The sequence below is a fragment of the Camelus dromedarius genome, chromosome 2, assembly GCF_036321535.1.
Source record: "Camelus dromedarius isolate mCamDro1 chromosome 2, mCamDro1.pat, whole genome shotgun sequence".
NCBI classification, from domain to species: Eukaryota; Metazoa; Chordata; class Mammalia; order Artiodactyla; family Camelidae; genus Camelus; species Camelus dromedarius.
This window is the reverse complement of record NC_087437.1, coordinates 40,359,556-40,487,257: the sequence shown is the minus strand read 5'-3', so window position 1 is coordinate 40,487,257 and position 127,702 is coordinate 40,359,556. Positions and strand designations below refer to the sequence as shown.

At 37.3% G+C, this 127,702-nt stretch overlaps 2 protein-coding genes and 1 non-coding gene across 16 annotated transcripts; 2 read left to right on the top strand and 1 right to left on the bottom strand.

The window, feature by feature from the left end:
- The first annotated feature begins 6,619 nt into the window (after window positions 1-6,619).
- On the top strand, window positions 6,620-78,570 carry PHC3 (polyhomeotic homolog 3). 12 transcript variants are annotated; one of them, XR_010383416.1, is made up of 17 exons: window positions 6,620-6,659; window positions 9,148-9,313; window positions 12,556-12,711; window positions 13,822-13,899; window positions 29,166-29,324; window positions 31,467-31,565; window positions 37,577-37,823; window positions 43,195-44,066; window positions 44,363-44,410; window positions 48,812-48,965; window positions 52,866-53,116; window positions 55,722-55,881; window positions 61,439-61,553; window positions 64,490-64,622; window positions 64,714-64,945; window positions 65,121-65,248; window positions 70,523-70,659. XR_010383416.1 is itself a non-coding variant. In XM_031450964.2 (16 exons), exons 1-16 carry the CDS (start codon window positions 6,646-6,648, stop codon window positions 70,675-70,677), a joined length of 3,039 nt encoding a protein of 1,012 aa, XP_031306824.1. In that variant the 5' UTR covers window positions 6,620-6,645; the 3' UTR covers window positions 70,678-78,570. The 12 variants fall into 12 exon arrangements, 11 of the variants coding, with proteins under 11 accessions (XP_031306824.1, XP_064348746.1, XP_010974608.1 ...); XM_031450964.2 differs by lacking the exon at window positions 65,121-65,248 and having other exon boundaries at window positions 70,523-78,570; XM_064492667.1 differs by lacking the exons at window positions 6,620-6,659; window positions 65,121-65,248 and adding an exon at window positions 6,683-6,701 and having other exon boundaries at window positions 70,523-78,570.
- LOC116155886 (U6 spliceosomal RNA) lies at window positions 63,749-63,851 on the top strand. The gene has a single exon (XR_004139790.1). It is a non-coding gene; the product is annotated as a U6 spliceosomal RNA (small nuclear RNA).
- On the bottom strand, window positions 77,846-118,221 carry GPR160 (G protein-coupled receptor 160). 3 transcript variants are annotated; one of them, XM_064492714.1, is made up of 4 exons: window positions 117,770-118,221; window positions 113,458-113,582; window positions 84,986-85,104; window positions 77,846-81,800 (listed from the first exon to the last, which is right to left on the bottom strand). In XM_064492714.1, the coding sequence occupies exon 4, from the start codon at window positions 81,724-81,726 to the stop codon at window positions 80,698-80,700; it is 1,029 nt and encodes a 342-aa protein (XP_064348784.1). In that variant the 5' UTR covers window positions 81,727-81,800; window positions 84,986-85,104; window positions 113,458-113,582; window positions 117,770-118,221; the 3' UTR covers window positions 77,846-80,697. The 3 variants fall into 3 exon arrangements, with proteins under 3 accessions (XP_064348784.1, XP_031306892.1, XP_031306903.1); XM_031451032.2 differs by lacking the exon at window positions 117,770-118,221 and adding an exon at window positions 114,279-114,430; XM_031451043.2 differs by lacking the exons at window positions 113,458-113,582; window positions 117,770-118,221 and adding an exon at window positions 113,350-113,408.
- Window positions 118,222-127,702: the final 9,481 nt, after the last annotated feature.

Here is a 127,702-nt window from a genome sequence, read left to right as displayed (position 1 = left end):
TCCTCCAAATATTCAAGCAGTCATTCCCTCAACAAGCATTTAAAACCTATTGCAAATTAGGCATACTCAGCATTTATTGACCAAATCCAGGTGAAGGAAGTCCTTGATATAAAGTTAAAAAAAAAAAAAAAAGGACTTCTGTAGACTCTACATTTGGTTTTTTAAGACTGTTCAACAATCTTGTAAGGTGTTGTTCCTTTTTTTTTTTTTCCATGTTCTAAAACTAAAACTTAAAGCAGTTCAATCACTGACCCAAGGTGGCTCACTACTTTACCAGTATTCAAATTTGGGTCGCTGAAATTTTTGGCTCACCATACAGGATATTATGAGAGCAGTCACAGTTGAGTTGGGGCATAGGACAGTGTATGTGTTCTATTAACTGCCCTGAAAGGGTGCAGCGCCAGGCGATCAGTGATGTAGAATACAGGTCAGCATGCTTTTTCTGTAAAGGGCCAGAGAGTAAGTGGACCGTTACTGTGACTGTTGCAACTACTCAGCTCTGCCTTTGCAGCACAAAAGCAGCAGTAGATGATGAATAGCTGTAGATAAATGAATAAGCGTTACGATGTTCCAGTAAGACCTTTTTAATGAACACTGAAATATAAATTTCACATAATTCTCACTTGTCCCAAAAATATTTTTCTTCCTGTGATACTTTTTTCAATTGTTAGAAAATGTAAAAAGACATTCTTAACTTGAGGGCCGTACAAAAACATGTGGCAGGCTGGATTTGGCCTGTGGGCTTGTGTTAGTCTGTGTTGGCTGCTATAATAAATACCATAGACTGGGTGGCTTAAACAACAAACAATCATGTCTCACAGTTTTAGAGGCTGGAAAGTCCCAAACCAGGGTGCTGGCAGATATGTCTGGTGAGAACCTTCTTCCTGGTTTGCAGACAATGGCCACCTTGTTGCTGTATCCTCATACGGTGGAGAGAGATCATCTCTCTCATTTCTCTTCTTATAAGAGCACTAATCCCATTTAGAAAGGTTCCACCCTAATGACCTAAATACCTCCCAAAGGCTCTAAATACCATCACACTGGGGACTGGGGCTTCAACATTTGAATGCTGAGGGGACACAAACATTCAGTCCATAGTGGCTTGTAAAGGGGGCTCTGGCATCCCTGAAGGGCTCTGGGATCGTTCTTCTCTGTAGGCCAGACTTTACAGTGGGAACTGCAGGCACTGCACTGGGAAACCTAAATGCAATAGGAGTAACTGGATCCTAGGGTAGCAGGGGCCAAGTGGCAGCACTCAACTGCGAAAGGCAAGGTAGGCATGGTTACCACGGCGGACAGCAGAGTCTGACAACACTCAGTCTGACTTATGCGGACCTATGTCATTAGCTGGTTGATCATGATGTTCCTAGAAGTGAAATGGATAGGAAACTGACTAAATTCTTACTTGAACTGACTATATCAGTTGAAAAGTTCCAGGTCAAGTAAACAAAAGTCTAACCGGAATCATTAAAATGGAGTCATATCCCTTCAATCATTTCCCAGACTGGAGCCAGTTTACAGACCTCAGAATCTCTTAAATAAAGAGGAGGCCACATCCCCTAGAGGAAGGACACTGGTACACCAGCAAAAATTTGTATAGTTTTATATATCTTTATAACATATTTATATCTATTTCCTCAGATTTCACCAAAGAGACCTACAACTTTTTAGTAGGGTAACTGTGCATTGGGGAAAAGGAAATAATCAGACCATTTGGGGACTATTGACACTGGCTCTGAACTGACACTAATTCCAGGAGATCAAACATCACTGTGGTCCACCAGTCAGAGGAGGGGCTTATGGAAGTCAGGTGATCGATGGAGTTTTATCTCAAGTCTGTCTCACAATGGGCCCAGTGGTTCCCCAAACCCATCTTGTGGTTATTTTCCCAGTCCTGAAATGCATAATTAGAATAGATATACTGAGCACCTGGCAGAATCCCTACATCAGTTCCCTGGCCTGTGGAGTGAGGGCTATTATGGAGAGAAAGGCCAAGTGGAAGCCAGTAGACTTGCCTCTACCTAGGGAAATAGTAAACTAAAAGCAATACTGTACACCTGCAGGGATTGCAGAGATTAGTGCCACTGCCTCCCCATTCAACTTGCCTGTCTGACCTATGCAGAAGGCAGATGGATTTTGGAGAATGACAGTGGATTACTGTAAGCTTAACCAGGTGGTGACTTCAATTGCAACTGCTATACCAGATGTGGTTTTACTGCTTGAGCAAATTAATACATCCCCTGGCATACAGCTATTGATCTGGCAAATGCTCTTTTCTTGATACCTATTAGTAAAGACCACCAGAAGTGGTTTGTTTTCAGCTGGCAGAGCCAGCAATCCACCTTCACAATCCTACATCAGGGCTAAATCAACTCTCCAGCCCTACAATGCCATTAGTTCACAAGAAACTTGATCACATTTTTCTTCCACAACATATCTCACTGGTCCATTATACTGATGATCAGATACAGTAAGCAATAAGTAGCAACTACTCTAGACTTATGGGTAAGATATTTGCATATCAGAGGGTGGGAAATACATCTGACCAAAATTCAGTGAAATTTCTTCTTCTATGTCAATGAAATTTCTAGAGGGTCCAGAGGTGTGGGACATGTTGAGATATTCCTTCTAAGTGAAGGGTAAATTGTTGCTTCTGGCCCCTCCTATAAACAAAAAAGAAGCATAACACCTAGAGGGCATCCTTGGATTTTGGAGACTGCATATTCTTCATTTGGGTGTGTTACTTCAAACTACGTGGTAGAGACAGGTAGAGAAGGCTCCATTTGGAGCCTTTGGCAGCCCCTATAGGTGAATCACAGCACAGGGCCTTCGGATTTTGGAACAAATCCCTGCCATTCTCTGCAGATAATAACTCTCCTTGGCCTTTTACTGGAACTTGGTAGAGACTAAATGCTCAACTAGAGACTGAATGCTCAATTTAGTAGAGGCTGAGTGCTTAACTATGGTCACCAAGTTACCATGCAACCTGAGCTGCCATGAACTGAGTGTTGTCTGATGAGCCAGGCCATGAAGTTGGGTGTGCATAGCAGCATCCCATCATCGAATGGAAGTGGACTATACATGCTAGGGCCGAGCAGACCTTGAAGGCACAAGTGAGTTACACGAAGAAGTGGCCCAAATGCCCATGGTCCACTGCCTTCTCTGTCCACCGTGCAAGGATACAGCGAGAAGGTGGCCCTCTGGAAACAGGAAGAGGGCTCTCACTGGACACTGAATCTGCCTGCGCCTTGATCCTGAACTTCCCAGCCTCCAGAACTGAGAGAAATAGGTGTTTGTTGTTTAAGCCACCCAGTCTGTGGTATCTGTTATAGCAGCCCAAACTAAGACAGAAGTAATAGTTTGCCAATCCCTGATCTGGCATGCAGACTACCCTGTCCAATAGCTGTCTATAATGATGGGAATGTTTTGTATCTTCACTGTACAATACAGTTGCCACTAGCTACATGTAGTTACTGAGGACTTGAAGTGCGAGGAACAAAAATTTTATCTAGTCCTCTTTTCCATTTCTGTAGCCCTTGTTTCTCTAAGGGTTAATACAGTTTCCCAGTAGTTTCCCTGTCTCTAGTTTCAGTTTCCTCCAATACATCATTGCTAGAGGAATTTTTCTAAAATCGAATAGGATGCTAGCATTTCTCCAAAGCAACATTTCCTGGAAACTTTAGAAAGAAGTTCAACCTGTTAGCATGACACATAAATCTTTCCCACAGGCATCACAAAGAGGTAAAAGACTTTCCTCTGTTTCATAAGATAAGTGATGATAAATTTCTAGAAGTAGTCCTTCTTCATACTTTGTCTCCTCTAACATCTCACCAAGTGGCTTGCGGAATGATGCAGTGAAGAAAACCTGGCTTTGGTCATGGAAAGTTTATGTTAGAACCCCGATTTCTGTTACATTCCAACAGAGTCATTACATTCCAACAGAGTCACGGTAGGCATTTAATCACCTTTAGCCTCAGTATACTTTTGTGCTAAGCGAAAGTGATAACTAGGGTTGTTGTGAAGATCAAATGAATCTGTGGAAATCCTCTGCTCTTAGTAGAAGGCTATACAAATGTTACCGAGTCCAAACTCATTCTGCTCGCCGCATGACAGGCCAATCAATCGAAGATGTGTGGGGGCAAGGAATAGCGACTTTATTTGGAAAGCCGGCAGACCGAGAGGATGGCAGACTAATGTCTTGAAGAATCATCTTCCTCAAGTCAGAATACAGGCTCCTTTTAAACTAAAAAAGGTGGGGGGAGGAGGTGTTGTTGGTTGTTGCAAACTTCTTGGTGTAGGAATTCTTTGTTCTTGCAGCTATCCACAGTTGGGTCAGATCCAAACCTCCAACAAAACAAATGTTATTTTCTATTCTGCAAGTTGTTATCTTTATATAAGTGCGTAAGTGTTAATATCCTTTTACAAAAAGTGCAGAGCTAGCAAGACTAAGCCTAGAAAACAGGGCACAGGGTTAAAGCCAGAGGAGCAGATCTAATATGGAGTCAGATTTGTTCTTTTCTATTACACAAATACTAGTTGTTGTTACAATAAATATTGGGTTTTGAAATGTTTTTAAAAAGTAGCACCAACCTGACTTTACCTAATATATGGTCTGACTTTTAAAGCCAATCTGTGTGAGATGGCAATATAGACATAGGCCTTAGAGGTTCAAAGGAAAGAGATGAAAAGGAACAATTTTGGCCCATTTATTCCAAACATTCCTTTGAATTACATATTTTTCATGTTTAAGTCTAAGACTGCTTTCTTCAGTTTTGTTTTAGTAAACAAAAATTTCAGTAATACCAATAAATAGTTGATTCTTGAGAGTTGAATGACAATAATATCATATAAGTAGTCAGAAAAGAAAAAGTAGTAATATCTCATTTTTAAGCACCTATGGGGACTTTTCAAAGAGAACTTTCTCAGTGAGTTCTCCTAGGAGTAGCAGGAAGGGCACTGCTTTCAGATGGGAAAATAAGGCAAAGAGACAGTGTTATCATACGGGAAAAAAACGGTAAAGGGTCAATTTAGTTTACATAGGAAGTATTCTTTTCCCTCCCTCAGGGGAGCCTCATCACAGGATTTTAAAGATTAAGCATACTTTTCATTAGACCACATCACACTTTGTGATGAATTTCTATCACTACTTCATTTTTCAGTTCTTGAATGCTACTCCACCATGTTAAAAAAACGCAAAAAGAATATATTGTTTGTGATCAGTATGCTTTTCTCTGTGAAGGACAGTAAATACTTTTTATTCCTTTGACTTAAAGTATCCAAAGCACTTACCTGAATCTGTATCAGAACATTTAGATTGTGTGGATATTTCTACAAATCTCACTTCACTCTCTAGATTAAGACTTGTTGGAAGACAGGGACTTCTTTCACTCAATTTTACATGTCTGTCTCATTCTGTTACCGGGAAAAGGGAAATAAGAATTACCTCGGTTCTCAGTCACCCGAAAAAAAATTTTTTTTTGACGAGAGACAAAAAGCGTGATATAAGTAAGATTTTTATTAGTGAAGTTAAAAAAAAATAGTAAAAGATAGTACACTCCTGAGAATTGGGAGCAGGCCAATCCGAGAGAGGAAAAAATGGCGCAGCTCCTTTGTTTTTCCGTTTCATATCCTGGCCTAGGGTGTTTTTGTGATTGATTGATTGATTGATTGATTGATTGATTGATTGACAACCCAGGTTCCCTGTGCTCTGGCACATCCATCCCCTTTTGGGCAGGTTCATTGGGTCAAGTTATACCACGGCCTTCTCTTATACACAGCTGCAGTGCTTTGATTTTAACTGGCTTCTTTTACTGGCCCTCATTTAGAGAAAGTAAAAATTTCTGGAGTCCTTTTTCCTAAATGCAGACACACTTGCCACTTTCTGGGTTTTCCTTTCCCCTTCTTCTCCCCCTGCCCAGTGCTCATTTCTATCTACTGTCTAACAATCCTGCTTGGAGTAATTGCGACACGTATATAATATAAAACCATATTAGCAAACTGGCATCCATTCCTGCTTGTTCCCTGCAATATTCAGGTCTGCAATCCCTACTAAGTGCTCAGTAAACTCCAGTTAAAGTAAAGAATGATATTCATAGGGTAATCAGGATGATTAACCACACACCTCATGGGCATTTGGAACACTATCTTTGAGCTTAAGAGAGGGACTCCTGGCTCAGACCCCCAAACTGCAATGTGTCCCAGGTAACAAGCCCTCCAGCTATCATGGCATTTCCTTTATTCTGAGACCTCAGGATCCAACCTTCGTGGTATTTTCTTCCATCTCACTTTCTGCAGTTTACATAGGCTTTTGGTGTATTTTAAATACTCTTAAAAATTTTAATTTAACAGTCTAATCAGAACTTTTCACGTCTTGGTTACAGACCCCCTCCCCCAAACGAGTAAGACCCTAGGCAAGAGAAAGTAAGGGCCTGCAGGTGAGACACTAGGATCTCAACTGGGGAAACCTGGCCAACTCCCAGAGGGAGCAAGGCTTGAGATAGGACGGGGGATTGGAAGCCGAGGACCCCACGTGACCTCGGGCCCCGGGCTGAGCGGACCCCGCCCCTTCGTCCGCCGCCGCAGCTGCCGCGGCCGCTGCCGCCGGGGGGCGCATGCGCAGCCCGTGTTAGTGATGGAGGAGAGAAGATGGCGGAAGCGGAGTGAGTGACTTGCTGGTGACTGATGTCGTAACCGGGGAGCGAGTAGGGGCAGCGACACGTCCCCTCAGGAGAAAGCTGAGGGCTCTTTGGCGGGCAATGCGGGGAAGGGGGGACGCGAGAGCTTCCTTCTCGTGGAGGAGCCTGCTTGGCCCTTGTGGAGGAACGGAGGCGAACTGCAAGGGTCCAGTTACCTCCAGGCGGGAGCGCTCCTTCCGCCGTCTGGTCCCAGGGGCCCTGAGCGCGGGGTCACTTCTCAGACCCCGACCCCTGGGGTCTGCTGGAAGATGAGCCGGGGTGGGGCTCGTCAGCCGCTGTCATCCCTGCAAGTGGGCCCCGCGGCAGCCTTGTCACGGCTGCCCGCGCCGGGGGCCCGCGGAGGCTGGGTAGGGCAGGGCGGGCACTGCCAGGCCTCCTTCGCGCTCTCCTCCTTCCCGCCCCGGCGCCGCTCCACTTCTCAGTGGGAGACCCCGAGACGTGGGGCTGCTCACCGCCCTCCCCCGGGAGGCGTGGAGGAGGTGCCCCAGCGCGGGCCTTAGAGCGACGGGGGCTGTTGCGGTTCTGGCGAGGCTGAGAAAACACCCTGGAAGGAAAATCCTCTTTCCCTCGGGTCTCTGGCTGCAGCGTTGGTGCCGCCCTAAAGGGCCACATTCTTGTGTGGCGGTGTGATGGTATGCTTAGTTAGCGACTCCAACTTAGTGTTTCCTGGGTAGGCCGCTTGTGCAGCAGAACTGCCGCTTGGATTTTGCAGGCAGTACTATGCATAGACGGTGGAGTTACCAAAATTGTTGTTTTGTGCCAGGAGTCCAATTTCAGTGCTACGATTTGGCTAGTTCTACGCGCCGATGTTTTAGACTTGTGCCTAGAATTTGGATTCTCTTTGACCATTTTTGGTTAGTTACAGAACTGCTTACCGGAGGGTTTGAGGACGTGGTTGAACAAGATAGCGATGAAAAGGACCAGAATTTAAGCTGGCTTTTTGCATATCACTGGTACATGCCTCAGAAGTGTTTATGACAGGGAGTCCATTTGGTAAAAAGTTTACTTTATCTACCACTGTATCTATTTGATGTTGAGTAATTACCGTATGATGCTGTGATTTGATAACTGGAAGGTAGGTTGAAAAACTAGGGGGAAAAAACCCAAACCAGAGAACCATATAAATGAGTCATTTACTAATCAAAAAAGTAAGTAAAGAGTCAGCTTCTCCCTTCGTGCTTTTTTCCTTTCACTTTTCCTATTAAATCAAGACTTTTTAACATTTGATTGCTCAAAGAGCACATAAGTTCTATTTACATACGTGATATAAAGAACAAAGAAGATTTGTACATAAAAGGACACCATATGGGAATAGTGCGTGCATACACAATTAGTGCCAAATTCCTTTGTCTTTTCCTGAAGTAGAAAGTGTTCTTGTTACACTCTTGTCAGTGCTGCTCTTGTGAGGTGGTTCAGATTTTGTTTCTCAGAAGAAAAGACAAATAAGACTGTCAGATAAAACCAATATATTCTCAAGTGTGCTTTTCACCATTGTGGTGCATTTCTGACTCTACAAAAACTAGTGTAGTTCTAGTTTCTAACAATATTAAGGCCCTGATAACTGCCTTAAAATAGAATGTTGCTTGAATTTATTCAAATAGGGATTCTGTATTTAGTGGAGTTTTGTACCATAACAGTGAAATGAGATTGTAATATTGGTGGGAAAAGAATCAGAATGGTACAAAAATGCACTTTACTGTCCATAGCTGAGGGAAGTGACATAATCACGCTGTTTTCAAAATTTGGAGCAGTTCTTTGTAAAAAAGAGATTTCTGTAAGGAAGTAGAGAAATTGTTTTCAGCTGTTTCTTTTAGTTTCTTAGAGTAATCTGCTCGTGGATGTAACTCAGTTATTAAATGTGGTGAGGACAGTGTTTTAGAATAATTAGGGAGAAAGCAGTGTGAGTTAATAAAAAATTATTTAACTTATTTTTTAAGAGAACTTGTTTTTAAAATAAACTATATATGGTATCCAAAAAATAAGCTAATTAACCAAGTTAAACTAAGCCAACATAAGTCCATAGGCATCCTATTTTAATGTGTAGATAAGAATGATTCTAATTTGTAATTAGTATGGTCAAAAGAATATAAAGAAATATTTTAATACTCTGATGTTGTTTAAGTTTTATTTTCCTAGGTAGTTTAGTGTTTTGTCATCATCTGTTTTGGTTTCCTTCAAGAGTAAAAACGTAAACTTTAGGTTAGGCTTTATTTGAGTTACATATCCTGAGTCATTTGAATTCAAATTTAGTAGATATGAACTATTAAATATGCTATGTGTTTGTGAAATATTTTTCCCTTCCAAGTGCTTATGGTGACTGTGTGCTATCTATATTTTACGAGGGCCTTAGAAATTTAGATTGTTGCTGATTATTTCTTGGAATAATTAAATATTCTTTAAACACCATATGATAATGCTTTTGCCAATACAGACCCTTTGTGTTATCTGCTAGGTTTAAGGACCACAGTACAGCTATGGATAGTGAACCAAATCCTGGAACATCTTCGGTGTCGACAACTACCAGTAGCACCACCACCACCACCATCACCACTTCCTCCTCTCGAATGCAGCAACCACAGATCTCTGTCTATAGTGGCTCAGACCGACATGCTGTACAGGTATTTCAGTTATCGCAATGGGTAGGCTGAGATTTAGGATGTCTTTATTTTCTGCTTAAGCCAGATGAGTCTATTGTTTCATATCCTCAAGTGACTTACATGATACCCTCTAAATGAGTACAGTTAGAATTGTTAATGTTTGAAACAACCAACAGAGTGATTTAATAATCACTCTATTGGGAGGGCTTACATTTGTCAGCATGTAGCTTATAAGGTTATATGTCAGGAAAATTATAATTGGAAGGTCTCCTCTAGGTGCGACTACAACGTGGAGATACTGATACTCAACCAAGAGCCCCAACATGAAGAACAGCTCTAGGTTTTTCTGGATTATTTTACATTTGAACCCAAAGTATAGACTTAGGGAGATCTATTTAGCTCTGTAGATGTGTTACGTTCATTTTAAACCCAACTGGCCTAAGAACGCTTAGCGTGAGAATCCATTCAAGAGCTCTACGGGGCACAGGGCGAAGGAAATATTTAACTAGGAAAAATCTTAGGCTCTTCATTTAGTTGAGAAAATAAAGTTTACTCAGTTACCTTTATAACAGTGGAGGTTGAGACAATATGGTATTGCATAAAAAGGGCCTGGGCATTGGGATCTGGTGTGCTCTTTGAATTCCATTTTCTTTATCATTGGTAGCTGTGTAGCCCTGGGTGAGGGGCATATGTCCTTGAGCCTCAGGAAACTATAAAATGGAGACCACCTGCTTGATTAGTTATGAGGATTGAAGGAAGCATCTAGAATTGTATGGGGTACGTCATGTGTACTCAGTAAATAATAATAGTGAATATGTGTTGAACAGTTGCTGTATGCCGAGCATTTGATAAATGCTTTACGTGGATTATCTCTTTTAATCCTAACTGCACCCTTATGAAGTAGATCCTTTTACTATCTCCATTGTATAGATGGGAAAACTGATGTTTTAAATTGGCTAAATAACGTTCCTAAACTCACGTAGCTAGTTGGTTCTTTGGCTTTAGAGTTGTGCCCTTAACCACTTTGTGAGTTCTTATTTTTTCCATTATACTTGGTTTCTTATCAGATCCACATAATTTTACTCCATCTTGAAAAAAACTTCCCTGTTTATGATGTAGTCCTCTCCCCACACCATTTTCCTAGAGTGGAAGATCCCAGTTTAATGGCTATTTAGCTGTAATGTGGTTTAGGATTCTGAAGTTACTGTGGAGTGGAATCGGAATTGTTGGAGCAAAATTCAAACTGGAAGGCAGAGTGTGTTTTTAATGTTTTTCACCTTTTTTCTGAGGCAGGGGATATAGGGAAGAGTATCTGGATCTTTGAGCATACAGATAATGTGATACTTTAAATGCTGTGTTGTTGTCTAGCTTTTACCTAAGCTGGACATGTTAATAAAAAGTGAAATGTTACTGGAAATGTGTAGATATAGATACATATCACAGATAGCACTAACTTTAGTTCTCATGAGATCATAGAATTGCTTCCCTTAAGATGTAATCAAATCACTATTTATTGAACTACGTAAATAGTTCTTTCATACCTTTCAGCTTTATTTTTCAGTCCTATGAGTCCTCTTCACCCTCCTTGTTCCTTTAGAGGGACAAAAAAAGAACTATGTTCTATGTCTTTAACTTGTATTTAAAGAGTCTCTCTCCCGTGAGTATAGCATTGAGTGGTAATGAAAGACTGTGCTGACTAGAAAAAAATTACTACACTCTGTCAAGTAGATTATTCATTTTTAATTTCACTTTGATTTTAGAATTTTGTTTTGGAATTAGAGGAACATACATAGATTTCCCTGACCAAAAAGACATCATCTTGTAATTCTAAATTACTTAATGCTGGTCTTCAGTCCCCTGCAACTAGGGGTCAAAAGCCTACATGGATTTTGTGACGGGAGCTTGTAGCTGGTGTAGCAGTCCATTGTTGGGGAACTGACATGTGAACACATGAAGGTAAACAACACAAGGAAATACGCTTTCTTGGAATTCGGATGAAGAGATTCATGGCTTTGTGTGAAAGATGCCCTGACTCAGACCCTCAAACTGTAGGATTATGGCTCTGTTACTCCTTTAGCTCTTTGAAAACTCTGGTTTGATACTGAGATTAGGGTGCTCTTTCAGAGTCACCGTGGGCATGATGTGATTTTGGGACGTGGTTGCAGAGGACTGGTGTAGTCTGACTTACCATTGGGACAGATAAAGGATTTTCCTCTTTTATTGGAATACTTCTCTAATTTATCAATTAATGAAGTTTGGACTCAGCTTTTATATTCTAGTAATAAATAGTCATAATAATTAGTCCTTTTTCAGAAACTTTTTTTAGTAAGAATAGTTTTATTCTGTGTTCAAACAACTGAAACAAGGAATATGACATTTAAAAATTTAAAAACATTTTGAAAAGTGATTAGTAATTTTCTAAAAAAATAGCTTTATAATTTTATGTGGTTATTAATATCACAAAACTAAGTTTTTTCAGACATTTAAAGTACAAATGAGAAGGTAAAAGTCAGTTCTAATCTAGCTACCTGTCAGTAGTCTTTTAGTGGTTTGCTGAATATTCTGTGAAATATTTCAATATAAATGGTATCTTTCTCCATACACTATTTAGTAACCTGCATTTTTCAACTAATAATATATTTGGGAATTTTTTTGTTAATAAATATAGATTTATTTGCTCTGTTCAATACAGTAGCTACTACCTGCAGGTGGCTATTTTATATTTAAATTATAATTAAAATTCAGTAGAATTAAAAACTTAATTCCCTAGTTGCATTAGCCACCTTGTAAGTGCTCAGACTAGTGGCTCCTGTACTGGATGGCACTGATCTACATTACTGTTAGTGATGGCTGTAGGGTATACATATCCTCTCTACTCAAGCCAAGAATTCTACCAACTTTTACCCAAAACGGTTATACCAATTTATACTCTTACTTACAGTAGTAGTAGTAGTATTTTAAATCTTTGTCGGTCAAAAAGTTAGAAAATAGTGTCTTGTTTTAATTTGTACTTTTGACTACTAACGAGATTGAAGATCTTTTCCAGTGCTTACTTGGCCATTTTTCCTTTTGTGAATTGCCTCTACTGGGTTTCTTTTATTTGTATACATTTGTGAATCCTAGTAATAACTAGGAGAGCACTATATTTGTAAGTTTGATGACATTGAATCTTAAATTAGTGAAATTTTAAACTGCCGCTTTTTTGATACTTTATTTTATGGTTAAGGTTATGGTTTGACACTGGTTCAATTGACTTATCACAGGTAATTCAGCAGGCATTGCATCGCCCTCCCAGCTCAGCTGCTCAGTACCTTCAGCAAATGTACGCCGCCCAGCAGCAGCACTTAATGCTGCACACAGCAGCTCTCCAGCAGCAGCACTTAAGCAGCTCCCAGCTTCAGAGCCTTGCTGCTGTTCAGGTGAGGCTGAAGTGAATTAAGAACTTATGAAGCCAAAGTTGGCATTACCTGAGGATAATTACTGAAATTAAATACATTGGGTAGTATTTCAGAGTTCTCAGGTGTCCTGTAATTATTGTTTCTTAAGGACATCTAATAGGCTGCCAAATAGAAGTTAGTTTAAAAAAAAATGGATATGTTTTATTTGTTATTCTGTTGCTAGCTTTTGGCCCTCTGCTTTTTATCTCCATTTCAGAAATGCTATACTAGTGTCATGGTTTTGTGTATAAAATTCAAAGTACAACAGTGAATAGTTAGGGTTGTATGAATCACATTTACATTTTAGCAAAAAACCTTTTTTTAATACATCAGTATTTTACACTCATTAAAAAAATCAAACAGTATAAAACTGTTTATAAGTAAAATATAGGTGTCCTTTTCCACACCCACTGCTGTTTTCCACTCTTCAGATGTGACCACTAAGAGTTTTATTTGTATCCCTCCAGGAATTTTCTGTATAAAAACATACATGTGCACTTTTCTAAAATCCAATCATATGACTCCTACTACTAACAGGATGATTTTATCATTAAATGCTTATGTTTTAAAAGATTTTCAGTGTTGTTGTATTGTTTATTTAAGTAAAACTGTGTGAGATTTAAACTTAATCTCCTCATCAGAGGAGAATCTCAGTTGACTGAACCTGAAAAAGGTTTATTTCTGTTATAAACACATCCCCACCTGTTGCTTCTTCTCAGTAGTGTAATTTCATGTAACGTCATGTTCATGATACGAATTAGGAAACTGAAACCCACTGGCACTTGATATAGCTCCAGTTTCTTTTTCATAACATTGAAGTGGTGATTTCACTTCAAAGAAGATAGAGACCTATAGAGTGAAACTGACAATGTGTGCAGCTATTAAAATAAGATTAGCCTTTGGATCTTCTCTTGTCACCAGTTTTTTTCTTTTTTTCTTAGTCAATTTGGCCAAAGCTTAATCCATGTTGACTGTAAAATGAATTGCTTCATAGATGTTTTGACTTTTATTGTGGTTTTGTGGTATTCTGGTACCAGAAAGTTTTAAACTTCAGCCTTTTATAGACACATTGTAAAGATCTTATTATTTTAGGCAAGTTTGTCCAGTGGAAGACCACCTACATCCCCCACAGGAAGTGTCACACAACAGTCAAGTATGTCCCAGACATCTGTAAGTGCCCTAAGTTTTCTTCCTGGATTTAAAATTTTTAATTATTGCTTTCCAAAAGTGAACTGTTAATATTTATAAAGCTATTATTGTGTATTTGTTGAATGCTATTTAATTAACAAGTGCCTAGAGATAGGAATAAGGTTCAAAAACTCAGAACTAATGTCAAACTTCTGAAAATCTGAGTCTTAAAAATGTTTTTGTATTATTTCTTACACATACTTCTCCACTGATTGTGTTCAGGTCTTATGTAAATAATTGCAGTTCTCAATGTGTATTGAAAGCCTGAAATACACAATGCAGAGGTATTAAGCCATGAATTTACTGTGGTATACTGAAGAATGTCATGTCCTTGGTAGACATCTAAATGTTTCTAGTTTTTTTCTGTGCAATCCACATTTTAGAAATTTTACTTTTAAGCTTATGCTTGAGTTATGTGAGTCCAATCTGGAAGTATCCATTCAAAATAGTGTAATTTATTTTGAGAAAGGAGTGAAAGAAAGGTGATTTGCTCTATTGCACATATAAACTGGGAAATTGTGCAGAGTTTCCCAGTTAAAAGAAATTTACAGGTATGGTAATACTTGTTAACTTTTAATTTTGATATAATTTCTTTTTTTAATATATATTTTTATTGAAATATATTTTCTTCTATGAAGCCACATGAAAATGACCAAATTCTGGGAGGGAGGGGTAAATTAAGAGTTTGGGATTAACATATACAACTACTATATATAAAATAGATAAACAAGGACCTACTGTATAGCGCAGGTAACTATATTCAGTATCTTGTTATAACTATAACGGAAACGAATCTGAAAAAGAATATATACACATAAGTGTGTGTGTAAATCACTTTGCTGTACACCTGAAACTAACACAACATTATAAATCAGTCATACTTTAATTTTTAAGAAATGATCAAATTCAAGAAATTTAACATTGATACAATGCAGTGCACATTCAGATTTCATCAGTTGTCCCAGATTTCTGAGCCTCATCACTATAGACATTATGGGCCAGATAATTCTTTCTTGTTGAGGGGTATCCTGTGCATGATAAGTCATTAAGCAGCATCCCTAGCTTGGGTAGGCTGTGCCCTCCTTCCCCCAGCGTGACAATCAGAAATGCCTCTAGGCACTGCTAGATGTTTCCTGAGGGGTCAGGAATTGCCTCTGTTTTTTCCTGATTCAGGATGGTAATACTTTGATACTTTGTAAAATTGACTCTGATAGAATATAGTTTATAGATTACCAAAGAATTGAAGATGAACTTGTGCTGTGTTTCTTTAGCTAAGGGTATGGTCTTTGCTGAGTAAGTATATGTACAGTGAGCATATAGTTATTTTGGGGCTATTGGTCTGACATTTTTAATTAAAAAATTCTGTTTTAGCATGGAAATACTCTGGAACATGAATAAAATTAGTTAAAAGATAAATTACTTATGACTTGAAAATGTTAGACTGAAGAAAAAGAAAAATTTAAGTAATGTAATCAATCCCTAAGCATTAATGCTATAGTTATGGTTATTGATGTCAGATATGTCTTTAATTAATACATTCGGTAGTTAAGGAAAGGATTGGTAAACACTTTGTGGACTGGTTAAAGAAATTATAGATTAATTCTTTATGAAATAACATTAGGATATATATAGAAAGATATGTGTTCTGAATTTTTTTCTCTACATTGTTAAAAGGTATCCTTTTAAGTTGTTTTTCTTTCATTATGATTTTATGTATGTGATTTTCACAATCACATTTCCAGTGATTGTGATTATTTTTTTGTGACATCGTTAGTGCTAGTTGTCATAAATTAGGTAGACTTGTACGATGAAGGATGCCAGAACTTACTACTGGCTGATGGAGGAGAAGAAGTAAATAGGGAGAGCAAGTATTTAGGAAAAAAACAAAAGAATAACACATTGCATTTGTTTTGTTTTCTGTTCTGACTGAGCAGTGGCTCAAGTGAGTTGACTAGCAGTCCACATTATGATACCCAAGGTAGCTTAGTAAATTTAGGTCATTCTCCAAAAGACGGGCAGAGTATGGTAGCAGAAATCTCTAGGTAGTGATAACAATGAGCGGTCAAGTGGCAGTAAAGTAGTTTTCAGAGTTTTGGTTCTTGTGAGGTAGGTTTCCAATAACAGTGAAAGCCCTGGGGAGGGGTCCAACCTCCAGTAGGAAAAAGGGCTACAAGGTAGGTTGTCAAGCCACCATCCAAATAAGTTGGGGTTTAGAGTAGGAGTGGGATCCCAGTGGGAAAATGGAGTATTACATTTTAAAAAGTGAAGTCAAAAGTCCAGTCATACCACCTGGAGAAACAATATATGTGGAGAGGACCATTGTTAACTGAATGTATAGGTAATTAGTGGGTGCCAGCATCCTCTTCTTTCCCCTCATTAGAACAGAAAGGCTAATTCTAGACTCTTACCAGTAATGAGAGGTGATTTTATAGTTGATTGGTTCTAAAACTAGTTGAGACTGAGCCTTTAGGTTGACGGCTTTGTCCTTCAACTGAATGGGACGAAGACTTAAATTTGATTTGCTAAAATGAAACCTAGACCAATTTAAAACTTTTACGCAAAAAAGAGCATCAGCAAAAATATAAAACAACAAAATAGTTGAAAATACATTTGCACCATGTATGTCATCCAGCTTATATTTGTAAAATATTAAGGGCTCTTTTATGTTAGTAAGATAAACAATGAGAATTCACAAAAGACCTGCGTTGGTAATTTTCAAAAGAAAGCCTTTACCCTGTTAGTAATAAAGAAATGTATGTAAAAGCGACAATGCTGTACTATTTTCACTTGTCAAATTAGGAAACAAGGAAAAACACTGAGACAATACTCATTGGCAGGGATGTGAGAAAGTAGGTATACTTGTACACTATTGGTGGGAATGTAATTAGTACAACTTTTCTGGAGGGTTATTTGGCAATGTGTGTGAAAATTTAAACTGTGCATGTGCTTTCACATAGCAGTCTAATTTTTTGTGATGTCTTTTACTAAAAATAACAATTATGATAGATAATTATGCAAAAATGACAAATATGTAAATATGCATGGTTTATAATAGTGGAAAATTATAGACTAAATGTTCATTAATTGAGGTTTAGTTAAGTAAATTATAGTTAATTCATACAGTGGGATACTATAGCTGCTAAATGCTGTATATGTACATAAAGAGACTTAGATTTTCATTAGATATTAAGTGAAAAAAAGCAAGAAAGTATAGTCTCATCTCATTTAACTTATTTATTTAGGTTATTCTATTTTTCGGTTCTGAAATTCCCATTTGGTTCTTTGTCTTTTGCTGAGAGTTTATTTTTTCATTTGTTTTGAGTGGGCTCATAATTGCTTGTTCAAAACATTTTTATGGTGACTGCTTTAAGATCTTTTGTCGGATAATTATAATATTTCTTTCATCTTGGTGTTGGCATCTATTTATTGTCTTTTTCATTCAGCTTGAGGTCTTTTGGTTCTTGGTACAAATGAGTGATTTTTTTGATTGAAACCTGGACATTTTCAGTATTATGTTATATGACTGTGGGTCTTATTTAACCATTCTGTTTTGACTGGCTTCTGAAAAGGAGTGTGTGCCACCTCCTTACTGCCATATGGGGGTAGAAGTCCAGGTTCCACATTTGTTTTCCATTGGTACCCAAGGGAGTGCTCCTTCTAATTGCCAAGTTGGAGTGCGTTATGGCTCCCCACTGATGTTTCTGTGGCTGGGAGGGATAGGAGTGCAGTGTTACTGCACCCCACGTGGTCTCCACTGATACTACAGGAACGGGGTGGGTTGTTGGTGCTGGTCTGTTACTGCCTGATTGGGATGAAAGTCCTGGCTCTCTACGTGGCCTTCTTTGACACTAATTGGTTGGAAGGATTTGTGGGATTGGGGTGCCTCATTATGGCTTGGTGAGGGTGGAAGTCTAGGTCTTTGCAAGTGTGGAGGTGGGTGAGGCCACAGTGTTTTCTGTGGTGTTTGGCTGGAGTAGAGCAATTACTATCTGAAAGTTTTCTGTGTTGTTAGGCTGTCCCTTTTCTGGTCCTTGGCTAGAAAGAGCAGACCACTGGAGTTTTTTGTTTGTTTGTTTGTTTCTACCCATTGATGTTTCTAAGTTACTGACTTCTCAGCTTCATGTTTGGGTTATGTGAGACTTAAAAAGAAAACCCAGGGAGCTTATAACCACATTGTTCACTGGGTCTTGAGGTCCCTACCGAGTCTGCTTTTAACCACCTTTTGGGATCTTACGTTTATTTTATGTGTAACATCCAGGATTTTTAGTTGTACTTAGGGACAGGAATAGGGAAAAAGTATGTCTATTCCACCTTCCTGGAAACAGAATTCCTATTATTTAACTTAAAAAAATGGTTCTATCTATATGTCTGTCTGATTATATAGGAAGAAAATCTGTAATATACAACCAACTGTTAATCAGTGGTTATCTCTGAGGAAGTAGAGTGAAGAGCTTCATTGTGTTAGTTTTTGTATTGTGTAAATAAAATATGAATATACTCTTGTCTAAGAGACAGATAATGCAAAAGTGTAGAATAAAAGTGGCATTTCTTTTCAATAGTCCTTTTTTGCGCTAATGAAGTTTTATGTGATGCTTTCCTATTTAATAACTGTACATTTCTACACATAAATGTAAATAGATATTCCTATGGTTAATTTTGTTTGTTCCAGTGTAGGTGAAGTGCCGTCATTTTCTATCTTCTCTTCTAAGTCTCTGGGCATTTTCATCTGGAAAGGATTATGTGGCTGGAAATTGCAATCATAAGTCTCTAAATGACTCAAGGGCTGTTTGTATCTCATTCCCTTTCCCTTTCTTTGTTTTTTGGCCCTAGAATCTACATTAATCCCAGATGTTTTGACTTTAATTTACTGCACTGTTCTGTCAAAAGGGAAAAACCTTATTTTTGATAGCTTTCTAGCTCTGGTACCAGGTAAGGTGCGTTTTTGAAGCTCAGTTAGTTTTATGACTTTATTCATTCACACATTCACTCATTTATTCAGTAGGTATTTACTGAACATTTAATATGTGTCAGACACCCTTCTGGATGCTGGGAATACAGCAACACAACAAATTCTCTGTCCTTACGGAGCTAGAGATAGATAGTGTAATATGTCAGATGATGGTAAGTTCTAGAGAGAAAAATAAAGCAAGGAAGTGGAATGAGATGAAGGAATTTGCACTTTAAATTAAAGTGATGGGGAAAGCATTGCTAATAAAGATGGCATTTGAAGAAGGGTGAGGGAGGCAAACATGCTCCGGGGACAGAAGGAAGGGCAGTGTGGCTGGAGTGGAATGAGAGTGGGAGTATGTTTAGAGATGGCATAGGTAATTGTAATCCAGTCATGAGGAGATTATTAAACCCTTGGGTTTTTGCTCAGCATGCATTGGGAAGCTATTGGAAAGCGATTTTAGTAGGGGACATTACATGACCTCACATAGGCTTTAACTTAGCTACAATGTTGAGAGAAAGTTCTAGAGGGCAAAGACAGAACCAAGGAGACCAGTTAAGTGGTTCCTATAATAATCCAAGAGAGAGATATTGGAGGCTTGGACCATGATGCTGACTGTAGATGTCATGAAAAATGGTTAGCCAGATTCTGAATATTTTTTCTCTAATATTTTATTATAGAAATTCGGATGTTTTGAAAATAGAGCTAACAGTTTATGCTGATGGATTGAATAAAGGATGTGAGGAAGGTGAAGAGTCAGGGATGACTGTAATATTTTGGCCTGAGCATCTGGAAGGATCTGTCAAAGCAGGTGTTGGAAGAGAAAATCAGGAGTTCAGTTATAGACATGATGTATATTAGACACCCACCTGTAGATGTTCAGTAGAGACTGGTTATATGAGTTAGGAGTTCATTTGGGAGGTCTGGTGATCAGTGATGTCTTACACATCTCATTGAAAATTCAAGTCACAAGTGTACATGACTTTGCTACCAGTTGTGGAATATTATGTGAGAAAGTTTGGTAGAATGGAAGACATGAGGGACCTGGGTTCTAGGCTTAATTCTGTAACTGACTGCTGGCATGACTTAGGGTAAATCATTTAACCTCGTTATACCTCAGTTTTCTTTTATGTAAAATTAAGTTATCTAGTTGGATGGTTTTCAGTCTTTTCATCCAGCTATCCCTGGGTCTAGCTCAAGGAGAAGGTTCAATAGATGGTGCTATGCACTGAATTGCATCTCTCTCAAATTCGTATGTTGAAGCTCTAAACCCCATGTGACTGAATTAGAAATTGGGCCTTTAAGGAGGTGATTAAGGTTAAATGAGGTCATAAGTATGGAGCCCTGATCCAGTAGACCTGGTGTCCGTAGTAGAGGAAGAGCCTCTGGAGATCTCCCCCTCTCTGTTGTGAGGACGCAGTGAGAAGGTGGCCATCTGCAAGCCAGCAGAGAGCTCTGGCCAGAAACTGAATTGCACAGTACCTTGATCTTGGACTTCCTAGCCTCTAGAACTGTGAGAAATTCTGTTTTTTCAGCTACTCAGTTTGTGGTACTTTGTTTTGGCAGCCCAAGCAGACCGAGATGGATGGGGTGCTGAGCCTTACCCTAAACTTCAGACAGAATAGTTGTGTGATGTTTGAATCTGGGAATTCTTAATAAGACTGCGTGCGGAGAAAGGGTTCTATTTTTTTTTTTTTTAAAGTTTGGGAACCATTGTTTAGATGTTAATATAAGATTCTGTCAGGGTGTCTTAAATAGTTTATATGCATTATGGAAAATAGTGCCTATCACATAGTAGGTGTGTAATAAATATTTGTTGAATGATGAAGTTATAGGAATTATAATCATCAACTAGAGTATGTAATGCATAGAATTAGCTTTAATTCTTGATTACTTCAAGTGGATTATCTTCAATTCAGAGAATCATTTTAGGATATTCTGATTGCCTGAAATTGCATTATAGAAGAGAGTCTAAGTCCTGACCTCTGTGATGAGATTCTTTTGTTGCTAGTTATGAGCAGGCAGCCAATTACCAGGTGTATCTATTGGCAACATTATGCTAGTTGCCCTGGGGGTACACATGAGTCAAAGTCCCTTCCCTTAGAGACAGTAATAGGCATTTGAAGAACTATGCCTAGACATATCAAATAGTAAACAACAAACAGTGTATAATGAAGTGATGAATGCCCTGAGAGTTAACAGAAAAGAGATCTTTGAGTAGTTGGGAAAGGCTTCCTATATGGGACTTAAGCTGAGCTATAAAAAATATGTAGGGTTTGCAGAGACGAGGACTCATCCTGAGCTCGTAATTCTGAAACAGCAGAGCTTAGTTTCAGGGATTCACTGCTGAATGGGATTCTGTATTAGTCTCCCACACTTCTGAGGATAATCTGTGCCAGTATTTTCTTGCTTGGTGCCGGGCATGGTATTAAGTGCTCAGGAGCCAAAGTGAACAAAGGTCTTAGAGTACAGTGGATGCAGAAAACAGACATGTAAACACAGGACATTGTGATAAGGGTTTTGTTTTACTGGAGTATCTTCTAATAACTTGCTTGAAAAGGGTACATGGAAGATAAATTTGGAATATTTGTAGGCCCCCCAATTCCCTCCTCATAGACCTTTTAAATAATTATTTGTACATAAATTCTATATTGAAAATAATTTTTCTTAGGAAACTTGAAAGCAAGGACCATTGTTTTCAAAATTCTGGTACTGCCAAAGAGGCTGATTTTAAGTCTCATTATCATTCCTCTGGGGAAGTTGTTTCTTTTTCTCTTCAGTCATTTACATTTTCGTGTTTTCTTTAGTTTTTCTGGACTTCATGACATTGTGTCTAGATGTCATTGTGCAGAACACTTGTTGGACCCTCTTAGTGTGAAACTTAGTGTTCATGTGTATGAAACTAAAAAAGTTTTAACAAAAATTAATTTCCTTTTATTTTCTCTGTTCTCTTTCTGAAGCTCCTTTGGTTGGAAGTTGGTCTTTCCAGATCAGAATATTTTTAGCTTTTTACTCATTTTCTGTCTTTATCTTGTTATACTATTGTGACATATTTCCTTGTCTTTTTTTTTTTTTAAAACCTTTTCCTTTTACATTTAAAAGAAAACTGCAGTTCAGCTTTTGTATTTCCAATTTTTAAGCACATTTCCTTATTCTTTTTCCATAGTATTCTGTTTTTCTGTTATGGATGAAATATTTTAGATCTCCGTTGTGATACTTATCAGCTTTTAAAACACCTTTTTTCTGTTTCCTGAATAATTTATATTTCTTAGAAACTATCTTCATTTTTTTCTTTCATGCTACTGATTTTTCTCTTAGAAAAGTTTTCTCTCAGAATGCTTGGTTTTCTGCTTATATTTAAGGTGCATGATTATGTAAATTTCTTTCACTGCTCTGAAGATAGATGTGCTCCTAGTTAGACCTCTCTCCTTAGTGGAAAGGCTGATTAGAGTTTCTGTGTTTGCATGTGGGTATAGCAGTGGGGTGACAGTGGGAAGGATATATCTTTGGCAGGTTTAGAATTGAAGGTATGCAGGTTGGAAGCTGGCTGTTAGGCTGGGGAGCGAGTAGTTTTCAGAATAATGAGGATTTTACTTCAAGGTACGAGTCCCCATTCTACAGTTCCAGCTTTTCCTCAGCAGTTCTTTGACTTTTTTTAGCGAAGTGTCCTTTTTCTCCTAGGTCTCTATGCCTGTTGTTCTAGGTGCAGGAGGGGTGGGGTTATGGCTGGTGAATCTTGTTTTCTAGACAGACCTGCAGATAATCAGTTCTTCAGTTTTTGGCCCCACTTCTTTCTTCTGCTTTTATGTCTCTAAATTCTGGGCCTAAACCCATTCTGGTCTATTTTTTTCTGTATTCTGGACTGCAGCTTCCTGTCTGTTTCTGCATCAGTATGATCCCATCTTTAGATCTTAAAGAAATGCAGATGGTACCTTCCTCTCTTTCTCTTTGCTATATGTGTTTTCTTTTGTTTGTTTATTTTTTTTCTTTTGATACTGTTCTTTTATCCCCTGTTTTTTTTGTTTTTGAAAAAAAACATTAAACCCACGGAAAAATGCTAAGACTAGGCAATGACCCTTGTGTACCCTTCATGTAGCTATCTATACCAGTTATTAAGTTTCTATTTATACACTGTTTTCCTGACCATTTGAAAATAAGTTGAAGATATCATGACACTTCAGTCCCAAGGGCTTTAGCATGTATTGCCCAAGAAGGAGATTTTCCTACATAACCACAGTACCATGTCACATCTAAGAAATTTATTATCAGGATAGTAATATCTAGTATATGCCTCACAAGTCCTATTTTCCTTTAATATAAAAAGATCTTGACTTTTTTTTTTTAAAAGAGCACAGGTCACCTATCTTATGGAGTGTGCTACATTTTAAATTTATGTGTTAGTTTCTCTCAGTCTTTTTTATTATCATATTAACTGCTTTTCTGTGGATTTTAGTAGGAGAGAGAAACAAATGGGTGTGCTCAGACTATAATTTTCAGTATTTGTTGTTTTATAAACATGAATTGTAATGGCTATATAATATTCTTCATTTTTTTAAATCTGTTTTCCTCTTGCTGGCAGTTTAATTTCTCATATTGTTTTGCTGTTATAAGTAAACCTGCATTGATGATTCTGTTATATATCTTTATTACATATTTAGTAAGTTTCTTTAAACAAAATTTCCTAAGAGTACACTTATTGGGTCATTGAGGTTGTTTTTAGATCAAGAACTTTATAAATGATCAGTTTTCTCTAAAAGTATCTAAATTAGATCAATGACATATCAAATGAATTCATTATGAATTTATCTGAGAGAAAATTACATGCTTATAACCAATGTCCTCATCCTCTGTTATTGATTTTAGGAGGTACTTTTAAGTTTTAAAACTCACTGTTTTCAAGGATTTTTAAAAATATAATTTCAAATGATTGTTTGAAGCGTATTCCAAAACTTAATAGCAGTCTAAGATAAAACTGTAAACTGAATGTTTGTGTGGTCATCAGGAGCTTTCCTGAATTCTTACAAAATATGCCAGTAGTACAGAAAAAGTGAAAGTCCCCTTCAGTCCTTCTGTCTCCTCAATGTGCTAGATATCCCTCCAGATCTTTACAATGCATTATGGACATACATAGTATAAAGAAATTTCTGTGTATGTGTTTAACACACATTTTTTTCCCCACACTGTAAACACAGTCAGGTATTCTGCATTTTGTTTTTACATTTAATAGAGTGTGTCTTCAGAGCTTTCTGTCTCACTCACTTAAGCTACTGCATGGTTGCACACAGTATGGTTGCACTTTATCTTGTATAACCATCTCTGCTGCTGGACAGTTACTTCCAATATTTTGATTGTTTTAGCCTTGCCTCTGTTCTTTCTAGGATGTCAAAATCTGAAAGCAGTTGGAGATTGTGAGGGGGTTTTTTGCTTGTTTTGCTGTTGTTTTTACAGCTTGTATTGCAGAAAGTAGAAATAATGGTTTTCTATAATAAATAGGATAGACATTTTCTTTTTTTTGTTTGAAGTAGTTTTTTTTTTTAATTGAAGTACAGTTACAATGTGTCAGTTTCTGGTGTACAGCGCAATGTCCCAGTCATACTTCATTTCATATTAAAAATGTGCAGTCTCTTAAAAAGGAAGTCCTTCATGGGTAGATATTATTGCTTGAAATTTCCATGTAATATTTTACACTCCTGGGTATTTGAATTACTCATACATAAATTCCCACTGAATGAAGCAAGAAAATTTATATGCTGCTTTAAACTGATAATAACAAAACAGTATACTAAAGTAAACATTAAAGAAAAAAAGGAAAATAGCATATTCTGTCTGATTCTAAAGTCTACAGAGAAAAGACAAAAACTTTGAAAAAGAAAATATAAATTATTGCCAAATTTTACCCCTGGTAGGCATTATTCACCTTTAATGTTTTGGTGACTATTCTTCCAGGTGTGTCTGTATATGGAAATATATCTATACCAAATCTAATAAGATGCAGTTTAATGAATATGTATTATTCTGTGTATATTACAATGCAGTCATTTTTCTCAACATATTTTTCACATGTATGGTATATGGTATATATATATATATATATACACACACAGTACATGTAGATATTAATATGTAATTACATAAGTGCATTATATTCCACATGTTATTGTATAGTTTTTTCCACTCAGCAGTGGGTTATAAAGATATTTTCATGCCACTGAATATAGAGATACATCAGCCTTTTAATATCTGTGTACCATGTCTCTCTGTAGATACACCTGATTGATTCTGATCATTCAAATGACAGCAGTGGGTCTCAAATGGGCTTTAGTTCTAGGGAGTACTCTGGGCCAGAGACCCTGTATAACTTCCTTTTTTGGGGCACTGATGACTGGTTGAGAGTTAAGTGACATTTCTTGGCAGATTGTGGTTTTCTCTGTGACTTTTATTGTCAATAGGGAGAGAGCTTCCAGTAATAGGGCTCAAGGAGTGAGTTCCTTTATGGAGTGTGGGGCTTGAGATGTGAGGTGACAGGATTGGCCAAGGTTTTAAAATGAAAGAGAATTAAGAATGTTGAGATGGGATTGACAGAGAACATAATGGAAACAGTTAAGGTCATCTGGTTCAGGTCAGCAGGGTGAAACAGAAAATAGAGGAGAACTGTATCATTTGTGGAAAGGACGGGACTTCTTGCAGAAATTGCTGCTGATCTGCTTGCCCTCATGGGTTGGACATTCATTAGTAGACACTGCCTGAAATGATACTTGCCCTATGGAACTTAAAAATAAACATAGTATTTGTTCTTTGATCTCACAACTTAGACCAAGTGAAATGCAGGTGGTTAGGAAGTTACTATTTAGTTTTCTTACTTCCTTTTTTTCTGTTTTAAGAATAAGAAAAACATTGTTTGTACTTTATGTTCTACTTCCTTATAGAGTACTCTTAGGCATTTTAGCTATCAGCCAATCATTTTTTAAAAAGACTTTTAACATTATGCTGCACACCAGAAGTTAACACAACATTGTAAACTGACTATACTTCAATTAAATAATAATAAAAAAAGGCTTTTACGTTTTTGTTTAGAGTGTGTGGTCTTTCCATACTACAGTACTTTCTTTCTTCCTTTTTTTTAAAAGAATCACTGAAAAAAGTGATTATTAAAACAGACATTATTACGGTAGAGTGACCCAAATTAATGAGCTATCAGGGTATAGGAAAGCACTGTGAACGCCAAACTATGAGTCAGAAAAGCTGGTCCAATTTTACCCTGCTCAGTGATTTAATCTTTGGAGCAAGGCTTTATCCAGAACATCCACTTGTGGAGTGGTATAGGAAAAGAATCAGTTTTTATAGGGGGGAGCTTATTAATAATTTATTATATAGCATGTCAAGAGTTGAGCTAACATCACCATGCTATCTCTGCATTTTTACTCTGCTTTGTTAGGGCCTATACCAGAATTGTTTTTTCTCTCTCTCTTATACACATAGTGTCACTGTGTGTGATAGGCTTATATATTTAAACTATGAAGTATGCCTTAAAATTACACGGCATTCATTAACTTAATAAACTTATTGAATGAAGGCACTCTGACGGATATTAGATGTATGATGATAAATAACACATGGTCTACACCCTTAAAGAAATTATTGTTTAGGACAATGAGATGGAAGTATATGCCAAAAGTATATGGCAGTTACAGAAGATAACCAGGCAAAAGGGAGAAGAAATAGTCAGTTCTACTATAGGGTGTAGGGATGCCTGAAAAAGTTCAGCAGATGATTTTTTGAGAAGGAGTTGTTCACTCAAGTGGGGATAGGGGTGGGTATAGGGGTAGTGGATGCTCAGTCCAATCCAGAGCATCATTACCAGGGCCATAGAGGCCTGAGACATTATAACACTGCGTATAGCTTCATATGGATAATGTGAAGGGTACGTATGAAGGAGTGAAAGGAGATGATGCTAGAGAAGTAGTCAGGGGAGATTGTTATCTAGGAGATTTTGAAGTAGTTAATATCAATTAAAATCAGGGGAAAATTATCTGGCAGGTAGGAGGAGACAGGATTCCAAGCAGGGAGATCAATTTGCAGTTGCTAAAGTAATCTAGCTGGAAGTGCTGTGGGCCCAGAGTCTCAAACCAAGTGATTCAAAATCAAAATGAAATTGAGGAGGATAAAGGTGTAGAAACAATAAGATGTGTAACTGATTTTATGTGTGTGTGTGTGTGTGTTGTAGGAGAGGGAAGAATTAGAATGACTCCCAGATAATCTGTCTTGGGGATTTTTAGAGGATGCCACTGGATATTTGAGGAAAGGCTGGTTTAAGAAGGAATAATAAGTTTGGTGTTTGAGCATGTTGAATTTGAGTTGGTAAGAGATATCCAGAAAAATGTGTTCTGTAAGTATTTGAATCTGGAGAATAAGAGTTTGTTGTCAAGGATTGAGAGTCTTCAGGAATGAATTGTTTGAAACTATGAGAGTAGATGTGATAATCAATTGAAGAATTGAAGAAGAGAAGTGTGAAGGACAAATTGAATTGAAGAATTGAAGAAGAAAAGTGTTAAGGACAAATCAAGAACAGTTTGAGGGTGGGATAAAAAAAAGGCTTGGTAAAGAAGACTGAGAGAGAATGGTCTAAAAAGAATCCACTGAATTTGTCAGAGGATATGGGTGATTTTTGCTAATAGGATTTTAGTGGTATGCTAGGAATAATAGACAGATTGCAGAATAATTTTTATATTAACTATTTATGCACTGAATTACAGATTTAAGTATTTTATTAAAATTAAGGAATACTTAAAAGATACATTTAGGGAATTAGTTAACCAACTCTTGTGTACCCACTATGCAGTTTTAACTTTTTAATTTTTAAATAATTATAGCCTTGGGAGTTAATAGTACAGAGAGGTCCTTCTATATAGCCTTCATTCAGCTTCCTCCAACCACTTATTCAGTTTAACAGATGTCCTGGACTAGTAAAAATGCTAATGTTTGAGGAGGGATTATGGAACTATGCAGGTAATGTGAATATGGATTCTGTACCCGGACATGGTGCAGCCCTGGGATTTTGATTCTCATAGGAGCCTCTCTCCTTCACTGGAAGCAGTGCGGATGGCAGGTTTTCTTGCTGCTTCTCAGGACTTATGAGTGGAGCTTTTCCAGCTCCCTTTTCACAAATTGATGAGCCCTTTTGAGTATATTGGTTTAAAGTGGGTTTTATTTCCAGCTCTTCCCTGAAGTAGGCTCAAAATTGGGTCTTCTCTCTCTGTAAGGCCAGTATTCCCCTAAACTGCCTTGGTGTCAGCTGAAGCTTACATCTTTGAGTTTCTTTCTGGCACCTGGGAATTTCCCTCTCCTTTCCCCTTTTGTGAGTTCAGCTATAAATTCTAATTTTTCATGTTGATCTTGCATTTCAGTGAGGATATTTGAACCATGGATGTATTAGTCCAGTCTGTGTTGTTGCTTGAATCAAAAGTCTAATAACCTATTTCTTAATTTTCTCTGCATCGTCCACAAAAAGGACTTGAGACCAGATTGTATTACTCTTGTTAAAAATATTATTTATTTTTAAAATGAATAATACTTGGTAGGAAATTGGAAAGAAAAGGGACTACATGTCTTCGTTTGCCCTGTTCCCTGCCTATCCCTCCCAGTGTGCCTTCCCAGATACAATCAGTTACCAGTCTTTTGTATATCCTAGAGATGGCCCATGGACTAGTTTATTCTTTGACAGCAGTTTTAAATTTAGTGTTTATAATTTAATTTTGTAACCAGTATTCAGGGTTTTTCCATCTGTTTGACAAGTAGCAGTTGTACTTTCTTCTTCTCTGAGAGCTTTTGAAGGAGAATGTTATACTAATTATATGTTACATGTATGTTTTTATATATGTGAGTGAATTATTTGTGTTTTAACTTTTATTCATTTCAGAAACCCCTCAAAATGTGACAGAAAATGACAAAATAGTGTAAACGGTTGATTTGAATGTTTTAAGTTATTATGTAGAATATTAAAATAATAGAGTCCTAATTTTGGGGAGGTAGTGGAAATGATATTTTAAGATGCTAGAATCTTATGAAATACAATGAGGATATCCTTAAAAATGGTCCTAGTTGCTAACCACTAACTGCTTTTGTTTGCATATGTGCAAATAATTGCCCGAAGAAGTGACAGAAGTCTGTCAAAGATGAAGCCCTCTCTTTTAGGTTCCTTAGCCATAATACTTACATTGATTACCTAAGTACAGCTTGGTGAAATTCAGTGACATGGAAGCAAGAAATGGAAGCCTATGACCTGATATGTTTTCTTCCTTAGATCAACCTCTCTACTTCTCCTACACCTGCACAGTTAATAAGCCGTTCCCAGGCTTCCAGTTCTACCAGTGGCAGTATTACCCAACAGACTATGTTACTAGGGAGTACCTCCCCTACCCTAACGGCAAGCCAAGCTCAAATGTATCTCCGAGCTCAAATGGTAAGATATGAGCTACCAGATTTTCTCAGTGTTTGAAGACTTAAGAGAAATCAAAATGTTTCTTGATTTGATGCAGTAAGAGGCATTTTTAATCTTTAAGAAATGTTTAACAAACTTTTTTGTGTGTGCTTAGCTCTTGTACATTTTGTCATGAAAATTTCTTTTAGTCAGTAGACCTTCTTGGTATATCAAACAGTAATTAGCAACATTGGGAAACTAATAGATTCTGTAACATAGGAGTGAGTATTTTTTAATATCAAATTTCATTGATTTCAAACCTGTTTTCCTATTTTAACACATCTGAACCTGAGATGCGTTTTATAATTGGTGGCATCTTACAGTTAAAATTGGTACTTACAGTGATCCTGAAATCACTGTATATCTTTGATGTCTTAGATTTGTGAAATGGTTAGAAATGTTAAAAACTTGATTGTTAAGCATAAATTAGAATTTATATTGTGGGTTCTGCAGAAATCTGGCTTGGAGTTCCTGATAATTCACCAGATGAGCCTCAGCTTTGGTTATTTCCATCTTAAATTCTGCAAAGTGATTTAAGTTCTTGTGCTCACTTTGATCTTTTGTTAATACAGGAATGTTAGTTTGGCTATTCTATATTTGAGTACCCATTGATTACCTAATTTCCCTGCTAGACTTCTTTAAGGAATGTAGAAATTGGTTGACATTTACTTTATTTGATGTCTTTGCAGGTAGCTAGAGAAGTGCTTTTTCCCTGATACACATATATATATATATATATATATATATATATATATATATATATATTTATATTTATATTTATATTTATATATTTATATTTATATTTATATTTATTTATTTATATTCTTTTTTGTTCAATAAACTGAGTATATATCTGGATCCCCAGTTCTCCATTAAAATTGGAAAGAAAATTGCCCATCATAATACTAACAGGAAACAATGATACGGTCTGCCTTTTATTTACAGATTATTCAGTAGACATTATCATATTTCTGATTTTTTTCCCCCATTAGATCTTATTTGATTAATAATGTGCTTCAAAAATTGGCTGAACCATTTGAAATGGTTGCTATTTGACCATTTGTCACCTCTAAATCTGGTAATTTCACATGATTCAAGCAAAATAGAACATCTTTTTAGGTTTAGTGCTTTCAGCTGTTTGTACTGGAAATTACCTTCTTGTGAAAGTTATACTTTGTTTTTTAATTCACTTAAATTTAGTATACAAAGAACTGAAGTTCAAAAGATCCCTTAATTGGTAATTTTAATTTAAACAGAAATGGTTTTTGAGGAACTGAATAATCTTGATGGAATACTGAAATAGAACATTTACACATTCTTTGAAACAACTCTTAAATTTACTAAATTGGATTGGATAATCTGAGTGGATTGTATTATCTTTTAAATTAATGGCATTCTGTTTCAGTATTGGAAAAGACATTTGAAAAGAGGTGGTGATAAGTATGTCTTGTCTTACCTACCTTTCTTTCTTTCTTTCTTTGTTGTGAAACTTTTTTGCAGGCTGTTTTGTTTTGAATTTTGACATGTTGTGGCATTTACATTTACAATGAATATTTCTTTAGAAATAGTTTTAAAATCAAGAGGTAGACCTATGTTTGTGCTATGGATTCTGTGTAGCTGAATGAAATACTATAGCGTAGTATGCGGCATTGTTATCCTTTGGGGTAGAGAGGACTGAAAAAACTTTTTGCTGTTTCTTTTCATGTTTCTCACTGAAATTTAATTTGCATTCAAGAGTAGTGACTATGGTTGCCCATTATAATGTCCATTTTATGAATCCTTCCACAGTAGTTTTAAGCTGGGAAGAGTTTAATAGCTTATTTGGGGCAAACTTTGGTATGAAGATTTCATATTACCAAAATACATTTTTTTTTTGAGCACTGATTTATTTTTCTACTCATCAGAATCACGAGCTGTTTCAGAAATGTTTATGATTTTTTTTTTTTTTTTTGAGTTCTCTATTATCAGAAACTTCTCTGTCATGTAGAACCTTTTGCTTAGGAGACAGTCCTAAACTGCATTGTCTTTCTGTCACAAATTTCAGTCTCTCTTGCCTGCTATACATTTTGTGTGGGACATGTTCTTTTGTCTTAGGGTATTTTTTTGGTTTTTCTGTCTGTACAGCTGATTTTCACACCCGCTACCACTGTGGCTGCTGTACAGTCTGACATTCCTGTTGTCTCGTCGTCATCGTCATCTTCCTGTCAGTCTGCAGCTACTCAGGTGAGCTTGTCTAGCTTCATACTGTAGTACTTACGGTCTGGACCTGGAGGTTAAAGATAAACCTACATTTGTGTTTAAGTTGCTGATGGTTTCAGTGCTCTTTGTCACACAATACAGATTAAAATTTAATACCGTGAGAACTTTAAGAAAGTTTTATGGTTCTGTAGAAATTGAAATACCATTAAATACGGATATTTAGGTTATTTGACATTAGTGAAAGTTAACACATTTTTGGTATGACATGATGTTTAGTTTTACTATAAAGCAGATTTATTTCTTTTATTATGTAGGATGTATTATTCTTCACATTCCTTTGCAGGCAGTTATGTAATAACCAAGTCAAGATGGATTTTAAGTTTAAAAATGAATTGGGTAGATTTCAAATTTTAAAAATTGAGTAGAACATTACCCAAGTTTTTGTTTGTACTTTGTTTGGTATAATGGAAAAAAGGAACCTTAACTTTCTCTATCCACCATTCACAAGAATAAACTAGAAGTTGAATGTAGACCTAAAGATATGGACCCAAACTATAAAACCTCTAGCAGAAAACAGAGAATAGCTTTATAACTCTGGGATTGGCAAAGCTTTCTCAGATAGGACACAAAAAGCATTAACCATAAAAGAAAATAATGATAACTTGGACTTTTTCAAAATTAAAAACTGTTCTTCAAAAGACATTGCTATGAAAACAAAGAGGCAGGCCACAGACTGAGAGAAAATGTTCACAACACATATTTCTGACAAAGGGCTTGTATCCAGAGTATACAAAGTAGGTTTACAACTCACTAATAAGATCATGAACAGTTTAATTAAAAATGGGCAAAAGACTTGAACACTTCACAGAAAAAAGATATACAAAAGGCCAATAAGCACACGAAGAAATGCTCAACATCATTAATCTTTATAGAAATGAAAATCAAAACCACAAAGAGTATCACTACACACTTAGAATGGCTGAAATGAAGGATAATGAAAATTCCACATGTTGGCAAGAGTGTGGAGCAACCATACCATAATACATTGCTGGGGAAAGTGTATAAAATAGTACAACCACTTTGAAAAACAATTTTCCTGTAAGGTTAAACATGCTTAACATGTGACCCAGCAGTTCCACTTGTTTACCCTGAGAGATTTGAAAACATGTATCTACATAAAGACATGTAAATGAATGCTTGTTCAGAATAGCCCCAAGCTGGAAATAACCAGTGTCCTTTAGCTGGTGAATGGATAAACAAATTGTAGAATATTACTCAGAAATAAAAAAGAACAAACAACTGATGTGTCTTAGAAACGTTACAATTAGTAAAAGAAGCCAATTGTCAGAGAGTACATACTCTGTGACTCCATTTATATGAAATTCCAGAACATGCAAACTAATCTATAGTGAAAAGAAATTGGATTTGTGATACCTGGGCAGAAGGAGGGGGAGATTGACTGGGAAGGGTAATAAGTGATGGAAATGTTCTATATCTTGATTGGGGTGGTGGTAACATGGTGTAAACATGTTTCAAAACTCACTGAACTGGCTTATTCATTTCATTGTATGTAAGTTACACCTCAGTAAAGCAGATAAAAATGAATTAAATTGAGTAAATTTTAAATTAAAGCAGCTGAGTAGAATATTACTTTGAGACCCTTTTGGTATTTTTCTGTGGTTAATGTTTTAGATTGCGTATGGCAGAAATTGATATATGTCAGGGTCACCCTTGGCTTCATATTTTTAATTTAATAATCTTAGTCATCTGGCAAAAACAAAAAAATAAGATAGCAACAATATTCTTTGGTACTTTTCATGGAACACCTTTATTATTTTATTTAATAATAAATACCAGTTTTCATATATCAGCATATAAAGTTGGTGATCATTTAAACTCAAGCTTTTTCTAATGTGTTCTCTGACCCTCTACAGTTCCTTAACTTTGGATTTTGGTTTCCATATTTACAAAATGAGACCTTTGGTTTTTGTTAACTTTAAGATTTTTTCAGCTCTCAACTTTTATATCTCTTTATGGAACGAATTTGTTAATGTAATGATCCTCTTGGTTTTTTTGTTTTTTTGTTATTTTTTTAATAAAACCTAATAGAGCTAGACAATTATCAACTTCCAGAATATTTTAAATTTTATTTTTTATTTATTTTTTACTTTGTTCCAACTAAGATTTTAATTGGTTTACAAGTAAACTGCAAGTACTAGCTCAGAGTTGTTATAAGGAATAAATGAGATGGTGATCATAAAGCATTTAGCATAGTGCCTGGCACATAAGATATGACATGCCACTAATGACTATTTTTGTTATGCACTGTCTAAAGATGAGTCACGAATTTGGTTCTTAAGCTTTCAGTAGCTAATAGTCAAGAGAGAAACGCAACCATTTAAAGGATTTGCAGTTTCCAAGGTAAAATAAACCAGTTATTAGGAAAATACAAATAATAAGCTCTCTAGAGCACAGTCTGTCTTGTGGGCTTTCATGGAGAAAACATCTTACATTGTCTTTAATAGCATCTTTAATGTGAGCATAGTCAAAGTAATTTGTAGAAGTGCTCTTTGGGGTCCAGTTTGATGTGTACAGGTATGTGGCTCTGTGATGATCTGACTTTATTCAAGGATAGACTTTGAGGAACTAGAAGGATGGATTGATCTTTAGGAACTTCTGTATTAATGGTTTTTCTTGCTGTGCTTTAGAAATGGCCTTGACTGAGGCTGGCAGTGGTGGGTCATGCTAATACTTTGAATATTCCAGTGGTAACTTTCTTCGAGTTCAAGGCTTTAGTTTTGAAAAATCTGTGCTCCGCTTTGTTAACTTTTAAATAGATACTTAAAGTTTTCAAAACAATTTGTTTGTAATTGAGAAATAACAAGTTGAAGTTTTATTTTAATACTCTTTAACTGACAAAAGTCAATATAACTGTTGATTTTTCCTTACTGTTAAAGTTTATAACATATTGTCAAAAAAGAGAAATTTGGAATATCTTACCCTTATTTACTATTTTAAATGCTTCATCTCTTCTTCCTACCATGAAAAAAAAAAAAATCTAACTTTCAGGAAGATATGCTAAGACTAAAAGTATGTTGTAGAAAAGTATGAAATCTTACCAAGGGTATCTGGGGAATGCCTTTAGAATTGAGGAGAAAACAACCTTTTAGATTTAAAAGCTAGAAATTGAGTTCTACCACCAGCAATGTGACATTAACTCTTAATTTTCTCATCTGCAAACAAGGGATGCTACGATAATTCACACATGATTTGTTACATACAAATTAAATAATTGATGTGAGATTATTTGGTACATAAAAATGAAATTAAAAAAAAATTTCATGTGAAATCTAGACTTTTACAAAAGCCAGAATGTTTCCACAAATTGATCATAGGAAAAGTTCAGATGAAATTAAGGTTGGACATTGAATGCGATAATGTTCTTTATCTTAGAAAAGATAGATTCTTTTCAAAAGTGAAGCTCTGTCAAGGAAATCTGAACCTGTGTTGTTTCTATTAACAGGTAAATTAACTGTGTATATATACTTTAGGAGTATAGTTTACATGCTTGAAATTTATTATAAATATTGAAGCCAAGATGACCATATATAGTAAAGTCATATTCTAAAATGTATCTATTCATATAATATGTAGTGTATAATATACACACATACATTTTCTTTCAGAATTCCAGAAAACAAAAGGAAAATTAGAAAAAACTATATTATTCTGGAGAAATGGACTGCTGCAGGTTTAAGGGTTCATTGTGTCAAATCTTCATTTGCTGTGAATATGCTTTGAAGGAAATTTTTAAGTTACTCAGATTATAATTCAGCCTTTGCTTATCATTATTATGTGGTCCACTTTATACATTATTTTTGGGAGATGTTAAATTTTATACTGTTTTTTTTTAGGTGGGGGTGGGTATAGCTCAGTGGAAGAATGCATGCCTAGCATGCAGGAGGTCCTGGTTCCATCCTCAGTACTTCCATTAAAAACAAATTATGCTGTTTTTCTCATGCTTTCTGTGAGATGATAATATGCCTCTGCTAGACATTTGTTGAGATTTTTTGGTTAAACGTGAACAGACTTTAATGTTAGCCTGAAAAACTGTGAATAGAATGAAATACTTAACAGCAGCAACAAAAGCCATGTAACACATATTTCAGAATCAGATATAGGAGAATACCTCAGTCTTGTGTGGTTTCTGTTATGTCTGCCACCAGAACTGCAGGGAGTACAGACATGAATGTCAGAGATGAGGGCCTGCCAGCTAGAGTCCCAGTATTCCACAAGCGCAGACAGTAGTAATTCTAAAACAAACTAGAGGTTTGTCAGTGGTATAGGTTAGTATGATCCAAGTTCTGTGGGAAAAGCATAGAGTGGAGGAGAAATTATTTCTAACCAGGGGCTTTGGGGAGGTTTCTTCAGGAGAATAGAATTTTTACTGGTCTTGAGCAATGTGTTGGGCTTAGGAGACAGTGTTGAAGAAGGTATGGCATTTTAGGCAAGAGGAATTGGAGCAAGGGCTCTAAATGAAAGAAGCGCAGGCATGTTTGGAAAAGGGTGAGCAGGACAGTCTGGCTAGAATATGAGGATTGTGGACTAGAGTAGTGGAAAAGGGAGCTTGTTGCAGTTTGGGCCTTGGGTATGGAAGGCTTTGAGTGGCAAGCTGAGAAATCTAGATTTTAGCATATTTTATTTTTGCATTAAATCTCAATAATACAGCAGTAGTTAGTCCATTTATACTGCCATGAAATATTTGACAAAAATCAGAGAAGATGCTCCATATGGCTTCACTTAGAAAATTCTTTCAGTAGCTTAGAATAGAACTGATTAAAACCTCCACTGCCCTGAAGTAAACATTTGTTTAGCATCTGCTGTTGGCTGAACACTCCATTGGCACTTAAGAGAAAGTATAGAGCATCAGTTAATGATACGATTGTAGAGACAGAACACACATGGAACTGAAGAACATTCATAAAGTAGCAATATACTTGTCACTTTAGAATCTCTTTTACTTCAGTTTCCCTCCCAAGGCCAGTGCTAGCATAAATGTATTTGGTGCATTCATTCCAGAGAGGCTAAAGGTTAGGCAGCTACTGGAGAGGCATTTTTGAAAATGTTATAAACCTCAGGTGAGAGTAATTGGGATGATCCTTTCCACCATCCAGACTGACAGTGTATTTAGAATAGCCCTGATGTGGACAGGAGCCATCACGTGAACCGTTTCCAAGGCCGTGCACAGTTTTTTAGTTCAGACCTAGTTCTCAAACGCAAATGTTTCATAACCACCACAACAAAATCTCATTAACTTTTTAAAGTTAGTTAATGGGAAATGCTTTTCTTAATTATCACAGTGGGGTAGGTGATTTCGTGAATTAGTTTTCTTACTCAGGAGATTAGTGTTCCCTTACAATATCTGTAGAGCTGGTAACTTTTAAAAAAAAATCTATCTCGTCGTTATTAAGGCAGCAATATTGTATCCACACTCTCCTAATTGTGTGTAGTAATTTCTCACAAGTTCATGAGGTACTTGTAACCTAAAAATGTTTCACAGTCCTGGCATGGAGAACTCAGTGAAGGTGCGGGAAGTGCTCTTTCTTCCCTCCACACCCTGGGCTCTCCCGCCTCTGTGGCTTTGCTCAGGTTTTCCCCTTTGCCTGGGATGCTCTTCCTCTTTCTCCTTCTTAGCTTTCTCTGACCTGGTAACTTCAAAGTGCTGTATGTTGCAGAGTAATTTCCTCATATTCATAGTTTATTTGTTTTTATATGTATATTCTGTTTTCATTTACTTCTTAATGATTCTCTTTCCCTTAACGTCTTTTTAAAAAAATTGCCACAGTGTTTAAGGTATGATTACTTAAAATAATAACTCTCCTTTCCTTCAGGATTAATTGGTTGTTTCAAGTGCTTAGACCTTTATGTATGAAGAGCATAATATAAATGTGTTGTCATTGTTGTTATAATGGTAGTGATTACTACATCAATTAATGGCATCTATTTCATCCTTATTTTTTTTATGTGGTTCTTAGGTTCAGAATTTAACGTTACGCAGCCAGAAGTTGGGTGTATTATCTAGCTCACAGAATGGTCCACCAAAAAGCACTAGTCAAACTCAGTCATTGACAATTTGTCATAACAAAACAACAGTGACCAGTTCTAAAATCAGCCAACGAGATCCTTCTCCAGAAAGTAATAAGAAAGGAGAAAGTCCAAGTCTGGAATCACGAAGCACAGCTGTCACCCGGACGTCAAGTATTCACCAGTTAATAGCACCAGGTGGGATAAAGGTTTTGTTGAAAATAGTTGTATTACTCATTTTCTTAGCAGGCAGAGCAAAACAAAAGATGTCCATTACTTGAACAGGAATACTTTTAAAACACTTAAAAAATGAATTTTATAAATTAAAAATAAGAACATTTAATATTGTAGCTTGAAAAAAGACAAAAGAGCCTACTAGCGAAAACAAATTGTGATAGTAAAATAGATTTTTTTGGTCAGTTGACATTTAATTAACATCTTCATTATGTGCTGGTTTCCTGTTATATCGATAAAACCTTGTAGCTTTAAAAATTTTTTTGCCTGTGGTTTATTTAATATGCTTTAGTGGAACAGAATTAAAAGTTTTTTTAAAAAGCAAGTGTATATTTTTCTTTAACGTTGTTATTAGTGGGACGAATTTATCACTTTCCAAAAGTAAGGATTATGCTTATTTTCCTTACCATGTTGCTTTTTTTCCACCTTTGATTTCATTTCTGAGAGGACGCTGTCAGGGAATCAGCTAAGTTGTTCTCATTCTCATCAACCTTTGAATCCCTCTGCCATTTACAAATAATCTTGCTTCCTAGGGGTCTCATGCTGAAAATACTGGGGCTGTGCAGAATGAGTTTCCTTACCATCTCTTCTGTTCATCTCAGAATTTCTCAGTGTTGAGCTTCCTTCACTTCTAAAAAAAATAAGGAATTACCTGCTTTCTTCTTTAAAGTTAGCACTGTTTCCTTATGTCACTGACTGCATCTTTTTTCCTGGCTCCTGATGTTCTCTCATAGTTACTATAGCATCTTGACCTTCTTTCATAGTTGTTAATAGCATCTTTTGTTTCCCTCATGTTGGATCCTTTTCTTTGCTTCTCAAGCATGCTTAGACCACTCCTGTTTTTTAATATATCTGCATACATTTTTATATCAGTATAACTACTGTTTATTGAAAGTGTGTGTGTGTGTGTGTCGTGTAATGAGCTAGATACCTCACATGTTACATTAAAAAAAAACAAACTTCCTTTGTTCCAACCTCATCAGGTAAGCATCTTCTTTCTATCCTTATATAATTATGTATTACTTTTTAAAGATTCATTTTACACTACTGAAGTTTGTTTATTCTCCATCTAAACCTGTTTCTCTTCATATTTCCTCTCTGCTAATATTGCCAACATTCTCTGTATCGCCCAACACTTGTATTAGCATTTTTATGCTTCTTTATGGTATTGTTTCTTTTATAATTATTTATATACTTACTGATCATAGCTTTTCTACTAGGCAGTAACTAAACTCTTTGAGGGTAGGATAGTAGTATGTAGCACTTACATGTCAGGGACTTTACATTGATTAAATCTTTTAATTCTTTTTCATACTCACTTTTTCACCCTTTTATCTTGACAACACCAAGTTGTGCCTTATGTGTACTTACATCTATAATAGGTAGACAGTAAGTATTTGTTGGATTAATAGTTGATTTTTTTTCCATTTGAATTTTGCAAGTTATAGCACAATTTTTTTCCATTTGTACTGATTATCACTGCTTAGAATTCTTAAATCTGAATCTTAGCTAAGTGTAAGCTTTGTTACAAATTAATAAATTAATTCAGAATATGGTTAGATGTGAATGCTTTTTTATAAATATTTGTGTGCCAGGTCCTGCTAGCTGTATGGCTTGTTAACAGGATTTTTGTACTGTATTGTCCAGAGCATTCTTAGCCTCAAACCAGCCTCTGGTCAGTGTTGATAGGAGGAGTCACTGTGGAGGAGCAGTGACCCACTGTTCTTGGAATGACTGCTCAGGGGACAATTTCTAGTGATTTCTATAGTTTTAACAAATTATGATGGCGGATAGGTAGATTTCCTTCCAAAGAGAAAAGGTAGGAACTCTTTCAGGGTTATTCAAGCAAGGAGATCTACTTTTAGACTTTGAGTCCCCCTGAACTCTCAATATTGGGTCCTAAATTGACACTTACTCTTCCCTCTTTTATTGATAGTGTGATAATATCCTTAAAGTTGCCTTCCTCTGATGGCCACTATTTTATGTAGGTATGAAGGAGAAAACCAGCAGAGTCTCAGGACAATTGGAATTCCGGATTCAGATCTTAATGTGTATTAACCAAACTCCAGTTTTCTGTGGTGGTGTTGATTAGAAACAAAACCAAATGGAATACCCTAAGCCACATAAACCTTTGCAATTACTGAACTTTTAAATTCATTCAGGTCTTACACTGAAGTTAGTCAAAGCAATTTATATCTTCTGGCAGGGCAGCAGTTATATTTTTCCAGAAAACAAGGAGTTTTTCTTCTCTTGTTGGTGGGAAGTTAGCCTAAAGTTAAGATTTTTTTTTTTGAGATTCTTGAATTGGTAATTTGGTCTTTTCTTTGATTATAAAAATGCTTGCTTCTACAGGTTACTTTCAAACTAAAAAAAAATATCTACTTGTGTTCTAATGTAGTACAGTCTAATAATTATTATAATGGACATGATTATTATTTCCTTAGGTGTATTTCTAAGGTGCTAAAATCATTTTGGTTTTCTTCATCATTTCTTCTTGGTGGAATTCTCACATGGTATTTAATAATTCTGTTTTTAATATTTAAAATAAAGCTAGACGTTAACCAAATGTCTGGAAGTTATGAATTACATTAGAGCTCGAGTTTTCTTATAGCAGTTTTTAGAGCTTTTATGAAATTAATCTCATTGGAAAAAGCATGTACCATTTTTTGCAGACGTTAACTCAATATAGAGTGAGAAGCTGATTAGTCTGCTTAGGCTGCCATAAAAAATGCCATATTCTGAGTAGCTTTGACAACAAAAACTACATTTTCTCACAGTTCTGGAGGATGGAAAGCCCAGGATCAAGAACTGACAGTATTTGATTTTTGGTGAGAGCTCTCTCTTCCTGGCTTGCAGATGGCTGCCTTCTTGCTGTGTCCTTACATGGTCTTTCATCTGAATGCAAGGAGAAGAGAGGATAGTGAGCTCTTTGGTGTCTCTTCTCATAAGGTCACTAATCCTGCTGGGTCAAGGCCTCACCCTTCTGACCTCGGTTTACCTTAATTACTTCCATGGAGGCCCCATTAGCAAATACAGTCACATTAAGGGTTAGGGCTTCAACATATGAATCTGGGGACATAAACGTTCAGACCTCAATAGGAACCCAGAGGTGGCTAGGGTTATGTGTTCTTTTACACCTAGCACTACCTCTCAATAACCAGGTGATTTCAGACAAGTCACTTAAATACTCTTTAAGTTTCTTCACCTGAAATATACTGGATTAGTATAGTATCCTATCTACCTCATAGGGTTGTAGTAACTACTACAATGAAATAATATAATTATTTACAATAATATATTTAATTATTGACAATAATTAAATAAAAACTACTACATATACGAGAGATGATGCCAATCATTAATTCTCCAGTTAAAAGGCCACCCTGACAATGAAATGTTTGTTAAAATCAGAGAAATTAACTGACATCATATGATTCTCCAAAGCACTAGGGCTTTTCTTATACAGGAGTATTGTTTCAGATGTCCTCACAATTATTCTGTAGTGTATGTGCTTGTCAGTGGGACTTCTGGACTAATATAAAACAGATAGATTCATTTTAATTTCTCAACAAAAATTTTATTTAGGTGAAAGGATAGACTTACTTTATTGGATTACCAGCTCTAGAATGTAAGCAAAGATTGCTTACTTGCTGCAGCACAGAAAGTCTTTTTATTCCCGTGAATATAATCTCCAGTGTACTTCAAGAATATGGTTGAATTTTAATTATAACTTAAAGATTGAATTAAAGTGGGCCTTTGCTGTTATGCTTGCAAAACCTCTATTTCCTTATCTGTAGAAGGGGAATAATACTACCTACTCCATAGGCATTTTGTGAGTGCAAAGGAGAGAGATGTGAAGGCATCTTAAGCTTAGCCCCTTGGTGGAAAGGTACTCTATAGAAATGCAAGATTTTATTGAATACTCTGTAATATAGAGTCTTTATCAACACATTTATAACGTGCTGATGTAAAATTTTCACTTTTAGTTTAAAGTGCTAGTCTAGTTATATGAAAATTATTTTGTTAGCTGAAATTTTAGGTCCGATTTCCTTTTTTTTGGTGGATATTTGAACCTTTAAATGCCACTTTCTTAAGATGTTATTTAATCAGATGCTAATTTCCTTAAAGTATCTCTGGAATTCTAAATAATAACCAACCAAACACAAAAAGGTTAAAAAAGAGTTGTTAGAAGTTTTGATAAGGTCTTTGTCACAAATGTAGTTGAATATAAAAATAGATACAAGGCGTTACAGTCTTTATCTTAACTTTTTGAGATTAAGGAAAAAAATTGGCCTGTCCTGAGATCTGTTTTAAATGTGGTAATTGTTACATGATATGAATATTAAGCAATCTTTCCAGTTTATCTTCTAGTGAACCCAGTTTCCATTCTTACTTAGGATTTCTCCAGCATTCCCTCTGTGTAATCATATGCAGTATGTAGAAGAGGCATAATGATGGCGAAACTGCTTGTTACTGATTTTGCTAATTCTTATATTTATTTTTTCCTATTGAGTGGCTCCCCTATGGAGAAAACTGATACTATCACTTAGAGATTACTGTAGGGTTTTGTGGGCGGGGGAATGTGGTGGGGCAGGGGTGGGAGGCCAAGTAAAACAAGATCCTTTATTTAGACAGCATGGACTTCTGATTGCCTCATTCTCTCTGCAAACGAAACTAGTGCTCTCCTAGATTTGGAATGGCCATTGAAATTTCATTTTGTAGTTACTGTGATTATTTAACCGTGCTGTAGGATTCACACATATATTTTGCTTAACTGAATTAACTTTTATACAAAACATTTTCTCTTCTGGGTCAAATAATACCAACTGTTTATCTTGGTTCAAATTTGGAAACTTATTTGGGAAGCTTTATCAGTAATTACTTTTACTGTTAGTTGGAAGATTTTTTAGACATGAATTAGAAAGGATGGGACCTTTGTTTTATGATTTTGAAGTTATCTTTATGTGTATTATACTTGTTCAGTTGTATTCCTCTTCTTCCCAGAGAAGGAATTCAAGTGGATAAACTTTGTTAAAAGTTAATGGAAATATTCTGGTGACCTATAAAATTTAGTAAGAATAAATCATGTATGAATCAATTGTTTGAGGCAAATTTCTTTTGGAACTTATCACAGTATTTTATGAAATTATGTAGTTTTCCAAGGAAAAGTTGTTTGTCGTTACATTTTCAAGTCACTCTTGTTGGGAAGACTTGTAATTGGTTTCTGATGATTATGACCTTCTGATGTGAAATCTTTCCTCCTTTAGATTTATTTTAAAATTTATATGATGGTATTTTTGAAATAAATACTAATTGTCGTTTTTTTCTCTCACAGCTTCATATCCTCCAATTCAGCCTCATCCTCTAATAAAACATCAGCAGATTCCTCTTCATTCACCACCTCCCAAAGTTTCCCATCATCAGCTGATACTACAGCAGCAGCAACAGCAAATTCAGCCAATCACACTTCAGAATCCAACTCAAGACCCACCCCCATCTCAGCACTGTATACCACTCCAAAACCATGGCCTTCCTCCAGCTCCCAGCAGTGCCCAGTCACAGCACTGCTCACCAATTCAGAGTCATCCCCCTCCCTTAACAATGTCTCCCAGCCAGTCACAGTCAGCACAGCAGTCTGTAGTGGTGTCTCCCCCACCACCCCATTCACCAAGTCAGTCTCCTACTATAATTATTCACCCACAAGCACTTATTCAGCCACATCCTCTTGTGTCATCAGCTCTCCAGCCAGGGTCAAACTTGCAGCAGCCACCTGCTAATCAGGTGCAACCTACAGCACAGCTGAATCTTCCGTCCCATCTTCCACTTCCAGCTTCCCCTGTTGTACACATTGGCCCAGTTCAGCAGTCTGCCTTGGTGTCCCCAGGTCAGCAGATTGTTTCTCCAACATCACACCAGCAGTATTCAACCCTGCAGTCTTCTCCAATCCCGATTGCAACCCCTCCACAGATGTCGACATCTCCTCCTGCTCAGATTCCATCACTGCCCTTGCAGTCTATGCAGTCTTTACAAGTGCAGCCTGAAATTCTATCCCAGGGCCAGGTTTTGGTGCAGAATGCTTTGGTGTCAGAAGAGGAGCTTCCAGCTGCAGAAGCTTTGGTCCAGTTGCCATTTCAGACTCTTCCTCCTCCACAGACTGTTGCGGTAAACCTACAAGTACAACCACCAGCACCTGTTGATCCACCAGTGGTAAGCCCTTGGAAGCTCTTTGACTTTCTTGCTGAACTGAAAGTAAAAATGATTTTCTCCCACATTATGTTTTATTGCTAGATCTAAATGCCTATGAATTTAAAAAGCTTGGAATTTCCATCTGTCAGTGTCTGACAAACATGCTGTATGGGCACGCACACAAAAAAATGCCGTTTGTTGTAGTATGGTTGCATGCTTGATAATTTGTGATGGTTATTAAAAGTCCCTCGTTAATTTTATTACTATTTAAACAAATCCATCTGCTATCTTTACAGAGTTGATTTTTTTTCCCCAAGGGAATGCATTTGAACCAGTGTCATCTGCACAAAGTTTTTTCTCTTAAGGTGATTATCCTTCATAGATCCCTTCTGTTGGCTTGTATGTTCTTAAACGTATGGTTTATCTAGCTAACCTTTTTGGTTGTGTGCATTCTGAACTTCTAGGCTTTTAAGGGCTTTGTTTCACAGTGGAGGTATGCTTGTATGATGTCATTTTCCAGTAAAATTATATTTTGTAATTAAAATTTTATAAGAAACAGTCTAGGGAATAATTCAACTTCGCAAAAAACATTAACTGAAGGCCATCTTTTAAGATTATTAAACTGATTTTTTAATTTCTGCTAAAGGAGAACATAGACTTAAAATATTTCTCATTTAAGAAGCTAAGAAAATCTCAGTGGATGAACTGAATACTGAGGCTGAAAAAGTCTACTGGGAGGAGTAAAAGTTTTGAATAGTTGAGATTGTGGTGAAATTTATCAAAATAAACTTCTAAAAATGGTACATATTGCCTAGAAAGCAAAATTAACCTGAAAAATTATTTTCTTTTAAACATTCTATAAATGACTTTTAAAATTTATAAAAGAATTTACAATACAAATTGAAATAAGGTCTCTGAATGTTCATTAGAATGATCAAATTCATAATTATTATGTAACTGAGGAAAAAACAGTCTGCCCAAAGGAAGTTTTATATCAAACCCCACTAAAGAGATTTTATCACTTAAGGGCCTAATGACCATTAGCTTAGAAAGGAAAGGAGTTTCAAAGTCTGTCTATTCCTTAATGGGAAACATTTTGGTTCCAGGGATGCAGATTTACAGATTCTTTATTCTTGTCATTCTGACTGATCTTAATAGGCATGAAGAGATTGAATTCTACTTCCTACTCACTTTTATTAAAAACAGAACTTGATGAAAAATAATTCACATCTAGAAATGTTTGTATTTCAATTATGTCTATGTTTTCTTTTAATGGATTTTTGAAGAGTTTACTATGGTTATTATAAAAACACAGGATTCAAAGTGAACAGTACCTTCATAGAAATCATATTTAATTTGATTTTATATTCTCATTTTCTAGTTCGATAAATTGGTTTTTAACAAGTAAAATCTGAAATTTCTCTATATTTTTCTAATTGTTTTTGTTAGGGCAAACCGTAGAGGAGTATGTTTGGGATAGAAATATCAAAAACATAATAACATTTAAAAAGCTAAAAATATTTCAGTTCTTGTTACTTCCTGCCTTCCTCTCAAAGTTTTTCTTTTAATTTGTTGTCTCATTTTGGGATTTTTTTTTTTTTTCCCACAAAAAAAAAACTTTCTCTGCTATCACTGATATGATCATACTTCCTATAGATGTTCCATGTTATCTTTCTTATCTTTTACCTTTGAGGACTATAGCCTATTTATTAAATTGCTGTATTTTTCTTTTTTACCTTTAATCAAATCTGTTTTTTTAATCATCATATTTCTTCACAAATTATACATTCCTTCACAATTTCCTGGTTTCAAGTATTTAAAAGTAGAAAAATACTACTTCTTAAGAAATGTGAAATTTTCAAAAATAAATGTGAATTATCAAAGTAAAACCAGTATGTTTTTTAAAGGATGTATTTATAAAACTAAGATTTTTTAGTTGACATCTGAGTATCATAAGTAAGATTTGGTGAGAGTTCATAATTGATTACTAATAAATGTTCCACAATTTAGAAAAGGGAGACAGATGGAGCTAATTATTTTACTGAGGTAAGTTTGGCACACTGAAAGTTCTAGAATAGCTGTAGTTATGAGCTAAAGAGAAATTGTGATATGCAGTTTCCAAATGATCTTATGAGCAAAATCTTCACGTCTTTGCTTTTATTCAATATTTTAGTTTGTTGTGCTTAGATTTTTTATGCTGATGGTGCCAGATGTCTGTGACAGATGTTTATTTTTTTTATTCATTAACTTATTTTGCCTTTACATGGGAAATTTAGAAAAAAAGTATGTATAAATAAGCTTACCTATAAGGAATGAAAAGTATATTTTATAGTATTTTTTGATGGATTATTTTGGAGTCTATTTGTATTTGCCTCTTTTTATCCTTTACAATTTTTTCATTATTTTTTAAAAATCAGAGTACTATGCATGATCAAACTTTGATTCCTTAAAAGGTACTATAGTAGGTGTTTGAAAAACTTGTGGCAGCATTAATCTTAAGAGGGTGTTTCAGTAGTTTAAGAAAAAATGCTGATCTTTGGAAGAAAAGTAATATCTAGTAAAAGAATGCTACATAGATAGATTTTGAACTGGTTGATAAAAACACACTTGTCTAATTACCTCTGAATCAGCATCCCCACCACTCTGCCAAATTAATCACTGCTTCAGCAGATGCCCCTCACTAGAAGGTTTTTTTTCTTTTTTTCTTTTTTCCTCCCCCCTCTGTAACCCCTAGGACATTTTTGTTTTTGGATCCCTTTCCCTGTATTGGACTTTATCATCATTAAAAAAACTTCCATGAACAGATACTAGCAGCTGTCATTGCTGCACTGTACAGCAATGAGCGACTGCTCTCCCTCCTGAGGATCCAGACATGAGGCAAGGACTCTCTTGGTGAAACAGGTTTCTAGATGCAGGGTTGTGAGCAAATAACTTTAAAATGTTGCATCCTTAGTAGCTGATTCAGATTACAGTTCTATAAATTATTTTTGATACAAAATTATCAGTAACTAAGATTTTGAAGTTATTGAAAAGGCAAAAGGAAAGCTATTTTATTCTTAGCAGAGGCTTGGAAAGTTAGGGTTTTTTTGGTTTTTTTTTTTTTAATTCTATGAAACAGGTTTCCAGATGCATGGTTGTGAGCAAGTAACTTTTTAAAATGTTGCATCCTTAGTAGCTGATTCAGATTACAGTTCTGTAAGTTATTTTTGATACAGAATTATCAGTAACAGTAAGATTTTGAAGTTTTTAAAAAGGCGAAAGGAAAGATATTTTATTCTTAGTAGAGGCTTGGAAAGTTAGGGATTTTGGGTTTTTTTTTTTTTTTTTTTAATTCTATCAGTGTTGTTAGATACGCCTTTGTAGGTGAAACTTCATAGTCCTTTTTATCATACATGGTTTATGCTGGTTTTCAGAAATCTTGATCATTTTTATATTAATTTCAAATCATCAAACTTTTTCAGTAGTTTTGATTAAAAACTATATACAATATAAGATACCACATAAAGTTTTTTTGTGAATGTTGGGATGTTTTTGTTTTAACATTTATTAGAAATATTAATCATATATACAATATGTTATAATAACCAATAATGGAAAAGAATCTGAAAAGAATATATATAATACATATGTATAACTGAATCACCTTGCTGTACACCTGAAACTAACACAGTATTGTAAATCAACTATACTTCAGTTAAAAAAGAGGGGGAAAATACTAATCAGTTTGGATAAGTTATCTTAAAACCTCATAACTATTTAAAGTTAAGTAATAAGCTTTGTACATAAAAAGGGAGGTGAACTGCTTTATGACTTTGTTTTTTTGTAACGTATCATCTTTCAAAAGTAATGGTTAAATAATGACAACAAATTAAAATACCTGTGTCAATTTCTACAAGTGGACTTTGAAAATTCAGTCTTAAGTTTAATAAAACAATTAAGAAATTTGATATTTTTAGTTATATAGTTCCTTCTCAGAGTGCTCTTAAGTCCATGTTTTCCTCTTAAGTATTGTCTTTACCATACTATAACAAAGTAGTTAAGTGAAAGATAAAAACTTTCTTCTGTAAGAATAGAACAATATTAAAGAACTAAAAATAACATGTCAAATATTTAGGATGGGGTGTGTATGTATGTATTATTTCAAAGACAGATATTTTCTGTTTAATTTATATTAGCTTAAAAATTTTATTAGATACTTGAGTAGATCGGAAGATTAAAGAAAAGATGTAATCACATACCTTTTTTATAGGTACTCAAGATACTACATTCAAAATTTAATTTTTAATTCACATAAGTTTAATGAAGAAGAGCCTGGGATGAAGTCCTTTAGACAGTACATTCTCTTATATATTATGTGTCATTTTGGAGATTACTTAACATGCTTGTGAAAAATATTAGTGTCTATTTTGATTTATGACAATTGGAAGTTAACAGAAACAGTAGTAAATTTCCAAAATAGTTATTTGAGTCTGTAAAATTAAAACATTTAAAAAAAATTGACAGATGTAAAAATATATCCTGATTTGATTTATCACCTTTTGGGAAACCTTAGTGATTTTTAGCCTAGATCCACAACTTGCTTTCAGTGAAATCATCAAGTATTATGAAAAACTTCATTTGAATGAATTTAAAGTTTTCCTTTCAATCAAATTGTCATTTTGTCTTGCTCTTCAATTTTAAAAACATTTAGAATTTATTTTTAACTAGAAACGCCTTATTAAATATATTTTAGGAACATTTTTAGGCAGTGTGGTTTGTTGTTGCAGGTTTATCAAGTAGAAGATGTATGTGAAGAAGAAATGCCAGAAGAATCAGATGAATGTGTACGGATGGACAGAACCCCACCACCACCCACGTTGTCTCCAGCAGCTATAACTGTGGGGAGAGGAGAAGATTTGACTTCTGAGCATCCTTTGTTAGGTGAGGACATACCTAAATTTGGGGGAATTTTCTTATTAGATAAATGTTAGTAATGGGAAACTTTTTTTTTTCCTACTAGAGATGATATTAAGCTAATTTATTATGTAATTAATTGCAGCAAAACATAGATTAGAATTCAGAAAAATTTTTTTTGGTGAGGAACAGTTAAAACAATTGCTAAGGAACCACCCAAAGTAAAAACATACTTCAGTCTTTGAATTTTTAGTGGTGTGTACAGATGTTTCATATGCCCATTCAGATTCATGTGTCAGGCTATTTCCAGCTTAAAAATTAGAACAAATCAAAGTTCTATCGAAGATTTCAATTATACTTTCTAAAAATCACAAAGCATTTGAAGTCATATCTGACATTCCTCCTAACTGCTTATGATCCAGATTTAGTAAGTGCTTTTAAAAGTGTTCTTTCCCGGATGGTACTTAAATTAAGCCTCACTAATTCTTACTAGAGACATGGATTAAAAAATTCTTGAGCTTAAGCATTAATTCTTACTCACTACTTCAGAGCCTATGAGTTCAAGTAAATCCTCTCTATACTTCTTACAATATAAAAGTGACTGTGAATCCTAGGTATTTTATTAAAACATTATGACCTACAGCCACTGTTTAAGTCCTAAAAAAGATATATTCTGTGTTAGGTTTTTTTTTTTTAAATTTATGAATATTTGATTTAGATCAGCAATTGGCAAATTATGGTTCATGCTTCAGTTCAGGTCTTTCCTGCTGCCTCTTTTTATATGGCCCATGAGCTAAGGATGGTTTTGAAATTTTCAATGGTGAAAAACAAAATCAAAAGTAGAGTATTGTTTCATGTCATGTGAAAACTAGGTGAAATTCAAATTTCATTGTCCATAAAGTTCTATGCAACAGCTACATTTGTTTGTTCTGCTATTATCTGTGGCTGCTTTTGCACTATTGCAGCAAAGATGAGTTGTTGCAGAGACCGTATGTCCTGTATGGAAAGTTCACTGACCCCTGATCCAGATAATACTAATCTTGATTCAGGCTTTGTTGTGAGAGTGTTCTGCTCTATTGAAAATCTCATGGCCCTTATGATCACTTTCAGTTAAGAAGAACCACTGTACTAGGCATGGAAACAAACTGTAACGGGGCATTGACTTTGCTACCAAAGCAACCGTTGTCCTTGCTTTTCTTCAGCATGCCACATCTTTAACCATTACTTCCCTTCTCTCCAGCTTTTATCCCTTACTGCCAGTGTCAATCTCTGCAAAGCATGGAAAGGAGAAAACCAATTTTCTTCCAACTTTTTCCCCCTCCTAAAAAATAGAAAACATTTTCTCAATAAAATTCTGTAAAATATTTAAGACAAGTTTAATAGTACTGCCTTTGTTTATTCAAAATAATAATAAAACTGTAGTATTAAATTTTTGTTGTTTCTGTACACTGAAAATGGATTTATGTTGCTGCAGTTTTCCTGGAGTTTTGATTTAAAGGCAGCACTATATGTTTAAATGGATACTAACCTTGTATTATGACTATGATTTAATTACCTAATAAGCATTACTAATGGTACTCAAGAAAATTAAACATTTTTAAAATATTGAAACTCAAGAATAGCTTCACATTGCTTCTTCACAAATACAATCTGAGATCCTGGCAAGCATATATCTCTGGCTAAATTGTCTAAGTACAACGTAGACTTTTGAATCTTCCTTAAATTTACTTCGTGCTTATTGTTACTACTTTTCTGTAGTATATGACGGGGGAAAGCAGGCACGGGTTGGTTTTTAGAATAACTCTCCTCAAATCATGTAATAAACTGACCTGCAAAAATAGAGGGACTTGTGTCCATTCAATATTCAGTCTTCATAAATCTATAAAAATTCTTCAAAAATTTAAAGCATCCATAAAAAGGGTAGAAAAATGGATCTTGCTCAGAAAGTGAGACTGCAAATAGGCAGAGTAACCTGTAATGAAGTCATATCAGTTAACTTGGGTTTTCTCTTACACAGTTGTCTTAAATCTAGAGAATGTAATAATTGTTTTCTTGTTCTGTATAATACATCAGTGCTTTTTGTGTTTTTGAATTTAACAGCTGATTATAAACTCACAAGTAATAGTTAACTAGCATCTTCAAAAAGTCAGTAACTTACAACTCTACTTTCAACAAAACTTAGATCCATTTGTATATATGATCCAAAAATTAGTTAGAAATATACCAAGCAGTATTTTCTGAACAAACCAAATTATACTTAATGCAGCTTTATATTTTTAAAATAACAAAGTATCTATAAATCTGTAAGGGAGATTAAAATATGTTCTTATTTTTCAGTTCTCCATAGGTTTGTATTTTCCTTCCAACAGAAAAAAATGCTTCTCAGTCCCTCTTTAGAATTTTACATCTTTTGTCCTTTTTTTTTTCTAGGAGTATATGTGAAGATTGAGTATGTGGGATAGGTTTTTTGTGAAGTTCCTTGGTTTGGTAGTACATGTGTACAATTGTGTATTTGTTCCCAGAAATCAGTAAACTGCTGACTTTCTGTTTTAATTTTTAATGGGGGATTGTGTGACTTTAAACACGTCTTCCAGTACAGTTTATCCTGGAAATGAGGTTAAGTTATGTCTGTAATATTGCTGTGATAAGCTACATAGTGGTGTTAGTCACATCAGAGTTACTAAGTGTGAACTGTTAGCGTTTCCATTTCTGACACTACACTGATGATCACTATACTATTTTTTAGCTGAAATTTTAATTATTCAGGGATTCCTTTTCTTTCTTCTCTACCTAACTGGGCTATATTTTGACCACCTTTGATTGTGATGTCAATCCTTTTCATACTGATGGTGGAGAGGAGTTACCATAGCAATTAAAAGCATTGGCTCTAGAACCTGACTGCCTAGGTTAGTATCCCAGCCCCGCTGCTTATTAGCTGTGTGCCTTTTGGCAAGTTACTTTATCTTTTTGCGTCTTGGTTTTCACATCTATAAAATGGAAATAATAATAGTACTTAACCCATAGGCTAGTTTTGAGGATAAAATGAGTTACAGTGTATAAGGTATTTACACGTGGTATATTAAGTGCTCAGTAAGTAGTATGTATTCTCTTTACTGCATGCTCTTTATTTTTCTTAGACATCTGTACTCACTGATACTCCTAGCTATCAGCTGGTTGCATCTTTCCACTTTGGTACAGTTCTGTGAAGGTTCAGTGCTGCCGAATGGATAGGTAAAGTCTCCATCATAGGCTGCGGGTCTATCTCACTGTGGTCTTCAGAGTTTGAAGGGAAGGAATCACAGTGATCCCGCCCAACGTTGTGCTGTTGCCTGCTTCTGCAGTGTTCCCCAAAACTGACATATACAGTGTCATTGAAGGGTTGTAAAAAACAAACAAAAAACCCAACAAAGGACATTTATGCATGGATTTGAATTAGTCTTACTGCTTGAAATAAAGGTAGTGATCTGTATGACTCATTAAAATCTCTACTCCATGGATTTCATGATCCATTTTTACTTAAGCGTATTTTCAATGTACTCCCCCCACACTACCATTTAGGATATATAAACAGGAACCTAGGAAATTTAATATCTATATAGTTTAAAATTAAAAATGTTTAGTTTAGTGATTATTCTAAATTGACATTCTAGAACATTTTCATGTCTTATGGGACAGTTCATTTTAACCAAGTTGTAATGATAACTTTGACCAAGTTACCACTTTCCTCTGTAAGTGGGGATGATAGTTTGTATCTTTTAAGGTTATTGTGGCAATTAAATGAGATAATAAATAGAAAGTTCTTAGAATGTTTTTTAAAGCACCAGATATTAACTATTATTGTTATTAATGTTTATTCTTGAATTTTCTTTTATATTTGCCTGAGCAGAATGCTTAAAAAAAATTTTTTTAATGACTTTTTTTTTCCAGAGCAAGTTGAATTACCTGCTGTGGCATCAGTCAGTGCTTCAGTGATTAAATCTCCATCAGATCCTTCACATGTTTCTGTTCCTCCACCTCCGCTTTTACTTCCAGCTGCCACTACAAGGAATAATAGTACATCTATGCCCAGTAGCATACCCAATGTAGAAAACAAACCTCCACAGGCTATTGTTAAACCACAGATCTTGACCCATGTTATTGAAGGTTTTGTGATTCAGGAAGGATTGGAGCCATTTCCTGTAAGTAGCAAGCAAATCTGTACTTTTAAAATTATTCATGTAGCATTATTTTAAAATTTATAGTCTATTATTCTCTAATAAAAAGCTTGTAATTTTATTTCAAAAATTGTTACTTTTATCTAGAATTTCTTTCTATGTATTATTTATATATTTCCAAATATACTTCTAGAATCTTATGCTAGCTATTTAGAAGTATAAACTAGAGAAATTTTTCAGGATATAAGGCTATCAATTTTATAATTTTTAGAGAAAGGATGTTTATTCCTGTGCTACACAATACAATCTTGTTTATCTATAGTCAGATTTTTTAAATGCTTCAAAATGCTCACTTCAAAATGGAGGTGCTGTATCTATCACTAAAACTCTAGAGATTAGCTGTACCTAATTATATGCTAATATTTAAAGATGAACATTTTTCCTTAGAAAATAAATCAAGACAAGTGGCCAAAATCAAAGCCCAAATCAAAGACAAGACAACAAAATTATTTATTTTGAAGGCCTTTGAATCATCTTATTTTTCAAATTCATGGCAGTGCATTGTGATTGTACTCTGATAGTTGATTGTCTAATCAGTTGCCTTTGTTTTCAGTTTACTGTGTATTAAACTTGAATCTCTTATAAGAATGTCTGATGTAGTAAAGTGGAGGAGCAGTCTTTTCTCCCTCCTCCTTAGTGGTTGGATCCTAGCTCTGCCATGTAGTGACTGTAACCTTTGTCAAGTCACTCAACCTTTTTGAAATTCATTTTGTTCATCCAGCAAATAGAGGTGTTACTTTGCTCTTAGGGTTGCTGTGAGGACTAAATGTACATGAATTGTTCTGTGTAATGCCTGGCACTTAACAGCCATAGCTATTATCACTTATTACTAGCAACAGTTACAACTTCTTTTTTCAGATTACAAAAGTAATATGTATTTTTTTTTAATGACAAATTTGGGAAACGTACAGAACAAATAATCCTCAGTAATACCACAGAGTGTATTTTAATACCTATATTTTCATGTGCTCAAGATTATTTCATATATATATAGTTCAGCTTCTTTCACTTAGTATATCTTGAGTATTTGTTTCTTCATTTGGTTAAATACTTTGGAAACATTTTGAAAGGTTATGTAACATTCCACTTTATGGACAACCATGATTATGTAATCCTTCTATTATGGTTGGTCCTCAGTATCCAAGGTTCTATATCTGGGGCATCAGCCCAAATTTAGATTAAAAATTGAAAGAAAAAAATCTAGAAAGTTCCAAAAAAGCAAAACTTGAATTTGCTGTGCATAGACAACTATTTACTTCACATTTAGATTGTATTCATTATTATAAGTAATCTAGAGATCATTTAAAGTATATGAGAGAATGTGCATAGGTTATATGTAAAAAAATACACCACTTTGTGTAAAGGACTTGAGTGTCTCCGGATTTTTGTATTCTCTGGAGTCCTGGAACCAGTCTCCTGCAGATACTGAGGGACAACTATACTGTTGGACATTTAGGTTTTCATTTTTTCACTGTTTAAAGAGTCATGAGAGGAAAATCTTTGTATGTAAATTGTCCACATTTTAAATAATTTCTTAGGGTAAATTCCTAGAAGTACAGGTATTGGATCACATTATGTGTATATTCATAAGACTGATACATATTGCCAAATTATTGTCTAGAAAGATTATTTATTCACACACCAGAAGTGTATACCTGGCAGCACTGAATGTTTTTCAGCAATAATTTCCATAAATTTTGCTTGAAGCATATTACATATACTAGCTGAAATGAACAAAATTTAAAAGCTTATGGGTGATTATTCCCTAGAGTTACATGTAGAAATTTCCCAATAAGCTATTGTTTACCTTGTGTGGAAGATGTTGGAGACTTAACCAGCATTCTCAAATAGAATAAAAGGTTCCATTTTTTCAGATTAGCTGAGGGTTCAGTAGTGAATCAGTTAATTTTTTTGGTCTAGATTAGTTTTGCTGAAAACATTTCTAAAATAAGTAGTTTTCATGACTTAACCAAGTATACTGAACATAAGTGAATATATTTTTGTTGTCTATTTTAATGTTAATGTTTGAGGATTTTTCCAGTTATTTTTGTGATTATAATGCATTAGGTTGCTGAACTAAGAGTTAGGAGACTTGAGTTCTAGTCCTGATTCTGCTTTTGTAAAGAAATCACCTACATACTTTGAACATTAATTCCCTTATCTTTAAAGTACGTATAATAATGATCTATCCTGAGGAGATAATCCTACAAATAAAAAGCTTTGTGCATGAACAATGAATTTTAAAAGTTGTTGTAGAAGAAATAAATTAAAAGTACTGGTTAATCAAAATTTATTACTGACTTTTAAAGACTTTTTAGACTACCTACCTAAACTAGGACCCTAGTTCCCATTTGACCGAGACTTTGAAGCAGCCATACTGCTGATGATCTGCAATATAAAGCATTTCTGTTCAGATTGCCTAACCTTTTCTCAAGGAATAAAGCACTTAATGAATGGATGTGATAAATCGTACAAATAAATTGTCACAGGTACCATTCATTTCAATAGATTTTTTTAACTAAGTTATTTCTGAAAGTCTTTTAAAAGATTATTTTATTCTCTTTTAAAGGTGAGTCGTTCATCTTTGCTGATTGAACAACCTGTGAAAAAAAGGCCTATTTTGGATAATCAGGTGATAAATTCTGTGTGTGTTCAGCCGGAGCTACAGAATAATGCAAAGCATGCAGATAATTCGTCTGACACAGAGATGGAAGACATGATTGCTGAAGGTTTGTGGATTTTACTTTAAGATACTCTTTAACTTTGACTTTTACTGCTTGAAACAGGACATGGATTTTTATTCTACACAGATTTTCACTTGGAAGTATTTACTTTTATTTTTATATAATGCATTATTTGACTAAAATAATGGGAAAGCTAACCAGACTCTTAATGGCCATATAATTAAAATAGCAAAATTGGTGTTAATTTTCATAATGTTATTTGATTTTTGAAGAAGTGTGGGTGGGAAAAGTTCCATTATATATGAAAGTAATTCAGAATTTTAGCATCAAAACAACCCATCTTTTCTTTTCTTAAGCAGACTTAATGACTATTTTACTGAGTTTGCTTAAAAATTTAGAGCTTCTGAGTTGCTTGGTTGTAGACTTCATGTATTCTGATGTTTGATATCAGGGGGTATTACAGTTGTATTAAGGATGTACTCTTTGATCAAGAGGTGATTAAATTTGTTCAGAGAGGAAATAGCACTAAATCTTCTCAATGTCAAAGAATCTTTTTCTATAGACTTAAATAATGGATAGTCCATAAAAGTTAGAGTGGTACACAAAATGACTGCAGGAAAACAAATACAGATAAATGCAAAAATGGTATATTTTATCATTTATTGATTCTGATCATGGCTCTGTAATTGATAACAAATCAATTTAATTAAATAGCATTTAGTATAGTCAGGGCTCTGTAGTAGTGAATTAACGTCTGTGTCTAAGTAATTATCCTCAATGTGTTAGTATATTTCATCTAAAGTTAATATATTCATTTTGCGGATATTTATTATGCATATACCGTGTGCCTGTACTTTGCTAACTAAGTAAAATAGCATGCTGGTAAGCAAAGTAGATGCTGACTTGGCTGGTAGTTTTCCTCATTCTTAACTAAGAGGAAGGCACCTCTGTCATGTTGGTAGTTTATGAACTGTTGCAATGGATTTATCACTGTTTTACTTCTTATTTGAATAGCAGAGTATGATAGTAGTATAAATTTTGTTTTTTATTGCTAACTTATGTTGAATTCAATTTGATGTTTTTTTTCTATTTAAAAGAATGTTAAACATGAAGAATTTCATACATACAGTTAGAACTGTAAAAGGAATCCCCACTCACCCAGACTCAACATTATTACCCAGTTTCAGACCTTATTTTGCCATACTAAGCTTCATCCATCCCTTTTGTTTTTCTCCCTCCATTCCTCTCTTCTCACTTTCCTCCCTCTTTGTTTCTTTTTCTTTCCCTTTTCTTCCCTTCTTCCTATTAAAAAAAAAAAAAAGTAGTTCTTGTTGTACGTGCTTCAGTGTGCATCTTTAAAAAGTATACTTTTTTATATAACTACAATGCTGTGTCATGTAAAATAAAATTAACAGTTCTTTGGTGTCATCTAGTACCTGGGCCATATTCAGATTTCCTTAGTTGTATAATTGTGTAAATGTCCTTTTATAGTTATTTTTCAAATTAAGATCCAAACAGTGTCTACATTTTGCCTTTTGTTGTTATGAATTTAATTTCATTTAATTCCTGAATACTTGCTTTTAGTTATGCATACTGTTTATCTGAGAAAAAATTTCATTTGAAATGAAGAGTTGTAAAGATGAATGTGCATGGATTTTTTTTCTTACCTATGTCTACAGTAAGTGTAAAGTGAAAGTTTTCTAGGCTAAAAAGCATATATAATATATGTGCACACATTGGAGAAAAATGGAAAACTGCCTAGGAAGCATCTCAGCATATTTAATGATGCTCGTGGTTTATAATATAATAGACACATACATGTGCTGGACTGTGCTAGAACCAAGAGAAACTTTTGATCTAGTAGGAATTAGTCTCCACAAGAGAGATAACTAAGGAGCAGCATATGGTAAGTTTTAAATGAATTATATAGACAGTAAGAACTTGGCATCTTAAAACTGGTTGAGAGTATTGCTAGTTTAGTTTTCTGTGGAGATGGGATTTGACCTGGGTCTTGGATGGTAAAGCATAGATTTAAGATAACAAACAAGAAGAACCTTTCAGGTTAGCATGTGCTGAATAAATGCACAAAGGATGTGCAAGTGCTAGGTAGCTTCAGGAGGGGGCAGTGAAGAGTAGAAAGTTGGGTCAGAGAAGTAGTGGAAAGTCAGAGCAGAGTCAGATTCTAGATTACTTTGATACTCAACTAAGTTATCTTGCTGTCATGAAGATGGTTACTGAAGATTTCTAGGCAGGTGATATGGACAAGAGTGTTTTTGGAAACACTGCTGGTCATCTGTAGGATGAATGTAGAGGTTTGGCATATAACTGATTCTTGTAGTGATGGTGAGAAGAGGAAGGAAAGAATTGAATGAAGACAAGGCAGAGGGTAGTTTAAAAGGATAAGATACCAGAGGTAAGGAAAAGGAAGATTTAAAGATGATTAATCTATGCAACGAGTAGTAAATAAACCATAGAGATCGAATGCACAGTATAATGAATATAGACAACAATATTGTACTACAATCATCAAGCTTGCCAAGAGACAGAAACTTAATTATCCCCATGACTACAATGAAAGGATAAAAATGTAATAGGAAGTGCTCAATATTGCTACAAAAGCAGTCATTATATATAAATGTATCAAATTAACACAGTGTACACCTTAAATTTACACACTGTTATATGTTAAATTATACTTAGTTGTAAAAATGATTGTTTCATAGTAGAGATATGTTTATAGAAAATGTGTCAAATTTTAAAATACTTCATAATTTAATTTCCCAAGGAAATTTTATAAAGTGTTTCTTTTACTGTATACTTCATTGTTTACGGGAGATACTGTAGAGTGAAATGGTGAGGTCACTTATTTAGTGGCTTTGGTTTTAGTAGTATATACAGTTTAATTTGGTATGAAAACTTAATATGAGGATTATTCTTTTTTTTAAAGGATAAGCTATGCCTCTGTTTGTACTAGTTCTATAACCAGAATCTCCAGCCAGTAGTTTGTGATTTACCGAAATGTCATATGTCTTCCCTGGTAAATCATCACACTGATCGTGGTTTCTATCTTATTGCCTCTTTCTTCGCTGCTGATCTTCAGGTGTCCTCACGTCTTCAGAAAAATTAAAAAGTAACTCCTCCTTGCACAAAAAATTGGGGATCTCTATTGGTTAGGGTATATGTTTGGCTGTTCCATTAGAGACCCAGAATAATATCTGATTAAATAAGAAAGTTTAATTTTCTCTGACGTAGCCCAAAGGTAAGCAGTCCAGGGCTCCATTGTGTTGGGCACCTAAGTTCCCAGTGTCTCTTGGCTCTGCCATCCCTAGAATGTTGCTCTTTCCAAGATAGCTAATCTTCATGATCACGGTCTCATCAGTGAGAAGGGGGAAAGGGCACCTGGAATTTGCAGGCATTTTCATTCACATGTCATTGGTCAGAAATTGGCCACACGTAGGGCAGAAACTGCTTTTTATTCTCAGTGGCCGTATTCCTAGCTAAAAATTAGGACTTTGTTACTACGGAAATGAAGAATGGATTTTAGAGAATTACCAGCTATCTCTGCCATAGAATCCCATCTTTATTAGCTAATGCAACAGTGTTTAAAAACTTACTTGGCTTTGTAATTTTTTATTCACAAATGTGAAAAAGTAGCCTTGGTAACATTACCAGATTTGTTAAAATTCTGACCAAACATTAGAACTGGGTTTTTTTTTTTTTAATCTGTTAATGTTCCTCTCTTCTTTATGAGAAATAAAACTGATGTTCTATTTTTGTCAGGTTGTAAACCCTTAGACCATACCTGTTTGGAATCTCCCCTCTCTCACCAGCAAAAACATTTCCTTCTCCTTCATAAGGTATTCTAACCTATTATCAAGTGTTGCATATTGTTATGTTAATTATAAAAACTTTTGAAATAAAGCTTTCAGTATAGTCTGGAAATGGAACAGCTTGAGGAATGGACTCTTTGGGACTGGATTGGTGGTGGTGGTGGTGAAGTGAGAGGTTCTGTCTCCAGTACAGGCTTTTCCAGGTTGGATCTGGTTACAGGCATGACAAAGTGAAAACAATACTCCTTGAAGTTATGACACTAGGTCCAAGGAATGTGTTGTGGAGCACAGGTGTGTGAAAGCTGTCTCTAGGTCATTGGAAGGAGCAATTTTTATTTTACTTGTTTTGAGACTCTTCCTCATCGCTACTGAATAGCTGAGTTTTGCTTATGAAGGTAGTCCTGAGAATTTTCTTAAGATGATCACTTGCTAGTTTATGATTTGATCAGTCATGACAGTGTATTTGGATGTCCCTTGGAACTTCCAGTATTTAATAGTATATTTTTCGGTTGTTCTCACTACCTTCACTTGATTTAGCACTTTGCCTTTTGCTTCTACAGTAACACTAGAATACTGTGATGCTTGAATGTATTGAGTACATGTCATCCATGTCTACATTTCAGAGTCCCTTTCTTAATCTTAACAAGTCTTGGTTAAATGAATAACACAGAAAAGCACATATGGAGCTTACAGCTAAAAGCTTTAGTTAGCGGAGTGCTTTTTTGGTATATTTTATATGACTTGGTGTAGGAATTGTGGTGATGCATGAAAGTGGCAAATTATGGTGGATTTAAAAATTTAACAGTTTTCATTGAAGTAGTTCTTAAGCACTTACTACAGGTCTTACACTCTTAGTTCATACGTGGAAAATAGGAAATGGAACAGTCACTTTTTTATGCCTACTACCTGTTGGACATGTATGTAATCTTCTTGGCAAGTCTTTGGGAAAAGGTATTATAAACTCCATTTTACAGATGAGAAGACTATGGGTCATGAAGATTAAGTTGCTGGCTTATAGGTGACTGCTGCTGAATACTTGAGGATTTAGGTAGGAAGTTTCTTTGAGTCCTGTGGTAAGGCTTGAAGAAAGTTATGGATATAGAGGTGGAGGAAGGACATTCTAACTTAACAGAACACCCTGGCAAAAAGGAGCAGAGGTTAGAAGTTACAAAACTATTGGTGATTTTTAATATGATGTAACTAAAAGGGACTGTTTTATAATTAGATAAATACATCTTTATATATTTTGTTGTACACTGCAGATCTTTGAGAGTGTTAATTATATGAAATGCTCCTCTGAAATCGGACATATCAAAATTTTACCTTCTTTTGGAGTCATCCTCATTCTTCCAGTTAGAATTGTGTTTTCTGCTCTCTATATATCAAAATTCATATATTCACAATGTATCAAAATTAATATATACATGATGCTTTCTGAAAGTGTTCCACTTGAAAGGTAGTGACTTTGTCTTATCTGCACATTTTAGATAGGTTGGAATCTTATCAAAGTGAACCTTTAGAAATTTATTGCTTATTTATATAGAGAAACTCCGTGAAATTTTTATACAGGAGCAAGAGGGAGTTGGTGGAAGTGGTTGTTTTGGGGGGCTTTTGTCTGGCCAAAGTGGCTATAGATTAAAAAGTTAAAAGACCATTCCTTTTAAGTTTCCTGGAGGGTCTGAACTAGCAGCATCCAACCAAAGTAGAAGCTAAAAGAAAATCTGCCACAATTAAATTTTTGGAAGTTTTTCCCTTTGTTTCCTTCTTTTTAGAGACATTAGAAGAAATGGACAGTGAGTTGCTCAAGTGTGAATTCTGTGGGAAGATGGGATATGCTAATGAATTTCTGCGGTCAAAACGATTCTGCACTATGTCATGTGCCAAGAGGTATTATTTTTCCCTTGAATTTACTAAATAAAGCAAAAACCAACATACAGTGCTAACAAAACCAGAAAACTTAGAATAGAGTTTACAATTAGTCAAAACTAGATATCACAGATGAATGGTATCAAATAGGCATTATCTGGTGCTACTTTAGTTTTTAGTCTTTAAATTTTGCTCTGTGAAATTTGCATATTCCTAACACATACAGCATAATCTAATATGGAAGTAGCAATCTCCTGGTGGTAAGAATATGTTTAGGAGAATCCCTCCTGTATACATAGACTACTGTTCCTTAAGGTAGCAAAATAATATTTGTTTTATCAGTATTGAAATACCTGGATTTACTTGGTTACGTTTTAAAATGTTTTAATTTCTTTTAGCCATATCCTATTTCAGGTTTCTAAGTGAGATAGCTTAGCATAAGTTCTCCACATTGTTACATTACCAGACACCAAAATATCTGTCTTTTCTAAATCTGTATTTTCAATAGTAATATTATAGGTAAATAGTATTACTAACAAAAGAAATTTTAGTATCTTCATTGAACTTGTCACAAGTTTAGTTTACATTAAAGAAAACCCCTCTGATTCTGATAGTAAAGCCCATATAGGTATTTCCCACTAATGGTGAAGTGTGTGCACAAGTTGATTATTTTCAAATTTGTTCTCTGTTCCAAAAGTTATTATTCTCTCAAAGAATTTGAGATCTTAATGGCACATCTAGGTAATTTCTTGCTTGAACATATTATTTATTATGGTGCCACTAAAATCTATTTAGTAAAACCTAAGTTAAATAAGTAGTGTAAGTATTTTTCTCTAAAAATGGGTTATTGATTTCTCAATTGTCAATCTGTTATTCAGATATATATTCTTTCATGTTATTGATAGTCCTCATCAAATTATATAACTCCTGTTTTGACTTGGGAGTTTTCCGATTTGCATGTACCTCAGGAAAGAATAGCGGCTCTCTGGTTCTAAGAGATTAAAAACTGAGGGAAAAGAAATGCCTTTCAGAATATTTTAAACTTTAGACTATTTAGAAATATTTCAGGACATTTAACACAACTACCATCACTCTTTTCCCAGAGATGATTGGTGAGCTGTCACGTTATGTACCTTTAGGTGAAACTCTTTAGAGGTTTAGGGATCCTAACATAGGAAAATGCAGATGAGAGAAGAGCAAGGAGGAGAGGATAAATTAGGTCAGGTAAGAACTACGGTTTACCTGTCTGCCTGCCTAGCTATCTGTCTTAGAGATCTAAATATTTAAGGACTAAATAGCAAGGACTAAAAAGCAAAGTTTAGTCTCTCTCCTTTGTTCTCTAGTCAGTTGGGAAAGAAGTTTTGTCAGTTGATGTGATTGGAAATCAGAAACCTTCAGAGCTGAGCCCACAGATGAGGATCATGAACACAGGAGGAGCTTGGTTAATTGTTTTAGAGTAAAATGAAATGGCCATCAGGGCACTTTTTTCTTTTTTATATTTTTAGGGGAAAAACAGCCAATTCACTCCTGATATTTTCATAAAACATAGGTGAGGAACATTTATTTTTGATATCTGTATATTGGTCTTAGAACAGTTATTAATAGCAAAGTTAATTGGGATTTATTATTTTTTCATTTTCCTGAAAAATCATCTTAGAGCAAGAGTTTTGAAAATAAGAAATTAAAGTGACAGATTTATATGTTAAAAAAAAAAAAAGAAAAAGAAAGGAACTGTGTGTATATTTCTTAGCCTTCCATAGCTTTTCAGAAATTCGTTTCTTTGATTCTTTCTTTTCACTCTTCTTTCTAGGGAAAGAGTTGGCAAACCATGCCCAGGCTGAGTCCTTTGTGTAGCTTATTTTTGTATGGCCCCTGAACTAAGGATAGTTTTTAGGTGGTTGAAAAAGAATCAAAAGAATAATATCTTGTGACACATGAAAATTGTATACAATTCAAATATAAGTGTTATTAAGTAAAGTTTTATTGGAACACAGCCGTGCTCATTGTCTATGGCTGTTTTCATGTTACAGTTGCAGAGTTGAGTAGTTGTACCAGAAACTCGTGTAGCCTACAAAGCCTAAAATATTTACTATCAGGCCCTTTATAGAAGAAGTTTGCCAGCCTCTGTTCTAGGGCACTGGAACCCAGTAAAAGGCATAGGACTCTTTTTAAGCTGTTGTCATGCCTTATAAAGGTCTACATTAAAAAATACTAGAGTGCTCACTTTGACAGCACATATTCAAAAATTGGAACGATGCAGAGATTAGCATGGCCCCTGGGCAAGGATGATGGCAAATTCATGAAGTATTCCATAATTAAAATGTATATATTAGACAGTCTGTTTTGGTAAAATAAAATCTTTAAGCCAATTTCAAAGAATTACATATACTTGAATTTCCTGAAGTGAGAGCCATGAATTCGTTGTGTATTTTGAAGTCTAAACTACATTTTCACTCTTCAGTTTTAGTTACATTTGAAAAATATTTTACTGGCCATTTGAGATTTCCTCTCTCTCTACTAAATTAAGCTCTTTTCATTATTCTCTCTTCAGAAATGATTACTTGAGAAAATAACAGTTTCAGTGAACATCTAAATAGTTAATTCATAACTTCTTTTTCTCCTGGAAACTTGAATTATTTTACTGCTCAAAAAAAATGTTATTCTCTGTATTTTGCAGAAAGCCTCCCACTGTCATGCTGTTTTTAGAAGAAAACATCAATACCTTGCTAAAGGTGTCTAATATTACATTGAGAACTATGTTGTGATGTATAAAGAGGCCTTTTTTTTTTTAACTGTTAGCATAAATAAGTCTATTAAATACTGTGGTTTACTTTCTTAGGTATTACTGTCCATAATGAAGTAAATGGCACTTTCTGATTCACTTTAAGGTCATGATTAATTACTAAATGGAGTGTCCCATACATTATTTAATATTTTTTCTTACTTGAATTTCTTAGGTACAATGTTAGCTGTTCTAAAAAATTTGCACTTAGTCGTTGGAATCGTAAGCCTGATAATCAAAGTCTTGGGCATCGTGGTCGTCGTCCAAGTGGCCCTGATGGGGCAGCAAGAGACCATATCCTTAGGCAGGTCTGTAGAAACCTTGCTTCAATGTACAATACTCTTTTCAGAAATACAAGGAAAGTGCAGTGCTGTATTTTACTTGTACTACATTTTCCAGCTTCCAATTACTTATCCATCTGCAGAAGAAGACTTGGCTTCTCATGAAGATTCTGTGCCATCTGCTATGACAACACGCCTGCGCAGGCAAAGTGAGCGGGAAAGAGAACGTGAGCTTCGTGACGTGAGAATGAGAAAAATGCCCGAGAACAGTGACTTGCTACCAGTTGCACAAACAGAGCCATCTATATGGACAGTTGATGACGTCTGGGCCTTCATCCATTCTTTGCCTGGTATGTGATTCACCACTTTGGCCTTAGTACGTTTCTTGTGCATTCACACGCTGGAATGACGCTAGATCCGTCCATCCTGTTGCACAAAAGGGCTAGAGAAGTTCTCTGTATATGTACCCTTTAAATGGCATTTGCTATTGAAATGTGATCTGTTTCCTCTTGCTTATTCCCTCAGCACAACTGGGTATTTTCTCATACCTTCCAAGTTGATAAAAACTGACTAGTCCTGCTTCTGCTGTGACACCTCAGCCGGTGAAGATACTAAAGGTGCTCTCTTCTCTTCAGTCTGATTTCTCTCGAGAGGTCAGTAGAGAGATTGAGTCAGACACTTCTTCCCTTCTGCTCTTCAAGTTTTTTATTCCTTATTTCCTCCTTATTTCCTACTTTAACCTTTTTAAAATGAAATAAGAAATAATTTTTAAAAAACATTTTTGAAAGCTAATAAGACCTTTTAGTATATAAAATTTTGGTTTCTTTTGAAAAATTAAGCTGGTTCTTTTAGAAGTAGCTGCATTCTTTGATTCTTTGCAGTAAGTAGACATTAAGACCACTTCTGAAATTAAGTAGACAACTAGAATTCGTTCCAGTATTGAGGGTAACTTTCTTATTTATGTTTTCTGCTCTCTCATTTGGAACTTCTTCGATCAGCTTAAGTTGCCATTATGTTCTTTATCTTTTTTCTTTAATACAACAATAATCTTCTATATCCACTTCCTCTAAGGGGCTGGCTACTAAATAACAGCTGCTCATGCTGCTCATGCTGAGACCCACACTGGCTATATATATTAAGACTATATATTTTAAATCAGCAAATCTTTATTACTCATTTTGACTTTATGAATATGGAAAATAAGACTTTTAAAATATTTGTTCCAGTTTTTTTTTTTTTTGGTGAATTATACCATTTCTCTTTGACACAAGCTTTCCAGAAAAATGATATCCCCTTTGAACTTGTCTACAGACTTATTAAAATTAACCCAGCTATTTTTGTTTAATCTTTCTGTGAAGGTGACCACTGTCTCGGAAGCAAACTTATAACTAAAGTGTTGTGTGAGTGAAGAAAGTATGTTCAGAAGTATTCTGCTTTTTTAAAAAATTTATCAGCCATTTACCTTATACAGATGACCCCTGACTTATGATGGATTGACTTACAATCTTTTGACTTTATGATGGTGTGAAAGTGGTACGCATTCAGTAGAAACCGTGCTTCAAATCTTGAATTTTGATCTTTGCTAGACAGATGCAGTACTATACTTTCTTCTCAAGCTGGGCAGGGTAGCAAGCCACAGATCCCAGTCAGCCACACAATCACGAGGGTAAGATATACTCACAACCATTTTGTACCCATAAAACCATCTGTTTTTCACAGTATTCAGTAAATTCCATAAGATTCAGTACTTTATTATAAAATAGGCTTTGTGTTTGATGATTTTGCCCAACTTTCATTAGGCTAACGTAAGTGTTCTGGAGGATGTTTAAGGTCGCCTAGCCTAAGCTATGATGTTCGGAAGATTGGGTCTATTAAATGTATTTTTGACTTAATGATGTTTTCAACTTATGATGGGTTTATTGGGATGTAAGTTGAAGAAGATATATATATATATATATATCTCAAAAATTTTATTTTTTTTCAATAGCTAATTTTAGAAATGCTAAAAAAGTTTGGTTCTTTTTTTTTAAAACAAGATATGGTCACTTTCAAAGAAAGATGAAATTGTTTAAAGAAGGGATACATTTTTCATGGAAAGATACTTAAACACACACCTAGGAAAACCTTTAGGTGTGAGTTAAGTACTGACTATGTGGGTTTAAAATCTGCTTTAAAAAACTGACATATTTAGAGGAGGTGAGTCTTCCCTGATTACGGTTTTAATATTTTCTGAAATAAATTTTAGGTTTTATATCAGTCTAGATATGTTGAGAATTAACTTTGGAATCAACACTGATCCCTTGGTCTGGACTTTGATTCTGTCATCTTCAGACATAGTTTTAGGGTATGTGAGCTGTTCGTTAGCCTTATTTCTCATTTGGGGGAAAATATTTCTTTTCCTTTGGGGAACAGGAAAGTAGTTGGCTAAATAAATAATATTGCTGATTCTTCTATCACTTCATATGCTATTTTTTAGGGCTTGTTTTCTGATGTTCCTTAGCATCCATTTGCCATGAGGATACTCTTGGCTGCTTTATTAGAACAAAGGCTAACTTCTTTGTCTCATTCTTGCTTTATTTGACTTGAAAAAAATAATTTTTTATAACTTGAGATGCCTGTCTTAGTGAGTTCATCAAGACACTTAATTTTGTTGCCAGTTGTTTAGAGAACATTACATATAAAGGAGACTGCTTTAATTTAGAATTGCTTGGTGCTGTTTATGAGTCTGCTGAATATAACTCTGCTTTTCTTTTACTGAGTAAATGAGAGTATTTCCCAGCTGCTTTGACAGACTAAATAACAAGCTTATTTGTGTGCTCAGTTACATTTTCTTTCCTGGGGTTTTTATCTGAACAACGCCTGTAGCTTAAGGCAAATCTCATGGCAGAAAATGCCTCTGTCTTCACTTCTCTATGTTCTGTCCTTTATAAACTTCCTTTTGAGCCTCTTGCAGCTCCTTCATGGCTGGATTCCACCCCCCCACCCCCACCCAGTAGACTACTGCTGAGCTTTTCTTATGGAGTGGCCAGACTTGTAAATTTTGAAATCTCTTCAATTTTGTTTCTTTCCAGTTGAGGTTTCCCTCTTTTATTAGGATACCTATGTTTATTCCTGGAGTTTTCTCTTCTGTTTGTATAGTGTCACCTTGTGAACCATATTGGTGGAGCCATATTAGAGCTGATACACAGACCAATCTCAGAGCTATTTCCAGAGTGAAAAATTATTTTCTTCTAAATATTTGTACATTAAGAAGTTCTCTATAGGAATGGTTCCTTTTATTTTCAGTTTACTGCAGTTACCTTCTTTAACTCTAACTTGATAACAATGAACTGCTTTTTGCAAAGATCAGTTTAGTCTGTGTTTGTTGATCTGTAAACCTCCAGTAGATTTGGTTTCTCTGTAGGCATTTAAAGTACAAATTGTCTAAAAACATTATTTACTGGTTTTCATCATACTAATACTGGGACTTGTTTATTCTGTAGTACTGAGTGCAGGTGATATCTTTTCACCATTTTTACTGAAGGTATTTTTTGTGCAGGGTGTTTTTGCTTTAGTAAAGTTTAGCTGGAAAGGTGACTGGACACTTAGAAAGTTCATTGGGACCCATGTCCGTGTCCAGAGGTCCATGCCTAGACTGATGGCTGCTTCTGTTGATGTAAAGCCAGCTGAGCTGACTGGTTGCTGCAGTTGGGTTATGTTTTGTAATGTCCCTGGGGCACCAGCTGTTTAACAGAAGTAGATTCTGGATATGTCAGAAACTCATAGAACTTTAGCATAGTATATCTTGAGTGTATAGTTTTTTTTAAAAAAATGTATCTTTCTCTAATGAGTTTCTGGAAGCATAATTGCTTTTGCTTCCTCCCTCCCTTTTGAAGTTGCTTTATTTTTTTATTTCTATACTAGCATATTACTACCTTTTTTTGTGGTTGGCTTAAGAAAGTTGTGATCCAAACTTCTGAAGATAATGCATTCCTGTTTGATCATGCTGTTTCCCCAGACACTTCTTATTCTTTATTATTTTGCTGATACATTTGCTGTCCACCTACAAGAAGACATTTGGAGAGGGATCTGATAATACAGAGGAATAAGCACAGGCTGTCTATTTCTTCATGGAGAACTCCTTGTTTCTATTCCCAAATGTAGCTCCTATGGTCCTCACTACTTCTCATTGCTCCTGTTTTCTGAATCTAAGTAAGTCCTATCCTATCTTTCTCTCTCTTCTTTTCTTCCCTGTGTTCTTGTAAGTAAGACTGAAGAGAGAAGAACGTTAGTTCTTTCATAAAAAGAAGGTTGAAGTCACAACTAGATGCAAGATTAGTCAGTTTTGTCTGCCCAGTTTTGAGAGCTACCTCTGGGAAAAGAAAAGGGGCTTTTCTATGGTGAGTAATCCCATTTTAACTATATTGTTTCTTTTATGTGGTAAATGGCCAAAACCATAAAAATTTCGCATAGATACTTTTGAAATGTCAGTTTTAGAAAGTCTGAGAAACGATTAAAATAGAGAAATTGAAAAGCTAACTGATACGTGGGAAACAGGAAGGCTACAACCAACAGAGAAGGTGGGAAAAGAAATAACCAAGAAAAGCTGGCCACACAGCTGAGTGCAGGGGGGAAGAAAGTTCGTATTACTCTTACAGATGGCTCCTTTTAAGCAGATTACATTTTTGTTCATTATTCATTCATAGTCCTTCACTTATCCAAAAATGTATGTATTTAGCACCTGTAATATTTTGTGCTTGATGCTCGGATTATAGGGATGACATTATCATCTTATATAAACAAGAAGATGATACATTTGCCCTAGAAAGAATAGTCATTCCAACAAAGGTGTATCCAAAGGTTTATGTAATGTAACAATTTCCATTTTGCATTATCTTTTCTGTTTTCCCTTTGAATCCTGATTTGAATAAAAAGAAAGACTTTAAGCTGTTAGTTTTTATTCTTAAATTGATTTTTATAATTTTGTCTCTTATAAGGAAGCGACCACATTTTTGCATTGTCTCCTCTTGTGTTTCCTTAATTCATTACCTTCTCTGCTGATTTCCCAGTGGGGAAGTTTATTAGCCTGGCTGTGCAGAATTTGGTAGATAATAATAACGTTTGAGGTTCAAGTAGATTGCTAGCATTGTTACTTGCTGAAGGACCTGGTTTATGCTGAGAGGTGAAATACTGGTTATTTGTCAAGAGAATAGCCAGCAAGCTCAAAATTTCAGTGAGAATTTGTGTTTTCTTACTAGAAGTGGAGATGAGTCCAGTGATACTAAGATTTGAAGTGGAAATTACAAGTTGTGCATTGTAATACATTTCAGCAATAGATTGATACTACAGTTTTGTTGGATTGGTTCTGCCCTGAGTCAATAATAAAAATGTTTTAGATATGCTTGGCAATTGAAGGTTGTAAATTAGAATAAAGGTACAAATGATAATGAAAGTGGCACTTGAGAAAATATTTCTAAATTGTTCTAAATAGCAGAATATTGTATTTTATTCTTCTGTACCTGTATGTATGTGAAGGATCTGTTATACAAAGAAAAATTCATGAGGTATAGTAACTAGTTGATCGAAGCTTCTGTGTGTGGCATGCTTCCAGCTGACACCATTGTCCTTTTCATGAAGGTATGTTATATCTGGACTGATCAGTCTACATTTTACCTGACCCTTACTATTTATTTCTGCATTATTATTTTTCAAACAAGAATTCCAGATAAATTGCTTTACCTGGATTTCGAATTAATTCTTTTTTTTCAGAATGCCAGGAAATACTCTCTTCTTCAGGAGTGAAGCCAAGACTGCCATCAATATGTTTCGTTTGTTTCTAGCCTGTATTTCAGATACTCAAACCCAATGAGAGTGTAACTGTAATTATTAGGAGTAACATCTAATTGATGTGTATTGACACTAACATCCTTCCTCTGGTCAAATTTTAGGCTGCCAGGATATTGCAGATGAGTTCAGAGCACAAGAGATCGATGGACAGGCTCTTCTCTTGCTAAAAGAAGACCATCTTATGAGTGCAATGAATATCAAGCTAGGCCCGGCCCTAAAGATCTGTGCACGCATCAACTCTCTGAAGGAATCTTAACAGGATCATGAGGCTTTGAGATAACAGCAGTTTTATTCTTCTTAATATGTAAGGTAAAGGCTCAAGTTGGCCTAGAATATTATCACTTAGCCAATGTGGATAGCCAAGCACATTGGGATCTCCACATCAAAGGCTGACATTTCTACAGGTGTGATAATTCATTGTACATTTTCATAATTAGCCAACATTGGTGAAATTAATTTTACAGGTTACACACAACATTGAAAGACTTGTTATAGAGGGCCATGATATTTTTCAAAGTGTTTTTACTAGATAATTTTTTTAATGGTGATGTTTATCATTAATATAAAAAATCCTCTTTAAAGTAATTTAATGATTTACATTTCTCTTCGTTTGATTTGGTTTTCTTATACATTTTTCTACCCTATAAGTTTTCTATAGGTTTTCATGAGAGAGATAATTTAGGAGTAATTTAGGAGTCCAGTGACTGGAATTGTATGCAATGAGATATCAGTGTGTGTTTTAAAAAAACATGTCTGCTAGACAGTTGCTTTGTCTATAAAAAGGACTGCATTCTAGCATGAATCATACTGATCTGGAAGAAGAGTTGGCTTCTAGTCCATACTTGACCAAAAATTTGGTGTGACTGAGGAATTTAGTTTTCCTCATATTTTTTGTTCATTTTGAGCAGCGGTTCTCAATGGAGGTCAGTTTTGCTCCCCAGGGGACATTTGACAATGTCAAGGAACATTTTGGTTGTCATAGCTTGGGAGTTTGGGGGGTGGTTGCTCTTGGTGTCTGGGGCATGGAGGACAGGGATGTTGCTAAATATCCTGCAGTGCACAGGACAGCCCTCTACAATGAAGAGTTACCTGGTCCAAAATGTCAGTTGTGCCAAGGTTGAGAAACGCAGATGTAGGAATGATAAATATTGCTCTCTTTCACCCAAAGGGATATTTTGAACAAGTGAGACATAGTAAGGAATACATTATACTGTGGAAGTATTTCAGATAGCATTAATGTTCTGCTGATTTATTTTTCCCAATTGTATGCAGTCTAGAAAAAGGGGGGAAAATCCATTAAATTGGCCTATAAGATAAGGACTAGTACACCAGTAATTTGATTCTCAGTATGCATATTAGTTATCTTTCATATCTCTTTGCACTGATGAAGGCATAATATGATTATACCTTATGAACCAGTGCACAGCCTTTGCGGGCAAGGCGATAGTTTGTAGTGGCTAGTGGTTGGTCTTTGGGTTTTTCTAGTGTTGAACATGCTGTGCCGGGTCTAGCTAGAATGCACATTCCTTTTTCCTTGACTAAATCCTTGTATGCTTCCTACAAAGCACTTACCCAGCTGATCTCTCTTGGATAATCTGACCTCATTTAGTATGTACATGTTTTAGGGGGAAAAAATTTTAAGAAACCTTTCATTGAACAGTTAGTATTCTGTTAGAATTATGGCACTAAAACAAAATTGTTGTGAGAGCCCTTTGAGCTTTATAGTCCTGGACATCAAAACTGTTTTAATCTTTTTTTTATCTTACCTTTACCATACAATGGAAGTGTTTCAGTAATGGAAGGAACATTCATAGATATGTGGCAGAAGTTCAGTAAGTGAGGAAGAGTCCATGGGTTTCAGTCATTGTCACTGCTCTTCTCAAAAAGATTGTGTTACGCTAGTAGAAAACTAAAGATGTCATTAAAGACATCACAGATATTTATCTTTTGGCTTTGTGTACATTAGAGAATGTTGATTATTTTTATACAAAAATACAGCGGGTAATTTTTTTAACCTTTAGATGCCTCTTGTTTGAATGTATGCTTTGTGGGATTCTTTTGTGTAGTAATGTTTAAAAAGAAAAGATGTTTACTGATAGTTTTGTGTAGGATTAGAATATGTAACATAGTGTAAGGCTCATGTTCCAGACCTACAGTAGCTTGTAGTCTATGTCACATATTTCTTTATATCACATTTTTAATTATTGGATTAAAGTTTCAAGGAAAGGTAGGTACTCTACAGTCAGTTTTCATTTATTAGCAGTTAATCATTGTGACAGAGTTGTCATATGCTTGACTTTTCCATTTATCTTGCAATTTCAGAACACAAGTATAAGCTAAGCATTAGTAGGAGATGGTCCACAGTATGGGGGCTGAGGGACACAGAAAAATCCCCCCTGGAATTAAAACTTTATCGTAGGGAATCCACAAACAGTTCATACAAAACTGATTCTTTCAGGATTCACTCCCCTAGCAATAATGATTACCTCCCATAATTATATTTTCCGTAGCCTTTAAGGTATTAACTTGGACCTGTGTTACAGGGTCTCTTGTTTACTCCCTCTTCTGCTGTCAGTCACTGTGTACTTACTGAAAGCCCCTGTGCCTAGCACTGTGCTAAGTATCCAAGAAAGCTTACAAGAAGGGTTTCCATTTGAGAGCACCTTATAATCCTAAATCTTATAATAGTCTGAAGAATAGTCCAGATCTTTGGTTGTCCCCTCTCAAAACATACCCAGAAAATACACTTGCTTTTTTCAAGAGTTATTTTATTTAGAAATGGCTCATTTACTTTTCACTAGTAGTTTTCCTGTTGATGTAGCTGTTTCCTTCTGGATGATTTAACCATCTGAATTTCAAATTTTCAGTTATTTATAATGGATAGTATAATAAGACAGTAACACTGGGTGTCCACGTCTCTCTGACCTTTTTTTTTTTAAATGGAGGTACTGGGAATTGAACCCAGGACCTCATGCATGCTAAGCATGTGCTCTACCACCGAGCAATTCACCCCGCCCCCTAGCTTTAAGCACAGATTTAGCATGAATTAAGTTGGGAGAGTGCTATTATTTTTATTTTCCTTCATATTATTAGTTGTTACAGGATTTTGATTGAGGAGAGGGAATGACAAGCAGAAAGAGGACATGGGAAGTTCTTTTTACTTTTGCTACTACCTAAGTTTGCATTTCTGACTTCTTTATACTGATGCACTCTTTTCTCATCGAGGAAGAAAATCCCTACAAGTTTGAAATTTTATTTACTTTAAGTCATGTGTTCCTAAGAAAGTAAACAGAACAGTTGATTTGTAAAAGTTGTTTCTTAAATGACATGCATTTTCATCCAACCTCCGGTAGGCCTGTGTTTGATGCAGCTCTGCAGCTTTGAATGTAATCAGTATGAGAGCGCTGTCCCCAAACCTGTCACTTTTTAAGTGGCTGGTAATTTCTCCATGATGGTACTTTTAATTTGCTGGGGCTTTTTTTTTAAGTCCCAGTTTAAGGGTCGTCTCCTCAGAGTAGAGAACTTGGAATGGGAGGAAAGAAATATTAGTGAAGAAGCTTTAGAATAGGGGAGAGGGAGACAAGAGACCTGCCACTTTGTTAGTTTATCCCACTGCAACACTGAACAAATTTCTGCACTTTTGAAGTTAATATTCATGTTCTACCTAGTTTTAAATAGAAATTATTTTTTTTGGTAGCCCACTTTTTTTTGTTTCCTGGTGTGTTGAAACACTTATGAAATAAGTATTGTTGTACCCATGCCTTTGAATAATTTTCAGCATAGCTAATCTTCCTGTATCTAGTGTGATATTCTAGTCAGACATTTATTCAAATAACTAGTCTTATATTAAGATCTGGCCTAGTGCCCCATGTCACTGCCTTGTTCAGTTAAATGTTATAAAGCGCCATTTATGTTTGCAGGGTTTTGGTACCGCCATGGCACAAGTATGGTAGGGAGGCAAGGTACAGATTGTATAGTCTTAGGCTGCGTTTACATGTGTGTAAACCGTCTTGGAAAGAGTAAACGGTCACAGGTGTGTGTGAACGACGCTAGCCTCACAGCCATGTCAAGTGGGGGAAATCCCTGGCCGGACAAACTGTTAAAACATTTCAAAGGTGTATTTTTCAACCAGAACAGTCTGGTTATGTTTTGTGGTTTGAAGATCCTCACCCTTAGTGAATGGCAAGAATTCATGCTGCCTTTGTGCAACGGGCATTGAACATTATTGCCTGATAGCATGAAAGGGCTTCACTCCCCCCTACCTCTTCTAGACCCAAGGAAACTGAAAACTTCCTCCTTAGAGAGACCTTTGCCTGAAAATCCCTACAGAGGACTTTGTAGTGGGGATAATTTTAGGGACATAACTGTTGCAAAACTTTCTAATACCTAATAGCCATGTTTCCGTGAACCCTCTGGGCAGTGGAAACTGGCCATTTATGTACAGTGTTGCTCAGTCTGTTTCCTGTGCACAACGTGAAACTATAACTGGGCCTTCAGGAAGGTTTTCTAGAGGAAAGGACAGGGAAGTGAAGGAAGAGACAGGAGGAAAAGCATTCTAGACCCAAGAGGATAATACGGTTAACTGAGTGAGGCTGTGTAGTATAGATGTGGCCATCAGCAGTGCTAAACAGTAAACTGTAATGGTTGGCTCCCAGTTACAGCAGTAAACGGGGTATGTTTTTTCTAAATGTCAAGATTTACCTGTAATCAGACTCATTCGTTCACTCTCTTTATGAAGTGATCCTGCCCTTAGAAGCATATTAATAGCCCTAATGATATATAAATTGGTGATTTTTGACTTCTGAAAAAGGTGACACCTATTACAGTTGGAGAATATTTATCAAAAACTCAATAATTGAGTTATCAGAATTATAGAGATAATCCCTTTTCAGATACTACAGTTGAATCAACCATGTGGACTGTTAACAAAGAAAGGCATTTTAAAAGATTTTTTTAGATAGTATTTTGTTGGGTTGTGTCTCAGTCTAAGAATTGGATGACTAAGAGCTGTGGAGTTGTTTCTTTGTGTGGATTTCAGTAAACACAAGCCTACCTCTATTTCTTTGATGCACAGTAGTGTGGAACATGAAATGAACTATTTAATCTGCATTCATCAAAATTGGTATTTTCTGAATCTAGAGCATTTGATTTCGTCTTAACAATTGTGATTCAATTAAATAAGCACAAGTACAGTACTAGGGAAAATAAATATGCAATCTGACTAAAATTTAATTTCAACCTATTATAAGCTGTACATCTTTTAACAAATTCTTTGGGGAGGATATTCCTCTTGTTAGAAGCATAAAATGTATCATTATATAGTTTCCCTCATAGCACTAATATAAGCCATTTCTTCAATAAAAAGTTGAAAATTATATTATCTTCTTTGGGAAAAGTTTCCTAAATTTTTAAGAATTTTAAAGTTTTACGTATTATTTTTCAGAGCTTATTTACTCTATTTTAAAATAATACTATGGGAAAGCTTTTTTTGAAAGTTGTAAAGCACTAATACAGATATAATTATTACCATCATACTCCAAAGCAAAACATCTGGCTTTTTCTGACTTTCACTTTAGTGCACATATATGGAAAGGGAGACCTGCCCTCCTTTTCAGATCTGAAGCCCAACTTTTCTTATGAAAACTCTCCCCTTCAACTCTTAACACAGGCACACACATCTCTTAAGCGCCATGTTTATGGAAGCTTTTGGGAAATGTTTTCTACAAATGTTTCATTTTTTTCCCTTTTTATAACTTGTGAACATTTAATTTTACTTAAAGATGACAATTTCAACCTCCAACATTAGAGAAGAGGTACATTCAAAAAGTATTTTTTTCTACTGCCTTTGAAAAGTACAGTTGCTCTCAGTGATACTGGTGGCATCAGTATGAATCCACAGAAAGAAAACCTGTGTAAAGGTTTTTAAGTGTATTGTTTAAAAGAAGTAATGATTAAAGAAAGTAATGAGTGAATTTTAATTTGGAAAAAGGAAATCAATATAAATTTTAAACACTCTTATGTCAACATGGTATAGTTTTAAATGTGAGAGTAACGAAGTAAGTCCTTTTAGACCACCTACTTAAATTGACTCCAGTAATCTTAAGCATTGATAGTAGCCATCGTTTATTGACTTAAAGGTTGTACTTCAGGGACTGTTATCAGTGTTAAATCCTTGATTTTGTGGAGCTTTAATGATGGAGATGAAAAAGTTGGTGTTTATAAGACTGTGGTGGGGAATGGTAGTGAAATGAACATCAACCTATTTTAGAAAGAAGGAACTTTTTTAGTCTTGCCTCAAGCAAACCAAGTGTCCTTTGCTTAAAATCTTTGTTTAGAATGCTTATGTTAAAGTCATAATTTTGTTTTAGATAATACTAAATAACCTACTTCAATAATAAATAATAGATGAATATAATCATTAAGTTAACATGGTAAATGAAGGTAAAACACCGGCTGGGGGAACGAGGGTTTTACCTCCCGTTGGTAAGTTAGCTGTGGTGACGCCTCAAGTGGCTACTTCGCTTGTGGCTCGTCTCCTCTTCTAATCATACAGAATGGAGCCGGTACTGCACACAGTGTGGATTTTGTTTAAATCATTTTTAAGCTATATAAAGCTATGATTCTAGGCCACATAATGGCATACTTTTTAGTTTCTCCTACTTAATTCCCTTTTATCTTAGTTCTCTTAATTTCCTTTTTTAATGGTTCATTTCACACTTACAAGCTTTTGCTAAAAGGTGATTATTGAACATTCATTTCCTGGTTCACCCCAGTCCTTTGTTCTCCTAAGGATTAAGGTAGAAAATTCATACAGGTGAGCAGATGAGGACATTTTTCTAAGTGCTTCTTGTTAAACCACTGAACATATGAACACATCTGAACATTGTCATTCATGCATTTATCCATTCATTTAGGAAACCATTTGAACACTTACTATGCAGTGTGTGGTATACCTGACTTAATGAACTAGTAATAAGTAAACAATATCACCCCCGCCCCATTTTTTATTGTGACGTAAACAAACATGTAAATAATTATTACTTAATGTACTGAATGTAAAGTTGGAACTGAGAGGGAATTTTTATGCACTGGGTGAAAGATTAGGCTACATGACATCTAGGGGGTCTGAGTGAATCATTACAGTTCTCACAGCATGCTTCACATAATCGATTAACCATATACCTGATTAGGTTACAGAATTAAAAGTACCTCACATTAGGATTTACATTTTGAAACTGTTGTGACAGCCCATATTGCTCAGAATTATTTTGACACTTGACTCTGTTCCAGAGGTGTTGCTATGCAGGGTGTGACAGAACAAAACAAAGCTGGTGCTGACTCACTGTACACTTTGAACTACGAAAGCTTTACACCCAGTATTGACAGTGCAGTAACTTTTTGAAAACTTCAAGTCTCAAAGGAGCTCACTGAACAGGTTTGGTTTTTATTGTTTGTTTCTTTTCAAAGCAAGAAAGATTACATAAAATTTTAGTAGTATTACAAATAATACACTTTTTAGAAAGCACACACGTATTACATAGTTAAAGGGTTTCCTTTAACATGCAGAACTGGTAAACAAAATAGTTCCATGCTTGGAGCTTGAAACTGACAAGTTTTGGGGAGTAAACAGAACGGGAGAATTGATTGGGTAGAAGCTCCCTGGCTGCCCAGGGATTCTATGAATTACACTGTAATTCCTATTGACACAACTTTATATATTAACATCCACTTGATACTAACATTCTCCATAAAGACACAAAATGAAAATATATTAAAAAGATCTTTTATGCATCACAGTGACAGCTTTTTAAAGCAGGAAAGTGTTAGATTAGAATCTATAATAAACTGTAAAGAGAAACACTAACATACAAGTAACCAGATAGTCTGGGTTTAAAAAAATTTTTCCATGGTACTGGCTAATACTTTTAAAATATTTTAATTTACCTAGTTTTTCAAATATTTTATGCTGTTAAAATATCTATTACATACCTTTTGTATGTGTATTCTTAAAGTTTAAAAAAATCAGTGGGAGTGTGCATAGATAGTATAATTTTGGACATCTAATATCCAACACATTTAACTAGATTCCCGTCTCATTCAAAAGCGTGGTGTTTTTGTTATTCCCATAGGAAAAAAAAAAAAAAAACAAGCTCCAAAAACTATCCTCAGAGTAAGGGGTGAGTTTGTGAAGGTTGGAGTTGTGGACAGCAGTGTGCAGGATGGATACTCACACTGACATCAGGCATTTCAGGCCTCTTTGTTGCATTAGTGCTTTTTGTCGTCTTGCGTTGAAAACTTTTTTTTTTTTTTGTTAACAAAAGCAAATTGTGATAAACTTTAAAAAAAATTTAGTTTTGTTGCTTTAAGCAAATGTTAACTGGTTTTTTTTTTTTTAATTCCTCCTTTTGGTTCCTCCCATTGTCCTAAATAGGACTTTCATATTATTAAAACCTCAAACACTGATCCACCCAGGATGAACAAAGCATCACCAAGGGGAAAGAAAACATTTTTTATCTTTACAAAAAACAAATGTTAAGATTATATATAGATGTATTCTTTATGTTGGATATTGTACTAGAGTCCTCCTTATGGGAAATGAGATAGTTTTAGCACTCTTAGCATTAGCATTACTAGATTGGTGTCTGTAGCTACTGTTTTAAAATGTATAACCTGAAAATGAAGTTAATTTTTGCATTATAAGAGCACACCATGATCTATGTAAAAAGATTGTCCATTTGGTGTATTTTTTTAAAAAAGAAAGCACTTTCATATTAACAAGTAGCATGTGTATGAATTTTAGATTTTCATATTTGTTGTGTCTGTATTCAGTGAAGTAAAATTGAACATTCAAATGTTTGTTGATGGCAACATTAACTGTTAAAGTAAAGCACCTTATACTCTGCTGCTTAAACTTGCTTGTAATTGCACCTTTGTTACCTGCACATTTTCACATAGAATATTGTTGTAACATTGCTTCATGTGGGTCTGGATGGAAGGTTAGTGGGCCTACAGGATCATTTATTTATATTGTTTATATTGCAATAATATATTGTAGACCAGTTGTAAGTTCATTTCTTTACAAATAAAAGCTTCTTCCATTTGGCTGGTCTATTGAATAATTTCTTTTTTTCTTTACGAGGCATGGGGAATCTAACTAAACAAACAGCTTAAGGAAGGGCTTGAAATAAATTTTCTGGATTTAAAATCTTGCAGAGTATAAGTCTTTACTAATTAAGTAAAATATATTTTTAATCCCTGAGTTCCATGTGTGGCCAATTAGAAAGCAATACATTCAGAAGGAAAGTAACACAGAGAAGTACAGCAGGCTTGGACTTTGACAAATTAAACATCTATGTAGTTTAACTCAGTGATTTCAGATGATTCTGTCATTCATACTGCTTCACTCCAGTTGTTCTCAACCGAGGACAATTTTGCCCACCAAGGGAAATACGGGAATTTCTGGAAACTTTTTTTTTTTTTTTTTTAAATGAGAATTGAATACAGGACCTCATGCATGCTAAGCATGCACTCTACCACTGAGCTGTACCCTCCCCTGGAAACATTTTGATTGTAATGACTGGGGAAGGAAGTTCTACTGGCATCTAGTGGCCAGAGGGCAGAGATGCTGCTCAACATGCTACAACACACAGGGCAGCAGTCCCCACAGCAAAGTATTATCCAACCTAAATGTCAGTAGTGCTCAGGATAAGAAACTGTACGTTCACACTGTGATACGTTGCCTGTGTGATTATGTAAATATGTGCCAGGTGTGTTACAACTGGAAATGAATCTGGTATGTCATGGAAGAGACCTAGTCACTACTGAAAGGTAAGCAACAAAACTTTTCTTTTGGAATATTTGCATTAAGAACAGAAATATATATTTTTTAATTAGCTAAATTTAAATAGAACTAATCTTTCCCCTAATGTTAAAGAATATGATCCTGACTTTCTTGCCCTGAGTTTAATAAAAATGTTTAAGCTTGTATCTGAAATGTTGACAGTGAATCTCAGATTTACATAACAGTTTTTTGGATAACACAAACATCAGTATGGCCAACAGGTATAAAATTTTTTTGTTGGAAGTGTTTTGTTTAAAACCAACCAACCAACCTAATAAATATCATAGCCCCCAAATGACACACTGTGAAAACGTATGAAAGTTTGGGGGTGGGGCAGAGTAGGGAAGCTTAAGTTTAGTTCATTCTTTATATGTCCAAGTCATCATTCTTTACCATTTGTAAAATTCTGCTTCTTATAGCTGTTAAGTTTTAGTATTAACATGGCACCATATCAACAGTTATTGATATAGGCTTTTCAATTTGCTCAAGATTATGAATTGTAAGTGGAATGAAGCAGCATTTCCAGTTGACAAATGGATCTACAGGCAATGCCATGTCTCTAAAATTAAGTTTGTGACAATTAAACCAATAAACTGTAGCAATGAGGAAACTATTGACAAAGTACAACCACGGAATGTTCATCTCGATGTATGCTGGAATCTGTACTTTAAATAAAAGGATAATTACCTGTAGTAGTACAAATGGTAACCAGGTACCAAGAAAACAGATAATGAACTTGGGCAAGAGTGTTTTTTTAGAGCTTATAGTATAACTTGGGTGGGATGAAAAGGGAAAATACAGGATAGTCTCATTCATGTAGGAAGTTATCCTAATAGCCTGTACCAAGGTAGTAACTTCTGACCAAGAGGTTATAAAAGCCATAAATAAAATTATCACCATGGAAAATGACAGCCAGTAACTCTGAATGCTAATGTAGAAAGGACATTGATAAGAATAAGCATTCTGTACCTTCAGGCTTTGGTAGATAGCTGGATCTCCTAAAACATAAGCAAAGACTGAAACCCAAATTAAAATAACTGTAAAGAAATAAAATAATTTTTGACACTTAAAGGGAAGCCTGGTGGTTTTAGAGAAATTCAGGTAATAATCTATAGAAGCTGTCAGGAAAACTGGATAATGCAGAAAGCCATAAGTAAAAGAAATAATTTGAGTAAATAGGCAGATGTGGTATTTAGTAAACCTAACACCTAAAAGCACAAAATCCCTGAAATAAGATATAATGGAGATGTTTACCAAAAGTAAAAGATCAATGAATGCTAGTGAAATGCAAAAATAGTCCATAAAATTTTGATGGGTGTTTTTTCTTCTCATTCCTAGTGTGAGGATATTTAATAATATTTTCCCAAGTATAATCACGAATAAAAGACAGTTACCATCAAGGAGATGATTTGTTTGATGTAGCTGGTACTGAAAAGAGCAGTTCTCTGAGGTAAGAGCAGTCATTTTTTTTTTTTTTTTAGTTAAATTTCAAAGGCCTGCTGCTATAATAAAACAATGCTTCGCCTTATTTTCCATCCCTGCAAAGAAAAGTAAAAAGAAAATCTTGATGTTACCTTGATGCTATCACTATTTTAAAACTTTACAAAGCAAGCACCTTTAGTCTCGAAAATCTAATTTAATCCAATCATTTCCCCAAATAATTAAATAGTAACTTATATTTCTCATAGTACTTATAATGATCAAAAAGAAATAACTGTGTTTACTTTGGTCATTCTTTGAGACCCAGGTGGTCCAGAACTCTCAGATCTATAACCAACTGTTAGATATAAATTAATAACTTCTACATAAGTATAGGTTTTAATAACTTATTTTTTTAAAAAGTAGAAAAACACTTTATCTACCAGAGTCAAAAATACAGGCTTCAAATAGTAGCTTGATAGTAATTGTTGACTCACTCTGACTCCAGATAACATTACCCATTTTTCTCTTTTTGTCAGTGAAATTCAGATAATGCTTATGAAGCTCCTTTAGCAATTTTCAAAGGTTTTTAACCGCAGGATTAACATTCGGATCAAATCTTAAGCTCAAAGATATAAAACAGATGGTTCAGCTGAAAATAATGAGAATATTGGTAAGGGAAAGAGAGAAAGATTAACCTTCTTGATCAGATCTTTCAGGTATGGCACCTGGAGAGACAAAAGAACAGCAGGAAGGAGCAGGGACACCTGAGAGCATTATGAAGCGCTCGGTAAGGGCAAAGGAACAAGAGCCGAGCTTGATTTATAAATGCATTTGAAGCAGGAAAAAAAGTGAAAGAGAAAGGTCAGAAAAATCAGGAAAGGATGGGAAAAGGAAGGAAACTCAAGAAATTATCCTTAAAAAACAAAACAACACAGTTGACCCAAAGTTGTTTCTGCAAGACTCTTCAGTGTTTGTAACAGCAAAACAAAACCCAAACAAAACTACCCATGAATGTAGAGATGGGTTAAAAATGACACACGGGGTGGGGGTAGGGCTCAGTGGTAGCCTCCCAGGTACCTCCATTAAAAAAAAAAAAAAAAGACAGTACATCCTTATGATGTACTATTTTGCAGCTATTAAAAGACTTAATTTTCACTCTACCTTTTCTATACTTGTTAAATGTTGTTATACTTTGTGAATTTGTTAAATGTTAAAAATAATCATGTAAATTTTCACAGTATGTTAAGTAAAATGTAGGTTAAAAACTTAAGCAGAAACATATTATTTTAAGACATTATACATGTACAGAAAAAGATTCAAAAGGTATATACATCAGGTTATTAATATGGCAGTATTATAGGTCTTTCTGAATTTCTCAAACTCTAAGGAAAAAAATAAGAATCAAGTCTGAAAAGTAAAAAACTGAATTTGCCTAAAAGCAGATAACGGATGATTAATTTCAAGGAAGCGGTGAGGATACTGTCTGAGGATAAAGACAAGAAGTTGTGGGAGAGGGCTACTAGTTCTTTTGACAAAATGAACCCTAACTTAACAGAGAGTCTCTCCTGGTTGAGAAGAGAATTCAACACTTCTCAACTAGCCCTGACTTCGGGCTTCTGTGTTTGTCTTTTCATTGTCCAGTTTTAGTAAGAATATTGCTAACTTGGTTTAGTTAGAATCTCTCACCCTCGGTATCTGATCAGGTTTCTCATCCCCCCCATCTTCTGGGTCTAATCACCTTCATCTGCCTTGAGCAGGAATTCTGGCAGGTAAGTTTAACTAGAATTCCCCTTACCCTGGTGTTTCCTTGGTGATAGTTCACTGACCCCCCCCCCCCCATTCTTCGGCTATAAATTCCCACTTTTCCTTGTTGTATTTGGAGTTGAGTCCAATCTCCATACCCCCCACCCCAACTGCAGAGTCCCATTGCTGCGGTCCCCACACCTATTGCAGTGGTTCTTAATGAAGTCTGCCTGACTGTTCTTTAACAAGGGCTATTTCCATTTTTTCTTTAACATACATGGCCATAAATCTACCATGTCATTAGCTCAGATTATTAAGGTACACAAATAATGTATTTGCTTTCACACATGTGTGTATGTAAAGACAGTCCATAAAAAAATCATCCATACCTATTTTCATAACTATAGGTATAAAAGAACAAATGAAACAAGTTATTTTTGTACACTCAGTTTTTTCCCCTATATTCAATATACTGTATATTTTATCCTCTCCCCCCAAAAAGTTCTATTCCAGAAGGAATGGTAAAACCATGTTAACTCCTCCCTTGTGCCAAGGAAAAAACAGACTTAGTTTTAAATAGAAAAATGTTGGTTTAGAATGAGGGTAGGGAAGTTGATATATAAAGACCTATTTAAAAAAATTATGTCTAGAATGAAAGAAATTAAGAATTATCAGTATAAAATTATTTTATCCTTTGTAACTCCAATCCAAAATTAAGTAAAGCTATGGAATTGTGTTTAAGTAGATGACATCGAAGGGATGTGTCCCAAATTTCCATTTCACCATTGACTATCCAGGGGGAGCCGACTGGAAGGCCAGGACGGCAGGCTAGCCCCTGAAGGAGGGAAGTAACCCTTGAGTGTCTCCCAGGGACTAGGGAAGGTCAGGAGAGAAGGGGGAGGACGATCAGCCACAGCCACCTCGAACCTCTTCAGAACCTCCTCAGAAGGTTGGAAGAAAGAAGAAATGGAATACATAAGAGAATTGTAAAGCTGGGAAAAACTTTAGAGATGAGAAAAGTAAGGCCCAAGGAAGATACACAAATTGAGGCAATAAAAAGCAGTCAAAAGGAAGTATGTCGGAAAATGAGGTTCTGGTTGTTTTACAGTGGTTCCTGAACGCCATGATTATGGAAGCCAATCAAAACTTTCTTGGGTGATAACAATCTCATACTCCACTTCCCCCATAAACCACTAAAAGTATTCAAAATTCCACTATTTCATTTTTTTAAAAGGCCTCCCAGGACGAGACAGAAATCCTTTGATAGGCCAAATAGTCCCTTGAAAAATGTTCACTTTAACTACGATGATGTCAGAGATTTATTAAGCTATGATCCTTTTCCTGTGTGATGTTTTAAACTACTTATGAATTAAATCATACGTGCCGTATACAACTTAAGTTAACGTGGAAGTCCTTTTCAAGGCAGCTTACTCTGTGATCTGGCCAGTTTAGAAGTATTAGCAGGGCCTGAAGGAAACAAACCATGATTTTTTTCCACTGACATTCTCTGCTTTTCCATTTATAACCCAGTTGATCCTTAACAACACACCATACTTACTTTGCCTTCCCCAGTAGGACTTTTCTTGTCTGACGAGCTTCCTATTTTATGTCAGCTTTACAGCCTTTGATCATTTTATTCTTGGTTCCTGGCATACCAGAATGCCATGGGAATAAGCTCTGTGAGACAGAAAACAAACACCACTATCATGAATAGCCATCTAAATGACCTGAGTTCAGTGTAACTGTTTCCTGATCTCTGCATAGGAAAACTGTAATTTTCTGTGGGATTAGAGCCAGTAACTAACTGCTTATATTCTTTTTTCCAGCAAGAGGAAGAAAGGGGATACATAGTTTGAAAAGCACCAACGACCCTGAGATACGGGTGCAGATTCCATGGCATCTGTTTACAGAAATCCTGCTCACACTGCCACCCACAGGGTCCGAGTCTAAACTGGTAGTTCTCAAACTGTTTCATTTCAGGACTTTTTGACACTTGTTGCATGTTAACATAAGTAACATTTTTTAAAGTGAAAAACTGCTTTATTTTCTCCAAACAGAAAAAACTAAATGAGCAGAGTGGCACTATTTTACACTTCACAAGTGGCTTTAGTGTCTGGCACAACAGCAGGTGAATTCTCCATAAAATCAGTGGCGGTATCACACATCATGTAGTTTTTGGAAAACCCGCTGTACATTCATGACAGTTTAAGAGTGAAAAAAGGTAAGTAACTTCATAGCATTATTACAATCAAATAGTTGTGTTACGTAATCTCAGAAAAGTTTAACAAAACCATCTGCAGTAAACAATGGGAAGAGGGGATGAACACAGTTACCATTCTGGTCCACTGTTAACACAGAAAATGAGATTAGCACTGTAAATGGACTTCCTGAGCAGAGAGAGCCTATGGGAGAAATAATGTACTGAGCCTTGTCCAGGGGTTTTACATACCTCTTACCTAATCCTTACAGCAATCATGAAAGGTATATAGGACTTTTCCCCATGAGGAAATGCTCGGGGGTTAACAAGCACATTTCCCTAGGATGCATGACTGGTAAGTGCCGAAGCTGAAGTTCAACCTCAGGTCTGATCTCAAAGCTTACTGTCTTCAGTAAGTCACAATTATGGCTCAGCTCACTACTGGAAATGTAGAAAGGGACCCAATAAATATATATGTGAAAGAGCTTTCCAAATAAGAGTGATTGCTGGTACTCAAAGGATCATAACTAAGTAACTGATCTATTTGGGTAAATGATTTTATTCCTCCAAAATGTAAATATAAATAAAAATTTCAAAATGTGATACTTGCTTCATGGTAGGTCAAAATTCAGTGGAAAAAAATGTCATTCAACTCTGACAGCCTTTAAAGAAACATGTTTTGTTCATTTACAAAGTATAATTGATTCAGTATAGGAAATTAAAATACAGAAAACAGGTTTTTAATTTTAAAATAGGTAATATAATTTATATTGTATAAATTCAAGTTACAGAAGTATATACAGTGAAAATTATTTACCCACCCACTCTTTCAACACCCCTCACCCCTACTCATCACTATCCAAGTCCAGTTTCCTTCCATAGATAAAACCACTGTTACCAGATCTTACAGATTTTTCAGATATTCTAAAACAAGGTTTAAAAAAATTTTTTTTTAATTCGATGTTGTTAAGAACTAGCAAGGGATTCTTGATCTGCCCTTTCCCAGGTCTCCCTTATATACTAATAAAATCAGGTAATAGTTGCAAGGATAGAATACAACAAAATAGGAATCAATGATTGGTCAGACCATAGGGAGTTTCCACCAACCCAAACGTAAGGTTGGCCATAGAGGTCAGTGGGGCCAGGCAGGAAGACAGATATAGCAATTATCTAAAAGTAGGTGATTTTTAATTTTTTTCCTGAGGTACAGAATTATGCTCACTCACAGCTACTCCTCCTCTGCTTCTAGGCCCAATGGAAGATTTTAGTTCTTTGACCTTTACAGTGAGGTAGGCCCATGTGGCTATTTTTGGCTGAAGGGCTATGAGGACAAAGCATTTAATTACAGATGAGAGCCCCTTCAGTGTTCTCTTCCCCTGCCACAGGGAACGTAGAGGCCATGTGCTCCATCCAGAAGGTACAGTTCAAGGTAGTGGAATCTCTTGTCAACCTAGGCCCCTGAGTGACTGTGGAGCAGTGGAGCAACGCCCCTGATGACTCAGGATGGATGTACAGTGTAAGCAAGAAATGAAAGTTTGCTGTATCAAGCTGCAACGATTCTGTGGTTATATGTTACGGTCTATCATGACATACACAATTCCTTATAATTTACTGTACATCCGTTAACATTTCTTTCACAGCATGTATTATATTAGAATTTATAAAAGCTATAGTAGAAAAAACTTTGAAAAGCAACCATGCAAATACATATATTAAAAAAAGCAAAAGCAAAATTCAGTTTTAATTTATACTACATTAATTGCTTTTTCATTGTGTTCTGATATTCTTATATTTACTTATATTGGAAAAGAAGGTCTTGATTCAGTGACCTAAGTTTCCACCTTAAGAAAAAGAAGAGTGTATTATACCCAAAGTATGCTAAAAGAAGCGTATAATAAAGAGTAGAAAACAATGAAAATTTTAAAACAAAAATAATGAACCAAAAGTTGGTTCTTTGGGAAAAAAAAAAACAAACCCAATCAAATTGTAAACCTCCAACCAAACTGAGAAAGAACTTACCAAAATTAGGAATGAGAAACCTCACTACAGACCCTACAAATATTAAAAAGATAATAGGGGACTATTACGAATAATTTTATTCCAATAAATGAGACAACTGTGATTAAACAAAAATTTCTGGAAAGACACTGACTACCAAAACTCATTCAAAAAGATCCCTAAAAATCCCTATTAAAGAGACTGATTTTATACTTAAAAACCTTTCCACAAAGAAAATGGTAGGCTAGGTTCAGATGTCTTCATTGATGAATTCTACCAGACACTTAGGGAAGAGATACCAAATTTAAGGAGAACAGAAGAAACACTTTCCAGTTCATTGTTCAAGACCAGAATTACCCTTATAACCAAACCAAAGACATTTCAAAAAAAAATTGTAAAACAACATCCCTCAAGAACACAGAGGCAAAAATCCTTAACAAAAATATGTGAAATTAAATCCATTAATATATAAAAGGAATAATATATCCTAATACATCACAGCTAATGCAAGCTTGGTTTAACATTAGAAAATCAATGTAATTCATCAGGTTAACAGAATAAAAGAGAAAAACTATATGATCATCTGAACAGATGTAGAAAAAACATTTAACAAAATCCAACGTGATTTTTAAAAAAATTCACAGAAACAAAAAAACAGAAGGGAATTTCCCAACCAGATAGAAAGCATCCATGAAAAACCTGCATCTAACCTCATGCCGATGAAGGAGTGGCCACTTACCCCCTAAAATCAGGACAAATACAAGGATGTTCACCCTCCAGTGCTCCTAAACATTTTATTAGAGGTCCTAGCCAGCGCAGTAAGGCATTAACAAGAAATAAAAGGCAAGTAAACTGGAAAGAAGAGTCTAATCATGCGTGTGACATGATCATGTGCTTTGAAAGTGTGCAATAAAAGCTATTAAAAGTAACCAGTGAATTTGGCCACGTTAAAGGTTAATTTTTTAAAAACTGTATTTCTATATACCAATGACAAATAACTGGAAAATGAAATAGCATGTCACAGCATCAAAAGTATGAGACGCTTAGGGATACATTTGAGAAAGCACATGCAAGCATTCTGAAAATTTATAACATTGTAGAAGGAAATTAAAGAAGTCTAAATTAATGAAGACATACAAGGGACTGTAAGACTCAGCAAGTTTTTTGTGGAAATTGGCAAGCTGATTCTACAATTTATAGGGGAATGTAAATTTGGCAGAGCCAAAATAATTTTTAAGAACAACAGAGTTGGTGAACTTACACTACTTGATTTTAAGACTTGCTATAAAAAGTACAGAAATAAAATAAGTATTAGCATAAGGACAGTCCTATAAATCAATGGAACAGAAGAGAATATAGAAGCAGATCCACCCACTTATGGCCAATTGATTTTAAACAAAAGTGCAAGGTAATTCAATGGGGCAAAGGATAGTCTTCTCTAAAAATAGTGCTAGAAAGTGGATATCCATGTGGGAAAAATTAACCTTAACCCTTACCTCAAACCATACACAAAAATAAACTCAAAATGGATTATAAGACTAAAATGTAGAAGTGAAACTGAAGTTTTCAGAAGCCAACAGGAGAAAATCTTTATGATCCTAGGTGCATGTATCCATTTCCTAGGGCTGCCAGAACAAATTACCATTCGGTGGCTCAAAATAACAAATTTATTTTCTCACAGTTCTGGAGACCAGAAGTCTGAAGTCAAGGTGCCAGCAGAGCCATGCTCCCCTTTTTTTTGTTTTCGTTTTTATTCTTTAATAGAAATAACAGTTGATTTACAATGTTGTGTTACTTCCATGTGTACAGCATAGTGATTTAGTTACACACATGTTATTTTTATTATAGGTTATTACAAGATATTGAATATAGTTCCCTGTGCTATACAGTAGGACCTTATTTATCTATTTTGTATATAGTAGTTTGTATCTGCTAATCCCAAACTCCTAATTTATCCTTCCCACCCCTTTCCCCCTTTGGTAACTATAAGTTTGTTTTCTATGTCTGTGAGTCTGTTTTATAAATAACTACATTTGTGCAATATTTTTAGATTCCACATTTAAGTAATATCATGTGATATTTGCCTTTCTGACTTACTTCACTTAGTATGATCATCTCTAGGTCCATCCATGTTGCTGCAAATGATATTTCTTTCTTTTTTATGAATGACTAGTATTCCATTGTATATATATATATACATCACATCTTCTTTATCCAGTCTGCTGTCCAGGATGGACATTTAGGATGCTTCTGTGTCTTAGCTATTGTAAATAGTGCTGCTGTGAACATTGAGGTGCTTGTATCTTTTCAAATTAGAGTTTTCTCTGGATAGATGCCCAGGAGTGGGATTTTTGGATCATATGGTAAGTCTGTTTTTAGTTGTTTCAGGAAATCTCCATACAGTCCTCAAAAGTGGCTACACCAAATTACATTCCCACCAACAGTGTGGGAGCTTTCCCTTTTCTCCACACCCTCCCCAACATTTATCTTTTGTGAGCCATTCTCCCTTTGAAAGCTCTAGAGAAGCATCTTTCCTTGCCTCTTCCAGCTTCTGGTGGCTCCTGGCATCCCTTGGCTTGTAAGAAGGTAGCACCTATCTCTGCCTCCATCTTTACACAGCCTTCTCCCTTGTGTGTGTTCTTTTCTCTTTTTGTAGGAACACTGGTCACTAGATTTAGGGCCCACTCTAATTCGGTAAGACCTTACCTTAATTACATCTGCAAAGGCCTATTTCCAAATAAAGTCACATTCCAGGTGGACAAGAATTTGGGGGGGACATTAGTCACCCACTGTAAGTGGGCATAGCTTTCTTAGGACATGCACATGTGCTCATGCACATACACAAATTGATAAACTGGGCTTTATTTAAAAAGAAAAAGATACCTCTCTTTGAAAGCATAGTTAAGAAAACGAAAAGGCAAGCTACAGATGGGGAGAAAATACAATAAATATCTGACCAGTGACCTGGACTCAGAATATGAACGGATTCTTACAGCTCAGTAAGACAATTAGCCCACTAGAAAAATGGGCAAAAGATTTGAACAGACACATCGGGGAAATGGAAACCACAATGAGATACTGCTGCATACCCACTGGAGTGGCTAAAATGTGAAAGACTGACAACACATGTGTTGACAAGGAAGTAGAACAACGAGACCTCTCAGACGCTGCTTAACGGCCTGGAGGTTAAACATTCAATGACCCTTGCATCCAGGAGTCCTACCCCTAGGTGTTTACCCAAGAGAAATGAAAACACATGTCCACAAAAAGACTTATACACAAATACATAGAGCAGTTTGATTCGCCATGGCTCCAAACGCCATGTATTCAATAGGAGGATGGATAAATAAACTGTCGTCTACCCATACAGTGGAATACTTCTCAGCAATAAAGAGGAATAAGGTACCTGCTACACAGGGACAAGTCTCGAAAACACGCTGAACAAAAACAACCTGACACACAGAATGCAGGCTGTATGATTCCAGTTGTATGGAATTCTAGAACAGCAGAACTAATCTGAGGGCCAGAAACCTAGGGCCAGGTTGGGGCAGAGGCACTGGGGAACTTTTTGCAGAGATGAAAATGTTCTATGTTTGGACTGGGGTGGTGGTTCAATAAAAGTATACATTTTTCAAAATTCAAAGTGAATATGGAAAACGAGTGTGTTATATTAATTTATTTTAAGGCTGTTAATCTCACAGTACTGAATTTAAAAGTAAAAACCTGGAATTAATTTAAATATCCAACAATAGGAAGTTGGCTACATAAATTATGACACAACCTCCAATGAAGCTGCTGCTCTTTTTCCAAGAAGACAGGAGCAGGAGCATAAGCATCACCTCCGAGCTTATTATAAACACCAAATCTCAGGCTCAACTTGGACCTCTCAAATCTACGTTTTTAGTAGAATCTTCAGATGAATCATATATACTGATAATAGACTAAAGGATGCCAGCAATGCAGAAAGCACAGCCTCAACCTACTTTACACCTCAGGGCCCTCAAAAGGCTCAGGAATTGTTGGTTCAGGTAACTCTGAAAGGGATGCAAAAAAAGATGGGGATAAAAACAGGAGGATTGGTTGCAAATGAAACAGATTCCAGATCCCCTCCCCAGCTCAATGCAACAGGTGACTGCCTCTCCCCAGCTAGGAAATAAGGATGGAGATCTCGTCCTCCGGCAAGGGTAAAACAGTCTCTAAACTGTGGCAAGAGTTGAGGATGGAGGGGTACCATGCTGAAAACAGAGATGGAGTAAAAACTCACATATTAAAAATGGAGACCTCTCCAGCCTTCTTTTCCCCACTTGGGTTTCAGGAATACCATTATTACAAAACATAGAAATTCAAAAATCCTTCTCTAGGGGTCAGACCAGAAGAAATATCTAAAGACATTGAGTCTTTCCTAATGAAACATTCTGGATAACACCCTGTTTAGAAGTATGACTAGATGCCCAAAGATTCCCAGACATTGGAAGAAAATCTCTACTATAAAAAGTCAAAACCACAAAAATTAAAAAGAAAACTTGGAAGAGACACAATGCTAGAAAAAAACATTATTTAGAAGTTCCACTGTTTTCAGGAAGAATATACTGCATCCATGAAACAAGAATAGGAGGCTTTTTAAAAGAACACAGAAAATAAGAAATCACTCTGGCAAAATAAAAGTATTTTTCGCAGAAATGTTAAGCTGAACCGAAGAGTGAGAATATAAAGTTCAGGAAATTTCCCAGAAAATGCAGAACAAGAAGATAAGAAAATAGAGAACCAATCAAGCAGGTACAAAATCTGAATAATGGGAGTCACAGAAGAAGAACGGGAGAGAAAGAAATCAAGGAAGAAAAGGCTATAATATTGTCTAGAACTGAAGGTTTTTTAAGACTGAAAACCTTCCACCTTGATGGAAGAAAACAGACTCATACTGAGGCATGTCAGAGATTTCTAAACAAAGATAACAAAGAGATGACCAGTTTCCCAAGAGGAAAAAAGACCCAAAACAGGTTTTATATAAAGAATTAAGAGACTTGGAATGGATATAATGAAAACAGGTAAATTAAGGGAAAGAATAAAACACTTACCATGCCTCATATGAGACATACCACTGGGTAACCACGCAGTAAGGAGGGGAAGCATCTCTTCAAAGAGTGTGCCAAATTACAAATGAAAAATACATTGTAGACTTAGAATTCCACTCCTGAATTAACAGATGTAGGCATTAAGCACCTACTGCCATCATCATAACAGGAGAGAAACCAGACATTTTGTGCCTCCCACAGGCTGAATCTGAGTCTGATCAAATCTCTGGATCCAATTGCCAATTTGCAAGAAATGCAGAGGACACCAAATTGGAAACAATCCAGATTTCTATCAATGAGTGAATGGATAAACAAAACAGTGGTATATCCATGCAATGGAACACTACTCAGCAATAAAAAGGAAGGACTATCAATACATGTAACAACACAGAACCTCAAAATTATTACACTGAGTAAGAGGGGCTGGGCAAAAAAACAATGAATGCTGCATGATTCCACTTACATAAAATCTTAGAAAATATGAACTCACCTAGAATGACAGAAAGCAGATCCTTAGTTGTGGAGGAGATAGGGAGGAGAGGAGGGAGAAATTACAAAGGGGCACAAGGAACTTTAGGGGTAATAAATGTATTCACTATCCTGATGGTGATGGTGTGTTCATGGGTGTAGATGCGGCAAAAGGTATCACAGTGTACACATTAAATATATGTGGTTTACTGTATGTCAACTACACTTCAATAAAACTTTTTATCTATTTTAGGGGGAAAGTAATATTTATTATCATTTTTTTTTATTTAACAGAGGTACTGGGGATCGAACCCATGACTTTGTGCATGCTAAGCATGCGCTCTACCACTGTGCTGTACCCTCCCTCCGATAAATCTATTTTTAAACAAGGAAATAAATACAGAGGAGCGCAGGACACAACGAGTTTCACCATGAGTGTGCAGTCAGCAAAGGTCTTCATGGAAAACTAAAGGTCCAGTGGTCCAGTTTTTGAATAGAGGAATGGAGAAGTGATCTATGGATTAAAAGACTTAAAAGACACCTCAAATACTTTTTGTGGGGGGAGATTAAAAACTATTTTTTTGTTTGTTTTTTTGGGGAGGGGCAAGCAATTAGGTTTATTTATTTATTTAAACAGAAGTACTGGGGACTGAACCCAGAACTTCGTGCATACTAAGCACGCACTCTAGCACTGCGCTATCCCCTCCCTCTTCAAGTACTTTTTAAAGAAAGGGTAAGACTTAACTAAAGTCCCCAGGGCTACACACTTGGGTGGTAAAACTATTTTTAGAAATGAGAGAGAGAGATTACTCGGACTCAAGTTATCTGGGGGAAGGGACTTGCGGAGCAGCAGTCTAGCTCTTTTTCTGAGTGGTAGTTAACCACTGTGTCCACCTTGCAATAATTCATTAAGCTATGTATTTTTGATGTATACGTGTGTGTGTATAATCAGCATGGGGTCAGGCTCCTCAGCATCACTAGAACCCAAAGATACCTTTAACTCTAAGAAACTGTGAAGTTCAACCAAATAACAGCACTTCCTGGCATAAAAACCATATGTGAAATCAAAAGAAAACAACAAACTGGGGGAAAAAAACAGTACAAAATATTAATCTCCCTATAAAAAACCTCTTAGAAATCAAACAGGAAAAAGATCAAAAGCCCAAGAGTAACACAGTAAAATGAACAAAATATGAAGAGACAATTCACAAAAAGGGAAAATGGGCTATTAAATATATGAGAAGATGGTCAGCATCACTCGTAAAAAGAAAACCAGAAGTTTAAACGTATAACATTTGCCTCTTAAAAGATAGGCGACCCCCAAATTCGTCAGTAGAGCGTATCTGTGAGGCAGGAAAAGCAATTTGACAATGTCTATCAAAATCGCAAACTTACATATATGTCCTTTGAGTCAACACTTCCACTCCTAAGGATTTATCCCATAGATTGACTTGCATGCATGAAAAATGAAGTATTTGTAAGATTATTCATGGAGGCACTTTATAACAACAAAGAAATGGAAACAATCTAAACATCGGTCAATATGGCAACAGTGAAATAAATTATGACACATCCATCCAATGCAATACTATGCAGTTAGTTATCTGTTAAAAATGAGGAAACTCCAAGTACTGATGTGGACATGTCTGAGACACATTGTCAAAGAAAAAAGATACAGAACAGTGCATAGAACACATCACCATTCATGTAAAGGCCGTGAGAAAAAAGATACATTGTCAAAAATGTTCCATATATGCATAAAGAAACCATGGAAAGACACTGAAGAAGTTAGAAACAACTGTTACACATGTAGGAACTTGGCAAGTGGGGTCATGCATGGGATGGAGACTTCAATACCCTTTTCCTACTATTAAAATTCTCCTAACCATGTCAATGTATTAAGTATTCAAAAAATTAAATACACTGAATAAGGGAAAAAGTAAAAAAGTTATCTCCAAATAGGTATAGCTCTTTACTATATGAACTATTTAAGTATTTGGTTTACTTTAAAAAGCTTTTAAGTCTTTAATGAGAAAAATTAATTTCCAATGTAGAATTCTATACCAAGCCAAATTAGATCAATTAATTTAAAGTTAATTAAGTATAGATATAAAACAAAGCCACTTTTAGATATGTGACGTCTCAAAAATATCTGCATTACACAAAGGTCTGAGGAAGCCAACGGAAGGCACGTTTCATCAAACGGAGGGAATAAACTAAGAAAAAGACAGACGTGGGATCCAGGAAATGGGATGAGAAGACAGGAAGAAGGAGCCCCAGTGGGAGAAGACTGTCCACCCAGGGGCAGAGCACACAATCTAAATCAGAGTAGCGCATATGGCTTTGGGGGAAGTTTCTACAGGGAGACGGAAATTCCAGATACCTCTGAGTGTACTTAAAGAGATTTACAGAATAAAGAAGAGTTTGCGGCTGAATTAGTATTAAATATAAAGAAACAAAAAAGAAAAAAGACCACTCAAAGGAAAACAAAAAAGTTGTTTAGAAAGGAAATGTAATAATCGACATTGGTTAGCTGTGGATAGTTTTTGTGGTCATAATTACACAACACTGTGAATGCAACTGATCTAAGCCTAACTGTAACAGTTACATTGATAGGCCAGGTCTGGAGAGGGTTCGTGGGTATGGTGGTGGTGGAGTGGGTCTTGCCAGCAAGGATCAAGGTGGAAGCACCTAGATAATCATTTTCCTTTTAGGAAGTTGACAGGTGAGGATTAAAGTGAAAACCGTTATTAGAAGCCTGTTACCAGAGATAGAGGTAAATCCATCAGCTCAAAGAGCTGAAGTTGCCTGTGGGGAGTAGGTAGAAAAAAAATTTTTCCCCCTCCTGGAATAACCCTTGTGACCCAACTAGATAATCCCTTGAGTTGTCTACCTTTGTTACTTAGGAAAAATTAAAATTATATTTAAATAAAAATTTTTTTAAATTTTATTTTAAAACAAGAGTCTGTATTTCAACACTTTAGGACACACTGCTCCCCAACATTTGGTATGTCTCTTCAGTCAGGATGCTGATGGCATCATACAATCACTGTTAGCCAGATACGGCTTATCACTGCCCATGTGGGAGTGAACTCAGTGGTTTTTCCTGGTGGCTTGACTGCGCAGATATGTTTTGGTCAACTACCATTTAAAGACCACTTGAAGAGTCCTTGGTTGCTGTTTGAAAATTTCTATTGACACCTTCTGGTAAGATCAGGAAGCATCAGAATTTTTGGCTTGGAAGAAAATCCCAGACCTAATAATGGAACTTTTTGTTTTAAACAGCTTTACTGGGATATAATTCACATACCATACAGTTCATCCATTTAAGGTGTAAAATTCAAAGAGTGGAGCACTCCTAAATGCTGTACCACCCAATGCTTTTCATAGCACAGAGGGTGATACTGTGGGGAAAAACAGATTCTGAAGGCTAAACTAACATGTAATTCAGAAAAGCTGGACATTCAACGTGAAGTTCAAGGAAGACCTTAACCAATTTACTTCTTTATACCTTTCTAATTATGCATATACAAAAAAGGTATGACAAAAAAAACTGGCTAAATAAGTCTAAAGGAGCTCTTTCAATAAAGATAACCATTCTAAGTAAAAAAAATACTGCATCATAATTTGGCAGGATATTTCCCTTTTTAGTGATATATAAAATAATGACGTCTTACAACTGATGGAAGGTTAGACTGGATGAAATATGGTAATAAAGCTCAAAAAAATACATTCAAAATTAAGAAAACCTACAGAGATATTATATAACCACTTAAAATAATGTCTTTGAGAACTATTTAATACAATGGAGAACTGTCAATAATATGGAACAGAAAGAAGCAATATAAAAAAACATGTACAGTACAATTCAATTTTGTTTAAAATATGTAGACTGGATGAAAATATACCAAATTTTAAAAATGGTTTTCCTAGGTTATTCCTATACAGGTTAGCCCTATATTTTCTCATTTTTCCTACAATGATTTTTGATTTTATGACTGGATAGCTATTTTTCTAAATAACTACAATACCATTATTTTACTCAGGAAATTAATTAGTAACATAATAATACTATCTAATACACAGTTCATATTAAAATCTCCCCAATTGTCCTAATATTGTCCTTTGTAGCTTAAAAAAAAATCTGAGATCCAATCAAGGATAACACATTACTTTCACTTGTCACATCATTTCATTCTACTTTAATTTAGAATAGTTCCCTGCCATTTGTTCTTTTTGATCCTTCATGATAGACATTTTTGCAGACTCTAGGCCAATCATCTTGATTAAGGAGGTGCGTGCCACATTTCTCTATTGTAGGGGTGCCTTCTCCCTTTTGTAATCAGTAAGCAATCTCTAGGGTCATACCTTGAGGCTGCCAGACGATGCTGCTCCCCAGCAAAGTCTCAACGAATAGTTTCAGTATCCATGGCCTGAATCAATCATCATAATGGGAACTGCAACTTAGTGTTTTTTTATAATTCAATGATTCATTCTGTTTTTACCAGCTGACAATTTTTTTCCCTCAAAATGTATTAGGGATTCATGGGTTTGTTTTTATTCAGTATGCTATAATCCACTGCCACCACTGTTCCTCTGAATAGCTGAATTTTCCCACATTCATCCTATCAGAGTTCCTTCAGCCTGGAACTCTGTCCTCTTGACATGTCCAGTCAGTCATAAGCCACTTGTTTACTTTCTGGCATCTTGTACTTCTGCAGACCCAGAGTTACTTCTTTGTAGGAACCCTAGTTCCTTGTAGTTAAAAAAAAAAAAAAAAAAAAAAAAGCGTTTAAGAAGCAAAACCTGGGCACAGAGTGTGCCCGTTACTACTGGGGTGTCTGTGTCTAGGCCCTTTTAGTGGGCAGGGCTAGAATGTTTTTCTTTTTTTTAAATCAAGAGCCGATACTGATAACCTCCAATTCAAAGCTAACAACACAGGATTCTTCCTCACCTCATCTCAGTATGTATTTTTATTTCTCTTCTCCCATAGTGAGAAGCTGGTTCCCAGTTACATTAGGATGTTGACCTATTTGGTCTAACTACAATACTTACTAAATAGTTTCCAAGTTACTACACTGATACCATTGCCAACAATTAACCATGTAAATAAAGTGTAACTTTTTTCCCACACCTTTTCCCCTTGACTATATCCCTACTATGGGTATAGAGTCTGAGTATTGTGTTAAAAAGTTACCTGAATTAGTTCTTTTTCCTCTTTATGGTTATGTAATCAATTTGATATACTGTTTTTAAAAAATATTTTTATTAAAGTATAGTCAGTTTACAATGTGTCAATTTCTGGTGTACAGCACAATGCTTCAGTCATATAGGAACATATATATATTCATTTTCCTATTTTTTTTTCATTTCATTCTAAGTTACTATAAGATATTGAATTTGGTCCCCTGTGCTATACAGTATAAGCTTGCTGTTTATCTATTTTAAGTATATTAGTATCTGCAAATCTTGAACTCCCAATTTATCCCTTCCCACCCTCTTTCCCACCTGGTAACCCTAAGTTTGTTTTCTCTGTCTGTGAGTCTGTTTCTATTTTGTAAATAAGTTAGTTTTTTTTATATTCCGCATATAAGTGATATCATATGGTATTGTTTTTGATTATTAGTTGCTCTTTGTATATTCAATGACAGAATTTGCTTTGTTTCCATTTTTATTTAATTTTAAGTAATTGAATAAGATATTTACATGATTCAAAATCAAAACTACTTAAAAAGGTATACTCAGGAAAATTCTATTTCCATTTTTATTACCCATATCCACCCGTCCTATCACTCGTTTCTAGTTTGTAGTTCCTAAACATTTTCTACAAAAGTGATTTGTGCAGGTGTTTCCTCTGGAATAACTATCAGGAGTGGGACCGCTGGGTCACAGGGTGAGTGCGTATGTACTTCTGTTAGATACAGTTCTGCCCAATTCTCCTCCTTAGGGACTGCTGACCTTCATTCCTGAATGACAGTTTAACTAGTATTAAATAAGTTGAAGGTATGTACTCTCTTATGTTCTAAACTCCATTGTTGCTAAGAAATCTGTCGTCAATTTCACTACTGTTTCTTAGAGGTATGGCAGAAACAGTCATTCTCAAAATTTGCGCCGCCTCCTTTTTCTGAAGCACACAGCTGACCCTCGTAGGTAGGTGTGGCCACAGGACTGATTTCTGGCCGAGGGGATGTGAGCAGATGTGATATTAACCATTCTGGGCTGAGCTCATTCCCCCTTACTATGGGCAACCAGAGCAACTCTGAAGGACACATGGTGAAGGCAGCAGAGGGTGCAGGGCCACCAGATGACCCGAAATACCCACCCAGGACTGTTACATGAGAGAAATAAACCTGTACTGGACCTGAGCCACTGCATTTTTAATCTTTTTATAGCATTTTAACCCATCCTACCCCTAAAATACTTCTAACTGCTTCTTTTTCATATCCCTTCCATCTTGCTGCAAAGGTCCCTGCTTCTATTTCAGAATTTTTATCCACCCTAAGCCTTCATTGCATATTTTGCCTGCTCTCAGCCTCACTGAAGGATTCTTAACCAGAGCACTGACTTCTGAAGGGTGGTACTCTACATAAACTCGTATTATAATTACTGATGGCTCAGCTACCCTGTGATTCACCATGGCCCAGGGGCTTTTTCTGCCAGGAACAGGCAGAAAACCAATCATTCTCCAATTTGAACTTCCTACTTACAAAATTAATTAGCCTTCATTTCACACTGTCCAGTATGTAACCACCCAGTTTGTCCAGGTCATTTTGACTTCTCTTTCCAGCATTTCTGGCACACAAACAATAATATACACAATACATCACTAGTCACAGAATAAAGTTGATTTAATAGAACTGGGTCCCAGATGGACCTCTTATAAGAGCTATCCCACACCAGCACCACGTCCTTGATGTCTCTGACCTTTCCACCATCCAACTGTGGTATCATATAAGCTAAACTATGTTTCCCTGGGTTGCTGAGGATTACGTTATGCATAATTACATCAACAGCATGAGAAAGTCACGATATATGTGCCCTGTTTCCTCCAGATCCTGACAACATTCTTGAAAAAATTAGGTTACACTGATATGATTCAGTTTTCCATACAGCTACCATTCATTTTTACCCAAAGCCCTAGGTTTGCTCGTAAATTAATATTCTGTTACTATATATTTTCACATATCCCTCCCTTCCAATGTGACTGTATCTTCTTATTTACTGGAAATTCTGCATGTATATTCATCTCTTCATTTTGGTAGGAACAGATAATTAATGTAAGTACAATGTTCAGAATTAAGAAAGAAGTTCCACATCTTGTATTAGTCAGTTCTTGCCACCAAATTTTAAGAGATATTAGTAAACAGGAATAAACCTAAAGAAGTCAACACACCTGGGAAAGGGATACATAAGAGCAATAGCTGAAGGGTTACGAGGTGAGTTGTTTGAAAGTTGGACATGTTAGTTTGGGAGCCAGTGTTTGCACCACTACCAGAAATGTCCAAATACATACGGGATGACTGCTTAGTAAACACGGTTGTAAAAGAGGTTTCATCTTCAAAGCACATTTGAATTGGAGACAGGGTCCTAGTTCTCAATGATTATCATCAACTTCAGTCTTGCTCTTAAGCAAAGGAAGGGGTTTAAGCATACAATCAGCATGCCGGAAGTACCAGTTAGAAACCTGTACTCAGTGAGACCTCACTCACAGTCCCAAGTTCCTGAACATGGCTCCCAGGATGACTCAACAACCAGAGAGATGGCGACACTGCTCGAGTTCAGATGTTCATGGTTTCTAAAACTACGGCTTTGTTGGTCATTGCTGAGAAAGTGAACCAGGCCAGTCACCTGAGGGAGGTCCTTTTCTCAACTGCATACCATCTGGGGCAGCCTGCCCAGTTGACTAAGGCCTAGTTCTCCCGTAAGTCGTCAGCAACAGCATCCCAGACCTTCCCCAGCTTACTCTCCTACCATAAACACTCACCTGTTTCCATTCTTTCACGATTTGGAAAATATAACATACACATCTCCTCATATTGATTTATCTTTTTATTGAAGTAGAGCTGATTTGCAATACTGTATTAGTTTCAGGTGTACAGCAGTAATTCAGCAGTTTTAGACTATACTCCATTAAAAGTTATTATAAGATAATGGCTATAATTCCCTGTGCTATGTAATATATCCTAGTTGCTTATCTATTTTATATACAGTATTCTGTATTTCTTAACCCTATACCCCTATATTGCTCCTCTCTCTTTCCCTCTCCCCACTGGTAACCACTAGTTTGTTTTGTCTGTGAGTATGTTTCTGTTTTGCTATATACATTTGTTAAGTTTTTTAGATTCGACATATAAGTGATATCATATAGTATTTGTCTTTGTCTCACTTATTTCACTAAGTATAATACTCTCTAGGTCCATCCATGTTGCAGTAAATAGCATTCTTTTATGGCTGAGTAGTATTCCGTTGTGTATGTGTGTGTACATGTATATTCATATACATGTACATATACATGTATGTACACACACACACTCACACATCATATCGTCTTTATCCAGTCATCTGTTGATGGACACTTGGGTTGCTTCCATATCTTGACTATTGTAAATAGTGCTGTTATGAACATTGGGGTGCATGTATCTTTACAAATTAGTGTTTTCTTTTTCTTTCTTTTTTTTGGGGAGGGTATATATACCCAGGAGTAGAATTGTTGGATCATATGGTAGTTCTATTTTTAGCTTTTTAAGGAACTTCCGGCACTGCTTTCCATAGTGGGTGCACCAGTTTTCTGTTACACCAAGAGTGTACCAGGGTTCTCTCTTCTCTATATCCTCATCAACATTTGTTATTTGTAGACTTCTGGATGATAGTTATTCTGACAGGTCTGAGGTGATAGCTCACTGTTGCTTTGATTTGCATTTCTGTAAAAATTAGCGATGTTGAGCATCTTTTCATGTGCCTGTTAATCATCCGTATGTCTTCTTTGGAAAAATGTTTGTTCAAGTCTTCTGCCCATTTTTTGATTGGGTTGTATTTTTTTGATATTCAATTACATGAGTTGTTATATATTTTGGATAGTAACACCTTGTTGTATTACCATTTGCAAATATTTTCTCCATGCCACAGGTTGCTTTTTGTTTTGTTGATGGTTTCCTTTATTGTGCAAAAGCTTTAAGTTTAATTAGGTCCCATTTGTTTATCTTTGCTTTGATCCAAAAAATATTTCTACAATTTATGTCAAAGGGTGTTCTGCCTATGTTCTAGGTATTTTATGGTTTCAGGTCTTACATTTAGGTCTCTAATCAATTTTAAGTTTATTTTTGTATATGGTGTGTGCATTTTGTGTAAGAATGTTCTACCCACTCTCACAAATATTCAACATAGCATTGGAAGTCCTAGCCATAGCAATCAGACAAGAAAAATAAATAAAAGGGATCCAAATTGGAAGAGAAGAGACAAAATTGTCACAATATGCGGATGACATGATACTATATATAGAAAACCCTAAAGGCTCCACACAAAAACTACTATAGCTGATAAAAAAAAAATTCAGCAAGGTAGCAGGATACAAGATTAACATACAGAAATCAGCTGCATTTCTTTATACTAACAATGAAATAACAGGAAAGGAAAGGAAAGAAACAATCCCTTTTAAAGTCACATCAAAAAAAAAAAAAAAAATACTGAGGAGTAAATATGACCAGGGAGGTGAAAGACTTATACATGAAGAACCGCAAAACATCGATTAAGGAAATTAAAGATGATTTAAAGAAATGGAAAGATATCCTATGCTCTTGGAATGGAAGAATCAATATTCTTAAAATGGCCATACTACCCAAAGCAACCTACAGATTTAATGCAAACCCTATCAAATTACCCAGAACATTTTTCACAGAACTAGAACAAATAACCCTAAAATTTATATGGAATCCCCAAAGACACAGAATTGTCAAAGCAATACTGAAGAAAAAGAACAAAGCTGAAAGAATAACCCTCCCAGACTTCAGACAATACTACAGAGCTACAGTCATCAAAACAGCATGGTATTGGCAGAAAGACATATGGATCAATGGAACAGAAATAGAGCCCAGAAATAAACCCACACACTTATGGCCAACTAAACTTCAACAAAGGAGATAAGAATATGCAATGGAGAAAAGACAGTGTCTTCAGCAAGTGGTGTTGGGAAAACTGAACAGTCACATGTAAATGAATGAAGTTAGACCACTCCCTCACACTATACACAAAAATAAACTCAAAATGGCCTAAAGACTAATGCATAAGACAAGACACAATAAGCCTCCTAGAAGAAAACAGGCAAAAGATTTTCTGACAAATCTTAGCAATTTCTCCTAGGGCAGTCCACCCAGGCAACAGAAATAAAAGCAAAAATAAACAAATGGGACCTAATTAAACTTATAAGCTTTTGCAAGCAAAGGCAACCATAAGCAAAACAAAAGGCAGCCTATGGAATGGGAGAAAATATTTGCAAATGATGTGATTGACAAGGGTTTAATTTTCAGAATATATAAACAGCTCATACAATCTAATAACAAAAAACAAACAAACAAACAAAAAATCCAATCCAAATATGGGTAGAAGACCTAAACAAGCAATTCTCCAGTGAACACATACAAATGGCCAGAAGGCACATGAAAAAAATGCTTAGTATCACTAATTATCAGAGAAATGCAAATCTAAACTATAATGAAGTATCACCTCATACCAGTCAGAATGGCCACCATTAAAAAGTCCACAAATGATAAATGCTAAAGAGGATGTGGAGAATCCTCCTACACTGTTGGTGGGAATGTAGTTTGATGAGGCCATTATGGAAAACAGTATGGAGATTCCTCAAAAAACTAAAAATAGAATTACCAGGGGGAGGGTATAGTTCAGTAGTAGACTGTGTGCCTAGCATGCACAAGGTCTTGGGTTCAACCCCCAGCACTTCCATTAAAAATAAGTAAAAAAAACAAAAAAAACAAACTAATTATCTCCCCCCCCCCCAATTTTAAAAATTAAAAAATACTTACAATATGATCCAGCAATCCCACTCCTGGGCATATATTGGGACAGAACTCTAATTTGAAAACATACATGCACACCAATGGTTCATAGCAGCATTATACAATAGCCAAAACATGAAAACAACCTAAACATTCATTGACAGATGACTGGATAAAGAAGATGTGGTATATTTCTACAATGGAATACTACTCAGCCATTAAAAATAATAAAATAATGCCATTTTCAGCAACATGGATGGACCTGGAGATCATCATTCTAAGTGAAGTAAGCCAGAAAGAGAAAGAAAAATATCATGTGTGGAATCTTAAAAACAAAACCAAAAACACACAAATGAATTTATTTACAAAACAGAAATAGATTCACAGACATAGAAAACAAACTCATGGTTACCAGGGGGGAAAAGAAGGTGGAAGGGATAAAATGGGAGTTGGAGATTTGCAGATACCAACTACTATATATAAAACAGATAAACAACAAGTTTATACTGCATAGCATGGGCAACTATATTCAATATCTTGTAGTAACCTATAATGAAAAAGAATATGAAAAGGAATATATATATATATATATATATATAAAATTATATATATGTGTGTGTATGATTGAAACATGCTTTACACCAAAAGTTGACACAACAGTGTAAACTGACTTTACTTCAATTAAAAAAAGAATGTTCTAATCTCCTTCTTTTACATATAACTGTCCAGTTTTCCCAGCACCACCTGTTTAAGAGAGTTTTTTCTCTATTGTGTTATTCTTGCCTCCTGTGTCATAGATTAATAGGCATATGGGTTTATTTCTGGGCTCTCTATTTCATTCCATTAATCTGTCTGTTTTTGTGCCAGTAACATGCTGTTTTGATTACTGTCACTTTGTAGTATAGTCTGAAGTCTGGGAGGATGAGACAGCCACCCAATCTCATCTGAATTCATTTTAAGTCATTGATTTCTCCAATCCTTAGATCAAGGACCATAGAATTCTCAGTCCCTCGGATCTGCAAGGGCAGTGAAGATCATGGGTAATGAATACACAGGTTTTTCTGAAAAAAATTTTTTTGGAGAAATATCACTGGATACTTAAATAGAAAGACTGTAATAAAAACTGTCTGGCAGTTCCAGACTTAGGAAGCAAAACAAGTTTGGTGCCAGTCAGGCCCAGCGGACTCAGGACTAGTAAGCGAGGTCATTTCAGGTCTCCACTAACTCCCCATCCTGCCCCTCCAGCCACTGGAAGATGAGTCCTGGAAGGAGAGTTAAAATGTGCAGACACACCCTGAAGGAAGCTGCTGCCTGGCTGGTGGCATCTGTTAAACTCAGGACTCCGGGCAGAAGGAAGAAACGCAACCACCACCACAGGCAGCCACCCACCCTTCCAGTAACTTCCCTCCCACCCTGCAACCCCCCTGGGAATCATACTTTAGAATCTGCTCTAAGTCAGGCCTTGACACGTGATGAGGAAAAAGGCATGATTGCTGCTCCCCAGAGAATCTGTCTATAGACCACACTACCCAGTGCCCAGCAGGGTACGGTGTCAGGTACTTCCCACATCCTGGCGCATGTTAGGGAGTGTGTAAAATGTTCATGCCTTTTGACCCAGTGTCTCCACTCCAGGAATTCATCATAAGGAAATAATTAATGCTGAAGGAAGTGATTACTGCCTGAGCAGCTCACTTCAGCATACCTGCAACAGCCCACAGAATGCTCTCCTGCCCCAAATGGATCAGAACAATTTAAATCCTGACAATAGGGAAGTAGTCAAATGAATTACGACAGTCATAAAGTGAACTACTATCTGCAGCCATGAAAGACCCATTTTTCAGAAAAATAAAAAACTGGAAAATGTTGACAATATAATGTTAAATGAGAGAAGCAAGGTCAAAGCTGTATATATCAGGGCTTTTCGGGGGAGGGGAGGTAATGGAATTCCCTGTGCCTCCCAGATTCTACCGATCCCTGAGAATCAGCGCTACTGAGAGGAGCCAGCTCTTGTCCTCAGATAGTCTTGTGGTATTAAGGTGGGGGCTGAAAATCAGTGTGCATACAGGATTATTCCAATATTGGGTAAACAGGAAAAAATGTATGTATATACCTGGGTCAGAAGTCATTAATGCCATGCCACCTGTAACTGGTAAGGTCACGGTCTTGTAGACCAATACTTCTCAAGCTTGAATGTGGATCCGGTTAAAAGCTGGGTTCTGATTAACTATGTCTGGGATGGGCCTGAGGTTCTGTATTTCTAACATGCTCCCAGTGCTGCTGGTCCATGCGTCCCACATTGAAAATCAAGGATGTGCATGCCACACATCCTGCTGGGACACATCTGAGCCACACTCACAGTGACCGCCTCTGGTTGGTGAGACGATGGGTGTGCATTTACTTTTTATACTCGCCTATGCTTGCCAGATTTTCCATGATGAAAATTTACTGCTTTTGTAATCATAAAGCAAACATTTTCCTATTTAAAACCTTGACTCAGGAATTATTCTTACAGGAATCTATCTCAAATAATGTGAAATGAAATCCAAAGGTTAAAAATACCGTCTCTACCCACAACACTTCTGACACCAAATGTGTGGGTTTTTCCACACACACAATTCTGACATGAACTTCGAAGAGTTAGCACACGGCTCCATCTTGTGGACTGAGGGCTCAACTCCGCAAGACTGCTTCCCACTTCAGGTGCCAGTCTCAAGTCCCAGGTTGTCACCTGTACTTCCACCAAGTGGCTGTAAATCAACCATTCCCATGACCCCCTCCTCAGGTTCAATGATCTGCTTTAACATCTTACAGAACTCAGGGAAACACTTTACTTACAGTTTATTTTATTTTTAAATTTTTTTTTTTTACCAATTTATTTTAAAATATGCAACTCAAAAAGAGTCAAATGGGAGAGATGCAGAGGGCAAGGTATGGGGAAGGAGCACAGAGCTTCCAGGATCTCGCTGGGCCCACCACCCTCCTAGCACCTTGATGTGTTGGCCAACTCAAGCTCTCCAAATTCCTTTGTTTAGGGGATTTTATGGAGATTCTATTACAGAGGCCTGAATGATTAAATCATCGGTCCTTGGTGATTGCATTCAATCTCAAGCCCCTCTTCCCTTCTGGTAGGGAGGTGGGGGCTAAAAGTTACACCCTCTGATCATGTGGTTGGTTCCTCTGGTAACCAACCCCAGTCTCCAAGAATCACTTTATTAGCATAACTCAGGTAAGGTTGAAAGGGGCTTATTATGTGTAACAACAGATGCTCCTGTCATTGGGAGCTCTGTACCAGGAACTAGGGGTGGAAAGCAAATATATTATATCACAGAATCAAAGGTTGACGTACATTCAATTTGGAGTGAATCACAATATCAAAAAATGAGCAATCGCCTGGTTCTTTAGTATCAAGATAATGGCTAAAAAAGACTGAAAGAGCATGCAATTATTACAAAGGATATTTGTAAAGACATGGAAAAATGCTATGATAACTGTTAATCACAGTATGACAACCCAGTGAAAATGCTAACATGAATTGAATGTTTATAAAATGTTAAAATTTATTAAATTTAGAAAAAGCAAAGGCAAAAGCAAACAAAACCGGAAGGAAATGTGCCAAAAGGCTAATGTCTTTGGATCCTTGGATAGTGGGGTCACAGATGGTTTTTTTCCCTTCAACTTGCAGAATAAACGGAAGGTGGGAGGGAAGGCGCCTGTGCGGGATTAGGGGCAGCGGGGCAAGGGTTCCAACGGGAAATAGCGGAGGCAGTGGAGGGAAAGGCCCTCGAGGGCGGTCGGAAGGGGGCAGGCTTTGCGGCCTGGTAGCTGGGGGCGAGGGCGGCGGAGGGTGTTCAGTACCTCACTGGAACTCCTGGCCAGAAGAGGAGGAGGGGGAAGGAAAGGAGGAGAAAGGCCGTGGCTCCATGAAGGGGCCTGGACCTGGGCAGGAGGAGGAGGGAATCCAACAGCCTCTCCTCCTCCCTGGGCCCCGCTGGCACTTCCACGAACGGGTCTGGGCAGGAGCTGTCAACAGGGGGACTCTGCCTCGGCTGCTTGCAGGGGACTTCGGGGGCGGGGGGCTGGCTACCCGTCCATTTGGCCTCCCTGGACATGGGGATGCTTTCAGCTTCCCGGGGAACACCTTGGCTCTCAATCTCTCCCTTTCCCTCCCCAGGATGACAGGGCTCCCTATGATTCCTAAAGGGCATAAAGAACACAAACTCCTGCTACCTCCTCTGATAAAGTAAAGCGAACAGCCCATTCCCACGTCCCACTGCTGGGCTCACTTCTGGCTTGAACGTCAGTTCACTTGGGCACCTCTCCTGACAGAGAGCAAAAGGCAGTCAAAACAAATGCCAACAACCCCATACCACCGGTTAAAGATCAAATTAGATAGCCCTTTTAAGACTCCAAAAGTGCTTCGTAAATACGAGTTAACAGCATCTGTATTACCTCTCCAAGTTAAAAGTAAACCTGCCGGTGTACCTGGTCTATGATTTCACCACTGAAGGGCAAGCCAGACGTAGTACTCTGCTGGGCCTGGGTCAGGATTTCTCAACACTCCTGTCAGCCCCTCGCGACGTTCCTACCGGGAGTGCGCATCCCCAGCTGATCCAAGAGGTACCAGATGCTCCGAGGGCGCAGTTGGCCGAGAGCCCCGCCCGCGGTGCAAAGGCGCCGTCCCACAGTTCCAGCTCTTCCACCCGGAGGGGAGGCCGCTGGGGATCCAGCTCCTTTCCAGAGTCAGAGAGGATTTAATCCCCAAACAACAGAGCCAAAGCCCCGGGCTCGGGCCCCATTCTCTGCATCAGTTTCAAAGCTGCGGCTCCACCAAATCCTCTGCTGAATTTTGTCACGGAGAACATTTCCCTAAGGCCACGAGGCAGCCCCGGCTCCCTCTGAAAACAGAGGTCAGAGCTGGAAGGCATTTCTCCCCTGCAGCCTGCTTTCTAAATCCTGGGGAAGCCCTCCCAAATAAAGGCAAAAGTGAAGGAGGCGGGGCTCAACATGAGCAATTGCTAGCCTGCGGTGAAGCCTTATTCCACGCCTGGCATCCCACGTGCCATCGAATCCTCACTGCCCTAGCAGATGGGGATCATTAACACTTCCACTTTACACGGGAGACTGGTTTAAAAAAAACTTGGCCAAGGTCACACAGTAGCCAGGTGGTGGGAGAACCAGACAGAAATCAGCGGCCACACTTGGGGCCCTTTCCTGGCCGGCTGCCGGTTTGACACGGAGATAGTAATCACCTCCCTGAGGATCACCACCTGCACACCTAAATCCCAGGGCGCTCCTAAAAGGATCCAATCAACCTGCTGGCCTGGCGGTTACCAAACACCTCAGCCTCTAAATGGACTTTCAACCCAATAAGGCAGTCCACCTGCAGCACCGCCCTTGGCCCATTTCCCTTCTCACGCAGGGGTGCATGCACACCTACACGGGCAGTTCTAGTGACAGAGCCCTCAAAACTGCACCTGATATCTCCGCAAAGCCACTCTACAAGGCTCCATCCGTATTTCCTCTTCCCGTCCTCCACCTCACCACCCCCCCCCCAACTGCTGTGAACACTCAAAATTCAGGGAAAGGAAACAAAGATCTAAACAGAAGCTTCCACTATAACAAAACTCCAGATTATAGGGAGAAGTGACAGCATCTGTCCCACAACCCTTAGGCAAAAGTTTCAAGATAAGGAAACTAGGCCACCCTTGGACTTGTACAACAGAAGCCTCTCAAAGGCTGGACGAGGGCACACCCACTCCTCACGCCTGCAGGGCTTTCCCACAGGGCTTGGCCTCAGCCGCATGTAGGACAGATGTGTCACTAGCGGGAGGGGTGGGCAGAGGAGTGAGAGGGTAGTACCTTCTGGGTTCCCCTCAGAGCAGCTACAGAGAGCCAGCCCACAAGCTCAGGAGCCATCTGGACCCCAGTGTCAGGCTGCTTAAAGAGAAATGGCTTCTTGGTGCCCCATCCCCACAGGACACTCTGGGAACCCCCAGGGGACACAAGACCACGGTCCCACTCACAAAGAGCCAGTGTTGGGATCTGCGCGGCACTCCTTTTCTCTGCTGCGGGTGCCCACACAAGCACTCCATTTTTGTGGTACTGCAGGGGTAGTAAACTATAACTTCTACATAAATGAGAAAAGCAGACAGGGTGAGAGAAAAATGACATACCTTGTATCTTCTGTCATAGAAGCTCTGCAGAGTAAACACGAGCATCTTCATTCTCTCTGAGGAATATGCTCTTTCCCATTTTTCTTGGGACAAGAGCCCTCAACCTCTCTTTTGTAATCCCATTTTGGGGAGATACACACAGAGAAAGACCTCTTACTGTTAAAAACAACAATGCAAGTGCGATGGTCCCCTGCCTCAAGGATGGGGGACACGGTAGGGAGTGGTGGAGACCAGGGGGAACAGGAAGACATTACCCTTCCCTGGAGATAAGGCTGCTCTGGTACTTGTTTTCGGGAATTCTTCAGGGCAGAATATTTGATATCTCCCAGTTTTTAATGTTGGGTCAGTTTGGTTTTGTTTGTAAACTCTGTGCCGACCTGTTGGTTGGATGTGGTGCAGGCCCCCAGACTGTAACCCGCGCAGTTGAGTGTGGCAGAAAGATAGGTTGCCTAGATGAACTAACCAACTCCTGCTGACGGTAGCCCTGCTGTCTGCTAGAGTTTGGAACAGCACAGAGGCTGGAAAGAATGTAAACACTAAGATCCAACAGATCCTGAATCTGAATCCTGGCTCTGCTTTACCAGCTGCCAGACCTCAAGTGAACTACTAACCTCTCTTAGCTTAACAATTTCACCTGCAAAATGGGCTGATAACACTTCACTCAGAGAACTTTGTGAGAATTAAAAACATGTGTGTGAAGGCTACTTGCACTCTTCAAGAATGTGACATTTCCTTCCCCCATATCTCTAAAGAAACAACCTGAGAAGGCTTACCTTCTTTAGATTTCAATGTTCTCATCTGTTAAAAACTAAAATAAGCCTCCAGCACTGCGGCTCCACTGCACAGGATGGGACGAAGTGATGGAGATGAGAGCAGAGTGCTAACAAATGAGGAGCGGAGTATTGACTGGACTGCCAACACCCTTTCCTCTCACTTCCAGGCCAGCAAAGCTGCCTGTAATTTGCTTTTCTAATGTGTTTATACCCTTTCATAACGTGATGTGGGGAGAAGGTGGTGTCACATTTGTGGTAATTCCTTAAAATGGCTATTAGCAGTCGGCTCTCTAGAGTCCAATTCCACCATCCTCTCACAGAGGAGAGCAAACAGAAGGTCACTGCCTGGTCACTTAAGGGCCTGGCAAGTTTCTTTTCTCTCTCCATGCTCTTGTTTTAGAGAACTGAGGTAGAAAATGAAGTCACTGAACAGTGGCTTATTTCTTTTATTCACATGGAGAAAACTAAGCCACAAGCAGAACAATTTCCCTTAAGTGCCAACATGAATTTACTGTGAAATTTTCCAACTGTAAGGGGATTGTTGTTGGTTCTCTCATTTCCCCACGCACGGTGAGGAAACCGGGATGTGCTCTGGTAGCTCCTCAATGGAATCTGACTTAAAGCATCTTTACAACTTTTATTCTAGCAAACCTACACGGGCAAGGTCTAGGCTGAGGGGTTTCAGCTAACACTTCAACTTTCAGCTCTCACAGATACAATTTACTTGGCTTGTTTTCTCTTAAAAGCAAAGAGGCATTAAAATCAGTTCTACAGAAGTTACAAAGAAATGTGGGTTTATCATTCAGGATATGCCTTCCCTTCCTCCCTCTATTGAACTTTAATAGCTCCCTCATACGATCATCACTTTTCCAAATTACTAATCAGGCACAACAGGATGAGTAGGAATTACATGATAAATCCAGAGCGGGGGAAATAAGCAAGTTGGATAAACATATAGATATTACTTCCCACATCTCTCCTCTTGAGAGCAGGGTTCTTGAAAAAGAATGTGCAGAAATTTTAGAAGTCAGTTCTTTGCTAAATATTTACGTGTCACGATGCCCGAAGCAAACAAGGTAAGGATATGAAAAAGGCCACACACAGATAAGATCTCTTTCAGGTAATAAGTAGATCTCCATTCACCTTACGATTTGTTTTCATAACATAGACTTTTTATTGATGTATACAGTGCTTCCACTTCCTAAGTGTGTATGGGAGCGTTCATTTCTCTGAACTCTGGTTTTTGATGAGCATAACTTGGAAAGGATTGGGGCAGTTCAGAAAAACTGCTAACACATTTTACACAACCTATCCGTTTGGAGATAACTCAATCTCCAGGCTTGCTAATACCCTTTGATGAAAACAAAAAAGCTGACCCAGCATCCACCTGCATCAACTTGATCCTCTCAGCTCTGTCACACTCAGCAAACGCTCTATGCCTTTGGAACAAAATAAAGCGGCACCCCCCAAGGAAGGAGAAAAAGAAGACTTGTTACGAGTCTAGAGAAGCGGTCTTTACGCCTAATTAACAAAGAGTGAGGGTCTGTGGCAGGCTTTGAATCTAGACTCACTTGTGTGACCTTCCAAATCTATCTTCTGCAAAAAGGTGGTGGCGTTACTTTTAAAGGAAAATGCCAAACATACAAAAGTCGAGTCAATAGTACAAGGCAGTCCATACCCCCTACCCTTCCTTCATCCAGCTTCAATCAGGAACAACTCACAGCCAATCTCCCTTCAGCTTGTCCCCTCTGACTTCTCCACTAGCAGCCCTCCCCAAAACTGGATTATTTTGAAGCAAATCCCCAACCTATATTTCAAATTTAGTATGTATTTCTAAAAGATAAAGGTTAAAAAAAATCATGTTACCAAAAGTAACTAAACAAAACTAATATTCTTAATACTATCAAATAACCAGTAGATATCCTCTACCAGCACAATTTTTTAAAACTTTTTTCATCAAATCAGGATCCAACCAAGGTTTACACATCATATTGTCGCCTTATGTCTCTTAAATAGTTTCTAAACCACAGGTTCCCCGTCCTTGTGATTCTCATAGAAGCCATGCTGGTCCTCACCTGCAGTTCTCAATAATTCTATTCTAGAGATACCACAAAGAAACTCCAGTCTTAGAGGCTGTCCAAAAAATATGTAAATAATGTATATGTGAATTAATCGTTTTACAATTAAAGCAGCTTAAAAAAAACCAGAAAAGCACAAGCGAAATAATCTGACCTGAAGCAATCAGCAATTCTGAGATCCAAACACTTTCACCTGTCCTTTGCAATTCTGATCTGAGTGGGTTTATCCCTGGGGTTTAAGCAACACCCTCGTCCCACTTACCGAGTCATTTGCACAAGGAGGGGCGAAGCAAGCAAGTTTCCTCCCAGCTGGACCTTATTCTGCAGGCGGGGTCCTCGAGGTCGCCTTCGGAATGCCGGGAGGGGCAGGCTACATCCCGAAGTCACCTGCCCAGGTGAGAAAAGGCACTTCACTGAGCCAACAAATTCCGGAGGGTGGTCCCAGGTAATTTACAAGGAATTTTGAGCCACCCAGGCTGGTCACTGAGAAACGAACCAGAACGCCACAGTCTCCGAGAACAAACAGCCCTGAAAAACTCTCAGGCTTAATCCCAGTGCCCGGCGCGCGCGGGGTCACGGTCCCCAACGCCCGAGGGCCAGGAGAGGGGACGCAAAGTCCGCCCCAACGAATACACGAGCGTGTGTGTCTGACTACGCCCACCTCGGTGTGCCACGAAGGAAAGTTACATACACTATTTTTATAACATCACCTGTTTAGTGATGTTTAACAGCATCTCCCCCGGAAAGGGGATGCGAGTGTCTGGGTTAGCGTATAAGCCCAACCCAGGTCGCCAGGTTTCATCCCCACTACCTCACCCCTAGGGCCTCAATCCCAGGACAACCCCCCAGCCGGAGCGCTCAGCCTCAGGCGTCCTCCGCTTTCAGCCCAGGGAGCCCACCCACCCCAAGATCTCTTAAGCAGTCGAGAACCCCAGCCACTGAGTCCGTAGGAGGGACATTCCTCTCCCAGTAATACACAGAGCGTCCACCCGGGAAGCAGGAGCGGCGCGGTGCCGTAAGTCCTCCCGTGCCTGGGCCGGGGAAGCAACGGCGAGGCTCCAGGCGCAGGTCCCCGCAACTCACCCGAGGTGCGGTAGCTCTCGGCTTGCGCTCGGCGTCCCCAGCGCTGAGCGCCCGACCAGACGCCGCCTGGACACCTGCTGCGCCCGGCCCCAGGTGACCAGGGACGGGCGAGGGCGGCGAGCACTATCCCACGAACCCCGCAGCAACGCCGCGGCGGCTACGCCCGCGGCGACCAGGAAGTGCGGACGCAGACCATTCAGCGCACAAGCCCCGCCGCGACCCCAGCGGGAGACGGGCCCGAGGGCGCCGCCTACGGGCGGGGCGGCTAGAGGCGGGGTGGAGGCTGGCATGGGGGACGCCGGGAGGGTGTAGGGTGGAAGACGCGGGGACGGCGAGGAGGGTCCCCCGGCACTTAGACCCCTTTCCGCAGGCCGAGAATTGAGACACCCCCACCCCCACCCCTGACCAAGGAGCTAGCATCTCCCCAGCTGGGTAGGCAGGGGGCCACTGGCAGTTGTCTTCAGATGAGGGTACACGCATGGAGACAGAACTTGATCCGTGCACTAAACCGCCTGTAGTGCAGTATGAATTCACATTTTAAAATAAAAATCTGCAAGTAGCATATCTGCAGATAACACACTTATATTGCAATGCCTTTTTTATGTCAACAGTACTAATTTGTTATATTTATTCAACAAATATTTGTTGAGCACCTATGACTTGCCAATTATTTAAACATTTAAAACTTGGCACAATTTCCTCTTCCTCCTTTTCTTGAAGAGCCTGGTACAAGGGGAGTGGCCTGGGCCTTTCTTAACCTCCCAAAATGCCTTTACTGGTCTTACAAGTAATGTACCAAACCAGCCCAAGGGCGTAAAACTGAACAGTGATAGAAGTTAAGTGTGGGCTGTTAGGGGGCCCAGGAGCGGCATGATCTAACTTGAGGAGGTCAGAGAGAAACTTCTGGAGAAAGGGAGAGGTGTGCTGAGTCCTAAAGACTACAGGATTTACCAGGATGTGAAGTATTTCAGCCAAGATTCCACCAGGAGCAAAGCCAGAAGCTGAAAGCTAGGCAGAGTGCATGTTCAGATAGAGAAATAGCACGTGAGTCAATATAGCTGAGGAGAGGATGCGAGCTGAGTTAGAGCAGGAGTCGTATGGGCCAGAACACGCTCCTATCAAAAATAACAGCTGCCATCTGTGGCGTGTATAGTATAAAACAGGAGCTGGACGTGCATCACTTCAAGCTACACGGTAGGGTTATTACTCCTCTTTAAAGAAGAGGAAAAGGAGGACTAGGAAGGTGAGGTGCCTTGCTAGTGACAGGGCTGGGAGGAGGTGACACTGAAGAGCTAGCCTGCACTCTTAATGATTCTTTCCAGGCCAGTCTAGGAGAATGAATTGTTTTCAAATGTTCTCAGCATCCTCAAGTATCCTCAGGTGCCCACTACTCTGTATCCCAAAGCCTGTGTCAACAACTGCTCTCAGACCCCTCCTGTCTAGAACAGATTCAGAGCATATATATGGCTGTGCATACCAGACTCTTTCCTGAAGGGAAATCAGTTTCAGGGGCTGGTAGAGGGACTGGGGCAGAGCCTTTCCTTGTTCCCCAATATCCATTCTCTCCTCCATCTGTTACGCAGTCAGATAGAAATGAGCACTGGGCAGGGGGAGAGGGAGGGGAAAGGAACAACCCAGAACACACAAGGAACCTGAGCTGTCAATCAGCTTGATCACTCAAAGAACCTGAGCTGTTAATCAATCAATCACAAAAAAACAATCTAAGTCAGGATATAAGATGGAAAAACAAAGGAGCGGCGCCATTTTTCCTCTCTTGGATTGGCCCGCTCCCAGTTCTCGGAAGTGTACTATCTTATACTACTTTTTTACTTTACTAATAAAAATCTTGCTTATATCATGGTTTCTGTCTCTCGTTCAAAATTCTTTTTTTGGGGGGGTGACTAAGAACTGAGGTAATTCTTACTTCCCTTTTCCCAGTAACACATCCATAATAATAGAATTGAAGCTGAGCCCAGGGCTGCTTAGAACAAAGACTACCTTCCGTGCCTCTTGCAGCAAAATACATCAGCAGTGGCGCCCAAAGTCCTTAGAATCCACTTGATCCAGTGGCACTTCTGAGGCAGCTGTTTCTCCCCCAACATCCTTGATCTATCAGATATTCTTCATGGGGCACACCCTTCTTACCTCCTCAGTCCATTCCTCCTCCTTCCTTTCTAAAAGAACCCAGATTTTGTCCAAGGAGGCAACCCGTGGAGCCAAAACACTCGCCTTCCCAGACGTCCTTGTTGGGCTGTCACGTGACTCGATTCCAGCCACTGAGGTGAAGGAAGTTGCTCAGGTTTTTTGTGCTCCTGACCTGGGCACCAACGCTTTTCTCCTTCTGTTTTATTCCGGGAACTTGGAAGGGGACTAGCCGTTTTATGGCCACAGGGCAACACACAAAATGAGCAACACCTACTGCAGACTGCCCAGCTCCAGACTTCTTATTACGTGAGAAAAATAATCCCCTTATTTGTTTACAGCACTCTTGGTTAAGGTTTGTTGCAAGCAATTGAATATAATCCAAATGGATACACTTTCTTTCTTAAGAAAAGTCTCAAAAATCAACCCAGCCAACTCTACCGAATACAGTGTGCTAGCAGAATGAGGGTGGGATTTGGCATGAGACAATCCGAGTATGACTTTCAGCTCTTCCATTTGTTTAGCTAATGACCTTGGACAATTTTGAGAAATTAGATTACGTATTGAAAAAATTAGAAATTGTTGTAAAAACACAAGGCACAGTGCTTCCTGGCATGTGGTGAGTGAGTAATAAATGATCAGTTTTTAACCTCCACCAAAGAGATGCCTGACCAATATGTAAATTCACAATCACATATCCACTTCCCAGTTTCACCCCTTAGACAACTCTATTCAGACCTTAGATGCTTTGTAACAGCAAAGTCAAACTTAAAAGTTACAGTAAAAACCAGCCCTTGTTTCCTCATTTCCTGGACTATATATACTTTACCGAAAATTTTAAAAAGGAAAAGAATAGAAGCCCATGCTTTGTAGTGGCCAGTCATGAATTACTGGCACACTAGTTCAGCAGGTACATGTGCATATTTTTGTTTGACTCTAACTCTTTTTTAAATAAGGAACTCCAATTTCATTGCTGCTAGGTTTGTATTTTTAATTGCCAAACAAGATGTTTTCATGGTCCCAAAACATGCTTTTGTTGAAACTACAGCAAATATCCCTCTATGCTGAATTGACTAACATTAAAAATGAGTACTATTCACTTAGACTTTAATTTTAAAAATAACATATTCTTTCAATCACTACAGAAGTTTTTAAGTTAGAAAAAAAAGATGTGCCATAATTTATTTAACCTGCCTTCTTTTAATGGACATTTAGGTTAACTCTAGTTTATCTCAATTACAAGCAACACTGCCTTGAACATCTTTGCCCCTACACTTTTGCACGTTTGTGTAATCTGACTACTTCTCCCCACTTCACTGCTTCCTCCCCAGATCCAAGCCACAACCCACCTCTTGACTGGATTGTTGGAATAGCCTCCTGAATGGTGCTCTGTGTTTGACCTTGTCCTCCTTCAGCCCATCTGCAGCGCAGCAGCTGGAACAGTCATTTGAGAATGTAGGTCAGATGTTATCTCTCTCTGGTCAAAATTTTCCAGTGGCTTCCCTCTCATTCAGTAAAAGCCAAAGCCCTTACAATAGCCTGTAAAGCTACACTGTCCCCCTCTGTGGCCATTACCTCTTGGAACCATCTCCTCCCACACTCCACTCTCTGCTCAGCCACAAGAGGTTCCTTGGTGGTTGGCTGGTTTGTTTTAATATGCCAGGTAGGCTTCTGCCTCAGGGCCTTTATACTTCCTGTCTCTTTTTGGAACTTTCTTCTTCCAAATAACCCATGACTTAATCCTTCACCTTTTTCAGGTTTTTGTTTTTAATGGTTAACATTTATGGAGAGGTTAACATGGGCCAGGCATCTGGTTCTAAGTGTTTTACTTGTATTACTTCATTTAATCCTTACAACCGCCTTAATTTTATGATCCCCATTTTATAGATGAGGAATATGAGGCACAGAGAAGTGAAAAATAATTTGCCCAAGACACACAGCTTGTAAAGAACAGAACCAGGATGTTAAGTGTTCAGAGCCTCTACACTTTACCATACTTGTGGTAAACGGAGAACCTCTCAGGAACCACTGACATCCTTTCTGTTTGCTATAATCTTGCTCAAGATCTGAACAGCCACATTTCTTCATAGCCTGGATTTGGGAAGTTGTATTTACTTCCTTGTTTGTAGATGGACTTGTCTAAGCTTTTTATTGTTGTTCTTTGTGTTCATTTCAGTGGCTTTCCTGGAGAAGCCCAGCATTATACACACTGTACTTCAACTTTGCCAGAAATCTTTAGTAGCATTATTTTCAAGAAAATTGCAAAGTAGCTGTTAATTCCCCTACCCTGGGCTCTGTCCAATACAGAAGCCACTCATCACTTACAAATATGAATGAAGTCCTTAAAATATTGGTAGTCCAATTTGAGATATGTTGTACCTATAAAATATATACTGCATTTCAAAGACTTGGTACAAAAGAAATAATGTAAAATATCTGGAAAACAATTGTTTATATTGAAACTGTATTAAAATAATAACATTTTGTATATATTAGGTTAAAGAAATATAATACTAAAATTAATTACACTTGTTTCTTCTTTTTACACTGTGACTACTAAAAAATGCAAAATTATGCAGGTGGCTCACATATTTTGACTGGACAGTGCTGCTCTGGGGTTTCCTTTCCTGCAGCAATGGTTTAGGGAAGTCCAGGAGGCAATATAGATCCACAAAGACGTGACTTAATTACACTGGTGGCGAACATGCTGGGGTGGGGGGGGACAAGAGGCAGAGGTGTTATACTCAAGATACTTGACAGGCAGACCCACCACATTCCCTTGTCCACAGTGAAATTTTGCCCACCTGGTGCGTTATTACCTGCCCGTGCAAATGCCCATAATCCACGCCAGTTTTCTGTGGTCAAAACCACACAGCCTGTTCCTCTTGTTTCTGTTTTGTCAGGTACGTTGCTGACAAAGTCATGTTTATTTATTCTATTGACCCCATACATTCTACACTTTACCAGCAGAACACAGCATTCAAAATATTCCCGAACATGTTTGCTTCAAGATAAAACAGGAGGGGTAGAAGTCGATGGCAATATAAATGAAACAGATCGGCTGTGAGTTGATCATTGTTGAAGCAGGGTGATGGGTACAGGCAGGTTTATTATACTATTTGATCTACTTTGGTATATGATTGAATTTTTCCTTAATATAAAATTTAAAACAAATTCCCAGGTATGCATAATTAATACAAAATCTCTTTTCATGGTTCAGGGTCCAAAAAATGTAATTTCCCGTAACAATTTCTCTTTTTGAAAATATAATAAATATCCTTTTGGTCAGCACCCACCTGTGGGAGGTAAGCAGGCAAGATACAGTGTACAGTGATGGAGACAATGCAGAGCTTTCAAGTTGCCTGAGAAAAGAGCCTAAGTTCATGGCAAGCAGTAGCTTCACAACTTGAGAGTTTCCGGTTTATACATTTTTTATAGGAAAGGTTTGGTACAAAGTCCAGATTCAGTGGTTAGCGCCTTGGGCCCACAGGAACCTGGCTTTATCAGTTTTTTTAACAGCTGCTATTTTTCCGTGAAAGTGCACACACAGCTTCTGACACCAGAGCACGGGGTGGAAAGTGCAGATGAATCGAGAAGTGTTCTTTATTGTATTTTTCCCTACAGCAGTACTCAAAGATTACTTGTTCGCCCCAGCATAGAGTGTCGGGGTGCTCCCCTTGAAGTTAGACTCCCTGGTTTCAAATCCTGGGTGACTTAGAGTTACCTAAGTTTTTAATGCCTTGGTAGTTTTTTGGGTTTTTTTTAATTCTTTTAATGGAGGTACTGGGAATTCAACACAGTACCTTGTGCATACTAAGCATGTGGTCCACCAACTGAACTATATACCCCACCCAGCCTTGGTAGTTTTTAAAATACACCTGTAAAATGGGAATAATGAGGCATATCTCAAAGGGTGTTGTAAGGATTAAAGGAAATCATGTGTGAAATATGCTTTACACTATACCTGGCCCAAAGGAAGGACCCAGTAAATAGTAGCTGTTGTTTTTACAGCAAACTCCTGCTTATTCTTAGTTGTTTGACACTTTACAGATTGTCTAAATAATTAAATATTCTGGCTCCTACATGTAAAACATGAGAAGTGTTTACCAAGTTTTAGATAGTTAAGTGACTGTCTCTTCCACTAGACTCAGCTCTCTAGGTGTAGGACCCATGTATTATTCACTTTCATCCTCAGGGTCTGGCAGAGTGCAGCTCACAGTCTTTAAAAAAAGTCACATTGAATATAACAAAATACACGGACAGTTGAAGGTCTGAGCATTGCTTTTATGATTATAAAACGTTTAGGACACTGGTCTATAAGCAATTTACATGAAGTGGGTATGGTGTTTGTGTTTACCTTTCTTGGAGACCTCATTCAACAGACACTTATTAGGTACCTCCTGTAAGGAAGGGATTGTGGGCTGGGTGCCTCACCGGGGAATAAGGCAGACACAGCTCCTATGCCCAGAGTTTGTGTTTAACAGGGGAGACACCTTTGCATGACTACTTACAAAATTACATAAGTATAAATGGAGGAGAAGCACGGGACTGAGAGAGCAGACAAGGGGCACTGAGCCCTAGCCTAGGGGCCTCTTGAGAAGTCATGTGCAGGGTGACAGACAGAGCAGGAAAAGTTGAAGCTGAGCAAAGAGAGTGAAAGAGGATAAAGGACTGGCTTTCTGGGCACTGAATACAGCCCAGCCAGGATCGTAAGGAGACAACATAAAATGTTGGAGGAACCGAGAGAAGGATGGTTTGACTGGGTCTGGGGAGGGGGAACAGCAAATTGTGATCTGCAGTTGAAGTCAGCAGGGATCAGATCATGGCAAGCCACTGAAGGATTTAGAATTTCATTCTGAATGCATGAAAAGAACCCCCACCAAAAGCTGTGACTTCTAGAATTTGCTTCAAATGATTCAAGAATTTTGGAGAAAGTGGGTGGAGTATATATGAGACAAAGTTGATTATTGTTGAAACTGTGTGATGGGTACATGGAAGTTTATTAAGCTCTCTATTTTGTAAATATTTAAAATTTTCAAAAAAAAAAAAAATCCCTCCAGCTACAGTGAAGAGAAAGAATTGAGAACAGATGTGAAGAGACCTGACTTGGCTATAGAACAGGTGAAAAAGAAGACAGTCTTGAACTAAGGCAGTAGCAGTAGAATTTGAGGGACGTGAATAGATTCTAGTGAAAATTAAAAACTTGAATAGATAGAATTTGGTGATTGATTATATGTAAGGGAGAGAAGGAGGGAGATATGAATGACTCTTTGTCTTCTGGTTTGAGCAATTAGGTGGAGAAGCTCTCATGAGAATGTGTGGCCTGCAAAGGGAAGGTTCAGGTATAGTCTTAATACTTCCTCCCAACTCTATCTACCACCTCAAGCTTTAATGTAATTCAACAAACATGTGCTGCCTTCCTACCATGTGTTAGGCACTATATTGGGAGATGTGGAGTAGGCTAAAGAGGAACATGCAGTTATAAATACAGGATACCATTAACTGAGTGTCTGTGATGGGAGAGGCATTTTGCATACATTACCCATAATCCTCACAGCATCCCTGCAAAGTAGGTATTATTAGGCCCATTTTATAGATGAGGAAACTGAGGTCTGGAGAGCTTATGTAACTTGCCAAAAGTCACAGCAGGTGTGAGATGGAAGTCGAGTCAATTTTTTTGTGATCTTTCCAGTGTATGATACTGCCTCACAGGAGTGCTAAAAAGGCTGGTGAAGATGTTCCAAAGACAATTCTATCCATGTCACAGTTGTTTTTCTCGGACTTGTACAGTTTCATGATTCAAAGGGATTATAATGCTAATAGGCTGCCTGGAAACTAATGTATGAAAATTTTGAGACAGGTCAAGCCAGATCATTGCCGCCATCATAAAAAACCACAATTATCTCTTAATCAAGTTAAACTGTCTTTTCCCAGATGGTATCTTCAGCCCTTTGAATCCAATTACTGGAATAATGTTCCAGAGTTTTATGTGCTTCTTCCCTGCGGCACAGGACCATAATAGTTTCAAGACGAGCAGCAGACAAGATACCTAGTACTTTCTCTTCCCTGCTGTGACTCCCGAGACTCCACAAAATGACTGTTTGTCAGCCATATGCCTGCATTTACTTACTGTTTTAGTCTAGGCAATTATTTAGGCAGTAAAATACCCAAACTAATCCAAAAGTTAAGTCTGTTTCCATGACATGAGATGAAGTGCCCTTTTGCCCCTTAACTTTTTTAATTATGGAAAATTTTAAACATGCAAAAAATAGACTAGTATAATGACCCCCCCCCATGTTCTTATCACCCAATTTCAACAATTATTAACTCATGGCTAAGCTTATTTCATCCATACCCACCCACTTCCTCCCACATATTTGCTCAGAAGCACATCCCAGATCCCGTATCACTTCATCCGTAAATATTTCAGTATGTGTCTTTAAGAGATAAGAACTCGTTGGGGGCCGAGTGTTTTGTCAAGCATTTCCTGAGACTGGTTTGTGGGAACATTTACCAAGAAATGGCTCAGATGTCTTTCAGAAAGCCGCACTGGGAGAGGTGGGAGGTGAGGTCAGAGACCCGGGCGCCGGTGGGTGGTGAGCCCTGGGGGAGTATGTGAGTGGTCCAGGCGGCCCGGCGCCAACCAGGGAGTCGGGCCCACACTTTGTGAAAACCACCATGTCAAATGTTGGCCCATACTCCTTCTTGTTAGCTCTCTCCTTTCTTGGTGAATTTATCAATGTTTCTTCCCATGAGTCAGATAGTGTATTAGTGGCCCCAGTGGTGGAAACTCGGCAGAGGTGACAACGTGGTGGCTGCCTCTTGAAACGCCTGCCTCATTGAGCTGTGACCTTTCATGATGGCCAGCTCACTTTAACTGGACCAGTAAGCAGACTGTCCAGGAAAGCTGACTGTAAACTCCTCGAGGGTCTGGATACATAGTTTTCTCCCCACAATGCCCGGCAGAATGTTTAGCACAGAGTAGGCGCACAGAACGTGACTGCTGAATACAAGGGAGGGAGAGAGGAAGGCCTGACCAGCTAACTGAGAGAAGGCCAGAGCTTTAGAAATGGTTAAAGCTGACAATAAGCAAAGCAGCAATGAGAGGGAAAAAAATCTACGGAGAGTGTGGTGGACAGAATGATGGCCCATCAAAGACGTCCACGGTCCCATCCCAGCACCTAGGCACGCGCTGCCCTACTCGGCAAGAGGGCTGCGGAGACGCGGAAACGTCAAGAATCTCGAGGTGGGGAGATCATCTTGGATTATTGGGTGGGCCCAGTGGAATCACCACGGTCCTTAAAATGAAAGGAGGCAAGACAGTCAGAGAGGGAGATGTGACGACAGAAGCAAAAGTCACAGCCAGGCGAGTGCCGCTTTGACGGCAGAGCTGTACCCATAGGAGCCTCTAGACGCTGGAAAAGGCAAGAAGACAGGTTCTCCCCCAGAACCTTCAGCGAACAGCTCTGCTGACACCTTGATCTTAGCCCCCATTTCAGACTTCTGACCTCCAGAACTGTAGCATGTTTGAATATGTTCCTAAGGCAATTCTCTTGTCTTTAAAAATATATTGTGATTCTGCCCCTTTTCGGGTCTCCACACTGTCCCCTAACGCACACCCCCCGGCCCGGCTCTGTCACAGCCTCCTGACTGCGGTCCCCTCTCCATGCAGCAGCCTGGGCAGGGGATCGGCGGGGGTGCCTTCCATCCGAGGAGACTCCCATCTGCATCGGGTGTATAGAGCCCTTCACCGGCCTCTCCCACCTCACCCATTCCATGCTCTCCTCACTCACGATGCCCCATTCTGAGCAGGCAAAGCCTCTTCCTGCCTGCAGGCCTGCACACTGCTGGGCCCCTGCCTGGAGCCATTCCCCAGGGTCCTTGCGTGCCTGGACCCTTCTTCTCGGTTAGGCATCTATTTAAATGTCGCCTCCTCTGAGAGTCCTTCCCTAAGCTTGATCCAAAGTACTGGCCTTGCCCTCCCCTTGCTCTCTGTGCCATTTGAATTTCCTCAAGAACACATGGCTCTCTAAAATTACCATTTGTACGCTTGTTTATTGCCTACTTCACTTCACTGAAAAAATAGGCTTCTAAGAGCCTGGAGGCCTTCTCTGTCCTGTACTAGCTGTATCCGCAGTTCTTGGAATAGCCTGCCTTGTTTGCATTTATCAGTGATTTATATTTGCTGAACAATGGATAGATGGATGGATAGATGGATGGATGGATTATTGGCTAGTAGGGTGGGAGCTGGACTAGAGATTAAGATCCTCACATCACTGGGCAGCCTTTGAGAGTACCTGATGAGCAAGGAATTGACCCATACAGTACCTGGGTGGACACTGGTGTCAGGGATATTGCTGCCTGCGTCCCTGCCAATGCCGTTCACCTCACCTTCCAGTCCTACCCACCAGGTGTCTCGTGTCACCTTCCTGTAAAGAGAAGAGATGTTTCATGAAACAGAGTCTGTTGATGACAATTGATGGAACCAGAGAGCAGGAGGCTCCAAGGGGCAGAGCAGTGACAGCTGGAATCAGGCAGAAGGGAGGCCGGGTGGAGACAAGGTGCCAGGAGGGCAATGATGAGGCAGCAACTCTGGCGGGAAGGGAGACAGATGCACAGCAAGGAAGGGCCTATAGCAGGGGTGGTCCCTGAGCACGGGTGAGGGGGCAGGGAGCATGCTAGGCTCACAGAAGGGCTACTGTGGCTACTGGGGAGCATTTGTGACCTACCTTAGAAGTCCCTGAGCAAAAAGGAGGGCCTTAACAGAAATAGACTCACAGACAGAGAATACAGACTTGTGGTTACCAGAGGGGTGGAGGGTGGGAAGGGATAGACTGGGATTTCAAAATTGTAGAATAGACTACACTGTATAGCACAGGGAAATATACACAAAATGTTATGATAACTCACAGAGAAAAAAATGTGACAATGAGTGTGTATATGTCCATGAATAACTGAAAAATTGTGCTGAACACTGGAATTTGACACAACATTGTAAAATGATTATAAATCAATAAAAAATGTTAAAAAAAAAAAAAAAAGGAGGGCCTTAGGGTTGGGCTCCAGGTAGTTTTGGCACTTGAGTCTGCGCCAGACCACTTTGTTTCTCCCAGTCTCACTATTATTGTGATTTGGCGCTGGAATGAGGAATGGGGTAGAAGCGGGAGTCCAAAAGCCAAGCATGTGGTGGAGCTGACTGTCACATCAGAAGTCTAGTCTGCTTCTCAGCTCTGAGTTGCTGAGGTGGATGCTGTGGGTTTGAGAGCTAGGACTTTTTAATCAGGAGGGTTGAGATCTCCCATTGCTCAGAGGAGAGGGTGACTCAAAAGCAACAAATCCTTCCACGTGGGACATGTCATGGCCAGCTTGTTTTCCATCTAAACACCCAAAGTCTTAAAGGTGATCATGTGGTGTTTTCCCCCCTCTAATAGACAGGAAATTACTATTTCAGAGCAAGAGACCCACCTCTTTGAATCTCCTGGTTCTTCAAAGCAGCAATTAAAGATAGCGGCTTGGGACAGCACCAGTTCAGCCCAAGTCGCCTCCAGGATGCTTGCTGGCGGCAGCCCTGGAGGAATCATCTCTGGCTTGCAAGAAACCAGTTTACCTGAGGTCTGAGCTACTCTCCAAAATCGCATGCAGGCAGCTAGTGCAGGCCAGCTCGCTCAGGAATCCTGCAGCTAGGTGGCTCTTCGAACATTTTTCCTGTCTTTTGGAGATGGCTCATAGCTGGTGCTCTCAGACCTCTGCCTGAGTTGAGCGGCAGGCCCTGTGGGTAATCAGTCATTTCTTCATTAATTGGGCACTTCCTTTGTGCTCAGTACTGTGCTGGCTGGTTTGGGTAGAAATACAGTGAAAAAAGCATTAGGATGGGAGTTGGGAGACCGGGGTTCTATCCCTCTGGCTCCACCATTAGCTAGTAGCATGACTTTTGCAAAGTCATTTAATCTGTCTGTGCAAATGTTTCCTCATGTGTAAAATGAGAGAAGTAGACTCTGTATCTTTAATATCTCCTCCATTTCTATAATTTTAGATTCTGAGAAGTAGAAAAATCATATCTAGAGATTTGAATTGAATATCCACTAAGTGCAAGATATGGTGAAAATGTTAATTCCCCAAATCCCTTGGTTAAAACATTAGGGAATATGATTTTGAGTTTATAACATAAATGAGACTTCCAAATTATGTGACTTAATTAACAAAATGTTCTACCCAGAAGAGACCTGACATAGGTGTTGGTTAGGTGTTGGTCAAGCAGAGGGCTGAGAGTCCCCACAGCTCTCCTGCCTATGTCTCGGAAGTTGTATCTCATGCATGACTCAGGCTTAGATCTCTGGATTCACTTAAGCAACAACCGACTCAAGTTGAGTTAAGCAAGAAGGTGAAGTACTTTGGCACATGACACTGAAATGGCAAAGGATGGGCAGGGTCTGGCACAGGTTGATCCAGGAATTCAGTTCTGTCCCCAGGAGTTGGCTTCTCTCCATCTCTTGTCTGCTCATCTCCACTTGTCCTCATTCTTGGGCTCCATGTGGTGGCGAGATGGCTGCCAGGAGCTCCAGGCCCCTGCCGACCCACACTGGCACACAGGTCCTGGAATTCACCGTGATTAGACTAAGTTGGGAATGACTTACAATAAGAAGTGATGTCTGAGCTGGAACTTAAAGTGTGAGAACTTGTGAGTTGTTGGTGGGACAGAGGAAATAGCCCAGGCAGGGAGAAGAAAATATGAAAGCTTGGTGTGTTTAGGGAAATCCAAAACTCCAACTCATCAGAAGCACGTGTGGTAGGCTCTGGGGGAAGTGAGTAGTGACGTGGCGAATTTTTATCCAGAATTTTAGACAGTGCCCGTATCCAGCTCCACTGTTTTGGCAAAAAACGTTCCTTCTAATCTACCTACTTCACTTGAATTCTTTTTATGGGTTGAAAATGTCACTGAATAAACTGCAAAAGCTTGACTGAGTAAGACTACCAACCCTAGAGTTATCAAGTTATATTAAGTTTTAGGACAAGTAGCCAATGAGTTCATATTTCCAGTCCAAGCCCTTGGTCCGTTTAGAAAGGGAGAGTGTCAGTGGACGTTTCCACCCTGTTGGGAGGGAGTCATTGGAGGACCTGGGGGTGATGTTCACCTTTAAACCTACTGAGGCCTGGATTATTTTTCTGTCTTGGCTTTGGCTCCCCAGGAAGCAGGCCTTGAGATAAGGATTTGAGTACATGTAGATTATTGGGCAGTGACCTCAGGAAATATCAACTGAGGAATAGGAGAGTGAGACAAAGAA

Excerpts from the sequence above, each read along its gene's own strand:
- PHC3 (XM_031450964.2), top strand. Across the intron at positions 9,314-12,555 it reads CAGACCGACATGCTGTACAG|GTAATTCAGCAGGCATTGCA; the intron begins GTATTTCAGTTA and ends GACTTATCACAG. Across the intron at positions 44,411-48,811 it reads ACAAAGTTTTTTCTCTTAAG|GTTTATCAAGTAGAAGATGT; the intron begins GTGATTATCCTT and ends TTGTTGTTGCAG.
- GPR160 (XM_064492714.1), bottom strand. The coding sequence starts at position 81,726 with ATGACTGCTCTTACCTCAGAGAACTGCTCTTTTCAGTACCAGCTACAT.